The sequence below is a fragment of the Raphanus sativus genome, chromosome 9, assembly GCF_000801105.2.
Source record: "Raphanus sativus cultivar WK10039 chromosome 9, ASM80110v3, whole genome shotgun sequence".
NCBI classification, from domain to species: domain Eukaryota; kingdom Viridiplantae; phylum Streptophyta; class Magnoliopsida; order Brassicales; family Brassicaceae; genus Raphanus; species Raphanus sativus.
The window spans coordinates 29,189,703-29,332,437 of NC_079519.1; the positions used below are offsets into that span (position 1 = coordinate 29,189,703).

The 142,735-nt window shown below is 32.0% G+C and overlaps 17 protein-coding genes, 1 long non-coding RNA gene and 1 pseudogene across 31 annotated transcripts in view; 12 read left to right on the forward strand and 7 right to left on the reverse strand.

The window, feature by feature from the left end:
- The first annotated feature begins 2,623 nt into the window (after positions 1-2,623).
- LOC108827827 (lysine-specific demethylase JMJ29) lies at positions 2,624-12,590 on the forward strand. 9 transcript variants are annotated; one of them, XR_008938250.1, is made up of 14 exons: positions 2,624-2,776; positions 2,965-3,882; positions 3,981-4,096; positions 4,185-4,284; positions 4,383-4,515; positions 4,594-4,657; positions 4,759-5,458; positions 5,550-5,879; positions 5,954-6,271; positions 6,351-6,423; positions 6,489-6,574; positions 6,689-6,808; positions 10,727-10,824; positions 10,951-11,421. XR_008938250.1 is itself a non-coding variant. In XM_018601323.2 (13 exons), the coding sequence occupies exons 2-13, from the start codon at positions 2,971-2,973 to the stop codon at positions 12,397-12,399; spliced, it is 3,048 nt and encodes a 1,015-aa protein (XP_018456825.1). In that variant the 5' UTR covers positions 2,624-2,776; positions 2,965-2,970; the 3' UTR covers positions 12,400-12,590. The 9 variants fall into 9 exon arrangements, 8 of the variants coding, with proteins under 8 accessions (XP_018456825.1, XP_056849367.1, XP_056849366.1 ...); XM_018601323.2 differs by lacking the exons at positions 10,727-10,824; positions 10,951-11,421 and adding an exon at positions 12,304-12,590; XM_056993387.1 differs by having other exon boundaries at positions 10,727-11,421.
- Positions 12,591-28,260: 15,670 nt separating this feature from the next.
- On the forward strand, positions 28,261-30,931 carry LOC108823653 (WRKY transcription factor 6). Its single transcript, XM_018596908.2, has 6 exons — positions 28,261-28,766; positions 28,879-28,980; positions 29,088-29,246; positions 29,327-29,653; positions 29,761-29,874; positions 30,199-30,931. The coding sequence occupies exons 1-6, from the start codon at positions 28,395-28,397 to the stop codon at positions 30,775-30,777; spliced, it is 1,653 nt and encodes a 550-aa protein (XP_018452410.1). The 5' UTR covers positions 28,261-28,394; the 3' UTR covers positions 30,778-30,931.
- An 8,793-nt stretch (positions 30,932-39,724) lies between these two features.
- LOC108826087 (S-type anion channel SLAH1-like) lies at positions 39,725-41,190 on the forward strand. The gene is made up of 2 exons (XM_018599461.2): positions 39,725-40,626; positions 40,706-41,190. Exons 1-2 carry the CDS (start codon positions 39,766-39,768, stop codon positions 40,988-40,990), a joined length of 1,146 nt encoding a protein of 381 aa, XP_018454963.1. The 5' UTR covers positions 39,725-39,765; the 3' UTR covers positions 40,991-41,190.
- A 5,549-nt stretch (positions 41,191-46,739) lies between these two features.
- Positions 46,740-50,515, forward strand: LOC108826108 (S-type anion channel SLAH4). Its single transcript, XM_018599486.2, has 3 exons — positions 46,740-47,030; positions 48,951-49,826; positions 50,059-50,515. Exons 2-3 carry the CDS (start codon positions 48,990-48,992, stop codon positions 50,326-50,328), a joined length of 1,107 nt encoding a protein of 368 aa, XP_018454988.1. The 5' UTR covers positions 46,740-47,030; positions 48,951-48,989; the 3' UTR covers positions 50,329-50,515.
- A 522-nt stretch (positions 50,516-51,037) lies between these two features.
- Positions 51,038-53,424, forward strand: LOC108823990 (pentatricopeptide repeat-containing protein At1g62260, mitochondrial). The gene has a single exon (XM_018597312.2). The coding sequence runs from the start codon at positions 51,139-51,141 to the stop codon at positions 53,041-53,043; it is 1,905 nt and encodes a 634-aa protein (XP_018452814.1). The 5' UTR covers positions 51,038-51,138; the 3' UTR covers positions 53,044-53,424.
- A 193-nt stretch (positions 53,425-53,617) lies between these two features.
- LOC108823992 (UPF0540 protein At1g62060-like) lies at positions 53,618-54,447 on the forward strand. The gene has a single exon (XM_018597313.2). It carries the CDS (start codon positions 53,854-53,856, stop codon positions 54,286-54,288), a length of 435 nt encoding a protein of 144 aa, XP_018452815.1. The 5' UTR covers positions 53,618-53,853; the 3' UTR covers positions 54,289-54,447.
- Positions 54,448-62,121: 7,674 nt separating this feature from the next.
- LOC130500203 (uncharacterized) lies at positions 62,122-65,161 on the forward strand. The gene is made up of 6 exons (XM_056994960.1): positions 62,122-62,841; positions 62,991-63,332; positions 63,483-63,677; positions 63,767-63,873; positions 64,036-64,767; positions 64,975-65,161. Exons 1-6 carry the CDS (start codon positions 62,122-62,124, stop codon positions 65,159-65,161), a joined length of 2,283 nt encoding a protein of 760 aa, XP_056850940.1.
- Positions 65,162-67,428: 2,267 nt separating this feature from the next.
- LOC108825206 (uncharacterized) lies at positions 67,429-68,117 on the forward strand (annotated as a pseudogene).
- Positions 68,118-71,292: 3,175 nt separating this feature from the next.
- LOC130499441 (putative F-box protein At3g19560) lies at positions 71,293-72,582 on the forward strand. Its single transcript, XM_056993517.1, has one exon. It carries the CDS (start codon positions 71,354-71,356, stop codon positions 72,413-72,415), a length of 1,062 nt encoding a protein of 353 aa, XP_056849497.1. The 5' UTR covers positions 71,293-71,353; the 3' UTR covers positions 72,416-72,582.
- A 1,807-nt stretch (positions 72,583-74,389) lies between these two features.
- LOC108823511 (transcription termination factor MTERF2, chloroplastic-like) lies at positions 74,390-76,156 on the reverse strand. The gene has a single exon (XM_018596735.2). The coding sequence runs from the start codon at positions 76,022-76,024 to the stop codon at positions 74,714-74,716; it is 1,311 nt and encodes a 436-aa protein (XP_018452237.1). The 5' UTR covers positions 76,025-76,156; the 3' UTR covers positions 74,390-74,713.
- Positions 76,157-76,339: 183 nt separating this feature from the next.
- Positions 76,340-78,228, reverse strand: LOC108823513 (uncharacterized). The gene has a single exon (XM_018596737.2). The coding sequence runs from the start codon at positions 78,080-78,082 to the stop codon at positions 76,820-76,822; it is 1,263 nt and encodes a 420-aa protein (XP_018452239.1). The 5' UTR covers positions 78,083-78,228; the 3' UTR covers positions 76,340-76,819.
- Positions 78,229-79,216: 988 nt separating this feature from the next.
- On the reverse strand, positions 79,217-81,140 carry LOC108823512 (transcription termination factor MTERF4, chloroplastic-like). Its single transcript, XM_018596736.2, has 2 exons — positions 79,743-81,140; positions 79,217-79,635 (listed from the first exon to the last, which is right to left on the reverse strand). The coding sequence occupies exons 1-2, from the start codon at positions 80,995-80,997 to the stop codon at positions 79,586-79,588; spliced, it is 1,305 nt and encodes a 434-aa protein (XP_018452238.1). The 5' UTR covers positions 80,998-81,140; the 3' UTR covers positions 79,217-79,585.
- Positions 81,141-85,244: 4,104 nt separating this feature from the next.
- On the reverse strand, positions 85,245-89,120 carry LOC108823554 (uncharacterized). Of its 4 annotated transcripts, none has more exons than XM_018596788.2 (2): positions 85,885-87,357; positions 85,245-85,476 (listed from the first exon to the last, which is right to left on the reverse strand). In XM_018596788.2, exons 1-2 carry the CDS (start codon positions 87,069-87,071, stop codon positions 85,473-85,475), a joined length of 1,191 nt encoding a protein of 396 aa, XP_018452290.1. In that variant the 5' UTR covers positions 87,072-87,357; the 3' UTR covers positions 85,245-85,472. The 4 variants fall into 4 exon arrangements, with proteins under 4 accessions (XP_018452290.1, XP_056849496.1, XP_018452289.1 ...); XM_056993516.1 differs by lacking the exon at positions 85,245-85,476 and adding an exon at positions 88,070-89,120 and having other exon boundaries at positions 85,666-86,204; XM_018596787.2 differs by lacking the exon at positions 85,245-85,476 and adding an exon at positions 85,666-85,721.
- A 7,329-nt stretch (positions 89,121-96,449) lies between these two features.
- Positions 96,450-97,878, reverse strand: LOC108826190 (uncharacterized). The gene is made up of 4 exons (XR_001945380.2): positions 97,519-97,878; positions 97,284-97,440; positions 97,079-97,191; positions 96,450-96,731 (listed from the first exon to the last, which is right to left on the reverse strand). It is a non-coding gene; the product is annotated as an uncharacterized LOC108826190 (long non-coding RNA).
- A 1,117-nt stretch (positions 97,879-98,995) lies between these two features.
- Positions 98,996-99,891, reverse strand: LOC108825860 (protein S40-6). The gene has a single exon (XM_018599215.2). The coding sequence runs from the start codon at positions 99,767-99,769 to the stop codon at positions 99,164-99,166; it is 606 nt and encodes a 201-aa protein (XP_018454717.1). The 5' UTR covers positions 99,770-99,891; the 3' UTR covers positions 98,996-99,163.
- A 6,700-nt stretch (positions 99,892-106,591) lies between these two features.
- LOC108823289 (uncharacterized GPI-anchored protein At1g61900) lies at positions 106,592-109,336 on the forward strand. The gene is made up of 7 exons (XM_018596462.2): positions 106,592-106,926; positions 107,278-107,979; positions 108,046-108,291; positions 108,413-108,424; positions 108,530-108,673; positions 108,772-108,816; positions 108,985-109,336. The coding sequence occupies exons 1-7, from the start codon at positions 106,857-106,859 to the stop codon at positions 109,056-109,058; spliced, it is 1,293 nt and encodes a 430-aa protein (XP_018451964.1). The 5' UTR covers positions 106,592-106,856; the 3' UTR covers positions 109,059-109,336.
- Positions 109,337-132,387: 23,051 nt separating this feature from the next.
- Positions 132,388-135,458, forward strand: LOC108828340 (protein DETOXIFICATION 37). Its single transcript, XM_018601995.2, has 7 exons — positions 132,388-132,820; positions 133,114-133,745; positions 134,300-134,356; positions 134,481-134,719; positions 134,827-134,945; positions 135,049-135,135; positions 135,244-135,458. The coding sequence occupies exons 1-7, from the start codon at positions 132,515-132,517 to the stop codon at positions 135,307-135,309; spliced, it is 1,506 nt and encodes a 501-aa protein (XP_018457497.1). The 5' UTR covers positions 132,388-132,514; the 3' UTR covers positions 135,310-135,458.
- A 2,334-nt stretch (positions 135,459-137,792) lies between these two features.
- On the forward strand, positions 137,793-139,530 carry LOC108826881 (flavone 3'-O-methyltransferase 1). 2 transcript variants are annotated; one of them, XM_056993995.1, is made up of 2 exons: positions 137,793-138,986; positions 139,199-139,530. In XM_056993995.1, the coding sequence occupies exons 1-2, from the start codon at positions 138,702-138,704 to the stop codon at positions 139,274-139,276; spliced, it is 363 nt and encodes a 120-aa protein (XP_056849975.1). In that variant the 5' UTR covers positions 137,793-138,701; the 3' UTR covers positions 139,277-139,530. The 2 variants fall into 2 exon arrangements, with proteins under 2 accessions (XP_056849975.1, XP_018455727.1); XM_018600225.2 differs by having other exon boundaries at positions 137,804-138,986; positions 139,187-139,530.
- A 475-nt stretch (positions 139,531-140,005) lies between these two features.
- Positions 140,006-142,735, reverse strand: part of LOC108827873 (phospholipase A I) — a 6,414-nt gene continuing 3,684 nt past the window's right edge. The window contains exons 12-18 of one of the 2 annotated variants that reach the window (XM_018601376.2): positions 142,518-142,654; positions 142,181-142,319; positions 141,845-142,051; positions 141,288-141,759; positions 140,971-141,187; positions 140,786-140,875; positions 140,006-140,637 (exon numbers count right to left, since the gene is read on the reverse strand). In XM_018601376.2, coding sequence (XP_018456878.1) covers positions 140,158-140,637; positions 140,786-140,875; positions 140,971-141,187; positions 141,288-141,759; positions 141,845-142,051; positions 142,181-142,319; positions 142,518-142,654 — 1,742 coding nt within the window. In that variant the 3' untranslated portion in view covers positions 140,006-140,157. Of the gene's footprint in view, positions 140,638-140,785; positions 140,876-140,970; positions 141,188-141,287; positions 141,763-141,844; positions 142,052-142,180; positions 142,320-142,517; positions 142,655-142,735 lie in introns of both variants that reach the window. The other variant, XM_018601375.2, reaches the window with a different exon arrangement.

Sequence of the window (142,735 nt, forward strand, 5' to 3'; positions counted from 1 at the left end):
TATACCAAAATAAATGTCATTTCCCATAAAATAAAAAAAATATCAATAAAAATAAAAGTCATATACCAAAGTTTTATAATCATATTTTCCAGTCCCTAAAAATGACATGTATCATTTATGAATCGTAAAGAAATTAAATATTATAAAAATATGAATCGTATATATATATAGTCAAAACCCTATCAATTTTGACTATATATAAGACTATCTTATTAATTTCGTATAGGATTATAATTGTAGATTTCAAGATAATTATAGAAAGTATTATACACATATGACAAAAATTAAGGAAGTTCACATTAAAAATGGTTATATCTTTACATTTAATCAGAAAGAATTGTATAAATTTTCAAATTTAATATCTGTCACTATTTATGATAATTTTATAATCAAAAGTATTGTTGCAAAATTTAAGGAATATCAAGCAAATTAATATGGAATTTTTTTGAATAGATTTTACAATTTTTCAAGATTGCTCATAATTTTTTATATACAACACTTATTTTACAATATAGAACAGTTTGTATTGTTTTCAGTTCCAAAATAAATGCCATGTATCCCATAAAATACAAAAATATTATTCAAAATAAATGTCACCTACTAAAATTTTATAAAAGAACATAATTATAAACTTTTATATTTTCTAGTCCCTAAAAATATCATGTATCATTTATGATTCGTAAAGAAATTTAATATTTCCAGGGTTGAGAAATGAAATATTTATCAAAGTTGTTGGAGTATTTTAAATAACTAATATTTAGGTGGTGCTACAAAAATCAAATCGCCCTAAGAATGGTAAATATAAACTAATCAAATTAATCATTTTTCCTTGACACACATTATAGAACGATGTGGAATCATTCAAAATATATGTTTCCTTATATACACATGTAATTACCGAGACATATGTAATTATAAAATCAAACAACTTAAATTATGAATTGATTGCCAATTTTAAATATTTGTCCAATCAGATTAGGAAAACTTTCTTTATATAATTTTGTGCCGATAAAAACTCAATGATTTATCAATAACTACATGTCATTAAAAATACTAAAGGATGATTTGCAAAAATCAATCAATTTGCCATTATAAAATTCATCCTTCAATTACGATATAAATTAAATTCTATAATGGCTAAATATTGATATAGTTATTTTCACAAAATATATATTGACTTACGTCAGTATGGCGTTTATTAAAAACTAAATAGATCTTTGCATTTGTAGATCAAACATGCAGAATCTTCATACTTTGTGTGATTATTATTACGGAATCATATATGAAAATTCAATAGAGAGTAATAATAATAACGGTGATGTCCATTGAAGAAATCTATATACAACACGAAACATATAGATTGTACTAACTGAGGTTCATATTATGTACGTCTATATATGCAACTCTCCGGTAATATATGCTCGATACCTATTTTTTATGATGTACTATAAAAACAATAATATAGATATGTGATTAAGTCAAATGATCAATGTTGCCTTTATGGATATTCTATTTATAGATTTTCGAAACAGTCACACAATTAATATGAACACAATTAATACGAACATAATTAATACGACATTCTCTATAATTAATAGTAAAGACACAATGATATATATAGATGCATAAAATGAATGACATAATATATGTTTTAGGCAATGGCATTACATGTAATAAATCTAGGCAAGAGAGGGTTTTTGAAAAAAGGTTGTGAGGTGGATTGTGGTGATGACAAGTAAGTAATGGCAAATTTGTTAATCACACATGATTTAAAGGTTTATTTATAAATGGTCTTCTCAAATAATAAGAAGGGGATAGTATAAACCATTCATGAGTGTGTACTTTATTAAGAAAAAAATGAGTTAAGATGATTCTAAAATACGGCATAGGCCTAATACGGCACTTGAATTGCTCACAGAGTCACAGTTATTATTCTTGTCGTATGAATGTGGTGGAAACTCATACATTAGAATCTCTATAAATTAATACTCTATAAATTAATAATCTCTATAAATTAATAAATTTTATCAGTTCCAATTTGAGCCGGTGTAAAATATGACATAAATCGATAAAATAATAAGATAATAATATTTTTAAAACTTCCATGTAAATATATAGTCCCATTAAAGTCGTAAATTAATAATTTATCTATATATATTTTTATATAAGTATAAACTAAACATTATATTGTTGGTTTTATATTCACAATGAAAATATCTCTATTTTTTTCTTAACATTTTAATATATTTAATAATATTTAGTAAAATTATATCGAAAATCACATAACAATTATATGAAACATGAAAATATACACTATAAATATAATAAAAAAAATGAAAGTCAAAATTTTCAAATGTAAATAATGTTATATACGGTAAAATAAAATATTTTTTTGTTTTATAAATAAAATATTTTATAAATAGAATAAAAAACTTAAAAAAAGAAACTTTGGTAAATTAATATCTCTATAAATTAATAAAATTTTAAAATCCCAACATTATTAATTTATAGAGGTTGTACGGACTCATAGACATAATAGTAGATGAAACGACGAAACGGTGGGCTAATCACCTGCCACGCGTCCAATTAATAGCGTGCGCTCTACGGTCAAATCCTGTGGGCTCAAAGTGTGATTTTAACGGTGAGATCACGAACCTTGGCTCTTCCCCTCTCTTTTTCTTCTTTTATAATCAGCTAAGTAGCGAGCGAACTCGAGAATCGTTAGCTGCGTGCGTGCTAGGGTTTAGATATAGAATCATCGTCGCTTCGAATCCAAGTTAGTCTCTCTCTATCCTCTTCCCCCGATTTCACTTTTCTTCTTGCAACAATCAATTGGTTTTCGATTTTGAGTCGAGAGAGATCTCTTCGCGATCGGATTCACTTGTGATTTGCTCAGCGATCTGATTGTTTTGTCTAATTGCGATTTTGTGGGGTTAAGCTTACATATTTTTCATAAGTCTGCAGCTTAACATGGAGTCCGATGGAGCTGATTTCAAGGAGGCTTATAGCCTGATGGAGAGTTCTCTGTTTTCCTTTCAATGTATTTGGTCTACGAAGAAGAAGAGAAGTTCGAAATCAGTTAAGTCCAAAGAGTTTAGCAGTGGTAGTAGTAGTAGTAGTAGTAGTAGGGAAGAGGGAGGCATGAGGTCGCGTCCTGTGATATTCAGAGTCTACAGTAGGAAAAGGAAGCGGCTTTCACCTGCAGCATCTCATGAGAAACTGCAGCAACACTCTGTGGATGATGATGATGATGGTATTGTATTAGGTGATTGGATTAGACAAATGAGGAGGATCAGAGTGCAAAGTGAGGAAGATAAGCGCAAAGAATCTGAGATGAAGACTGTGTCTGTAATGAAAGTGGAACCTTTAGGAGATCGTGGTTGCACAATGTTACCTAGTTGGGGTTCTGTTGGATTCACTAGTAAAAGGAAGAAGAGACGCAAAGTAGAATTTGAAGTTAAATCTGAGATGAAGCCAATGTCTGTTATGGAAGTGGAACCTTCTGAAGATCAAGATTGCGGGATCTTAGCTAGTAGAAGGAAAGAGAGACGCCAAGTAGAACTTGAGGTTAAATCTGAGGTGAAGTCAATGTCTGTTATGGAAGTGGAACCTTCTGAAGATCAAGATTGCGGATTGTTAGCTAGTAGAAGGAAAGACAGACGGCAAGTAGAACTTGAAGAAGATGTGGCTTGGGAAGAAGAACTTCATATGATCTCTAAGATCAAGACGACAAATCGAAGAAGAAGAAGAGGTTCCCACAGTCCAGAACATGTCACACGTGCTAGTGGTTCACGCTCACGTTCACCAGCTTCGGAGGTATCGGATTCCCTTGTGAAAAATGGGTGTTCTGATGACTGCGCAAGCATCAAAATTACTTCAAAAGTAACGTGTCTTTACAGAAGCTAATCTTGTGGTATATGTGTTCCTTGCGGCTAAAATGGATATGCTGTACTTTTCCAAATAATGTTTTGCATTTGCAGGATTCTAAGGAATGCAACGCCATTTGCCATCAGTGCTTGAAAGGGGAAAGGATAACACTTGTCATTTGCAGTGAATGTGAAGAGACAATGTATTGTCTTCAGTGCATAAGGAAATGGTTAGTTTGTGTCTTAACTTTAGTCTATTTCTCTGTCTTGTAATAAAATACATTTTCATATCCTTACTTTATTTGTCGTCTAATGCAGGTATCCGCATCTATCCGAGGATGAGGTCGTTGATAAATGTCCTTTCTGCCGCAAAAACTGTAATTGCAACAGATGCCTGCATTTGAATGGTTTAATCAAGGTATGAGATTATATATTTCTAGACTCCATCCGCAGAGAAGTCGTTTATAGGACACGATGTTTTTTTGTTAACTGGTATCTCTGCTCTTGAATTGACAGACAACGAAGAGGGAACTCGCGAATTCTGAAATACGCCATCATCTCCAATACTTGATTGCTTTGATGCTTCCGTTTCTGAATAAGTTATCCGAGTCCCAGAATCAAGAGATTGAAATTGAGGCGAAGGCTCGAGGTTCGAATCTTACTGTACCAAGACATGGCTTCTGTTGCCATATGCGTTTTTCTGCTAACTTATGACTTGTTTCTGCAGGATTACAGCCTTTTGAAGTTGACGTAACTAGCGCTGTGAGCTACTGTGATGAACGTGTATACTGGTAAAGCACACTTATGTTATCTATCTAATAGAGAGAGTTGGGATATTTTTTTAGTTCAACTTAATTCTAGAGGATCTTTGCTGAAATCATTTGTGTTGCAGTGATCACTGTGCAACTTCAATTGTTGACTTGCACCGGAGCTGCCCAAAGTGCTCTTTCGAGCTTTGTTTGAACTGTTGTCAAGAGATTCGCGAAGGTTCTATTTCCCAACGCCCTGAAATGAAGCCGCAGTATGTTAATAAAGGATACAAGTACATGCATGGTTTAGAGATGGAACCGAGCTCCTCTTCTGTTTATGAGGAGGATGAAGAAGCTAACACATCCGCAAAGTGGAATGCTGGTTCCGATGGGAGCATCACTTGTGCACCAAAAGAGCTAGGTGGTTGCGGTGAATGTATGTTGGAGCTTACGCGAATCCTACCACAGAACCGGATCTCAGACCTGGAACAAAAGGCAGAGGCTTTCTTGGCATCATACGATAACAGCCCTCGAGTGTCGAATTGTAAGTGTTCTGCCTTGGAGACAGATATGACAAGGAAAGCAGCTTCCAGGAGTGGATCAAGCGACAACTACTTGTTCTGCCCACGATCTCTTGATATTTTAAAGGAAGAAGAGCTTCTACATTTTCAAGAACATTGGACAAAAGGTGAACCGGTAATCATTAGGAACGCTCTTGATAACACACATGGTTTAAGCTGGGAACCGATGGTTATGTGGAGGGCGTTATGCGAAAACTTGGACTCAACAGCAAGTTCTAAGATGTCTGAAGTGAAAGCTATTGATTGTTTAGCTAACTGTGAGGTATAATATTTCATTCCGTATTATATAATACTTTACATACTGTAACCATTGATAGGTTCTAATCTCCTTTTTATTATCTATTAAAAATCAGGTGGAGATCAATACTCGTCACTTCTTTGAAGGTTATAGCAAAGGAAGAACATATGAAAACTTCTGGCCTGAGATGTTAAAGCTAAAGGACTGGCCTCCTTCTGATAAGTTTGAAGATCTTTTACCTCGTCACTGTGACGAGTTCATATCCGCATTACCTTTCCAAGAATATAGCGATCCAAGAACCGGTATCCTCAACATTGCAGCAAAGCTTCCTGAAGGACTTATCAAACCAGATTTGGGTCCAAAAACGTACATTGCCTACGGGATTCCAGATGAGCTTGGTAGAGGCGACTCCGTGACTAAGCTTCACTGCGATATGTCAGACGCGGTAAAGCTTTCATTTGTTTGTTTGTACACTTTTGGTCTTGTTTCAGTGGCCAAACACTCACTACTTTTTTATAGGTGAATATTCTGACGCATACAACTGAAGTGACATTAAGTCAAGAACAGATATCTGCAGTCAAAGACCTGAAGCAGAAGCACAAAGAACAGAACAAGCTAGAGGAACAGGGCAGTGGAGACAATGGCATTGCCTGCGGCCATGAGGAAGAAAGATTGAACATGCCAGAGATTCTGAGCTATGAAAAAGAGCAGAATCATGGCCAAACAGGAAGTGCTCTTTGGGACATTTTTAGGAGAGAAGATGTTCCGAAGTTAGAAGAGTATCTAAGAAAGCATTGCAAAGAATTTAGACACACTTTTTGTTGTCCGGTTACAAAGGTAAACAACACCCACCTACAACAAAACAAGTTAACCTCTCAGATGCACTGATTAATTTTTGGACATATTCTTCTTTCAGGTTTATCACCCTATACATGACCAGTCATGCTTTTTAACAGTCGAGCATAAAAGAAAACTCAAGGCGGAGTTCGGTATGTAAATTGCTATCTTTCTGGTCTCTGTGTTGACAAACTAACTGTTTTATCTGAAACTGTAGGGATCGAACCATGGACATTTTTGCAAAAGCTAGGAGAAGCTGTGTTTATTCCCGCGGGTTGCCCTCATCAAGTCCGGAATCTAAAGGTAAACACATATGTTTTCTGTTCCTCCACTTTGATTTTGTACCCTCACCCAATTTGCTTTGTAGCTGAGAATCTAATAAGAAAATTTGTTTTTGTGATCTGTATGTTCTGACAGTCGTGCACCAAAGTTGCTGTTGACTTTGTGTCACCGGAGAACATCCACGAGTGTCTACGTCTTACCGAAGAGTTTCGTCAACTTCCCAAGAACCACAAGGCCAGAGAGGACAAACTTGAGGTAAGTCTTTTATCTCTTTACCATTCTTTTTCTTGTTTTTGTGAGCTTATTATTGCATATTTTTAGTCTAATATCTGGGTCAAGTTAAGGAAGGATGAGCATTTGAACCAAACCAATTTACTTGAAACAAAACATTATTTTAGAATAGACCCAAAATCAATTTGAACTGTAATCTAAAAAAAATGACCAAATTTTTATTTTCAAAATAAATAAATAAATTTGTATTTGAACTAGACTTTTTAAAACAGTATTTGATATATACTTTTAATGTTGTTTAGAAAGTTTCTGATCATATTTTTTTTTTGTACAAAATCCCCCTAAAACTGAACCGAGATGGAACCAGTAAAATTTTCATCCAAATATTTGTTTTAACTACTAGGCTAATACTTTTTCCAAACAGAACAAAAAAAAACAACCTCAAAATAAAATGTTCGTCCTACTAGCATTAAGGGTAACTGATATATAATGTTGGTTATTGAAAATATAGAATAAAAGAACCTTATTTAGGCTTTGTTTGATTGTATTTATGTTTATTTGCGTCTATGTTTTCCACTAACAACTTAAGTATATTTATTTTGTAAAATGCAAATGATTTTGATTGTTTATACAAATTATGTTTATTATGTTTATGGTTAAAGACTATGTTTTCTTTGAAAATATTGTTTTGAAGTTTTTTTGTCCAAAAAGGGGGGGAAGCAGTGAGGCCTTGCCCGAAAATATAGCTGTTAATTGGGTTGTCCGTGTCCATTTGTCTATGTCGATATGTCGAGATGGACATTTCTTGTTTGTGGACAAATAAGGATCATGCCTCAGGACAAAGGATTAACTTTGAGAAATCAGCAATCACTTTCGGAAAAAAGGTGCCTCCTGAAAATATGGAAAATTTAAAGAATATTCTAAGTATCACCAATGAAGACGGCAATGGAAAATACTTAGGTATCCCAGAGCACTTTCACGGTTCCAAGATCCAGGCCTTCGCCTATGTACAAGACAATGTACATAAAAAGGTTAACGGATGGACAGCAAAATATCTGTCCAGAGCCGGCAAAGAAGTTATGATAAAATCTGTGTCATCAGCAATTCCGACATATCCAATGTCGTGTTATCTCCTACCTAAAGGATTATGTAAGAAGATATCTAGTGCAAACTCTAATTTTTGGTGGGGTTCTGGTCCAAACTCAAAAGGTATGCACTGGATAGCATGGGACAAAATCTGTCTTCCTAAAAAGGAAGGCGGGATTGGGTTTCGGTCACCCGAGGAATTTAATATAGCTTTACTAGCTAAACAACTTTGGCGACTTGAACAAAACCCAAACTCCCTACTTACACGTGTCCTTAAAGGAAGATATTTTCAAAATTCGCATCCGTTCAAAGCACCAAAAGAGGACACTACGAGTGGAGTAGGATGGATCCTACAACTACAAGATGGATCAATAGACCTACTTGGGCTCCAAGGCTGTCACAAGTAACTCTCGCCTTTACATACCGAACTTAAAAGTTTGATATGGGCCTTGAAATGTTTGTCTCGCCATCATCGGTACTGCAACTATTTTGTTACCGACTCTCAGGAGTTGGTCAAAATGATCGACACACCTGAAGATTGGCCAGCCTTCGCAGCTGAACTCAACGAGTTTAAAACTCTATAGACGTCCTACCAAGACGGGCAACTAGTCTACAAAGAAAAATTCAGTAACATCCAAGCCGACTTCCTGGCAAGACAAGCTCGAACAAGGAAGCGTGTTTTCTCTTATGTTAACACAGGGGTGCCACATTGGATTGATATTCGCAACTCGGCTTTCGCTGATTCGTACTAGGATTTATCTTAGTATCTTATCGTGTAAAGAAAAAAAAAGGATCATGTCCATTAGAGACTAAATATATTAAGGAATCATACCCATTTACGACCATGTTTATGTGGGGTTTTCCACGGGGGTCCATTAAAGACCATATAAGAAAAGACTAGAATTATTAAGAAATTTGTGGGAAATTTGTCTTGGCTGGGAAAGTCGTTTTAGTGAAAAAAACAAGATCCAATGCTTTGGTTAGAAAACTCTGTCTTATGGTTTTGTTTTGCGAGAAAATTTGTTTATACATGGTTTTGGCCAAAAAATTATTGCAGAAAACAATTTTATAATTTTGGTAAGAAAACTTAATTTGCGGTTTTGATGGAAAAACTTAATTGAGTGAGAATACTTTATTTGTCGAAAAACTCATTTTTGATTTTTGTGTGGAAAAAATCATTTTGGTGAGAAAACTAGATTATGTGGTTTGTTAGAAAACTTATTTTGTGGGTGCAAGAAAATAAGATTTTGAGGGAAAATTTGTTTATACGATATTGGTGGGAAATTTGGTTGTGGCTTTTGCCAAAACTCATTTGGTGGGAGTACTTTTTGGCGGGATTACTTGATTTTGCGATTTTATTGAGAGCACATGAATTAATGTTTTTTGCAAGATTTGTTTTACTGTTTTGGAGGATTGCAAGTTTAACGAAAAAAATTTGATTTTCCGATTTTGGTAGAACAATTTGATTTGTTTCCGTGGAAAAAATTGATTTTACGTGTTTGGAGGGTAATTTAATTTTTGTAGCTCTTATTTTCTAAATTTGATTCAAGTCCAAACCCTATTTGTTTTAGATTATTGGACGAATCATGTCTGCATAGTTCAAACCCACTAACGTTCATGATTTCTATGGTCTAATTGGTCTAGTGGTTCTTGTCCAATTATAGCTTGTGGTCTAAATTGGTGTGACCAGATTAGGCCAATTTATATTTGGACACAGATGGTCGTATTGTCATCCCGCCCATTTTGCAGTATCACCCACAATATAGCTCCCGTGGGGTTTACTGCTTTATGGCTTTACAAAATCACTAGGACATGAGTTTTGGTTGTATCTAGACTTAGGTTCAAGACCTTTGTCAAGAAGTATTCAATCTGGATAAATTTGGCCAATTTACCTGAGTCCAAGCAAATTTTACTTTTTAGTATACAAAACACCCTTAATTTTGTCTTGACAAAAACGAGAATGGCTCAAATTTGGTTGCAAGTAGACTTTGTCTACCAACAAGATATATGGACTCTAATTGCAGAGATCACTTATCTGATTACTTATCTGAGTTATCTCCCTTCCCTTGTATCCCCATGAGATGGAGTTTTAGCGAAGCTGGTCCTAGCTCAAGCCAGCTTTGCACCTGTGTGGTCTGATCGTTCAGCCGATCTTTCTAAGAGATCAGGTGCAGGTGAGGCGGTAGGTCTTAGGAAAAGCAGGAACAGCATGAGGAGTTAACAACTGCACGTGCTGCAACTTGGGGGTCACTAGGCAGCTCTTTCATTACATGGCTCACCAACTTCATCTTTTGTGGGAACCATATGTCCAACCCGGCATAGAAAAACAAGTAGATAGTGGCTAATCCAAGATCGTATTTTTCTCTACAAAGATAATATACATTCTCAATGGCTAGGCGCGCCATTATCTTTCACTTTGAAGCCTTCAAAGTTTCCTTTATAGGTGCCTCTATCTTTATGGGAAATCCGCTGACCACGAAGAGAAAAAAGTTGGTTACTTCTTCTCATACTAAGAGTAAGAGAGCTAACGAGGCATAAAGGCAAAGGATATGGAAGTGATCTAGCACGACTAGAGGGTACAAAATTTCTAATTTTTGGGCGCCATTTTCTTTCTGAATGAGTGTGATCGATAGTTGCTGTGGGTGTTTTTCACAGCTTCATTTATTTCTGAAGCACCAAAATCAGAGCAATCAAGCTTTAATTTATTTTTTAAAACCATAGTTCTTGAAATAACCTACAGCTGTATAAGTGTTCTTCAGAGCTAAATATCCAAAAAAAAAATTAGTGCTTTCCATAAAATTCTACAGCAATAAAATTTAAAGTACAACAAAAAGTTTACAGATTTTTTTTCTACAGTAATAAGTTTGAAACTACAGTCATTACCAATCGGACATCGGACCCGTAGTTTTTGATCGCTTCATCAGTGGACATCATCTTACATGCAATTAAATAAGGTTCCCAATGCATCCTTTAAATTACTAGCTCTTGGTTTAGTGCTTATTCCTAAATCGCTGCATCCTTGAGATGGTATGCTCTTTGATTCTGTTTGATCTGAGGGATCAAACTTGGGTTCTAAATAGCGCTAGGTGTACCAAGGCATGATGCACTGAGCTAGCCTTGTGGAACTAGTCTTTGCCTAAGAGGACTAAGGCGATTTCCTCTGTGCCATAGCGACAAAAATCAATGCCTTTTAGGCCAATGAATGGAGCATTTCATTCAAAAAATGAATGGAGCATTATAGTTGGTGGTTGTCGGTACCTGCAGCCAAGCGGATCTGATTTCTTATCTCTTTCTCAGGAAGTTATAAATCGACTAAAACAATGTCTTATGATGGAAGAGCCTTCAAGTTCATTACTAGTGATCATCTTCCATGCGTGAAAAGAAAAGTTTGCTAACATTTTCTATATGTTTGCCTGTAGAACACGTCTTTATATGTACTAGTGTTTTGAGTGGTTCTTATAGTCTAATTTAACTTTTTATGATAAAAATATAGCTTTTGATATGATTACCCCCATTATATTTGGGCAAGTGATCATAGATCTTTGATGATAGTTGATATCCTGAATTCAAGTACATGTTTTCACAACAATGTGGTTACAATTGGTGGAGGATTGTCAGAAATACACAAGTATCTGCAAATGCATTGGTTTCTAATTGTTGTGACCGCGTCATATGAATTGCTTAATAATGTTTGAAATTGTGACCATTTGTATCTGGAAATTTATCAAACCTTGAAAACACATGTTTTTCCTTCTTTATGAATACGCGCCACCAACCTCGCGTGATTTGAGACCTTACTAACATAATCAATAGATACACCAAAAATTTTCTATCAATTGAATCCTAAAGACAAAGAGAAATCTTTTCCTGTCGGGTTGTTCGTAGCCTAGTGGCTGCTGAGTTCTGCCTTTGGGCCTTGACGTCGGGGATCTGACCCCTACTTACCTCAGTTTGAGGATTAAAAAATTCAAAAGTGACCAGTTGACCAAAAAAAAAAAAAAGAAATCTTTTCCTATATCGAAAAGGTGCTCACCCCTATCGTCTTGCGCACAAAAGTGCTTGCATTTTGGATTTGATTCCGCCTTGCCATCAGGCGATTGTACTTTTGGCTACGTGCGTCTGATACAAAGTCAATAGATCGTGATGAATACAAAATAAGATTTCTGGTTATACAAATGTGCTTATAAACATGTCGCACCAAAAATCATTCAATCTAAATTCTAAAGCTACTAACAAGAAAATGACAAGTGTTACTACTGATGAAAATAGTAACAATATGCTCTTATCAACTTTTTGAAATTAAAATATTAGAGTATTTACGTAGGGTAATATTCTGAATACTTCTTAGTTAGTACATATATAGAATGATGATATTTATTCATTCCATTCTTTGATACATATTCATTTAGTTTTTTTTTTAATTTGTGTAACAGATTAAAAAGATGGTGATCTATGCGATCGAGCAAACTCTCAGAGAATTTGAGCTGTTATCGGTAGAGGCCAAGCAAAACCAATGCGCCAATAGTTGAAGACTGCTTTTTGGAAAGTGCGGTCTGACCAAATATACTTAGCTATTTAAGCTACTTTATTGTGCTTTACCAGTGTAGGGAGGCACTCGGATTCTGTATACTCATTAGCAGAAAAAGATGTAAGCAAGATAAACAAAACAACATTGTTAGTTTGTCATCTTATATATATAATTAGAGTTCTTTTATCCCTTCTTGGAGTGTCCACCTAAAAACTATTAAAAAAAAACACTTCCACTTAAGTTTACTAAAATATATTGAAAGCCAATTTCAAAAAAAAAAATTACTAAGAATAATCATTTATACATCAATATGTACAATATATAAAAATTCTCTATGATAACACTAAAAAGTTTTTATCGTAAATGTAGCACAAAAAAAAACAAAATATTTCATTAAAAAGATAAATATTTATATTTTGAGGGTTAACTAGTCTTAGCATAGAATTTAAATTTGAGGAATATGGCTTAGGATTTAAAAAATAATAATTTTAAAGTTTTGTATTTTAAAAATAATTTCAATAAGAAGATTTCAGATTCTAAAAAATATTCAGAAATTTTTAAATTAGAAAACATATTATTCAACAATAATATATTTATATATATATTTAATAATTATTTATATTATTTTTGGACGACGGGTAAAAATTCTTTTCTTTTGGTCATTTTCCTTCTTATGTAATTTTTTGGTGAAAAAGATCTGTTTTATTAATCTTAGAGAATCGCCTTATAATATAGATGATTACAACGAACAAATGTGATATATATGATGAAAATAAAGTAAAATCCTATTATAAAACTTTTTTAAAAAAGAAAATAATACAAAATATACTGTAATTTTTATAGTTCTCTAATAGTATTAAACACAATAACAGAAAATAATTTATTTGTAGTAATAATATTTTAATTTATCTTAATAACAGAAAATGATTTATTTGTAATAAAAATATTTTAGTTTATCTTTTTGAACTTCCTTAACACTTTTTTTTAATAAATCATATTGATTTGATCGGTCCCGATTAGTGATAGAAAGTGGAATAGTCCAAAAGCGTATCACATTATCTGATTCGAATTTGAAATACCTTTCAACCAATACCAAGAAATGGACTTATGATCCACCGTGTAAATCATTTGGACCGAAACACAAACCAGACTGATCAAATAACAATATTTTAGTTCTAAAAAATAATCAAACTTAAGACTGATATGGGTATTCACCAAACCCAAAAAAATTCCACTAGGCTACCACTTCTTAACACATTCTCTCACTCGATTTATTCTAACGAACTATCTTATGTAGGATATGAAAACCTGTATGATATTTTGTTCATACCCCTCTTCCAACTCTCCTAACACTCACTTTCACCGATTCATTCTAACCAACTATTTTCTGTAATTTGTGATTTTGTGAGAGGGAGAATTGGACTTTGTCGAAGAGAAAGGACTTACGGATTAAAGTTTTGAGTTTCCCCAATTCAAAACGACATCAATTAATGATTCAAACGACATATTTTTGTCCATAGATTGACACATGTTATGTATGCTACATGGAAACTGACCCACCCACATTTAATATTTGACTTATTAGGATATAATCTTGCACTTACGATTTGTTTGGATACTAGATGACACGTTGAAATTGTATGACTCGAAATAGGCCATTTCTCAATCCATATATGGTCACATTAGAAACTATTAAGCTATCCTGAATAAAGTATTAAGACAAAAACGAATTATAAATATGCATACATTTATAGTATTTAACTAAAGAAAAGAACATACATATATAGTATGAACATGGTAATATTAATATGCATTGCCCCTCCTTTTGACAGCATAATAGATATTACGATAATGAAAAAGGTGTAGCTTAAAGTATCGTCTTTATTGACTCTTATCATTAGACAAAAGAGTAGATTCCGATGGAGTTGTAATGGTTCATGCATACTTGGACTATTGTGAGAAATGTTTCTCTAAAAGCACATGCTAATTAATTTACTTACCAAATTTATTTTCTGGTCTTGCTGTGTTTGGTGAGATTTAGAATAAAGTTACAAAAAACGATAAACAGAAAAAAGTTATGAGCGTTTTCTTTAGAACAATAAGTTATGAGAGTTATGTTTGAATAATAATTATTTGCCTTTTTCACAGAGAGAGAGAGAGAGAGAGAAAAAATGTATTATATTATTGAAAAAATTAACTATCTAACATTTCCTTATAAATTTATCGATCAAGAGTAATCATGTACAATAATATCATGAGTAGCATAATATGCATTGGCACATTTTATTTTTAGATAGATTTTTCTAACTACAAATAAAGTCTACAAACTTGTCGTCTGTATTCGACCAAGTTGTCTTAATATTCTCGTCTATTTTTCTTAGTATGAGAAGATATATCCATGAAAGAAAAGAGAGAGAAAAGTTCGACAAAAAAAGAGAGCTTCTATTCTTTCAAAATGAAGACACGAATTTTCCGCCATTTTCATAAATGGGGGTCACAAGAGAGTCGTAAATGGCAGGACAAATCCCTTTACATGCACTTTTGTTGCTCTAAAAATTAATATTATTTTTATCTCTTTTCTTTTTATTATTTATATATAATCGTTTTAAAGATGGCAGACATAATACGGTACCAATGATTCTTTTCGTCAAACCAACCAATGCTTTTTCTATCCTTGATGTTTTTTTGTAACTGATATCCTTGGTGTTTTGAAGGCAATTAAATTGAACCAATTTGATTATGACTTTCGAGAAGCTAGTAAATGATTATAAATAATGCAGAGTTCTTGTTTGAACAAAAATAAAATTAAAATAATATATCGATTTCATTATTATTTTTTAAATAAAAAAGATTGAACCTGGATCTATTAAAAACACAGACCTAACCCCAGGTGGAGGTATAGCCCACGGATAGATCATCTCCTGGATATTCAAATGAACCGAAAGCAATAACTTATATTCGTGTGGCCGGTGAAGTTTAAATCTGAATTCGCTGTATTGGATTTTTAATTCCCTCAAGTGCCATTAGACCACCGCCACCTGTTTCGATTTAATTATTCTTCTTAAGTTCTTTTTCCAAAACTTTCTTAAATGGAATATTAATAAAAGAGAGATTTATATAATTCGGGGTAAGAATTATTTACATCTATAAAAATCAACTGGCAACTGATGTCTGGTAATATTTATACTCGGTTGTATATTATTAACTAATGGATCATTATAAGCTTTTATATGTTTATTATAGAAGATTTATGTATCGAAACGTAATCGTCAGGTGAATGTTTTTTTTGAAGAACAAAAAAAAGCGTAATTGATTGGTCAGTTTGTAATTATAACCAATCAAGAACAAAACAGGTCATTATAACCAATCAAGAACAAAACAGGTATTTTAAATATCCACTTTGTAATTCCAAATAATTCAAAGAAGAGTTTTAGACAACAAACTCATTTGTTAGAGTTCTCTTCATTATGGAAGTCTACTAATATAAACTGATTCAGATTGAAATGAAAGTAAACAAATATTAAAGTACGATCTAATATATCTCACTCATTTCATTCATTTCACTCCGCTAATTCAATATCCACCATTCCAATATAGTAACAGCATGAATATAGTTGAAACTGAGGCAATCCTTCTCGAGTTTAATCCAATTTAGAAGTTTTTTCGGAGATCAAATACTTTAAAAGTTTCAGTTAAGATTGGACCATTTATCTTTTATGTGGTGTCAAATTTATGCATAACGAGTATTCTTGACCTAAACGAACACACATCTCATTCAGTTTCAATCACACAAGGTGTAAAGTCAGTCAAAATTTATATTGATGAGAAGGTGTTATCACTATATATGTAACCTTCTTCTTCCGTCGTTGATTTTTTGTCCTCATTGCCCCCTACAAGTCGTATATATAGACCTGTTTTGGACTTATCCACTCTTCCCAAAAGCGATGTAAAGCACCAATAAGAAGCGTAATTGATTGGTCAGTTTGTTAAATCCTTATTGTCACCCAAAAAAATAATGTGTTCTAACCTTCCGGGAAAATAAAATGATAGTATAAAGTTTTTTTTTTTGTTTTGGTCAAAGATAGTATAAAGTTTAAATTCATTTTAGAGTAGATAACTAGGATAACATCAATAAAACAGGAAAATAGCATTTTGGATGTTTTTTGCTTTTTCATTACTTAAAACTTCGAAAAGAAAACGTGACCCAAAGCACAAGGTTTCTTATTTTCTTCTGCTCTTCTTCTCTTGTTGACCTTATTACTAAACCAGCAACCAGTGCATAAACTTGTTCATACACGAAACAGTGTTCTAAGAGATGTTGGTTTCTAGTTGGAAGGAAAATCGAGTTATCGATAAATTGAAAATAAAAAAATAAAGAATTGGTAAATAGAGATCCATATAATTTCATAATAATCGGCTGATTATTTATTAGATTAACATATTTTGATGAAAAATTCACCTAACAATTTTAAACAAACTAGTAAGTTAACATCTAGAGTCTAGCAAGTAGTAGACTAAACTAGATGACTATATTTTGTAGGTCAATAAACCTATGATCAAATTTTATAATATATAAACTGTTGTTTGTTAAAAGTTTTACATCTGAATAACCCTTATGTATTATTTGAAAAGCATTACAACATTTTTAGTTATAGTGCATATCATCATTAATTCTTTTAAGAATCGTTAGAGAATTAAGTTAGTCCATCAAACATATATTATACTTCTCATTAAATTAATCATAAAATTAATTATAATTATACAAATTTTTTTATATTAATAAAATCTATGGAATTACCTGATTTGGTAAAAATATATATATGACAATTAATGGTTTGAATAATATAGATTTGATAATAAATTTCTGTATTTTTATTTTTATTTTTTATTTTATATTATTAAAATATACAATTACATTAACCATACAATAAAAATTTATAGTTTTCTATATATGTTATATTTTATTTTATTTTTAAAATGATATAGTTTACTAAAACTGTTAAAAATCACACATTAAACATTTGTGATCAATGATTTAAAATTTTTGATTTAATAAAATACAAATAATAGGAAATCTCATTTAATATATATTCAAATTTAAAATATATGTATCTATTTAATATCATTTTTATTAAATTATATACCATATAAAAAGATAAAAATAGTTTAAATTTCAAAATTTTAGTAAACAAGTATTGATAAATTAATATTTTAATTTCAAACATTCATTGATTTTTAAAAAATGTTTTTTTAAATCATTACAACTATTCAAAGTCTCACATTTGAAAATTTTGTTATCGTTAATTTATTTTTGATAAGAAAATATAAATGATCATAAAACCATATGAATATAAAGCCTCATTTAATAGATATACATATTAAATTTACTATATATTTTTGTTAATATCATTTATATTTAATTATATACCATATAAAATATATAAAATGATTGTAAATAAATAATATTAACTGTTTAATTTTTTTGTGTCTTTGCCAATTTATTTAAATATATAATAGTTTAAATTTATACTTATTGTTTTATTATTTTCAAGATATGGAAAAGAATACAAAATAAGTAGTAGTGCATAAAAATAATTTGGGTCGCCTCTCTTAACCTAGTGTACTTAATAGAAAAGGAACAGTTTTAAGTTTTCAATCTACTACATAAGATCATAAATCTTTATTTTTTAGTAAAAAACTTTTACATATTATCATTCTTTTTTGATTATTATATTCTATCCTTATATTCTTTTGACATGAAATTTATATTATTTTATCCTTATTTAATGATAAGTATACTATTTTAGGAGATTTGAAATATTTTTAACAACTTTTTCATATTTTACTTTCACTTGTAAGAAATCAAAATTTGATATATATCATAATCTATACAATCATACATTTAACAGTTAACCTTAAAACTGTAATGTTATATCATTATATTCAAATAAACATATTATATATAGCTTATCAATGAATTTAGACCCATGTAATTGGATATATTATGATCTTAAATTGATATTTATTTTGGAAAGAAAAAGCTAATTGTGAATGGATTATAATTCATATATCTTACATAATTAAAGAGAATATGAAATAATTTTGAGAAACTCGGAATTCCTATTACAGTATGAATCTTAACAATTGTTCTTTTTAAAATATTAACAACTATTGACAATACTTATTCAAAACGAACTAAAACTGCATCACCAATGTGGATAACCAGATTACTGCCTACATCAAATCTAGGTTACTGCCTACATCAAATCTGTGGTCGGATTCATGTATAGACCTCTTGTATATTCTCTTCTACACATTTATAATTCAAATAATACAGTGCTAAAGTGTTGAAATTAACACACACACATATATATATATATATGTGTGTGATATAGGGCTGTGGAAAATATCGTAAATTTTGATTTGATTCGTTATCTGTTTTGATTCGGATAAAAATATAGATATTTGTAACTCTGCGGAGTAAATCAAATACTAATATACAATATTCGTAAGAAACGAAATAAATTACAAATACTAATATTTTTAATAATGGATATCCGATCCTATGTGTTATATGCATATATATACATATATACAAATATTTAATGAATTATATATAATTTATATAAATTTTATATTTTATATAAATTTATATTTTTTTACTAAATTTATTAAACTATTTTAATAATTTTTAAAATAAGATAAATTTTAAGTATTGTAATAAAATATTATCATTTTATATCATTTTGGAATTCTCAATTTCTTTTCTAATTTTTATTTTATTTTTACTAGTCGAATCAGATATTCGGTTAGAAATTTGTTTTAAAAAATCAAATATCCAAATATCAAATATTTAGATAGCTACAGATAGAATTGGATGGGATAATTGATTATTTCAGTGAAATCCGTTGAATCATAAATACCTTCCCAAAATTCAGATATCAGTGTCAATGCCGACGTGTGAAAGGCATCGATAGTAAAGATAAAATTCTGATTTTTTTGTTTTGAACAACAGATAAAATTCTGGGAAATTTAGAAATAAGGAACAAAACAACTACAACCTTGTACCCTTAGAATTAAAACCAAAATTATTGTCCCTATAGAATAAACAATAATACAAATCCTTTTTTGCCCTTTCTATTAATTTCTAAATACAAGTATTAAAAGTTAATATAATTTATTCATATTGTTTTTACTTTTATTATCTAAAAAGTTAAAAAAGAAGAAGAAAAAACATTAGAACACGTAGTCGACTCCGACTCTTCTTTCTCTCCAACGAAGAGGCGATTAGGTTTCTCCATCACCACCTTCTTTTGCGGCCGTCTTAGTTCAACAGAGACCTTGAACTCATCGTCACATCTCTTTTTCATCCTCCTTATTTCTTCTATTCTCTCTAAACATCAGCGACTAGAATAACTTTGTAATCTCCGCCGGCTACAATTGGAGTTGTTCAAAGCTCGGGAGCAGTTCTTATCATCTTGGTTCCCAAGATCGTAGAGGTTAGGATTTCGAAATCCCCTCTGTGTTTTTTTTTGTTGATCTTAATTTGCTTATTTGCATATACTAGGGATAGATTGAAGTTGGTCAACGACAGACGAAGCTTTCCTCCCTGATTAAGAACAAGTGGTACTCTATTTTCATCTCGGTTTCCTCCTTCTCCAAGAAACTGTGAAACTTTCTATTCGTGCTCTGCTTGAGGTTAGTTTGTTCCTTTGTTCTCTATAACTAAACCAAGTAGGTTTCTTTTGAGATGTTTATGGGTGCTCTGTTACCAAGTAATTTCTTATGATCATATGTATCAGATTCTTACGTACCTAAGTGTGTGGATTTTGTAATTAATATGCGTCACCTAGAAAGTTGGCTTTAGTTAAAGGCAAAACTAACAAAAAAGACTTTACTAACTGAGTTAGAAAATAATGTTTAATGAACCTATTTTGCAGACACAAGTAGTGACTTTTTTTAAAAAAAAACTGATGAGGTTTGCAAATTTACAGGTAGTGGAGAGTGGGGGAAAGAACATTGAGGTTGGTCTGATGACATGGGAGGAAGGTACTCTGAGGCAGCAAGAAGAAGCTGAAATCGATGCTATTATGGCTGAGATTGAAGCAGAGAAGGCTGCTGCAGAAGCAGCCAAGAAAGGCCTTTCAAAGGAAACCTTAACACGAGCCAGATCTTACAACAACGGTCTCAGTTTTCAAGTTGTAACTTTTGGTTCAAATTATGTTATTTGTTTTGTTGGATCATTAGCTTGTGTTGACATTCTTGCTTTAAATCTTAATGGACAATTGCAAAGTAACATGTTACTTATGTGTCAAACCACTATAAGCTTGTGTTGTGACATTATTGTTTTAAATCTCTTATTTAGCATTGAATCTCTTTTTAGGTTTCATACACAATAACAAACAAAGGCATACATGATGTGAATTTAAATGGTCTTATTTGACTCTCATATTAAGGTTATTTTAGGAAATTTTTTTTTTAATAAAAATGTAGAAGGGGAGAATCGAACACTTCACACCTGGGTATTTATAACTACTACATAAACCACTGCACTACTTGAAACTATTGAGATTAGTGGCTGATTACAAACTTAAATAAAATAGGGCCGTAAATTTACATATATCAAAATCGTTGTTGGCAAGAAAAACTAAAATTTAGGGAACAAAATTTTTTTAAAAAGGAAATAAATAAGATTTAATAGATTTAGATAATATATTTTGACAGTTATTTCCTAGATTTTCGGATTCTGTTACAAATCCGGTAGAACGAACTTACTACAACCCGTAGAATATGGATGACATGGTAGAAAGAGTATACAGAGAACATAGACAAACGAGAGATAGGAAGAAAGTATATTCTTCAGAGGAAGACATAAGAACATTTATTAGGACTTACTATCTACGAATTTCGCAAAAAGTAGTATATAATGTAGATTACGTATTCTACGTTTGTAGACTCAACTGTTTTTGGTGTAGTTAGCAGTCTACTATGGGTAGATCGTTGTGGAGTCAGTAGAACGCATATTCTGAAACACCGTAGATGGTAGATCTGATATAATAACAACTTTACTCCATTTTTCAAATTGTTATTCCAAATATGTTTTTATAAAACTAATATTTTTCATAAATACACATAATTGAGTACTTCATCTTTCATATTTTTAATAATTATTTTGTGTTGTAAATTATTTTATATGAATTTTTAAACCCTTAAAGGGTAGTGAAAGTCCAAAAGTGGAAAAAATTGAAATCATTCTAAGGGGACAAAGTACTACTTGTTTTGTTCTCTTTTCCCAAATTTCCCTAAAATTCTTCTAAACTCAAAACTATTGTCCAGAAGACCCAAAACAAAACTATTGTCCACAAGATTTCTACGTCATGCTAACTCGGCCACGTGGGATAGTATCATATTGGTCAACTCATATCTCAGACAGCTCTGCAGATTTTCCTCTTCTTTTCAATAATCTTTTTTTATAAAGAAAATTCAGTGGGGCCACTTTTGACATCTTACACGGTTTCTTGGCTCCTTCCTCCGTCTTAAATGTTAATTTTTTTGACTAAGTAAAATGTTAAATTAATAAAATACTTGATCTTACAAATTAGAGTTTTTTTTCCAAATCCGGACGCAATAACTAATAAAGAAATTTGTGATGTTATAATCTATGTAGAAAAAAATTAGAGTTTTTTTTTCTCTTTTATAAATGGAGATAATTCGTAAGTATATTTTACATAGGAAAAACAAAATGAAATATAAACAGTGTATATCTCTCATGAACCAGATATACAAATACAAGGAGTTGGGTAAAAAAACATTCAACTTTTCATTTTAATTCTTTTTTATCTTTTTCTTTTTCTAAATCTCTGATCTATGATTTGGGTGGAAACCAACTCCTTGTATTTGTATATCTGGTTCATGAGAGATATACACTGTTTCTTATCTCATCTTGCATATTAGGTTAAGGTACAAGTTTATTGCAATCTCTATCTCTTTGTATCATTCTTTGATCATCGTAAAAAAATCTAAATTGATCATTAATACCTACATGTATATATAAGCATACATGTAATTGTTTTACATGTATCTATATATCCTTTTGTATATATGATATATATCTTGATGCTTGAAAGATATAAATCTATTGTTTGGTTGTTAAAAGATGTTTTAGGATTGTATGTGATGATTTTATTGATTGGGGTTATGGCATGTGTGGGTAATGTATATGAGTTAGAGAAAGGTTTAAAACTTATGTGTGTTAGTGCAAAGTGGTGGAAGTACGTACTTCTCAGGCGTGGGCCGCGTGGCCTCAATTTTTGACAGAATCATGTGGAGATCGTGTGAGAAGTCATTGATTCATAGCAGAACAAACATGCTGTGTGTATGTATGTGAAGTTTAAAATATAGTTTTGTAATACTTTTGGATTTGATTCTTAAAAATAAGATTTACATTGACCTTTTTAAGCGTCTCATATGGGTGATAAACAATGTAAATACATGCCATCTCGGTTAAACAAGAAGGGAGCAACCAGGCTTCGTAGCCTGGTGGTAATGGAACCTCAGCTGAGGTGCCCGCCACCCAGCTTCGAAACCCGGCCACAGCGATTTAACATCCTTACTGCTGGGGCGCTGGACCCTTTCGGGGGATATTTGGGAAAGTGGCTGCCCAGACACCAGAGATACCAAAAAAAAAAAAAAACAAGAAGGGAGCGTGAAAATCTTAGAATCTTCGAAAGTCTATTTTCTAGGAGTTAATATTAACAAACAAAAGATTAGCTCTGGTGATTTCACTTCTTTGGAGGAGCTATTAAAGAAGTTAGTTCAATTTTCTCTGAGTTTAGTTATGCCTAACATGTATATGTGTTAAAAAGTTATATCTAACGCTTTCATGTTGTTATATTGTGTTAACAAACAAAACGATAAACCAAGAATCATTATCTAAAACCGTTTTGTGTTTTATGTTTCAATAACCTAATTTAGGGAAAATACTGTTTTAATAAATGTAATCAGATGAGAAATAACTATTGGTTTCTTATTAAGATGCATATAGGAGTGGGCAAAATATCTGTAAAATTTGATTCGATCCGTTATTCATTTCGATTCGATCCAAAAAATTTAGATATCCATAACTTTACGAGTCGAAGAAGATACTAAATTTCAATATCTTTCAAATAAAAATCAAATCACAAATACTCATTAAAAAGAAACGGAGTAATGTACATATGCATAAATATGTATATTATATCTCTATATAGTTTTAGTTATTTTATCCATTAAATTAACTATTTGGTTATTAAATTTTTAAATGTATGTAGCTTTTAAATAATTTATAATGAAATATAAACTTTTTTCTTTTTCTTTAATATTTTTTCAAAAAAATATTTTTTTTTATTATTTTCACCGGATCGATGGATCAAATCGGATATCCGGTAAATAAACTGATTTTTTCGGATATCCGTAACACCAAATATCCAAAAATTATGAATCGAATCGAAAAATCGATCATTCGTACCCGACGGATCGAATCATGGATATCCTTAAAATTCCGGATATCTGTTCCGTGTCTACACCCAAATGCATATTAGTTTCTAAAATGTTTAGAAAAAATATATATAAAAGCATCGTGAATATAAACAAAAAAAAAGAAAAATAGTTTTGCTTAAATATGAGAATAGTACACTAATAATGACAATATAGTTGCCCTTTATTAGAGGTCATATTACCACGAGAGACGGAGAAAAGTGCCAAAAAGATCAGAAGAAAATAAAGATGATTTTATACATCTTATATATTAAAACAGAAGTCACAACCTTGATTCATGTGTGATTTTTTAAATTTTGGACTATCTCCTAGATAGTTACTTTAATCAAATTTTATTTTGGCATAATAATATTATAACAATAATTATAACTGCATTTTAGTATTTTTTCCCTAAACAACTAATTAAAAATATTGTTAATGAAATCTTCCTGATTTCTTTCCTAAGTATATTCTTCATTTTAATTTTAACGTGAAATATTTAAATTTGGTGATTTACCTGTAACTGAAACATAACCATGAATTTTTTATTTGTAATTAAAAAGGAGCAATATAAAACGTATCTTTTTGTCTAAAGTTCAGAAGCACTATAATATACATTATTCATATAGCTTTTTAGATCATATGATACAACAAACTATAAGATAATAAATATAGATTAAATAAAGAGCAAAGATGCAGTAACATGTACACGTAAATAATCTATGTTACTTTTATACTTTTTATACCATGATGTATAGTTTACAATGCTCTTATATTCTGAACATTCAATACGGGTGATATATATATATATATATTTAACAACATCTTCTGCTATACTTATACTTCTATACATTAAAACGTTATGATTTCTTCCATGTATGATCTTTTAATTTTGACTATTTAAAAACTTTTATTAAATTTTACATTTTATTATAATATTTTCATATCTCATATTTTCAGAAAACACATATATATATAAAATAAAATTCTAACAAAATTTTGTAAAAATCTTTTCAGAATCATTTTAAAATTTACTTCCAAAAAGTATTTAATTTAAATTTTAAATATAATAAACTATAATTATAGATTAATATTTAATTTAGTTTTTATTTATAAACCAAAATTTAAAGTTGTATAAATACTTTTAACTATATTTTAGTGATAATTAAAATTTAAATGATTAAGTTTCAAAAATACATTTTACAAAGATTTTAAAAAGGTTTTCTTAGCAAAATCCATTTTTATTTCCAATAAAAAAAATACTTTATCCAACTTAGTGCATTTTAAGACATTTCTAAAATAAGACATTTCTGTAAAATTATTTTGAAGTAAAATATTACTATAGTTTATTTAAAAATAATATTTTTTGTTGTTTTTAAAGTATCTCAAAAATACTTTCTCTATTATGTAGGTCCAATATAATTTAAATTCCATATAAGTTTCAAATTTAGAAAAAAATATAATAATTTTCAAAAAAAAATTGTTACAAAAGTAAAAGATTTATAGTATTTATATAAGCCACATAAACATAGGTATTATTAAAATAAATACACTAAATTACATTAAGTTATTGATAAATTTTTTTATATAAATAAAAAATAATATATAAAAAAATAAACCCGCACGGTTGTGCGGGTCAAGATCTAGTCTTTGATTTAAAAATAAAATGATTAGATTGAGAATAAAAAGGCATACAAGTCAAAGCTAATGACTCGGTCGTTCCGGTACACAGTCAACATGTAAACCAAAAATTCCAGATCTACGTCTCTTTTGTCAATACGTGGGTGCCCCTTAAAGGCTCTTGTTTTAGTTCAAATTATAATCAAGATCTCTCTGTCTTTCTTCGTGTGTGGACTCAAATTTAATTTAAATTTTATTACCTTCTCAAACTATAAATTAAAATGTCATGTCAGATATGGTGACACGTTTGTTCACCATCTGTTACTTTAGTGATTTTAGATCTTTCAAGGATACATTTATTATATTTGTTTTATGCCTTGATTGGTTGGTCACTTATGTTGTAATAATCTGATTATTTTAATAATATATTTCTCTCATTTCAGTTTAATCGTCATTGTAGAGTTTCGTTTTAAAATAAATGCTATTTTATAATTTCAATATAAAATGTATTACTTTTATATATTGTTCAGTTTTTTTTATTTATTAAAATATAGTTAAATACATATGTAATAACGTTTTATCTAAAATATGCAAAATTAAAATATTTTTTAATTTACGTGCAAAAATTTAAAACAGCAATAAAATAAAATGAATGAAATAAGAATTATCAGTAAAAACATCATGGAAGCAAAACGATAAAGCCTAAAACAACAACATATCGATGGTAATTATAACCATGCTGCCAATATTTCTAAAGGTGTTATGTCTTTTTATCAAATAAGTAACTACAAATGAACATATAACTAAAATAATTTCTTGTACATTACATAAATTATATAATTTTTTGTTTAAATTTAAATGTAATTATATAGTTACATAAATTATATTATTTAACTACAATATATAAATGTATTTATATATAAATAGCTGAGTACATATATTATTTGCTAGTATTGGATAAACAATTTCTTGAATATTTAGTAGTTAGGATTTTCAAACATTAAATTTAAATTTGTGTATGAAGAATTAGATATCTATGTCGGTTGACCACACAAATGATAAATTTGAGTTTAGTACATTTCAAATTTAGAATTCTTAGCACTTTTTCAAGTCTACTGTATTGCTCGATTGTGGTTGTCATCGGATTTTAGAAACCTATTATTTCATATTTTGTTATAGAAGAATTCTTTAATAGTTTTCAACATACAGACTTTTTTCAAATCACATGTGGTAACCATGATTAACAAAAATAAGTCGGTGTTAAGCAAAAAGCATAACAATTTGACTTTAGAGAACCGAGTTCTAAATCTAAAAACAAGAAATTAAGGACGTACTTGTATAACATATTATAGAAAAAAACATACTATAGAAAATTCGTCAAAATGAAATATATTAATATGTGTTTCTTCTATATAAGTAATTAAGTATAACATGGATGGGACCCAGCCGCACACGGAAGTAAGACCTACGTACCGGCACACCCGGTCTCCAGTCAGATCACAACAAGCCGGGCCGTCAAAGTCGTTGACTAACCTCTCTCTTTTTTTCAAATCTCTTTTTCTGATTTTATCGTCCAGTTTTCTTATATTTTGTGAATAATAAAAATTAATAAATGGGAAAAGAAAAGAGATAATCACATGGAACGCGCCGTAGTAAACGGGACGGTGGATCAAACTTTTCGTCCTTTTACTTTCTTGATCAAAGGAACTAGTCAATGTACTTTCTTGATTGATTAAAATATGAAGACCATTGTGCCACGCCGCCACATAACCATTTTCTCGTGATTTTGACATTACAAATAAATTTGATTATATCGGGTCATACCACTCAACCTGGATATTATATATGGCGCATAAAAATTTGGATCTGAATTAGTTTTGAAGTCATTTTTTGTTGTTTAATTTTAGGTATCTTAGGGAGAGACTCAAATTAATTTTCAAAAAAGTGATACGATCTACGGATGAACTCTCATTTTAGATATTCAAATGAGCTATAAAACAGATTCATATTTGCTTGGCAACAAAATGAAGTATAGTGAGATACCTTTAATCTCAAACTAATCTTTAAAATGGTGGTGCAACCTATGAATAAATTTTCACTCTAAGTATTCAAATGGACCATAAAATTGGCTGATATATGTAGTCACAAAGTGAAGTGTAGTGGACTAATCCAGATTATTTAGCAAGCCAAATTCGCCTAACACTAGACCACAACTTTATGATTTTTTTTTTGAATAATTCCAAACAACCATAATATATTTTAAAGATCAGAGAAATACAAATGAAAAATATACAAAAATATTAATACAATCCATATAATTTTTTCTTTCAAATGTGTATTTTAAATATATATAGTTAGAAATTCATAAACTACATTTTAAAACAGTTAGGCTTATAAGATCGTCTAGATCTGTCTATAGGTGACTCGCAAATAGACACTGCCTAAAAACGACCTAGACCATATTTTAAAATACTGATTTTCAGAAGAATATTTTTTTTAATTGAATGTCCATGGAAATAAAACGCGGTTAGAATCCGGGTGATTCTTGGGTCAGGTCAGGACACAGCATGACGCAGGGTCTGACGTAAATCTTTCATTTTTCTGAAAGTCTCTGGACAATAAAATCAAAGTTTAATTAATTTACAATTTAAAAAAAAATGTGACGAAAGAAGAAGAAAGAGCCGGTCCACGTCCCAAACCCTTTTTATAGGAGGGTCTAATGTTCTGGCAGAAGACTTCACAATTTCTTCATCTCTCTCTCTAAACCAAACCAAACAAAAAAAATCTTTCATCTTTGTCTCTCTCTCTATCTTTAACCATATTTCTCCTTTGGTTCATCTCGTGATCTTCTTTCTTTTATTTATGGACAGAGGTTGGTCTGGTCTCACTCTTGATTCATCTTCTCTTGATCTCATAAACCCTAACCGTTTCAAGAATAATAACCACCGCCGCTTCTTGAATCCATTGACGATGTCTAGAATGGGCGACGAGGATGACCAAAAAACGAAGTTGTCCACCGACGGTAGTGAATTCAGGTTTCCCGTGAGTCTCTCCGGTAATCGTGATCGTGAAGATGATGATTCTTCTAATGGACTCGCCGGAGAAAACGACCGTGAAGTTCCCGGAGAAGTGGATTTCTTCTCCGACAATAAGTCTAGGGTTTGTCGGGACGACGTTGACGACGCTGGATTACGGGTTAAGAAGGAGGAACAAGATGATCGAACTGATGTAAATGTAAGTTCGAAATTTTCGATAACTCGTATAAAAGAAAAATGAATTTAATATTTATTTATTGTTTTTGTGAAATATTCACTAATTATGGTTTTGTGAATTTATTTTTGAATAGACCGGTTTGAACCTTCGAACAACTGTTAATGCCCGGAGCGATCAATCAGTGATCAACAATGGAGAATCGTCCGAAATGGAAGATAAGCGTGCAAATAATGAGGTAACTTTTCTAAATTTTTTCTGCGTTAATTAATACTGTATTATTTGCTTTATAGACGAAAGGGAACCGGTTTAATTTGTTATGTAATATTTTTATGTCAATCCTAGTTGGTCAAGTTACAAGATGAGCTGAAGAAAATGACTATGGAGAATCAAAAGCTAAGAGAATTGCTTACACAAGTGAGCAACAATTACACTTCACTTCATATGCATCTTGTTTCACTTATGCAACAACAGCAGCAGCAACAACAACAACAACATAATAAGGTAATTAAATAATTGATTGATTAACCACAAGTGAATGGGATTTACCCTAAGTTAATATTGACGAACCTATATGATTTTAGGCAATAGAGGCTGCTGGAAAGCATGAGGAGACGATAGTACCAAGGCAGTTTATTGATCTAGGCCCTTCGGGAACAGCAGGTGAGGCCGAGGATTTGTCAAATTCTTCGTCGGAAGATAGGACTCGTTCGGCAGGATATTCTGCGGCCGAGAGGCGTAACAACGAGGTTAGGGATGGAAAGAGACTTGGGCGTGAAGAAAGTCCTGAAACCGAGTCTAACAAAGTTCAGAAAGTGAATAACAGTAGCCCACCGAGGTTTGATCAATCCACAGAAGCTACGATGAGGAAAGCCCGCGTCTCGGTTCGGGCTCGATCGGAAGCTACCATGGTAATAATTTAGACAATGCTTAAGACGGTAAATTTAATTGACTGACGTCACAAAATGAAACATATGCTATAGAGATTAATTAAGTTTGTAATTTTTTTTTTTTATAGATAAGCGATGGATGTCAATGGAGAAAGTACGGCCAAAAGATGGCAAAAGGCAATCCATGTCCGCGGGCTTATTACCGTTGTACCATGGCCACGGGTTGTCCCGTTCGCAAACAAGTACGTATATTGGCTCATCCAAGTTTTGTTTTTAACAATTGAAATTGCATATATAAAGCATAAAACTAGGTAAGAATACGATAATGAATATGTTTTGGAGGTAACGTAATGTAACTTAATAGGTCGTATTGCAGTTTATGTGTTATATAAGTTCATTCCGGTATTGTGCACATGTGTGAATTAGAGAAAGAACATAAAAACCGAGTCAGTTTTAGAATCTTGTACAAGATTTGACTCTCAGACTAAATATTCATGAGTTCTTAATTAAAATAGAGATTTTGAGTGATTGGCTAAAAAGTTTGCTCCGTAATTATAAATTTATAGGTCCAACGTTGTGCGGAGGACAGATCAATTCTAATAACGACCTACGAGGGAAACCACAACCATCCATTGCCCCCAGCTGCAGTGGCGATGGCTTCCACAACCATGGCCGCGGCTAACATGTTGCTATCCGGGTCAATGTCTAGTCACGACGGGATGATGAACCCTACCAATTTACTAGCCAGGGCCGTTCTTCCTTGCTCCACAAGCATGGCTACAATCTCAGCCTCTGCCCCGTTCCCTACAGTCACATTAGACCTCACTCACGCACCTCCTCCGCTTCCTAATGGTTCATCCCCTTCCACAGCCGCTGCTACCAACAACTCACTGATGCTGCGGCCGCAACAACAAATGACAAATTTACCACAGGTAATAGGCCAGGCACTGTATAACCAGTCCAAATTCTCGGGCCTGCAGTTTTCTAGTGGCTCTCCTTCAGCAGCACAGTCGCACACGGTGGCTGATACAATATCAGCACTAACTGCTGATCCGAATTTTACGGCAGCTCTTGCTTCCGTTATTTCTTCTATGATCAATGGGTCGAACCACCATGACGGCGAAGGAAACAACAAAAATCAATAGAAACATATATATACTACATACAAATTTTTTTTTATATATTTTCAATTTTTTTCAACTGGGTTATAAGAAACAGTGAGTTTATTTCATTGATTCACATTTGTTATGTTTCGCACAAGACTTGTAAATATACAACATGTTTTAGTTTTGAATAATATCAGCTATTTATTTTAAATTATATTAAAATATTAGTTACGTAACTTAATTAGCATAGCCTTTAATAATGATATTTCTTTTTGTGTGTATATTATACATGAAATGTGGGCGCCGAATACAGAAACCTAATAGTTTGGCTGTACCTTCAATAGATAATGAGATAGCGTCAACAAAGTGTACTACATTATGGCACTTATTGAACATTTAATAGGATCTGTATTATGCATACTGTATATAACAACTGCAAAGGTCAATAAATGCCACCATAACAGTTTGACACGTACGTAATTGCTGTCTAATGAAGTCACCTATAAAGCTGTAAGCTTGATATAAACAAGGAGAAACAACTTCCAAGAAACTACGAGTTTAATTGTTTGATCAATACTATGAAAATCAATAAGTCGAGATAGGTGAGCAGACAATTAGGCATATAAAGAAAATTTCAGATTAATCAATTTCTTCATTTATATGAACAAGATAGATACTAAAGGAGTGATTTTTTTTATAATTTACGAAAATGGAAAAAAATCTTTTAGATCATCTTCACTCAATTTCTATATTTTATTTTGTTTAAACTAGAGGAAGCCTGAAAATAGAAAAAGAAACATCTTCATTGTAATCTTATAAACTAAATATTTTAAATTTTATTTTTTTTGTATATTTAGAAAATAATGTTTTCCGTTTTAGAGAAATTCATTGAAAATTTTCTTCTTCTTTTTGAGAAAATTTTCTTTTTTTTTTGATGAAAAATATAAAGGACTGTAGATGTTCTACAATTGTTTAGAAAGAACAGAAACAAACGTAATTTTTTTTGTTTTTTTTTTTCCAACTAAGATTTTATTATGGGCTTAAAAGTTCAGAAACGAGTAAACACCAACAAAACACAAACAAAAAAGCCCAAAACACAGGACAGCTAAAGGAGACAAACAATGGGCCGAAATCCAGTCTTCAAACCCACGCGGCGCTCCAAACCACGCGTCAAAGAACACGCATGGACGCCCACGTGTTGAAACCACAACATCGACAAGACACGCGTCGCACTTCCATCGAGTCGCGATCCACCGACCGAGGCCGACGTCGGAGAAAACGAAACAAACTGCTGCTTCACCGGATCTCTCCGAAACCAGAACCACCGCGTCGAACAACATCGATACCGGAGCTCAAACTAGGCGGAATTCGTCATCGGGACAGTCCCGAGATCGCCTCCCGAGCCTCCAGATCCATCTTCTTCTCCTCTAGGCTTCCTTCCTCGGAGAGCTTCACCGAGACTAAACGGGATCTCATCCCGAAGCGAAGCCACCCGAAACACCAAATCCCTAATCGGACTCTCCGATTAGCCAAACAAAAGAACCGTCGGCGAGAACAAAACCACCGCACGGCACCAGAACCTTAAGCCGACCGTTTACCCCTTCGAGTAGGTACAACGCCGGAGACAGAGCCGACCGACCACCGAAGAAATGATGCGCCGCCGGAAGCTGGTTATAACTCCCAAAAAAACTAGACAAGAAAAGAAAAAAAACAGTAGAGGCGGACAGGCCGGACCGGCGGTGGCTGTGGAAGCCCACCCCGCCGGCCGGAAGCTTTAAATTCGTCGGTTGTTTTTAGAGAGAAGGCGGAGCCAAAAAATCTATTTTCTTTGTTTATTTAATCAGTTAAATCTGCAGGATTATAATTTATAAAAAAATAAAGAATAATATCTCAAGCTTTGGGAAGAAGCGATTAGCAGAAGTACGTTTTTTACCTTCAGTGCAACTCCAGTTTGACGTGGGGTCATGATTTACCAATGAGTATTTATTATGTTTAATTTAAATTGCACTAAAAACTATACAATTGTTTTGTCTATTTTCTGATCCGAGATGCCTCTCCTGCTCTAAAATACTCCTACTGTCTTTCACACATGACATTTGTTGGAAGTCTCGTATAGAATCTTGCATTTTTTTCGAAAAAAGAAAAAAATAACTAAAAACAATCCATTTTTTCGAAAAAGTTCAAAAGAACTCTAGTTCGAAGCAAACTTGACCTGATTTAGTTGGATTGGCTTCCGAAACTAATTTGGCTTTCAATTGTATACTCCTTTTTTGAAGTGACGTTTTGAAGTATTTTACACATAAGTTAATAAATCATATGAATTTATAAGAAAATTTTGATTCTTAAAAAAAATCATTTATTTTCTAAATAAAAGTAACTTACCAATAATATCACACCAAAATTACGATTAATAGAAACGTGGAATATACTGATCAACAATTTTTTTCTGCATTAAAGATGTAAAATAATTTTCTAAATTTATTATGTTGACTAGACTTATTAATTAGGAAAAACAGAAGTCATGAAAACGATAAGAGGTATTACAGTTAGCTTCAAAAAAATGTGCGTGAAACTGTGTGTGAAATTATGATGGAAGTATGTATAGTCAATATATAAATGAAATAAAGGAAATGCAAAGTCATGGGTGATAAAAGAAGGTGAGGGATTGGGACCCCGTGATCTATAAAGCCGCCCTTTATGCTATTGCCATATTTTTTTAAGTTACAAAATATCTCATAAGGTTTGCGTGAGGTCGAGAAGTCTCTCTTCTCTACGACTTCTGTAAAGTGTAAATGGAGTCGTTAAGACACATGTTTGCATGTAGTCATACTCTTTCTAATCAATTCTTCTTAGAACTGTTGTAATGGAGGGCATCTAATTGGTATACAATATGGTTTGGTAAAACAATTAGATATTTTTGATCAAAAGAAAAGAAAAAGGATATATGACAGTATATGATATATCATTAGCCACTAGCAGCCGTTTTTACCACATAAGCATAGTCGAGTGGTACATCGAGTTTAGAAAAGTGATAAGCATCTATCGAATTCAAATTTACCCGCTATGTGACATAGTGATATAGATATCTAATTTTTATTGTTGACAATTATGTCTGTCTGGCATCAGTAGATAAGCTTCCAAAAAACTAGTCGGTTAGATCTCAAATTGTTTGATACTCCCAAATTATCAAAAGGAAAAAAAACTAGCAGCCGTTTTATACAAATATTCTCATTTCGAATTCAATGTAAGTATTAAGTATTTCGAATTCAATGTAAGTAGGCCCATTTTTTTTACTCTGCCCTTCCGGCTTGTTAATCTTTTCGGGCCTTTGGACTCTGTGTATGTTCAGGTGGGCTTGTCCTTCTTGGACTTGCCTTTGTATAATAAATTTTTCAAAACGGCAAAAAAAAAGTATTAAGACATGAAATTTAAAATTTCAACTATATGAAATCGATCTACGCCACGGTTGACTAGATCCAAAAATTTGGATGTTTGGAAGGAACCAGTGTTCAAAAAAGTGCTCGGCGCTGAGCAGACGATGATCTAACGCCTAGAATGATTAAGCAAACGCTTAGATTATTAGTTAAACGGTTTATGCATTTATAAATTATAACAATATATTATATATATGTAATGTTTATACTAAATAATAGCAAAAATTATTATTTATATATGATAAAAAATATTTTCATAAGAATATATATTATAATATATTAATATTATAATTTATGAATAATAAATTATATATTATTTATTATTACAATATTGTAATTATCTAGACGATTTAAAAATAATATATACGATCTTGTAACGCCTAGTGCACGGTCCACCAATAACAACAAGCCAGACCTGGTTATTAGTAACTTTCATTAATAACTTGATTTTTTTAGATAATATTATTTTTCTTGCATAGGAGAAATAAATTTAATAAGTGGTATACTATATGCATTTGTTCTACCGCTTGAGTGGGTTCCGTCAATCCTTTGAATTGTGGCTAGGAAAGTATATTATTGACTTACATGACTTTGTTGTATAAATTTTCGGGATAAATGATTGGACCATGCAAATTAGAAATACTTTTTTTTCAAATGAACAAATTTAAACTTGAAAAAATCTCTTTTTGATTTTGAAGAATGAGGGGCAAAGAGATTGATCGAAAAAGATCTCTTGTTACATTTAGCGATTTCAGATATCTCGATATCAACGATGACTTATTATTTCGATGAATCTTTTTTCGGATAGAAGAAAATTATGTAAAGTTACTCAAAATTTCACTTATCAAATTTCTTTCTTTCTTTCTTTTTTTTTTTTTTTTTTTGCTAAATTATCAAATTTCTTTGTGGAAGACACCATTTTTTCTGAAAAATTTGCCATGATATATCTAATTCTTACATAATATCATGAAAGATAGATACAAATTTTTGACTGCTAAATGAGATGATCTATTTGTTCATTAGCAACCAACTTATGATATCTGCGAATTCCCACTCTTCAGTTTCGCAAAATCCAACGCACGAACCGTCGAACCCTACAGTTATTTCTCAAATTCTTGGGCCGAGAATTCAGGAAGTAAGGTCCACCAAGTATTACTTTACAAATATGTTTTCTGACGATGTTTAGATCAACAGTTACGAATTAAAAAAAAAGCATAGATTAATCGCGAAACATTTGAGTGCAACAAAGAAAGTTGATGGGCCAACCGTAAGCAAGAATCACCACACGGTCTTATAGCATTTCAGTTCTTGAAATTTACAAACCTTTTTCTTTCCGCTACACTGTGATTTCCATGATATAAATCTCTGTTCGGAAAATCACCAGACGTGTTAGTATACTCAGGTTAGATCTAGAGTTGTGTAAACGGAGATTAATCGGGATTTAGTCAAAGATTAGTTTTATGTATTTTCATCACTACATACATAACATAACTTATAATTAACCATAGTCTAGTAGTTCAGGAACAATCGTATCGTGGTGGACCGGTGGTCTACTCCGTGGTGGACGGTGATCTACTCCACCAGACTCATGTTGGTTTAGGCCAAGGATCGACTCTTTTCTAGTGCAAAATTATGAATTCCACATGTAATTATACGGATATGGATCTATTGTTTACAGTCCATTAAAATATTTGGGAGATAGATCAATTCGTGGGATGCACCTCCTATCCAAAAGTTAGATATGTATCTCTAATAAATTCATGTTTAATTTTTTAATGGTTCAGAAACTTAGTAAACTTTAACGGGTCATAGGTTTTAATGAATGTAAAACTACCAAAATAATGATTGATAGAAAAATAAATGATTAATATATAAAATTATTATATGATATATAATTTATTTATAAATAAATAAATTATATAATATATTTTGACATTTTATTTTTTTAATTACTAAAAATAATATATTATAGTTATATATAATAAATTTTATTTTAATTTGAAATGTTTTTATTTTTTAATTTAAAAAATAAAAAATAAACTATTTGTGAATTTTAGTTTTCAAAATATATTTTATTTGAATAAGTATAGTTTTGATATTATTAACTAAAGTAAATTAGTTATACAAGATTATTTTAAAATTTGATATATTTTAAATTGAATGCTCTATTAAAAGGTAAATATGAAAGACTTAAGCAAAACAAAATTAAAAATTAATTTCTTTTTTTTGTGCAACATTTATTTCTAACTTCTAAATACTACTCTAAATGTTTTAATAATATAATTTGATTGAATAATAAAGAGCTTTATACTGTTGTTACCAATATTCTACCAATTAAATCCTAAAAGTGTTATTTTTAGTATGGGGATTGACTTGGCGGTGGAAAAGAAAATTATAAAATCATCTAATTAACTCCCTCTATATTATTATCAACAGAAATTGGTGGGATTGTCCCTAAACCGAGCCATAATTGACGATTTACCCTCAGTTTTCAAGATTCAAAAATCGGACCATTTTACCCTTATATCATTTTTTTCTCTCTTCTCTTCTCTATCTTCTAATCTTTTTATCTCTCACACATATCATATTTGTGCTTTCATTTTTCACCATAAATCTCTATTTTTACTCTGATTCTTTTGCCCATATTGCTAATGTTATTATCTCATACTAAAATTCTATTATTTCCAATTTCATATCTTGAAATATACATTCTTTTATTTAGATTTTATGTAAGTTAGCAGCTATTTCATTATTTACCCGTTATTATTATATTTTAATGAATTTGTAACAGATACATAGAATGTTAGCTGTTACAAATAAGTTTACGGCTTTTTGATAGATAATTGATTAACGGTTAATATATGTATTTTTATGATACTAGCATTGTTAACATGCTAACCTGTTTGTTAGCGATTTGTTTTAACACGTTAATAAATAGACGTAACCCGATAACAAAATTTATAGCATGTTAAAATTTTGTTAATTTACTAACAATTTTTATATCATGTTAAAAATATGTTAACTCGCTAACAAATTTTGTATAACGAAGTAAGTGTATTTTTGTCCATTCAAGTCACAAAAATCATCATGTTTTGCCTTTATGTCACATCATGGGCATTTCTTTAATTTGGACCTCCGTTGGGGGTATATCACACATTCACTCTATTATCAATTATTTTTTTGTTTGAGTTCAAATTATAATTATTTAATTTTTCAAAGCTATTTATATTCTATAGTTTTGTGTTTAAATAGATCATTAATGATGATTATTTAATGATGTTTTATGCTAATTGGTATGTGAAAAGTCTAAAACATCTATTTAACTTTTAAAATAAGATTAAATTTAACTATCTAGTACACATCTATATATGATACAAATTTTCACAACATTTCAACTTGACTGCGACAGAGTATTATACTTCTAGTCTCATACAAATTTATGATAACCTATAATTCTTATTTCTTACTAAGGACTGAAACCTTAATTCTTGATCACTAAACCTAGATGTGTTTCCACATAAAATAATGCATTGCCATAAACATGTAATGTTGGAAGCTTCGGGGAGTGTTCTTATGCAAATGACGTATTTCTAACTAAGTGTCATCAATCTAATGACCTCTTCTTTTATAGCTTGATATGATTCGATATTAATCCGAATAATTGAATCAAAGCCAGTAATTCCAATCAAAGCATCGAATCTAATGACCTCTTCTTTTATTTATTCCAAATTTTTTTATGAAATCTTTTATTTTTTATTTTATTTTTGATCAAAATGATTTTTTTTATAAAACGCAAAGTTTCAATGGTTAAGATTTCTAAAATTTCCTATTTATGTTATTTTCCTAGAAGAAATTTTGCAGTTATTCAAAAATCTCTCGACCATTGATTCATTGCGATTATCAACAGTTACTTGTGTGAGAGACAGCATATGTGCTTCATGACTCATTTATCAAATTATCTCCCACCATTTATCTCTTACTATTGTAAATCACCGATATATAAAAATATTTATCTATTTACTTTGTGAAGTATGGTGTACTAAGCCTGAAACAACTAATATAAGTGTCTACACAAGCCCCACACCTCAATGTCCTAATGAGTTGAAGACAAAAAAAAACATAAAGCATCTAATATAATCGATCGAGCTTAGACTTTTAGATTTCAACTTTCCAAAACCGATTAATTACAATTTCTTTGAATTTAAATGAAGTTCCCAAGTCCAGCTAAAAACTCTGCATATATAGCACATTTATAACCCTGTTAAAATCCTGTACTCAGAAATATGAAGTGAAGAACTCACATTCTAGTTTCAAAAAAAAGAACTCACATTCTTGATAGCATAGATATTTATATACAATACTATTGGTTGATTTGAATAAAGCGAAGCTTTTTCTTTAACGCTTGATAAAGCGAAAGCTAAGACGCACTTTTATATAAAATATAAAATAGTGATAGTTGATTTAAAAAAAAATTATTTAAAGAAGTTACCACTTTTTATGACCGGTTTTCCGTACAAGCGTATTTTAAACTATTATAATTTTTGCTTCGTACATCAAATTTTATTTTAAATGGCTGGAGGTGGGGCTAGGCGACGAAGTGCTGGAAAACACTCCAAGCCCAGGCGAGCGCTTAGGGTCGCCTTTGGTACCGAAGGCGTAACATAAAGTTAGCCGTCTTTGTTGATCCTAAACCATGTTAGCACTTTTTGTAATTATAAAACCATGGAAAGGCAAAAGTGAAGATAAGGCAATATATGCAAAGTGTTTTAAGACTTGTAATTAATTTTAGTAGGTTATTATTAGGTATGAGGCTTTGCTGAGCTAGCACTTTGTGAAACGGCCTAACCTCATTTATGCTAGACGATGGATGCGCAGCCTGACCTCCCTTTAGCCTAGGTTTAGTCTGTGCTTTTTAACACATGCTGACTCACAAAATATGTGTCACACACATGACTCACAAAATATGTGTGACTTGCAAATAGTATGTTTTCTTGTAGTGATTCCTCCCTTTAGCATTTGGCTCTTGACCTTGATCAATAGGTGACTGCATCTGGCTATGTATACTAGAACTCAAAAGCCTATCATCTTTTACAACAATATAGTTGTTTATCTGCATTTCAATAGATCTTATACAAAGTTAGATCGGATTTTTAGAATTAGTGGGTCGCTGGCATCAGTCCCTCTTTACAGCTAGTGGTAACATCCTGTGATAAGAAAACCTAATAATCCTGTTCAATTATAATGGTACTAGTTAGGTAAAGCAGCAAAAAATATATAAGATTAATCTGTAAATGTAATACAACTGGAATGGATTTATATATTCATGAAGCTTAAACAAGAAATGTTGGGAAGTACTATAGAACTTACTGGACTTATCAAAAGTTACTATAAAAGTTGCTATCCTTATGAGAATCCATTATCTAATAAGTAAACATCATTGTCAAACACTAACTAAGTCCCCCTTAATCACGTGTGCTTACGTACTAATTAATCTCCATTAGCTTCTCTGCCTATATAATATGAACTCCATCCTAAGGTTAGAACAACACCAATCCAAAACAAGCAATTACCTCTGTTCCATCTATACACCGAGATGGAAAGCTTGGTGATTGCTACGCAAGAAGTTCATATCGATATTGATAACTCGATATCGAGCAGTAAAGAGAGAAACACTGACCTCGTTCATGCCAAACCCATTGTTCTGATGTCTATTTTGAGTGGTCTCCATGCGGGCTATTTCAGAATAAGCCTATCTCTCTGCAGCCAAGCTCTGCTGTGGAAGATAATGATTGCACCTGATTCAATGAGCATGTCCCATTTGCATAGCAATCTCCCGTCTATTGCATTCCATCTCCTGTGGTACCTAGCACTTGCAACACAAGTGTTACTCTGTCTTTTGTATGCGTTGAAGTGTTTTTTCTTCTTTGACATGGTGAAAAAAGAGTTCTCGGATTATATTGGAGTGAACTATCTTTACGCTCCATCCATCTCATGGCTTGTCTTGCTTCAGTCAGCTCCGATGATGGAACCACGAAGCATTTTGTATCAGACATTATTCTCGGTGTTTGCTCTTCCGGTCTTGACCCTCGACACAAAGCTTTATGGCCAGTGGTTCACCACAGAGAAAAGGTTTTTGTCCATGATGGCAAACCCGGCGAGCCAAGTATCAGTAATAGCAAACCTAGTGGCTTCAAGGGGAGCAGCAGAGATGGGTTGGAGAGAGTGTGCTATATACTTGTTCTCGCTAGGGATGGTTCACTATGTGGTTATCTTTGTCACACTTTATCAACGCCTACCAGGTGGAAGCAACTTCCCGACCAAGCTGAGGCCAGTTTTCTTCTTGTTCTTTGCTGCACCAGCCATGGGAAGTCTAGCTTGGAACTCTATTTCAGGAACCTTTGATCCTCTAGCAAAGATGTTGTTCTTTCTTTCACTCTTCATCTTCATGTCTCTGGTAAGTTTACAACATACCAAGAAACAAACGTGACATCGTATGACAAGACATTTAACCTTTATTTATTAAACATTTTCAGGTCTGTAGGCCAAATCTTTTCAAGAAGTCAATGAAAAGATTCAATGTCGCATGGTGGGCTTACTCGTTTCCAATCACCTTTCTTGCTTTAAACTCAGTTCAGTATGCACAGGAGGTGAAAGAACAGGTCGCTGCTGGATTGATGCTTATCTTCTCATCTATCTCGGTTTTGATTTTCCTCGGTTTGATGATACTGACAGCAGCAAACAGCAATCGACTACTCAGACGTGATCATATTCTCGGTTCTGTTACTAGTCCAAAAGTCAAGTCAAGCCAAAGAAACTAGTCTTCTTAAGATTTTCCACTTGCAAAACCCAAGTGCTTTTTTTTTTTTTGGTAAACATGTTGGCATTATATTACCAAACCCAAGTGGTTGTTTCTTCATAGCTTCCATGTTCTTCTTTATGTGTAATCTTTCAATGTAATGATGCAACCACTATGGTTTTAACCAGAGCCGGCTTAGTAGGAATAAATTGTGCGACAGTCCTCAGGAGAACCCGACCCCATATATATATACACATATATAGATTAATAATGGTTCATATTGTATTACATGTATTTGACCAAAAAAATTTTTTATTACATGTATGATTTTTGTTTAATCAGCATGGTGATGATTGTTTTACTAGTTTTTGGATTTTAGTTTCTAGTTTCTGGCTTTTAGTTTTTGGTTTTTAAATCTTAGTTTTTAGATTTTGATTTTTAATTTTGCAGTAGATTTTAGTTTTTTGAAAAACATGATTGGTTGTTTTAGATTTTGGTTCTAGCTTTTGGTTTTCCCATTAAAGTTAATAAAATAAGAATATTAATAAATATTTATTTTAAAATAATAAAAAATACAGTCATCAAAACACGTCTAATATTTTTTTTAAAAAAATATCTTTTATACATTATAAATACGAACAAAACTATTGTAATTCCTACATAGATAGATAAATCTGATAATAAGTATATTTATGCCATAAATATATGTTAAAATAAAAAAATAATAATTCTTTGAGTAGACATAATTTTTTATGTGAGTATATTTTGCGAAATTGAAAACCACAAAAACTTAGATTTTGGTTTTTCTTTAGAAAATACAGTTATTTGAAAAAACTAGTTTTTCTAGATTTTGGGCAATCATTTTTTTCAAAATCTTGATTGGCAACAAAAATGGTTTTTCAAAAGCAAAAACCTGAAACTATTTCAAAAACTGAAAACAATCAGGCTCTAAATAAGTTTATGCTAAGAAACAATTTAGTAAAAAAATGTAAATCAATATAAATATCAAAAGGTAAACTTGCTGTCCACATTCCATGAAGGTTTTAAACCAGTCATTAAGACAAAAAAGTTCTATTTTCTAAACCCAAAACACACTTTTAATTGCAACATCGAAACCTTTATAGTATGCAAAGTGTAAACAACATGCGAATCAACAAATATACCCATAAGATTCGATTTAAGGAGATGCTTTGTCTCGTCACCAAACCGTCATCGTACTGTACATCAATCTGTGACAACCTGTTGTGGACTCTAGACTGGCTCGCAACGACTCCAACCTTTCTTCTCCCCAACTTTTTTTTAAACTTACATATATAGATATAAATATCAAATTTGTAAATTCTTAGGATCTAGAGCTCTGACACAACAAACACACTCAACTTTCACTCTCTATCAAACACTAAAGAAAAAGCATAAGCAAGATGCACATGAGATTTACGAGTTCAGGCCCTCATAATGAGTAACAACCCTACGTTTCGGTGTTGAATGAATCACACAACATTTTTTTTTGAAAAAATGTTAAATTAATTCAAACAAAAAAATTGTTTTACACTTTGTGTTACATTGGAATAGAATATTTTTAAGAACAGAGAAGAGCTTCAAGAGACTATCTCGTTGCAAACCATTGAGTTAAACCTCCCATGTGCACGTGGGCGCGAATAGAAGACAGCCTGTTACGAACGTTCTTTTCCACCATCTGGAGCAGCTGACTCGGCGACAGTGGGCTTTCTCCATGCTTGTGCTGGTTACGTTCCCTCCATACAGCATACATAGTTGCTTGGAACACATTCTCACTATGTAAAGCTCTGTTTTGTCTCTGTTTTGAGCGAGCAACAGCTGTATAATCTGATCCCACTGGTTTGTGTAGCGCGAAGCCAGCAGTTTCTGGGTTAAACCTTTCCAAACCTCCACTGGAAATTTACAGACAAAGAAAAGATGATCTCTTGACTCAGTCGAGTCATTGCAAAACACACAAGAGCTGGGGTGTTGAGTGTTCCATTGCTTGATTCAATCACCTGTTGCAAGTCTGTCAAGGATTGCAAACCAAGTCATAAATGAATATTTTGGTGTATTGTAAGCAAACCAGATCCCAGGGCTCCAATTCACTTTTGGTCGTGACACTCGTGTCAGTTTCCATGTTTCCTTGAAGCTGAAAACATATTTATATTTGTCCCCTCGTCTCCACAGTTTAATATCTTCCCGATCCACCAGTCCTTTCTCTTTCAAACACAGAATGTGATCCTCGATCTTATTAAAAATGTCTACCCGTGTCGCCTGCGTTGCTGCGTTTTTATAACTGTATCAACTGTTGCATCCAGCCGAATACCCATATCAATACAGCCTCCCCTGCCTGTCAAATCAATCAGTCTTCCCGCTGGGGTCCAGACATCAAACCAGAAAGAAGTTGTTTCTCCGTTTTGGATCTCTGTTTAAAAAAAAATCCTTCGCGATATCCCTGTATTTTAGAAGTTTCTTCCATATCCATTAACCCAAAGTGGAGCTCTCATTGACTGTCCATATAGAACCTTCTTTTATTATGTATCGGTTAACCCATTGCGCCCATAGGGACGACGGGGATGATGTTAGCCTCCTGAAGAGTTTCAAGCTAGCCACCTTGTTTGCTTCAGCGATAGATTTTAATCCCAAACCACCCTCTTCACACAACACTTCACTATCTCTTTCTCGTTTACAATAGATGAAAAAATCTGAAAATCCCTCTCTTGCTCACCTAGAACAATTTAGCTCACAAGACAGAGGGGATTAAACCACATATGCTCTATATATATCATAGAGTCTATTACACATACTAAGTCAATATTCCATAACCGTAAACCATGTGCTAACCATCTTGCTGAACCGGACTAACCATCCTCTTCAATCTTGACAGCTCAATGACATAATCCCTCACGGTTTAAGCTAACCAGAATTGATTCTCATCATCAAAGCAATACAAAATCCAACCTTGATGACATCAATCTGACTTAGCTCTTTAGTATGGCAAACATATGCACTCCCAAAACCCCAAGGCTTCACCTTAGTGATCTGCTACTCCGAGAGAGCTTAACGCTTTCTCAAACTTCACAACTGGAAGAACCTTTGTCAACATAACAGTAGGGTTCATCAGCGTAGCAATCTTAAGCACCTTCACATTACCTTGTGTTATGTTATCTCTGATAAAATGCAGCTTCCGGCTAATGTGTTTCGTTCTCTCATGATGAATATTGTTGCGGGGTAGACAGAGAGCACTCTGTGAAACACACCACACGCTGATACTTTTTTTTAACCGAACTCCTTAATCAAACCTTAAAGCCAGATACCTTCTTTCACTACCTCAACCAAAGCCATATATTCAGGTTCAGTTGTAGATAGAGCAACGACGTCCTGCAACCCTGATCTCCAGCATACAGCACTTCCTCCTGCTGTGAACACATATCCAGAAATTGATTGTCTCCTATCCAAATCCGATGTGAAGTCTGAATCACAGTAACCATCAACTTTGAAATCTTCCTTCTTCCTGAACACAAGCTTTACATTTTGAATTCCTTTCAAGTATCTCAAAACCCATTTCATTGTAGACCAGTGACTAGAGCTTGGATTACTCATGAATCGACTTATTAGACCTACTGCATAAGCCAAGTCACACCTTGTTCCTATCATTGCGTACATGATACTTCCAATGGCATAGGCGTACGAAATATCATCTCCTACTGGTTCTTGTCCATCATTATCTTTGATCGAATACAACTTGAACTGAGCTCTAATAGGAATAGTCACCGACTTTGCTTCATCCATGTTGAAGACTTGGAGAATCTTCTTGACATATCCCGACTGAGACAATGTTAGTACCCCACCTTCACGATCTCTTTGTATGTCCATACCCAGAATTCTACTTGCATGACCTAGATCTTTCATTTCAAACCTGTTTGCCAACATCTTCTTTACTCGCTTGGTCTCTTCCAAGTATTTTGAAGCCAACAACATATCGTCAACATACAAGAGCAGATAAACCTTACCTATGTTTTTCTCTGCTTGATGTACACACAATGATCAAATTTAATTTTCTGGAAACCTTATAGAAGATACTGGTTTCTTTTAAAATCAAAATAGAAATGAAAAGTATAACCAAAATTTTCCAATGAAATTTGTTATATTTATATTTCATATTCAACTTAGATGGATGCATATACTCAGATTTTTTTTCTATGAGCAGTGTTCTAAATAAGTTTCCATTTAGGCAATCGACCGTCATGATTTTATGATACACTGTTTAATCAAATTTAACTAATACAAGAACATAATAGTGTCTATGTAAACAATATGTAGTCTACGCAAATATCTAAACGGATTTTAAGAATTAATATTTTAAAGTTAATAATATAAGTATAGTTACATATTTTATAAAAGTAATTATTTATTTTATGTATTTAAATATACTAATTTGATTTATTTGCAAAATAAGTTTACATTTATATGTTTATTTATCATTATTTTTAACACTTATTTATATTTTATAATCTGAAACTATTTATATTTATGCATATTTTCTGTTTCAGGATTATATATATATATTTTTATTTATACATAAAATTTATTATTTATGTAAATGTAAAAAAATATTATTTATGTAAATGTAAATATCGTCTATGTTTAGACGTGGATTCTATCCAATATAATATTACGTTGAGTAGGGAAATTGCAATTATTTTTTAAAATAATTGGTTTTATAAAAATAATTGGTTTTATAGTTTACTGTTATTTTCCTTCTATCAACTTTGCACGTGGTACGGTCTTTATTATGATGTAAGTGACCGTGGAGTTGGCACTTTGGCAGTCTTGGCTTGGCGGCTGCGTGCACTAAATATGTGTTTATGTGACGAGAAAAAACGAGTTATGCTGAAAATAGCATGTTATATGTTATATATAAAAAAGTAATAATAGATTATGTTTAAAAACATATCATGAATTTAGGGAACCCCCTTACTGACTATCCCCTTTGTACATGTATATATTGATTGCAATGCATCTTAAATAAAAATATTTTAAAATAAGAAAAATATTCAAGTTATGTATAATGCAAGTTGTAGCCAGTTACTGACAATTGTATATTTTATTAATAGCATTGAAAATCAATTATGAACTTTCAACTTGGCAAGACTAAACGACAACCGCTTAAGTTGAATCAAAATGAAAGTAAAATATCAAGTGGGATTTGGTCTTTTGCTAACCTTCCAGAAGTTGAAATTTATTATTTTTTCTTTAAACTTCGTGCGATTTTTTCTTTGGGATGGATGAAGTTCCCCAACGAAGAGATGTACGTAGGAACTTCTTCACTTCCCCTACGTTGCTCACATTCAAAAGAAAAAAAAACAGACTTAAACCGTCATGGACTTCTAAGAATTCTACCAGAATAAGGAGGTTACCTATGGTATACCGTATAATACATCTAAAATTAAATAAAAGATACTAAGAACTATTTAAATTGAATATTAAATATTTCAACCATAAGAAAAAATAATAATAATGATTTGACATGTCAACCAGTTAGATCGTGCAATTTTTTCTATGTCATTGTCGTTTTCCGTCGGATTTTCAGATTTATGCGGTTTAAAAAGAAAGTCACAGGACCAGTTGGTTTACCGATCTGACAATATTTTATGATTACAGCCTCACTCGTACTCTCTCTTTGAACTTTTTATAAAATTTATAGGAGTGTAAGATATTTCAACAACAACAATAATAAATTAATAATTATTGGTTTCGTAAGATAATCAAAAAGGGGTTTAGGATGCACGTCAATTACATGTGACAAAAAAAGGATGCACGTCAATTCTTTATATCAGGAATCTTCACGTAAGGCAAACTTAATATCGTTTTTGAAAAGAACAAAAGTCAACGTGAGATACACTCACGCGAGTCGCGACCACCCAAGATCAGAAAACAATCCGTTCAACAGAAGGAATTTCGGCGACGTCAATCCATGATCTACTATCGGAGACAAGATATTTATAGCGCTGCACAATCATAAATCATTCGTTTCAACGTCTTGCTGCAAAAGTATACAGGTATAATCAAACTTTATTAAGATTTAGTTTGGTCGAGTTTTCATTAATTTTGCGAACCAATATTATAAACAGTTGTAGATCTCTAAATTTCAATAGAAATTAAAAAAAAACGAAGAGCATCTCCAACAATACTTAATTTTACTCCCTCGGTTCTACAAAAGTATTATTTTGATACTTTTTCTTCTTATACTTTAAAAATAATTAATATTTTTAATATAGTTTACTTACATACTTAAACTTAATTGTGTACTAAATTGGTTATTACTGAAAGTGAGATATACACCACAATAGCTTATAAATTAGTTTTCATAGTTTCTTGTTTAAACATTTTTGTCAAAGATTTGAGATGTTTTAAATAGTCCATATTCTTAGGATTCCTAATGTACGTGATATTCTCTAGCCAAGGAGATTACAGCACGATGCGTTTGTGTTTTACCATGTAAATCAAACATAATTAAATTTATCATCCACCAAAACTTTTTTATTTTTTTTTTTGCTAAAAGATTAACATTCATAAATCACGGCACGCCATCCACCAAAACTTACTTTAATGAAATGGGTAGTTGATAAAAAATATATTTACTTAAAAACTACTGCTGGAAAACTCAACTAATTAACAAACCTGCAATAATAGTGCGAAGACCGTTTTCCAGCGGTTCTGTATGTTGAGAGAACACATACAAAATGAAAAATAAGTTCTTCAATAACACTCTCTCCTTTTTAAAATAGACAATGTTTTGAAGAGTTTTTAATGTTTTAAAGTAGATGATATTTTGATATTTTATATTAATTTTAGTGTAAACTAATGATGTTTAGTATTTATTTTTAAGGGTTGGTTAAATTAATTTTAATTTATATCTTTTGTGTTACTTTTTAGGAAAGAGTGTATATCTTAATGCGTATACATTTAAAACATAAACTAATTTGAAACAATAGAGAATACATTATTTTGAGGTAAAATTTAAGTTTGTAAACATTTATGCATGAAATTTAAAGAAATTTAGAGAAGGAAAATAGAAATTTAAAGAAATGCTATTTACAGACTTATTTTGATGTTGAATTTTTTTTTACAAAGTTGTATTGTATATCTAAAAAGATTAAATATTTGTGCTTAATACTGCAACAAAATTATTAGTGATTTCAAACTCACAATTATCAGTTCATATAAACTATTAAAAAAATTATTAAAAATTAAATTTATTTATATAATAACAGCTTAGTTATAATAAAATTACCATTGGGTGAAAATGAAATTTAAAAAAACGAAAGCATGGTTAAAGTTTAGTAATGAATACTGATAATAAAGTATATTTGAAATGTTTTTTTTTTTGAAATATGAAAGAAACAACTGGAACAAAATTAACTGTTTTGGAAAGGAAGTATGAATGTAAGCACTGGAGAAACACTTAACACAAAAAACATTATTTTCCTTTTACCGACTTCTATTGATAAGAAAATGTTTGAGCTTCTATCATACCCTTTCATTAGAATTTAAAATACACTTAAAAGTTTATCTCTACCAATAATAACAGGATTTATTATATAAACCCAAATGATTTTTTTTGTGAAACAAAAATAAAGTACAACAATCATTCATATACAGAATATTAATTTATAGAGTTTAGATTGTACATATGTAGTATCATATATATCAAAGGCTTATTTACTTAATGTTCTTTTTTTAAATGTTTAATTGGAATAACTTTATATGTATTGAAGATATTGAAGCTGAGCAAAAGTAACTAAAAGCTGCTATTCTTATGAGATTTAATTACTATTTTGAACTATGATTTTTGTCCAACCTAGGATGCTCAGACATGCTTCATAATTGAAAAAACAAGCACTATTCCAACGAAGTCGCCATTGGCTTTAATTTTTTCTGCCTAATGCCTCTTTATGAAACTTTTTTTCTAAGGATAGGCGACAACATCAAAGAAGCTATCAAATCAATATACTGAGATGGAAAGCTTGGTAGTTCCTTGTCAAGAAATTCAAATCAAAATTGATTACCCGATATCCAGAAAGAAAAGGAAATATACTAACCTCGCTGATGCCGAGCCCATTGTCCTGATGTCTGTTTTAAGTAGTCTCCACGCTGGATATTTCAGAATAAGCCTTTCTCTTTGTAGCCAAGCTTTATTGTGGAAGACAATGGTACATTTGCATAGTGATCTCCCGTCTATGCCGTCTTATCTCCTGTGGTATTTAGCACTTGCAACACAAGTATCACTTTGTTTTCTGTATGCTTTCAAGTGTATTTTCTTCTTTGACTTGGTGAAGGAGGAGTTCTCACATTACATTGGAGTGAACTATCTTTATGCTCCTTCCATTTCATGCCTTCTCTTGCTTCAATCAGCTCCTCTGTTGGAGCCACACAGCGTTTTGTACCAGACATTATTTTGGCTGTTTACTGCTCCGATCTTGACCCTGGACACAAAGCTTTATGGCCAATGGTTCACAACAGAAAAAAGGTTTTTGTCGATAATGGCAAACCCGGCAAGCCAAGTTTCAGTGATAGCAAACCTAGTGGCTGCAAGAGGAGCAGCAGAGATGGGCTGGAGAGAGTGTGCTCTATGCTTGTTCTCGCTCGGGATGGTTCACTATTTAGTTATCTTTGTCACACTTTATCAACGCTTACCAGGCGGAAACAACTTCCCAACCACTCTGAGGCCAGTTTTCTTCTTGTTCTTTGCTGCACCAGCCACCGGAAGTCTAGCTTGGAACTATATTTCTGGAACCTTTGATACAGTAGCAAAGATGTTATTCTTCTTGTCGCTCTTCATCTTTGTATCCCTGGTAAGTTTACGCAAGGCGGGTCGTGTACTTCTAAGGCTAAAGACAATAGTAAGGATTTTAATAAAAAAAATTAAACAAGTTTATGAACCTATGTTTATGTAAAATATATCTTAAAATTTGGGAATTGTTATATAATGTTTTTCTTACCTATGCCAAGAACCGGTTCTGAGGTTGCGATATGCTAAGAAACAGAAACCATATAACTGGACAATTACCTTTGTTTTTGTTTCAGGTATGTAGGCCAACTCTTTTGAAGAAGTCGATAAAAAGATTCAATGTTGCATGGTGGGCTTACTCGTTCCCAATCACCTTTCTTGCGTTAGACTCGGTTCAGTATGCTCAAGAGGTGAAAGACCACGTGGCTTCGGCATTGATGTTTATTTTCTGCTCCATATCAGTGTTGATATTCCTCGGTGTAATGTTACTGACAGCAGCAAACGGAAAAAGACTGCTCAGACGTGATCCTGTCCTCTGGTCTGCTACTGCTCCAAACGACAGATAAAAAAACCGTAGTGGGTTAAACCACATGTGCGATATAAATAATATCTAGCTGATTAAGAATTGTATAAAACGTTTTTTATAGGTTATTGTGATTAAGTTTTTTTTTTTTGAAACCTGGTTATTGTGATTAAGTTGTTCGATGGGTTCATGTTTTGATAAACATCAGTTCTAATTTATTGTTTTGATTTCTTCGAGTATGAATACTGTGACAATATTTTTTCCACTAGTTTCGTTTAGAGAGAATGGTATTTCTAATTTTGTATAAACAGATTTGATTAAAACATTCATTCAAAAATAAAAGAAAATATTTCTGATAATGTAAATGCCTGTCTGATAATTTAAGTGTTCGTGTATTGTGAAAACAGATTTACTCAATACTACATCCGAAATTAAGATTTTTTAAATTTTATTTTTGTTCCACAAAAATAATTTTTCTATATATTTAAGGTATTTTGTATATTTTGAGAAATATTAATTGTAAATATTTAAATTGATAAAATTTTATTGGTATATAGTTATTGGAAAATGTATAGGAAAATAAATAGTAAATTAAATTGTAAACATTTATTATATTTTTAATAAACATGAAAATTATAGAAAATCTTATTGTCAGGAAGTTAGTATAATTTTACCTTCATTTAAAAAACATTTTGCTATCTATAATTCAAAACCGTAACTAATACCCAGTGACCAGTGTCAAACAGTAAACCGGGTGTAAACATAGTAAACCGAAGAATGTTCATTACATCATCTTCACCCGACTCAACGTTGCAGAGCCTTTTGAGTTACATCATCTTCGCCGTCGACGACGATGAGCCGATCACGCGGTATCTTATCGATTCTCAGGAAGGTCCATAGGCCATCGTCTCTTAAACGTCTATGTACAAACTCTTTCACCTCCTCGTCTTCGTCAAGCTTAGGACTCCGAGCCACGAACAAGGAGCTAAACCAGATGATAAGATCGGGCTACATCACCGAAGCCAGAAAGATATTCGAGAACCTGGAGACGAGGAACACGGTGACGTGGAACACGATGATAAGCGGGTACGCGAAACGGAGGGAAATGACCCACGCGCGGAAGCTGTTCGACGAAATGCCCGAGAGAGACGTGGTGACGTGGAACGCGATGATAAGCGGTTACGTTTCTTGCGGGTTTCTTGAGGAAGCGAGGAAGCTGTTCGACGAAATGCTTAAAAGAGATTCCTTTACTTGGAACACGATGATAAGCGGTTACGCTAAGAGTGGAAAGATTGGTGAAGCTTTGGTGTTGTTCGAGAGGATGCCTGTGAGAAACGCTGTTTCTTGGAGCGCTATGATCACTGGGTTTTGCCATAGCGGTGAGACGAGTCGTGGGGTTGAGTTGTTTCTGAGGATGCCTGAGAAGGATTCTGCTTGTTTGTGCGCGCTTGTGTCTGGTTTGATTAAGAACGAGAGGATGGAGGAAGCTGCAAGGGTTTTGACTCGGTACGGTGGTGTAGAGTCCGGGAAGGAGGATTTGGTGTTTGCTTACAACACTTTGGTTGTTGGGTATGGACAGAGAGGGCAAGTGGAAGCAGCTCGGGGTGTGTTTGATCAGATTCCTGATATGTTTAGGAACTTCGTGTCGTGGAACTCGATGATCAAAGCGTATTTGAAAGCGGGTGATGTGGTCTCCGCGCGGCTGCTGTTTGATCAGATGAGGGAGAGAGATACGATTTCTTGGAACACGATGATCGATGGGTATGTGCACGTGTTTAAGATGGATGAGGCTTTGTGTCTGTTCTCGGAGATGCCGAACAGAGATACGCATTCTTGGAACATGATGGTCGCTGGTTTCGCTAGCGTTGGCGATGTGGAGCTAGCTCGTGATTACTTTGAGAGAATGCCTGAGAAAAACATAGTCTCGTGGAACTCGATAATAGCAGCTTACGAGAAGAGCAAGGACTATAGAGAAGCTGTTGATGTGTTTATCCGGATGAACATTGAAGGAGAGAAGCCTGACCCTCATACTCTGACATCTCTCCTCAGTGTATCTACAGGGCTTGTGAATCTGCGGTTAGGAATGCAGATGCACCAAATAGTCCTCAAGAGTGTGATCCCTGACGTGCCAGTTTACAATACTCTCATCACTATGTATTCTAGATGCGGAGATATAACGGATTCGAGGAGGATCTTTGATGAAATGAGAGTTAAAAGAGAAGTGATCACATGGAATGCGATGATAGGAGGGTATGCTTTTCATGGTAATGCGTCAGAGGCTTTGAATCTGTTCTGGTCAATGAAAAGAAACGGGATACATCCTTCTCATATAACATTCGTCTCGGTTCTAAACGCTTGTGCTCACGCGGGGCTCGTTGATGAGGCGAGAGCACAGTTTACGTCCATGGTGAGTGAGTACAAGATCCAGCCGCAGATGGAACATTATTCTTCGCTGGTCGATGTAATTAGTAGACAAGGGCAGTTTGGGGAGGCCATGGATGTGATAAAGAGTATGCCTTTTGAGCCGGACAAGACGGTTTGGGGTGCAGTGTTGGATGCTTGTAGGATTTATAACAATGTCGGGCTTGCACATGCTGCAGCTGAAGCAATGTCGAGACTTGAACCAGAGAGCTCGACACCTTATGTACTGTTGTATAACATGTATGCTGACATGGGACTATGGGACGAAGCTTCTCAAGTGAGGATGAAGATGGAGAGTAAAAGAATTAAGAAGGAAAGAGCAGCAAGTTGGGTTTGACTCTTCAGTATAAAAGAACAAAAACATGTAAATGACTTTGTGGTGAAGGTGAAACAAATCATGGAGACTGGTTTCAGTGTTTCAATGTTATTGGAGCTGGAAGAAGAGGCCTATGGAGAATTAAACCAGAAAACAGGTCCCTTAGAGAAGCATAAAACTCCTTCTCTACACCCAGAGAACAGGGGACGAAGTGTATGATTATCAAGAATTAAGAAACCGTATCAAATTCTCTATCTTTGTAGGTACTCATAGGTTCCCAAACGGCGTTGTTGAGGCTGTGGAAGAGTCACCTTCTGAATGACCCATGATTCTTGTTCGTTTTTTTTTGGCAGCCATTCAAATTATTCGTGCCTTCTTACATAATCTATATAGTTTCTGCTTCATCCCATCCTCCAAACTGTTTGCCGGTCTAAAGAGTAAGCCTCTTTTTTTGTGTTCTCATACATATTCTGTGATCCCAATTTTAGCTAATCTTCAATTCATTTGAGTTACTTGTAGAGATCTCTAAATACAAAAGTCAAAAGTACAATAGAGATGAAGTTGCGGTTAGAGTTCGAACATGTAAGCTGACTTTGAGAGTCGCATAAATTACAGGTGTTTGACATCTTGGTATATAAGACTTAGATAAGGGTTAAAATATTAACTGATGCATTAAAGAATGTATTTATCTTGTAAGATATGCAAACTTTAATTTCTTGAAAACTACATGCATGTGTGTATATAAAGCAGCTCAACTGTGTACACAGCTCCTCACAAAACAAAGAAAAAGAAAAACCAATATTAATTAATTAGAAAAAGAGAGAATCAGAGATGAATGTCATGAAGTTTGTTGTCCTTTTGATCTTTGTTGGAGTTGTGTGTGCCAATGTTGGCGCAAGGCAGCTCCAGGAAATGTTCAAAGAGACAAAGTTGGGCATCTCTATTCCCAAAACTGTCACTACCAACGGCATTGGAGCTGAGCTTGGCCTCGTTTATGTTACAACTAGTGCCACCAATTCAGAAAATTCAAATGCTGGTGCTGCTGCAGGTGCCGGTGGTCCCAGCGCAAGTGGATCTGGAACTGTCTATAAAAGTACTTATGGAACTGTCAATGCAGAAGGGCCCAACGCAAGAGCTAATTCTTACAGTTACGTTTCCGGTAGCACCGGCGCTGGTGCTGCAGCAGGTCCCAATGGTGCTGGGAGCAATGGATACGCTGCTGGAGTTGCATACAGCAATGCTGATGGCAGCACTAGCGACCCTTGACGGATTGATGATCATGCTGAAGTCTCTCCGTATATTTAAAAAAAATACTCTGCAAACCCAACACAATCTCTTTTGTATTCATAAATAAAACTAGAGATTGTCACCTTTATTAATTATGATACTATGTACATGCTCTCTAAGTGTACTATTTTTTTTTTTGCAAACATTTTCTCTCTAAATGTACTATCTATTGTATATGACATAAATACAGTAACTACGACCTTTTAGTCTCCGCGAATTGACAGCAAAAATGATATCAGGTCTAGTGATTGTGAGGTAAGTAAACATCCAAATAATTTTCTAAGGTATTTGATAATGATTAAGTACTTTACTATTGAAATAGCCAGCTAATTCTCCTTTTACTTGAACCGAGAAAGAGACCAAATTGATGCACTTCTCTATCCATGTAATAAAATTTAACAGGGAACCCCGAAGCCTTTAAAATTCCCAGCAGGAGAAGTCATTGCAGTGTGTCAAAAGCTTTGGAGATATCAATCTTCAGAGCATCGCGGTGAGACAGAATTCTTATGATAGTTCTTAACCAATTCTGATGTTAGGAGGACAGTCTTCATCAACAATCTGTCCTTCACAAAAGCTGATTGACTCGGAGAAATAATTTCGGTGGAACTTTCTTTAGCCTATTTGTCAGCAGTTTTGAGATAACCTTTAGATAGTTATATACAGTTTTTATATTCATATAGTAAGAATTATTATATTTTTCCATTAAGTTTATAACCATACAAATAGCAGTATATTGTTTATTTTTCAAAATAATATTTATCTCTAGTTTGTCTTTTTTTGTTTCAACATTTTATTGCTATTTAATTTATAAAATCTATCTTATTACAACATAAACATTGTATGGGAATTAGCCTTTAATTGACATATGATTTAATTTATAAAATCTATCTTATTACAACATAAACATATATAAACCAAAATTTAATATAATTTAATTAGTTTTATGAACTAATTTAATATAATTTAATTAGTTCAATGATTTCACCATTGAACTTTATATTTTAGATTTATATTAAAATAAATCATAACGAGTTTAATTAATTAGTTCATAAAACTAATTAAATTATATTAAATTTTGGTTTATATATATATATATATATTATGTGATAAAATCTTAATTTTTTTTTTGTTTTTACTAGTTTATAAATAAGTAGATATGTTGGTAAAATATTAAAATAATTAGAAATTAATACTATATCAATTTTTAATTAGTTTAAAAGGGAAATTAAATTTAAGTATATATTGTATATATTAAATAAGTGTAGTCTTGCAATTTCTTGTAGATTACAGGAAATCCAGATTTCAAGTCCTGGAGAAAGCGATTTATTAATGCAGACCACGAAAGAAAGATGTACAAGAGTCTTCAACATGGTGCAAGTAAATCTGGTTAAAAGTGGATCTTCATAAGACGGCTCAGATAATGCAGTTAGGCGTAGATCTCATAAGGCATGTAGTATTATCGGTTGTCGAATCGTCTATGTAATATTTCTCATAGTTTTAATGTCATAATAAATTAGCGATAGAAAAATAAGTATAGTCTAATCATTAAAACGAATAATTACTTTATATCATGAAAACTTATAGAACAGAATAAAAGTTTACAAAAATAATATATATATAATATTAGTTACTATAAATAAAAATAAGAAAATATATATATATTATTATCTACACTAAAAATTTAAAATATCTCAAATTTAATTTTCACTTCATAAATACATTTTAAAGTTTTCCACAAATAAAAACATAAATAAACATAAAGTGAAGATAAATTACGTCTTTAGAGTGAGTTAAAATTTAGTAAACAAAACATATAACAAACATAAAACTGTAAACACATTTTTAATTGTTATCCATATCCCAAGATATCTGATTGTAGGATTTACACATTCAACATTAAGTTGGAATATCTATATATATAAAAGAGAGTTGAATCTCTCCTGCTGACACATCAGCGTCCACGTCATAAATTAGAAGTCTCATGAGTTGACACATCAGATACGCACCGTATCACTTAAACTTTGTTCTCTCGAAATGGGCTTCGCAGTGGGCTTCGTCCAGCGCAAATAAAATGCTTTTCGGCACTAGGCCCATCGACACTGTTCTACGGAATCCCTAAACAGATGTTTTCCTTCGTGTTCTTCGTCTGTTTTCATTTGGCGCTGAGACTTTCTAGATTATGTAACGGTGTTTGTGGTTTAATCTTAAATCGTCTTTATTCTCCATCCCACTACGAATCAACCTATTGCGCTCTTCGTCTGCTAGATCCTTATATATATAAACCTTCGATGCGCCGTTTCCGGCAAAATCTATAATCTTCCGGAGATCGCGATCTCTTCATCTCTCTGAAAAAGGCAGCGTCTTGTGGGGTTAGCAAGCTATTCGTCGGCGAGCAGGTGAGGCCAGCGACCATTGGCATTACCCGGAGCAACCACAACTTCAAGCTTTCTGACTATACAATGTCCATACGCTTATGGGTATTCTCAAACCTTGGATATATTATCAAATATATAAGATACTCCAATTTTTCTTTTTCTTTTCCAGCTTTAAAATACTCCAAATTTTGTGAGGCTCATAATCCGTTCGTGGAATATAATTTTTTGTTTTATAGTTATAGTTTAACTTGCAAATGTATGATTATAAATACAAACAAAAGTAATTTAAAAATATATATTATATTTTAACTATGTTTTTGCAAATGAAATTTCTATAAGTTCTATATGTATTAATGCTTTTAAAAATATTAATAAACTTTAATATAAATATAAATCACTGTTATAGAATAACTTACAAAATCCAATCAAATGACATAGAAGATTAATCTTATTTCTTCTAAGAATAGGAATAGATGAAGTAGAATAAAAAAACTTATATGATGTATAAATCTTTATAATTACACATTGTGAATGATATAGATGATATAAAAGGGAAAAACATTGACAATACAAGTTAGATCAAATATAAATAAACAAAAAAACATATTTGGATATTCTCATTTCTAAAATAAAACTATACTGTATAGGAAAATTGGTCAATTGTAATAAAATTATGTTTTCATCAAACTAAAAACCCACAACAAAAAATATAAATAATAATTATAATAGTATGGTCTCACAACATATACATCAAATAAAAATTAGAACACATCACATTAAAATAAGTATATATTAAATGTTAAACAAAATAAAAATAGACATTTTAAACTAAATATTTATAGTATACATATATAGATATAATTATGTTTAAATATTTTAAAAATATATAACTGGTCCGGATCCGGATATACATGCCTAAAATTTCAGTATCCAGATCTTAATGTTTTTAATTTGTATATTAGCCGTTGAAATTATTTTATAGTTCATATCCCGCCCGTAGGGCGGGCCGACCCTAGTATGTATATATTAAATAACTGAAAAACTAATTAATGAATAGGAGAAATTTTGAAAATGTTAATTTCTTCCATTTAGAAGATATTATAAAGAGAAAAATAATATCAACTAGAAACCAAAAAAAAATGAATGTGTAAATCCGACAATCAGAAGTAAATTCATCAGGAATTAATTCTCTTAGATATGCATAATAATTCCAATTGCAGTAAGAAACAAATTTCAAGTAACTGAAACAGAATCTCAGGTTGAGATTTTGTATTAACATCAGCCCTTTTTTAATCAAAACAATGTTTAATTGAATTTTCAAAAAAAAAACAATTCTATTAAAACACAACCTGATCTATTGATAAATGTATGGTCTAGTTATGTATTTTATTTATTTAAGAGACTATTATATTAATTCTATTAATATTAAATATAAATATGATTACAAAAAATCTAAATATAAAATTTAATTTTCAGAAAACTCTTAAACAAAATATATTAAAACCTCTTATTAATCATTTAAGAAAAGTATTATATAAAAACACTAATATCACTAAAACATAAATATAAAAATCAAATTTCTAAAAAGAATATAAGACAAAAAAAATATACATGTCTTTTAAGGGCATGTCAGAATCTGTTGTATCTTTAAAATTTGAGTGACATCGTTGTGACAGTATTATGATAACTACTAGATCATATGTTAAGAAAATAATTACTAACTGTACCAATAATACACCACCATATGATCACACATCTGAAAAAAATAATGTATTAAAAAACATAAACTATATGAATCATGACAATATCCATGAATTATTATGTTATGTTTATAATATTATCAATATAATTTCGATAGCTATGGAAGTGCTTACTTCTAATTCGACAATTTTTTTATGTTGGTTAAAAAATTTCAACATATTTTAATATGTTATCCAATGTTCTTTGATGTATAACTTTGCATTTTGAATAATTGATCAATGTGAGTTAAAATTTAGTAAACAACATATGTTTTTTGATGTTCAGTGATACCAAATTTCAAATCTGATATATTTTATGATATTTAAATTATACTTACGGTGTTAATAACTTAGCACATATTATTTTATGGATGTTGTCATGGTATTTAAATAATTTATGTAGTTTTTAATACATTAATTTGTCTAAATGTATGATCATGTGGTGGTGTACCGTTCGTGTAGCTAACAAGAATTTTCGTATAAAAACTGAAACTAAGTCATATAATCATCTATATATTATGCTAATCGAGTTATATAATACAGTTATTTGGTTCTAAACTATAATTAGGTAAATGATGTTGGTGAAAATAGTAAATTTATTTGTGTGGCTTGACTAAGTTTTCATACTTTTTGCCAGAGTGCTATTTTATTAAATAATATGACATCAGTTGTTAAGAAATAACTTATTAGGGCATGATTGGTTTTCATTTTATTATTCTAAACATATCTGCGACGGGTAACTGTTATTAATATTTTTAAAATATTATAAATCGTTTCTAATCATTCTAAACTTTTAATATTTAAATGTTAGTTTGCGGCTATAAACAGTTGTAGGAGGGTAATTGTTTTTAAATACTATATAAATATAAAAATATTCAATTTAAATTTTAAATTTTAGTGATAAAAATACTAAAATTATATATATTATATTTTTATTTTATATTATAAAATTTTCAAAAAGAAATATATTCTATAATTTTTAAAAAAATTAATAGTATAGTTTTAATACTTTATAATTATATGAAATTTTAGAAAAATATTATTTGATTGATGCTTTTGGTAGTTAACTAGTCATAAGTATTCCATAAACGCATAAATTTCAAGCAGATGTATAAATCATATAAATCTCTTAATAAATCTTAAAACCGTAATTAATCACATCCATAAATGTCGGTAACCACAACCACAACCGTTGCAGTTACACTAATCAGACCTAAATATATTTGTCGTATTTTCAAGTAAAAAAGAAACATGATATGGACAAAATAACGTAGCATTTTTTAAAACTGGCATAAACAGAAAAAATTATCATGAAAGATATACATGTAAAATAGCATGTTGTCAAAACTCTTGTGTAATTTAAATGATATCTTAAAGGATATGATCATATGAATATAATCTAAAGATTATCATTTTAGACTATTTAATTAATTAAAACAATAATAAATATTATTTTCTTAACTGAAGAGGTTTTCTATAAAAAATCCTCTAATAATTAAAATTTGTAGTTGGATATCTGCAAAAAGTATCTCAAAATAATAGTAAAGGTAATAAGTGGATATGCCATATATTCTATTATATAATAAATTGAAAATAATAAATATTATTTACTTACCTAAAGAGGTTTTCTATAAAGAAAATCCTCTTACAATTATAATTTTTAGTTGGGTATTTGCAAAAGAAATATCAAAATAAATAGTAAAGTTAAAAAGTGGAAATATCATATATTTGATTATATAATAAATTGGAAATATAATATATAAAACTGAATTTAACTTTCTTCAGAATTATATATATGATAGGAACAGAGAAGGGTTGTGAGTGCTACTCAGCTTGGGGAAAAACGAAGGACCAAACAAAACAAAACAAAAATAAGAACAAGAACAAGAACAAGAAGATGGTTTCATTTGGCAAATTTTTATTCCTTATGCTTTTATGCCTTAATCTTCTTATGTCCCCAAGTAAGCCAAAAATCATTTAATATTTTATCTTAATAAGTTTTATTATAGTATAATTTCATATATTATACTTTTACCTTGTTTCAAGATATTTGGGATATATATTGTACGGTATAACAGGATATACAGATCTACATGTTAACCGTAGTAACACGTAATCCTAATAAATAGATAGAATGTTTTTATTGACAAAAAAAAAATTGATGCATAATTATACTATATAAATAGATAGATAAAAGGTTGTGCCCATTCTTCCACACATAATCATACAATTGACTTTGTATGATATCCTTTTCAAAGGAGATTTTTATTTAATTTTCATGTAAATTTTTCAAATTATATTTGATAATAAGCTGAATAAAAGAGTTGAACTGGATATTTTGTTTAATTTCATTAAGTATTAATTGAGTTTACTAAAAATAGCAGTAGATTGGTAATTTTTATGATATCCATTCTAATTTCTTTCATTCGGTAATACAAATATGATCATAAATTTTCAATAGATCTTCGCTCGAAAAATATTTATTTTAAGATATTACTGAATTATATATAGAGAATTTTCTCACAGTAGTATGCATAGCAATTAATGAAATGGTTTGTAATACGGATCCTCATAAAATAATAAATAAAACAAAACATAATGTAAGAATGATTATGTTTTAAAAGTTAATAATATATTTTAAAAATATTTCAAATCTAGAAATGAATTTATATTTATCTTAAATTTCAAAATATAATGGCTTCATCAACCAAAATATTTTTTTTGTTACCAAATATTTTTTTGCTATGCTGTGATACTCCTTATTCTCTTAACCCAAGCATGTAAGATAAGAAAATGGTATATACCGTTCTGTTTAATATAATATTATGTCTCCATTTAAACGTTTAGTTATACTTGAACACATTATACTTTGTTTGTTAAAGACAGTCATAATTCACTGATCATTAAAATAAAAATTCAGAACCTGCGGAAGCAAAGATTGGTATAGAAACAATAGGTCTTTGCTCCAAGATTCCCAACTGCAGTCAGAAATGTAAGGAATTAAAAAAAACTACTCTGGGTGGAATATGTTATAGGAGATCTCCGAGGGACACCGAAGAAACATGTGGTTGCTTTATAATAATCTCGAACATCGCTTCTTAAAGATATTGATAGTGATGTAATAAAAGGCAACGAGTATCAAAATATTTTAAATAAAAGTGACAAAATTTTATTATATGATGCAAATGATTATCCGAAACTTTTTTCTTTTTGTTAAAAGCAATGTCTTAAAAACCGGACCGGATACCGACTCGGCGTACTCACTGATTCACTGATCGGACCGGTTCAACCGGGTTTTTATTTATTATATATATATATATATATATATATATATATATATATATATATATATATATATATATCGTCTAGTGACTAATATCTAAAACACTATTACAAAATAAAAAAAATTATAACTGAATCTTGATATATAATGAACTAAATGAAAACATGAAAATTTAAAAATTAAAAAAAAATAAAAAAATTGTTGTATAATAATAAATGATATCGTCTTCATTACCTTATAAAACAAAGAAGATATGAAAAATAGTAGACAAAAGAAAACGAAAATATATTAATGTTGTTATGTCAAATCTTGTGGTTAAATAGAATCATTGAAAATATGGTTGGACAATGAGGAACTAAGACAAGTTATTTTGGAGGGATGGAAATCACCTGATCTTTTTCTCAATGCTTCTATAATGGAACATATTTTCAGTTGTAGGAAAGCATTGAGCGAGTGGAGGAGACAAAATAATATAAACTCTGCAAAATTGGTGGAAGAGCTTAAAGAAAAAGTAGAGGGTCTATATGCAGATGATAATGCCACAACTGAGGAAATTGCAGCGGTTTTGAAAGAGCTTTCTGATGCTCTTAAGGCAGAAGAAATGTTCTGGAAACAAAAGAGTCGCGTATTTTGGCTAAGGGAAGGAGATCGCAATACGGAATTTTTCCATGCCTTAACGAAACAAAGGAGAGCAAGGAACAAGATCACTCAGCTACTGGATGAAAATGGAAATATTGTGAAAGATGAAGAAGGATTAGTAGCCATTGCTACTAGCTATTTTAGACAAATCTTTGAGTCTTCTAATCCACAGGATATTGAAGAAGCTCTATCTGAAGTTCCTACGACAATAACGGAGCCAATGAACGAAAGTCTTACAGCACCGGTAACGGAGTGGGAGATTAAATTAGCACTCTTTGCTATGCATCCAGAAAAAGCTCCGGGACCAGATGGGATGACTGCGCTGTTTTACCAGAAGTTCTGGGATATAGTAAAGGATGATTTAACTCTTATGGTTAATAAATTCCTTACTGAAGGGATAATGCCAGATGGGCTGAATGAGACTAATATTTGTCTAATCCCAAAGACAACAAAACCTAATGTGATGGCTCAGTTTCGGCCTATTAGTTTGTGTAATGTAAGTTACAAGATTATCTCTAAGGTCCTATGCCAGAGACTTAAAAAAGTATTGCCAGGATTAATATCGGAAACCCAGTCAGCCTTTGTTGCTGGAAGACAGATATCTGACAATATTATGATTGCTCAAGAGATGTTTCATGCTCTCAGGACCAAGCCAAGTGGGCGCAACAAAAAATGGCTATTAAAACAGATATGAGCACAGCCTATGATAGGATGGAATTGTCATTTATTGAAGCTGTGATGAGAAAGATGGGTTTCTCAGAAACATGGATCACATGGATAATGAGATGTATTACGTCGGTACAATACAAAGTCCTCATGAATGGACAACCAAGAGGAAATATTATCCCAGGAAGGGGCCTGTTCCAAGGGGATCCTTTATCTCCTTTCATTTTTATTCTATGCACGGAAGCGCTCGTTAGCCTTCTTAATCATGCAGAGAACCAGGGAAAGATAACGGGGATGCGCGTTACCCGCGCGTGTCCATCGGTATCTCATCTATTATTTGCTGATGATAGCCTTTTCTTTTGTAAGGCGGAGCCCCGTGAATGTGAAGAAGTAATGAAAGTGATCAGGATCTATGGTAATGCATCAGGACAATGTATTAACTTTGATAAATCCTCCTTACTCTTTGGTAAGAGGATTAACGCAACCACAAGGCAAGAGATCAAAGATGTACTTGGAATACAAAATGATGGAGGGATGGGGACTTACTTGGGTATCCCAGAAGATATTAGTGGTTCAAAATGCAAGCTCTTTGCTTTCCTAAAAGACAAATTAATGCATAGAGTGACTGGCTGGACAGGTCGTTGGCTCTCGAAAGGTGGGAAGGAGGTATTGATTAAGTCCATTTTGCTAGCTCTTCCGACGTATGTTATGTCTACTTTCCTGCTCTCATTGGAGATATGTGAAAACCTTGCCAGTGCTATTGCTCAATTCTGGTGGTGCTCAAATCCCCCAAAAAGAGGAATACACTGGTCGAAATGGGAGAAAGTTTGCCTACCGAGAGAAGAAGGAGGGATTGGATTTCGTATGATCCATGAGTTCAACTTGGCATTATTAGCAAACAATTATGGAGGCTAGCACAAAATCAGGATTCGCTGGTCGCCCGGGTCTTAAGAGGAAGATATTACAGACTAAGCTCGCCTTTGTGAGTAAATTCTGTAAACAGTCCTTCTTATGTGTGGACTAGTATTTCCGCTGCGAGGGAGCTTTTGTTGTTGGGAATAAGGCAGAAAATACATTCTGGTTATGAGGTGAAGGTGTGGGAGGATCCCTGGATTCCAATAACTCCTGCTAGGCCGGCTAAACCTATAGCGCCAGTTATGCATCCAAATATGAGGGTGAGTGATCTTATTAATCAGGAGTTGAAGGAATGGGATGTTGATCTACTGGAACAATATGTCAGCCCTGCTGACATACCCCTTATAAGGAGTTTGGCCATAAGCACAACTCATAGGCCTGACACGTTTTGCTGGAGTTTCACAAGAAATGGACAATATACAGTCAAGTCGGGATATTGGGTTGCTCAAAATCTTCTAAAGGATGCAGACGAAAAACAAGTGTTAGAGCCAAGTATTACAAAGCTTCAAGCCTTTGCTTGGAAGATAAAGGCGCCGAAGAAAATTTGTCATCTTATATGGAAATTGTTAACTGGTCAAGTGGCAGTAACGAGAAATCTAGTAAGACGAAATATGAGATGTGATAATTACTGTCCAAGATGTGGTGAGCCAGAGGAATCAGTAACACATGCTATTTTCGAATGCCCACCTGCTCTACAAGTTTGGCTACACTCATCAACTCCAACGAGTCCTGCTGTTTTTCCAGCACCAAGTATATACACGAGTATGAACTACCTCTTCTGGGAAAAGAACGGTATACTTGAACCAGATCAAGACAGGGATCCTTATCCCTGGCTGATTTGGTAATCTGGAAGGCTCGAAATGATAAACTCTTTAGGGGCATAGACAGAGATCCTCTGGAACTAGTTCGATATGCTGAGAGTGAGTGTCAAGCTTGGTTTAATGCCAATGAAACGATACCACCAATGGTACAGGAGAGTAATGTAGAGGAACCTCAAGTCATAAGCTTGAGGAATATTTGTTTGCTGGATGGATCATGGACATCTCAGGCTCAATTTATTGGGTGTGGATGGGTCTGGTTGGACAGCGGGGGAGTCACGCAACTCATGGGATCACAGAACTTCCCCAGAAGAGAATCAGCTCTGCACTCAGAAGTGGAAGCATTGCGATGGGCGATGGAGAATATGCTTCAACATTCAACTTGCCAGAACTTTGGAACAGACTGTAAAGATTTGATTGCTATGATCAAGGAACCTCATGCTTGGCCAAGTTTTGCTACGGAACTAGAGAGGATAGAGACACTGCTCATATGCTTTCCAGACTTCAAGATTTCGTATATTCCTAGAGCGCGTAATCAGATTTCAGATTTTTTAGCTAAGACAGCTAGATCTTTCCATAGAAAGTTACATTTTATTGGTTGTTCTATTCCGGTCTGGTTACCCAGACCACCTCAAGCTTGAGTAATAGAATAGCCGTTTGCCGTTAAAAAAAAAAATAGAATCATTGAATCACAATACTTAGTTTTTCTTACAATTATGTAGTTCCAAATTTTGTGATAATGGAAATTCACACGAGGAAAATGATGTACAAGAGACAAAATAAAATATTTGGGTTCTTTTAAAAAAAAATATTAACAAACGACAACTATTAGGTATTATTATTAATATCAAAGATTATAAAACTCCAATTAAAATATACCAAAACCGGGTTTTAACGTTGACCCGGTTCACCGGTTTCGCCGGTTTTAAACCGAGTTTTCCGGTTTCTATTCAATCCGAGTTTTGAACCGAACCGAACTCGGTTTACTTAGCGAGTCACGGTTGAATCGGTTTGACCGGCCGGTCCGATCCGATTTTCAAAATCTTGGTTAAAAGTATAGCAACAGTGCGGGATTAGAGCATGTGCTCGCGGTGCTTATGCACTAAATCCTTTATTTTGTTTGACAATTTTGTATAAGAAATTAAGGCCCTGATTTTATAAATAATAGATAGTTAAAGTCCTAATTTTTAGTATACAATAACATTAGTGCTAACGAACAACAATATTGAATAAATACCAGTATATTTTTTGTAGTTTCTTTTTTACAAAATAGAGCTATGTAGGATTACCAAAACAAATTGGAGTTACGTAGGAAAACATTATTTTATAAATAACTTATTCTTTAAGGAATAAAAAAAAACTCTAAAAGAATACCATGTTCATTTTGTTGGTCACCAGCATTTAAGTCTCGATTAGTACATATGATGAAAAATAGTAGGAAGTATATATTTTCATTAAGATTTTTAATAACGTTATTGGTAAAGCAATATCAATATATAATTTTAAAAATTATCATAAAAGTTAATATATAATATATTTATTTTGAAATAATATATATTAATAACATATTTATTAGAGAAAAAAATAAATTAGCATCAGACCAAGTTTTTGTCACAAAAATAGCATCAGAAGGAAGAAAATGACCAAAAGAAAATTTATTGAAGAGTAAATATGCATTTATAACCCTTGAGTTAATTAATCTAAGACTTAGAGTTTAGAGTTAAGGGGTGAAGTTTTAGAAATGTGCTCAAATTTTTAAAAATAAAAAATAAATATTAAAAATTTTAAAATAAAAAGTGCTATTTTGGTCATTTTATCCTATTTATTATTAAAAATAATGAATCTTATTTAATTATATAAATAAAACTAAATTGTAAATTTGAAATATTTTTATTTGAAAAAGTAAATGTAAAATTTATTCAAAAATAAAATTTTACTTTTGAATATAAAAATAACTTCTGATATTATTAAATAAAATAAATTAATTATATAATTTATTTATAAATTATCATTATTTATTATTGTTAAAACAGTAAATGATTCATATATAATATTATCACAAAAATTAATATATCACATGTAATTTATTTATTTATAAAGAATATAGATATTTTTATTTTATAATATATAATGTATATTATGTTAATGAATGATATGTATAATTATATAAATTATATATTATATTTTTATGTGTAAAATATTATTCTTTTAAGAAGTTAAAATATTTAATATCAACTTTTATTTTTAAAAATATAATTTTTTTGATAATAAACACATTTTTATATATTATTAAATAAAAAGGGTAATTATATATAATTATTTTTAAATTTTTATATATTATAACTGCAAATGTTATATCAAAATTTTCATATGAGAACATTATGCAAATAGCATTTAGAGAGCATTAGCATGTTGTAAATGCTTTTGTGATAAATATTGATTTGATAATAACAGGCATAATATTTATGTTTATGTTTTGCCTATCAAACCCTTAGAGATTGGGACAACATATATTGCTAAACCATTTTATTAATCAACAGTATGAGTTTAGATTTGCCTCTCTGACCTGCCAGTTGAACCAATAATAAACAAAACTCTGTCGTTTTAAGCACACTCTGAAACCTCATGTTCTGCTCCATTGCTTGCAACACCTGAGTAGTAGTTCCGTAGGAAGTCGAACAGTTATGTATACTCTGAGTCTCCATGGAAGAAGGTTGGTCGAGCTACAGAAATGGCGTAACGTGAGAGTTTCAGTGTCCCTTCTTCAAAATGCATCTTTATCTTCTCCTTCAGATGTGAGCCCTCGAAAAGGTCAGAACTTTACTGTCTCTTCTTACCTCGTTGAGTCACTGGGTTTAACTAGGAAACTCGCTGACTCCATCTCAAAGAAGGTCACTTTCGAGGAGAAGTTACTACAGAACAGAGGAGCTTCAACCTCTGAGCTCACTGAGGTTCTTTCCAAAGTCCCCAAGATCTTGAGAATCTAAAAGGACAAAGCTTTAGGAAGATACAACGATTTCGTCAGAGAGATTATCGAAGCAGACAAGAGTTCCAAGTTCGAAAGGTTGCGTCTTTTTTGCCGCAGGGTAGTAAACAGGAGAATAAGATCAGAAACGTTTTGGTTTTGAGAGATCTTGGTGTGCCTCAGAGGCTGTTGTTCCCTCTGCTCATCCCCAGGTCAGCACATGTCTGTGGTAAAGAAAGGTTTGAAGAGTCTCTCAAGAAGGTTCTTGAGATGGGTTTTGATCCCACAACTCCGAAGTTCGTCAAAGCTTTGCATACTATTTATGAACTGAGTGATAAAACGATAGAAGAGAAGGTGAATGTGTACAAAAGGTTAGGGTTTGTAATCTTATCGATTGGTGTCAACTAGTTCTTTTAACTTATTAGTAGCGTTGAAACGTGATGCTTTGGTTGATATATGATAAAGCAGAAGAACATTTTGTAAGACATTGCTTGGTTTATAGAGAATTTCAAGAACACAAGTGGTTTGGAGCTCGGACATGGTTCTAAATGTAGAGTTTGAAATCTTCATGTTTGAATCTTGATCGATTAGATTGGACAGTTTGGTTAATTCTTCATATGTACAGAAGATGGGATCCGTAGGCAAAAAGGGTGTTGAGATGGGCTTTGACTCAACCACCTCAAAGTTTGTGGAAGCTCTACGGCACTACGCATTGTTCAGGGATTGAGTGACAATGACAAGACAATTGAAGAAAAAGTTGAAATTCAATAAACGTTTAGACTAATTCAATGTGGAAAATGTACCAATAAAATTCTATAAATTAATATTTAATAAATTAATAAATTAGTTACATTAGATTTTTTTTTAAAATATAAAATATATGATTTCACTATATCATAAATACAATTATTTTATACAAATTATACATAAACATAAACAAGACATTATAGCCTTACTTTTTCAGAACTATAAAAATTTAACTATTATTTCAGAATATACTGGTGTTATGTGTATAGTAGAATTAAAAATGCATTTACATTTAGAATTATACCCTTAATACACTACTAACATCAAATAATTTAATAAAATGAAAAACTAAATCTATAAAGTTTAATCAATATATCTATACTATTATTTGACAAATAAATTTGCCGATTTTATTAAATAATTTTAGTGATTTAACTGATAATTTATCATTCTTTTGAGAATAATTAAAAATTTATAATGATAATATCACAGTTAAATTTTTATATATTAACTTAAGTAATATTAAATAATTATATATACATCACATAAGATAGAATGAGTCATCTATTTTGTAAGATAGATATTTTAGAAAATCATTCATTGTGATAATTTCTGGAAAAAAAATGGTAAAGAATTCAAAAATATTTATATTATTACTTGCAAAGTGTTTTTTTTGGCTCTCACGTTAAGATTTAGAGCATTTAAAGTCTTTGAAACTATTAATAAATAATTGGATCAAACTTGTTAACATATAATTATCCATAAATTAAAAATAAATTTCATTAATTTTATAATCATTATTATCTAAAAAATTTATATTATGTTATCCCAAATTATTTTACATCATAATATTTTTAAAACAAATATAAATTCATGTATATATTTTGTGTATATATGAATATTTTCAAATTTACTTTACGTAATCAAGATATTTTAAAATAAAAACTTTATCAAATAAAAAAAATTAATCTTTAATTAAATAGAAAATACCTCAAAAGCATGAAAGTAGTTATTATAATGGTTTTTGAATTGTTGATATATCTGTATTCAAATTTTTGTAGAATTATTAAATTCGTAAGTGCGGACAAAACACCTAGTAAAATTGTAAACACGTACATTCTGCTTATCTCTATCTCTATAATATTGTTTGAGAAGTCAGTTTCATATGTGTCGCGCTTACATTGATTTTCACAGTGATTGATTACACGAATACCCTTAATGAATTAATTTTAGTTATACATAATTATCTTTACTAAAAAATTGTTTAGTTTCCTTTTTGTTAATAAAGCTTTAGTTATCTTTATTTATTATAATTTATTTATTTCATAAACCCATATATAATAAAAATGAAATATCTATAAAATATATAGATTTTGTATATACAAAAAACGGATTTATTTTTTCTTACTTTATATTTTCCCTAAAAACACAAATAAAAAGTGAATATTGAATAATTTTCAAAATATATAGGTTTATATATATAATTTACAAAAGAAAATAGTTAAGATAAATTTTAAGAAAACATATTTTATAATAATTATATTTTTGATTAAATGATTTAAAGAAAATTAATTTAAACAACATAAAGTGATCATTTAATATCATTAAGAAAAATTATAAATTAAAATTAAAATTTTACCTAATTTTCATTGATAAAATTATAAAATGTATTCACAATTCTAAAGAAGTGATGATTTACCAATTATTAGGATTTGGTTGTTTTATAAATATTCAGATATGTACATGAATTTTAAAATATTATAAATTATGTTCATGAATGCAACTACAGTGTGTTTCTATCTTTTTAAAAAATAAACTTACCAAATTTTATAATATTTATAAAATATATTTCGAAATATAAAGGATGAACTGAACTAAGGTAAGCTAAAAGTAGTAATCCAATTTTAATCTTATTAAAGTAAAAAAAATAGTTGTTCAATTTGAAATAATAGATGGGAAAACATACCTAACAATAAACACTTGGACTGTCTAAAATGTTATGTTTGAAATAAGATACCTAATTAAGATGAAAACATACATATAAATACAACCTTTTGAATTTATGGATGTAACTACCTTATGAATTCGAAATTAATCAATGAAGTTTTGAAATATTTCTGAATTGGTTTACTTATTCAATTATCAATCTCCTAGCACATTAATTTATTTTATATAATTTTATCCAAAATAACATATATTAAATTTTTAAAATATTAGAAGTATTTATTAATGCAATTCCAGCTTTATATTTCTTTTTCTCAGAAAACATATATAAAATTATAAAAACTTGGATAAATATATTTACAAATCTAATAAAATGAACCAAACTAAATGAAATTAAAATAACAATTTAATTTTAAACTAATGAAAAATTGTTGTTTATTTTGAAACCAAATATGGAGCTCATCAATACCATACATGAATTGATCCAAATTACTGTATATGGAATCACATATCTAATTAAGATGAAAACATAATGATACTTAATATTATTTTCATGATATAAATTAAGATAACTTAAAAGTTATGAACAAATGTATAGATATTTATATTCATATAATGATACTTAATACAATTCCTTTTTTCATCATATATATAAGTTATAAAATTACTTGAAAGTTATAAAAACATATGTAAATGTTTAACAATTATTATGTTTTGATTATTTTATAAGTATTTGTTCCCGTGCATGAGCACGGGAGAATCACCTAGTAAAAAATATAACTGAAAATATATGATTTTTAAAAAAATATCTATAAATAAATTAAATACGCCTACTCAACTTTATTATTTAATATAATTTTTCTGAATATTTTGACGTGAAGAGAAGGCAACCGTGAAAGATAGAAAAACCCTAGTTTCTATTGCAGATATTTGGGACGTTGAAACATAATAAGATGATATCCGATCTTCCCCATGATTTGGAAGAGGAGATACTCTCCAGGGTTCCAATAACATCTCTAAGAGCAGTGAGATCCACTTGCAAACAATGGAACCGTTTATTCAAAGATGGATCACTTCTAAAGAATCATCGTGGCAAGGAGTTCCTAGCTATCAAGAGGAACGGTTCTAAGGTTTGTTTAATGAGTATCAATCTCCAAGGAAACCAACCTATAAAGCGAATAGGTAAAACTAAACTAGAGTATACGTCGTCTAGATTCATTCACTGCAACGGCTTATTGTTATTCACCGACTTTACTAGGTTGGTGGTTTGGAACCCATATTTGGGTCAAACCAGGCGGGTGGAACCAAGAAGGGTTTACTGCAAAAAAGATGCGTATGGTTTCGGATACGACAAGAACAACAACCACAAAATCTTGAGGCTTGTCTATGGTTTGAATTACAATTTTGCAACGCAAGAAATCTATAATTTAAATTCTAACTCGTGGAAAGTTCACCCATCCCCTTCAGCTATAGTGTATCAGTGGTGTACTGGCGTTTCAGTGAAAGGAAGTTCTTACTTTTTGGCCAAGGAAAAAGGAAAAGAGGAAGTAGTAGGTAACGCATTTTTCTTACTCGGTTTCGATTTTACTAGAGAGGCATTTGGACCGCGCCTGGAACTGCCGTATCTACCAGATGGCCGTGAAGAATATCTTAAAGTTCTATCTTCTCTTAGAGAAGAGAAGCTTGTGGTATTGCTGCGGCGGCGCTCCTATACACTTGAGATGGAGATATGGATTACAGATAAGGTTGAGCCCAATGCGGTGTCGTGGAACAAGTTTTTAGCCGTTAATTTTGCAACAGTCACTGGTTTTGAGTATGTGGTTTATCCTTGGAGAGGTTTTTTCGTGGACGAGGAGAAGAAAGTGGTAGTGTTTTCTGAAATGACCGCATATGGACCGCAGAACGAGACCTGGGGCTGCATCATTTGGGAGGATGGATACTTGAAAAATGTGGATCGTGGAGATGATGGCCCATTTGTCTGCTCTTATTATGCTCCAAGCTTGGTGCAAATTTAACCAATCTAGCAAAAAGGAAAAAAAAAAACTAGGCTTATAGATTTAGTCTAAATGTTTTGTTTATCATAATCTCTTTTTTCATTTATTTCTTTTCTGTTTGTTATCTCCTTTGAACAAGAAGACTAGTCATACATTGACATTAGGTGATGACTTTATAATTTTTTCATGAGACCTTATTTTGCATATAGTATTCAAGTGTCATTGTTAACAGATTGAGTGACAAAACAATATAAGCAAAAACCAGTGTCTATAAAATGTTAGGCTTTGCCGTGGAAGATGTATAAGAAATGTTCAATAAGTGTCCAGTCTCTCTTTCATCTCGGAGAGAAAGATATTGAACTCCATTGAAACATTTATAGGACAAGCAATTGGGTCAAACCATGCACTGGATTATCTGAAGAGAAGACTGAGTTTCTGTGAACAGGATGAATTGGCCACTATAAAGGCTGTGATTGAGGTAGTTCTTTAACGGCCACTTGCTGGATACATATCGTTCAAATGACCGTGATAGATGATCATCAAACAACTTTTTTTACCAAGAACGATTTTGTCACTACCTTCACATCTGAATAAGTAAACCATTGGCTCTGCTGTTTTATTTGATGGGTGTAGAGCTGCAAGCAAAGATTTCAAACAGATTCTATGAGCACTAGTAATTTCTTATGGGATTCAATAGATTTCATATTATTTGTTATTATAATTTCCTATGCGGTTTAAAGATAATCACCACAGTTTATGAATTATATGAGGCAGTGACACAATTTTCATAGCTTTTATATCTTCTATGTCCAAATATTTTTTTAGTTTGAATATAATTTTAACAGAACATAAATTTGTCACATGGAATGAGATATTATTGCTTAATCTCGACCTGCATCTTATGCTTTATAGCTAAATATACCAAAACAATGTTTGCTTTACAAGTCGGAAACGAACAAACTTTTAGTTAGTTAAGGGCATCCAAAGATAATCCCAAAATATATAATATATCTTTACAAATTATTAAATCTAAAGATTTCAACCCTGAACAAAAAAGGACAACCTAAACAATATTTTCTAAAACAAAAGAACAACACATCTATTATTAATCTAGTAGTCTCCATTCTCCACATTATCACTCATTTTGCTTAACCAAAATCGTTTTTATCCTCTAAAGAAGACCTCTCAACACATAAGAGGTATGTATCTCTAGCTAGAATGGTTATATTACTTTTCTTTGATTAATTGAAGATTTTTGATTTGATATTTATAAGATGGTTGACCATTTAGTTTGCGGAAAGATATGACAAGTGAAGCACCAAGCTGGGCGGATCAATGGGGAACCGGAGGCATCGGAGAGATGCCGGAGGAAGATAAGACCAAAAGTGCCGGCGGTAAGAAGTCCGGCAAGACCAAAGCCAAGATTGTTGACTTCATAAGTTTCAAGTGGATGAAGAATCTTGTGCATAAGAAGAAGACGACGAAAGACTCTAATTCTTGAAAATGGAAAGAAAGACAACATTTGTTTATTTTATTCTAAAGATATCAATCTATCATTGTATTTGATTGTTTTCATGTCGAGATTCATGTGAGTTATGTATGGTGCTCCCCACGATTGAATGTTTTGTTTGTTTGTTTTGTTTTACAGGACATGGCTCAAATCTTCTTTAAAAATAAAATGTTATATTTTCTCGCCAAAAAAAAAAGAAATAATAATAATAAAATAAAATTTAATATTTTCATTCCAAGTACTGTAGTCTATAGACTGCAATTATAACTATTTTCTACTTTTTCTCACAAATTGTTTTTTTAAAGCCTCATTATGTTTTATTTTCTCACATTTTCTAACAATTTTATATTTGCATAACAAGTAGGCTGCAGCTAAAATCCTTTTTTTTTACCATAAGTAAATGTGAAAAACTAGAGCTACAAAAAGCCAAATTCAAAGCAACATTTACATAGTCAGTCCAAAGCATCATGAAGAACTTCTCCATATTCATAAAGAGGCATAGCATATATAAAAGCACCCAAAGCTAGACAAACCAGACCAAAAGTGTCTTCACCACTTTAACATTTTAAGTCATGTAGAGAAGCCCAGCTTCATCTTTGTTCTCATCTTAGATTGCAGACATCAAATATAAGCTGCCAAAACATCAATAAAAGCATACATCATGTCAAAATTAGAACTGTGTTCCTACCCTCTATTAGATTGCATATAGTCAGGATACATCATCTCACACTGAGATTACAAAAAGATTCACCATGACTCTGTCTAAAACCTAAAAGAAAATAAACGTAGCTCATTGTCCTAGGCCTGCCTTATGCCCTCTGATGAAGATAAGCCATCAACTCAGCCACAAGCTCCTTGTCATCATCATGCTTCCTCACATACCTTCTCAAAAACATCTTATCAGTACATGCCAAGACAGAACACACTGAAGGAAGTTCACTCCCAAGCAATCCTTTGGAGATAAGAGCTTTGATAACGCCACACCTCGGTACCATCCTCTTCTCCATGCTATACGAAAACACCTGAGGGTGAGAAACCACATCATCTAATGACCAATCCATCTCCTCAACTAAAAACTCAGTCTTCTTCCTAACAGTCTCTCCAGAAAACCCAATGCACACAGGATACCTCTTGATCATCATAGCAAACTCACCCCTGCTGAATCCTAGTCCTAGAAACGTCTCGATGGAGTTGGCAATGTTCTCCTCCGAAACGCGTAAGAACTGCGGATTCTTCTTCAACAACGCCACAGCCTCTTCCTCAATCAGACCACATTTCTTCAGCGTCTCAAACGTCTGAGTCACCTTCTTCCCCGAGAACTTGAGAGCGTTAGGCCATTTCTTGAACATATCCCACACATCCTCCACAGAGAAACCTAGCCTTCTATACACATCTACTTTCTCTTCCACCGTTCTCTCGCTAAGCTGGTAAACAACGTGCAGAGCTTGGACGAACTTTGAACTCGTGGGATCAAACCCTTTCTCAACAACCTTCTCGAGTGATTCTCGAAACCTCTCTTTCCCACACACAGGCTGGTAACTGGAGACGAGCAAACGAAACAACAACCTCTGAGGCACACCCAGCTCTCTCAAAGCCGTTACGTTTCTGATCTTGTTCTCGAGATTCCCCTGCGGGAAAGAAGAACGAGACAACAACAACACTCGACAGTTTTCAGGAGCTTGTACAACATCTCTGACGAAGTCATAGTACACACTGAGAGTCTTGTCCCCTCTTTTACCCAAGAGTTTAGGAACCGTGGAGACGATCTCTGTGAACTCGGAGGTGGAAGCTCCTTTCATCGAATGCAAGAACTTGAGCTTGGGAGCGAGAGATGTCTCGGCGTCTAGTGTAAGCAGTTTTGGGTAGTCTGTGATGATGTTTGAGATCTGAGACTCTGTGAATCCGTAGCTTCTGAGAAGAGTCAGAACTGAATCTGGGTTGACTTTCTCCTCGAAGCTGACTTTCTTGGAGATTGATTCCGCGAGTTTTGTGGTGAAACCCAGTGATTCAATGAGGTAAGAGACTGTAAAGTTTGAAACTTTATGAGTTAGAGTTGTAGCAGAGGAGAAGGGTTTGGAGTAAGAAGAGAATGATACGAGCTTCTGTATCAGAGAATACATGATTCTTAAATCTCCAAGACGAGAAGAAGACTCACACTCAACGTTCAGCACCTACTCTCATTTTGCACCATCTTCTTAGTTTTAGGACTTTCACATGATTTTGTCGGAACTCAAACTCGCCAAAAGGTCCCAACTTTGGTCGGATAAGAGAACCAGAAAGAAACGACTTTTAGGGTTTAAATCTTGGCCGGTTAGAGAGACAAAAAAAAACAAAACTATTTCACTGGTTTAAGTGGTTCACTAATCACTATTGGTTCATCATGGTACAATGATCATCAACTAAAGTCACATTTATTTTCTAATCTCTAATACCTCCTCCTGCTCTTTTAAATGACATTAAGGTGTAGCTTAGAAATGAACAATCTAAGTAAGAAACAAAGATTCTACTATTAAACAAGGGAGTCAAAGATTCAGCCTTTTTCTACTCTTTTTTTCACCATCTCTTTATACCCTGCAGTAGATGCATAGAGAAAAAAGAGCTCACTAACTGATGATTGTTAGGCTACAAACACAAAGAGAAGGAACACAGGTTGGATCCGAATCAAATTGAGATTATTACCAAATGGGTTTCAAGACATTCATAAACAGTTAGGCATCAAAAGATTCATCCTGTTTTCACTGGTGTATCTGATCAGTGACTGAAAACACCATCCTCTCATCACATACTTGTCAAAAAAAAAATTTTTTTATATAAAGATGCATTTCCTCTGTTTCCTATAGTCAGCATCAAAAGATCCACAGATGAATCTAAAATCTAACAGAGAAACAAAAAATAACAACCACTAAAGTTGCTCATTAAGTTGAAACACGACCTCTGGTGAAAATACCCATCAACTCAGCCACAAGCTGCTCATCATCATGCTTCATCACATACCTTTCTAAAAAGGTATCATTGGTACAATACAAGACAGAAGGTACTGAAGGGAGTTTACTTCCAAGCAATCCTTTAGTCATGAGAGCTTTGATTACATTACACCTCGGGACAATCCTCTTCTCCATGCTCAGTCCAAGTACCTGAGGGTTTGAAACCAAAGCCTTAAGCGGCCAATCCATCTCCTCCACCAAAAACTCAGTCTTCTTCTTCACCAACTCAGCAGATAATCCAAGGCACTGAGGAAACCGCTTGACAATCAAAACAGACTCATCTCTGCTGAAGCCCAGGGCTATGAATGTCTCAACAGAGTCAGCTATATTCTTCTCCGAGTATCCCAGGAAGATTGGCCACTTCTTGAAGATTGTCCACACCTCCTCCACAGCCAAGCCTAGCCCTCTATAGATTTCAACTCTTCCTTTGATTGTTTTGTCGCTCAAAGCGTAAATCATGCGCAGAGCTTCCACGAACCTAGGGGTTGTAGGATCAAAGCCCATCTCAAGGACCTTCTTGAGTGACTCTTCGAACCTCTCTTTCCCACACACAAGCTGGACATCAGATTTTAGCAATGTGAGAAACAACTTCTGAGGCACGCCCAATTCTCTCAAGACTGATATGTTCCTCATCTTGTTCTCTTGTGGAATACCCCGTGGCAAAGAAGAAGGAGACAACTTGGAACTCTTGTCAGCTTCTATAATATCTTTGACGAAGTCATAGTATACGCTTAAAGCTTTGTCCTTTTTGGAAACCAGGATTTTAGGAACCTTTATGAGAACCTCGGTGAGCTCAGAGGTTGAAGCTCCTCTTGACTTTAAAAACGTAAGCTTGGGAGCAAGGGATCTCTCAGCATCTGCTATAAGCACTTGAGGGTAACCCGTAATGATACTGGAGATCTGAGAATCTGTGAACCCGTGAGTTCTGAAGAGATCCAGAACAGAATCTGGGTTAACCTTGTTGTCCTTAAAATTCACCTTCCTGGAGATGGATTCTGCGAGTTTTGTGGTGAAACCCAGAGACTCAACGAGGTAAGTAGAGCCTGTAAAGTTGGGACCTTTTCGACTCGCAGAAGCACCAGAAGCAGTAGCAGAGGAGAAAGGAGATGCATTTTGCACTGCGAATCTCAAATGACGCCATCTCTGCAACTCAAAGAACCTTCTTCTTCCACGGAGTATCAGAGAAGAAGACATGATGACAAATCGAAGAACCTTCCAGAAACCTAGAAATCTCTACAAACAAGCAGAGAAGCAAAATTTGATGACTGTTCCACTTTCCGAGATTTGCAAAACCAAACATCACAGAAAAGAGATGCCAAAATATGATGGCTTGTTGCTGGAGTTTATTCTCAGACGCTGCTGCTCGAACTCGAACAAACTTACCTAAACCGACCCAAAACCAAATGAAACAAAAATTTAACCGAATTAAAAGAACCAAACTGATTTTAATTGGTTGGTTAGTTTACTGTTGGTTCACTATTTGGGATTTGAATAGTATCAACGGATTGAGTTTAGAACAGACGGATTGGATAGCGCTATGGTTTACGGCAATTTGTATAAGAAAAAGGGAAATGCATATTTCAAAATAAGCGGTTCAAAACATAATTAGCAACACATAATAAATAGTATAACTATGAAATACATGTAACATATTTACATGTTACAAATTAAAAAATATCAGTGATATTAATATAATTTTACTTTCTAAGATATTTTACATATTTGAATTATGAAATTTAATATGGCATCACTAAGATTGAGTTTAAGCATGGGCGTTTGAATCTTTGAGTCGGGTACAAATTGGTTTTTTCCAGATCAAAGTAAGAAACAAATATTCTACTATTAAAACAAGGGAGTCAAAGATTTAGCCTTCTTCTACTTTTTTTTATCATCTCTTTATACCCTGCAGGAGATGCATAGAGAAAGAAGAGCTCACTAACTGATCATTGTTAGGCTACAAACACAAAGAGAATGAACACAGGTAGATCCGAATCAAATTGAGATTATTACCAAATGGGTTTCAAGACATTCATAAACAGTTAGGCATCAAAAGATTCATCATGTTTTCACTGTTGTATCTGATCAGTCATAGCATCTCCAATGTATTATTCCAAATTTTATTCTAAAATGGTGTAACTCCAAGATGGAGTGATGTTTTACTCCAATGTATTACTCCATTTTTTACTACAAAATAGTTAATAATTTTTAATAATATCACATACTTATAAAAGTTTATCAATTAACCTCAACTATTTTATATTTGCAAAAACGCCTTAAATATCATTTATTTAAATTAAACATTTATTATTAAAGGTACAAGAAATCATAAAAATAGAATAAAACATAATATATAAGTTGGTTCAATAATAAGCATTACAATATTTTTTTCACAAATGATCAACTAATGCATTTCGTAATTAAAAAATGAGATTCTTTATCTTTGATATTTTAAATCGAGTAGGAAAATTTTGAAATCAGACATTTTCATCTTTTGCAGTTTCGATCTCTGGAGATTGAGCTTTTCTTGTAACTTCAATTGGTGCATCGAGTTTACGCTCATCCTCAATTATCATGTTATGTGATGTCATGGAGTGGGGTTGGAAAGAATTTTACTCTAAAATGATGTTTGGAGTAGAAAATAGAATAGAGTTCGAGATGCCCTTAGTAAAAACACCATCCTCTCTCATCACATACTTGTCAAATATATATTTTTATATATATATATAAAGATGCACTTCCTCTGTTACCTATTAGTCAGCATCAAAAGATCCACAGATGAATCTAAAATCTAACAGAGAAACAAAAAGTAAACAAAAATAAGCATTAAAAGTTGCTCATTAAGTTGAAACACGACCTCTAGTGAAGATAGTCATCAACTCAGCCACAATCTGCTCATGCTTCATCACATACTTGTTTAAAAAGACCTGATCGGTACATTCTAAAACAGCCCGTATAGAAGGGAGTTGTTCACTTCCAACTCCAAGCAATCCTTTGGAGATTAGAGCTTTGATAACATTACACCTCGGGACAATCCTCTTCTCCATGCTGTATCCAAGTACTGAAGGGTATAAAACCACAGCCTTTAGCGGCCAATCCATCTCCTTGGAAAAAAACTCAGCCTTCTTCTTCACCAGCTCAACAGATAATCCAATGCAAGTAGGAAAGCGCTTGACAATCATCACAAACTCATCTCTGCTGAAGCCTAGCTCTAGAAATGTCTTAACGGAGTCAGCTACATTCTTGTCCGAGTTTGACAGGAAGCTTGGCCACTTCTTGAAGATTGTCCACACCTCCTCCTCAGTAAAGCCTAGCCTTTTGTAGACTTCAACTCTTGCTTTGATTGTTTTGTCCCTGAATGCGTAAACTACACGCAGAGCTTCAACAAACCTAGGGGTGGTGGGATCGAAACCCATGTCAAGGACCTTCTTGAGTGACTCTTCGAACTTGTCTTTCCCGCATACAAGCTGGAAATCAGATGTTAGCAATGAGAACAAAAACTTCTGAGGCATGCCCAAATCTCTCAACACTGATAAGTTCCTCATCTTGTTCTCTTGTGGAATACCCCGTGGCAAAGAAGAAGGAGACAACTTTTCCAACTTGGAACTCTTGTCGGCTTGTACAATATCTTTGACGAAATCATAGTATATGCTCAAAGCTTTGTCCTTTTTGGAAACCAGGATTTTAGGAACATTTGAGAGAACCTCAGTGAGCTCAGAGGTTGAAGCTCCTCTTGACTTTAAAAACTGAAGCTTGGGAGCAAGGGATCTCTCAGCATCTGCTATGAGCACTTGAGGGTAACCCGAGATGATACTGGAGATCTGAGAATCTGTGAATCCATGAGTTCTAAAGAGATTCAGAACAGAATCTGGGTTACCCTTGTCCTCGAAACTAACTTTCTTTGAGATTGATTCAGCGAGTTTTGTGGTGAACCCTAGAGATTTAACGAGGTAAGTAGAGACTGTAAAGTTTTGACCTTTTCGACTCACAGTTGCAGCAGAAGCAGTAGAAGAGGAGAAAGGAGACGCATTTTGCACTGTGAATCTCAAATGACGCCATTTCTGCAACTCAAAGAGCCTTCTTCTTCCACGGAGTATCAGAGAAGAAGACATGATGACTACAAGTCGAAGAACCTTCCAGAAACTTAGAAATCGCCCAGACTTTGGATGATAAAACTCGAAATCTCCAAGATTCTTCCTCTACAGCTTACCTAAAGCCGACCCAAAACCAAATGAATTGAACCAAATCATAATCCTAAAGTAAAACCCGGATTTTTTAAACATGTTTTAAAAAGAATTATCTTTTTTTAAATATAGTTTTTATGATTTATCATATTAATTTATAATTAATTATTTAATATCAAATAGAAATTCTTTTTAATTATATAATAAGTCAAATACCTAAAATCATGGAGATCATGACACATAAACAAATTAATTTCTCAAATCATTTTAATGTATAATAAGAAAAAAATATCTTAAATCATGGAAAACATTATATATAAACAAAACCATTTTTTGATTGATTAGTATTTAATTATAAATTTTTCTAAGTCTTAATCTTTTATAATAGAAATATTATTTTCTAGATAACAATACTATATATATATATATAACTAGGTGTTTTCCTGCACCATGTGCAGTAAAATTGTTTTCAAAATTTAATTTATATTTGAAATAAGGTTTATTAAATATTATAGATTTTATTATTTTTATCGATATTTAAATATGTATTTTATTTATTTAAATATTAAATTAAGATAAAATTATATTTTATTTAAAATATATTGTATAATTATCAAAAATTTATTTTAAAATACAAATTTTATTAATTTTTGATTTTGTTAATTTTTGATTTTATTATTTGCTTACAATATATAATCTTAATTTAATCATATGTAAAACTTTAAGATTAAAAAAATATATTTTTATTCAATGTATATTTAGTAATATATATGTATATCTTTTTCTAAAATATATTCAATCAAATTTTGTAAATGTAAGAGAAAATTTTGTTAAGTGTATAATTATCAAAACATAAAACTAAATAATTTTCAAAAATTTATGGATATTAAAAATAAACTAATAGTATTGGATTAGAAAATTATATTTAAAAACTGTATAATTTTGAAGAATTGTTTTACTAATAATAATTATAAGATATAATTAATTTTGAAAAATCCAAAATAATATTATATTTCTATTTATAACATTATATTATTTATTGCTAAATTAATGATGATCTATGAGTTATTACCATATTTTAAAAATTTACTAAAAATACAAATCAACAATAAATGTAAATGTCTATGTCACTATTTAAAGAAAATTATATATTTTTTTTAAATGCATAGTATTTTGAAGAATTGTTTTTAGTAATAAAAATTATATACTTATAAAAATATAGCTAAATAATATTTCGAAATTTTAATTATTATTATATTTCTATTTAATTTATTATTTATTGTTATATTAATTATGATATATAAATTATTGCCATATTTTAAAAACTTACCTTAAATATAAATCAATATTAAATGTAAATATGTCATAATTATCTTTAAATTATTACCATATTTTTTTTAAATTATCTTAAATATAAATCAACACTAAATATAAATATCCATGTCATAATTTATTTCAAGCCATGTCATCAATGTTGGTGTGCCATGTCATAATTTTTCTTTCAAAATTAATATGGTGATGACACATGTCAAAATCACTTCTCAAATATAGACTAGGAGATTATCTTTTTAAAATATTTTTGTAATAGAAACTATTATTTTCCAGATAACAACAATATATATAAATATAATATAAAAAAAGTTACTAAAAAAATTCTTGAAATTATGGAGAAGTTGACACATAAGCTAAATCACTTCATAAATAATAGTATAGATTTTGTTGTTATCTAAAAATAATATTTTTATTATAAAACATTAAGATGAAAAATTATAATTAAATATTAAGCAATCAAAAATATTTTTATAAAATATTTCTAACATATAAGTACTTTTAAAAGTTTATTACAATAATAAACATATATACTTTGATGAAGTTTTATCATATATATTTGATGTTTGATTTAAACTTTATGTTAAAACATAACTAATTATTTATTATATTAATTTTTGAATTAGTAAAACATAAACTAATAATTATTCATAAGTAGATTATGTCCGTATGTGCGCCAAAACGCCTAGTATTGGTGTAAATAAAACATTGTATGTTCCAATATAATTTATATTTTTTGTAACAATTCAATTTTTATTTATATTTAGTAAAATTATATTTAAAACCATATTTAAATATGGTATTTATCTCATTATCAAATTATATAATAAAACAATATGAAAGTAAAGTTTATAAAGCTAACTGATATATAAATGTGTTTTACAAAAAAAAAAAATGAGAATTCGGTCAAAGAAACCTCAACTTTACATGAATTGCCAAAAGAAACATAAACTTGTGGGTTGACAAAAAAACACAAAACTTTCATTAACTTTAAAATTAATTTACAATTTTTTCGTTGACTTGCCAATTTAGCACGCCGTCAACAAAGATGTCGTTTTACATGATTTGAAAATAAAAACAAGTAAACCCCTAGATTTGAACTCAGGTTGGTTGGGTCAAATAGCTAGGTATTTTACCACTCGGTTAGTGGCAATTTCAATGTAGTTTACTAACACATTTAATTTTATTTGGTACTGATTGAATATAAAAAATTCACTAAAAATAAAGAACTTTTTTATAAAACTATTTTTGAAATTAAAATTAAAATTTTATTTTTTCCTTAAAAAAATCAAAAATCTTCCAAAATTTTCATTTTAAAAAAAAATTCCAATTTTTAAAAAATTCAAAGAAAATGCAAAAAAAACTAAATTTAAAATTATCAGCTAAAAATAAAATCCCACTCATAATGGGTACAATATTTATTTTAAGCATATTAATTTAATTTTAATATGTGGGTATCTTTTTATGTGTGTATAATTAATTTCAATTCTTAGCAACTGTTTTAAAAAAATTTGAAAATTTTGAAGATTTTTATTTTTAAAGAAAAAATAAAAACTTTATTTTTTAGTTTTAATTTCAAATTAGTTTTATAAAAAATTCTTTATTTTTCTTACATTTTGGAATTTTAAAGATCTTTTTAAGTTTTTAGATTTTTTTTTATATTCATTCAGTACCAAATAAAATTAAATATGTTAGTAATTCAATTTAAAGTGTCACTAGCCCAGTGATAAAATGTCTTGCCATTTGTTCCAAACAACCTGAGTTCGAAACCAGGGGTTTACTTGTTTTTTATTTTCAAATCATGTAAAACGACGTCGTTTCATCTCATTTGAAAACGACGTCGTTTCACTTAACGCCAACATTTAACGTTTAATTAACACTGTTTTAACTGTGGATTCACGGTATGTTAATATGTTCAGTCAATCTTAAGTTGCTTAATAAACTAAAAAAGTCAACAAAAATAAAATATTTTTTTGGCCAGATTCGGATACATGTTTTTTTGGCAATTCTGGCAAAGTTCGTGTTTCTTTTTTTGCCGAATTCTCAAAAAAAAATATATATATTTCACAATAGAAAGTTCTAAAAATAAATATTTTAGTCAAAAAAGATCTAAAAATATTTCTTTGTAGATTAGTAAAATTGCATAGCCTCAATTTTATTAATTTATAGTTTTTTTACTGATCCTTGTGGGTTCGTTCGGGTTCGGATAACCGATTTAAATTATCTTTTAAAATTCATTATCTACTTTTAATTTCACAAAATCTATAAATAATATAATATACTACATATAAATTGAATAACATATATCAAAATACCTAAACTTAACATATAAATTGGTTTGATTTGAATATTTGGATAGAAAATCAATAAATATTTTAAGTATTTTGGTGTTGTGAGTATAGTTCAACTATTTAAACATTTATTTTTGACTTTTTCTATATATTTTCAAGTATTTTGAACAACTTAAAAGTGTTATATATATTTGGATATTTTATTACACATTAAATCTAAAGATAATTACTATAATATAGGTATACTAATCTATATCGGATATATTCGGGTGCCCGAATTATTTTGGTTCGGATCGGGTTCGGTTTCGTTTCCTTAAATACCAAAAGTTTGAACATGTTCGGATTTTTACTCAATTTTGATTCGGGTTTGATACTACTTTCTCGGATCGGATTCGGTTTAGTTTTTTAGCTTCGGTTTTTTGCCGAGCCTTAACAGAAAGCTCTAAAATAAATATTTTAGTCAAAAAAAAAGATCTAAAAATATTTCTTTGTATATTAGTAAAATACTAAAATTGCATAGGCTCAATTTTATTAATTTATAGTTTTTTACTGTATACCATTGAAGAGAGGTAAATCTCATGATGTCCACATTGAAACACCATTGAAGAGACTTGTAAGTACATGATGTATATCTAGATAGAGCCCGGAGGTCGAAAAGGATGGGCTCCATAGTTTCCATGAATGATATTGTCCTGCTCTGCTCCTCACACTTCTCTGATCTATTGGTAGTAGGTAAGTAGTACCAAAAGTGTGGGAATGAAAAAGATGATGTCTCCGGTGTATTCAACTGTGGGAAAGAACAAGGAGTCACAGAGTAATTTCACCCGGTTGAGCATGAAAAGGTGCATAAGAAATTATAAATTAGGTTGGGGTTTGTGAAACGACAACTCTGGTCCCACAACTCGAGCACAAGCTGTTTGACTGGAAATGGTAAACACAAATGACACAGTAGATGGCTTTCAAAAACTCTACATTCAAAAAAAAAAACGCATAGATTCCTTTTTATATATAAAGACGCACTTCCTCTGCTACCTATAATCAGCATCAAAAAAAAAATCCACAGATGAATCTAAAATCAACAGAGAAACAAAAAATAACAATCACTAAAGTTGCTCATTTAGTTGAAACATGACCTCTGGTGAAAATACCCATCAACTCAGCCACAAGCTGATCATCATCATACTTCGTCACATACCTTTCTAAAAACGTATCATTGGTACATAGCAAAGCAGATCCAATTGAAGGGAGTTCACTTCCAAGCAATCCTTTGGACATTAGAGCTTTGATTACTTCACACCTCGGGACAATCCTCTTCTCCATGCTAAGTCCAAACACCTGAGGGTAGGAAGCCACAGCCTTCAGTGGCCAATTCATCTCCTTCACAACAAACTCAGTCTTCTTCTTCACCATCTCAACAGATAATCCAATGCACTGAGGAAAGCGCTTGACAATCAAAACAGACTCATCTCTGCTGAAGCCCAGGGCTACGAATGTCTCAACAGAGTCAGCTATATTCTTGTCCGAGTATCCCAGGAAGATTGGCCACTTCTTGAAGATTGTCCACACCTCCTCCACAGTAAAGCCTAGCCTTTTACAGACTTTAACTCTTGCTTTTACTGTTTTGTTGCTCAATCCGTGAAGCATGTGCAGAGCTTCAACAAACCTACGGGTGGTGGGATCAAAACCCATCTCAAGGGCCTTCTTGAGTGACTCTTCGAACTTGTCTTTCCCGCATACAAGCTGGAAATCGGATTTTAGCAATGAGAATAACAATTTCTGAGGCATGCCCAGTTCTCTCAAGACTGATAAGTTCCTCATCTTGTTCTCCTGTTTACTACCCTGTGGCAGCAAAGAAGAAGAAGGAGACAACTTCTTGAACTTGTAACTCTTGTCAGCTTCTACAATATCTTTGACAAATTCATAGTATATACTTAAAGCTTTGTCCTTTTTGGAAACCAGGATTTTAGGAACTTTTGAAAGAACCTCGGTGAGCTCAGAGGTTGAAGCTCCTCTTGACTTTAAAAACTGAAGCTTAGGAGCAAGACATGTCTCAGAATCTGCTATAAGCACGTGCGGGTAACCCGTAATGATACTGGAGATCTGAGAATCTGTGAAGCCATGAGTTCTGAAGAGATCCAGAACAGAATCTGGGTTAACCTTGATGTCCTTAAAATTCACCTTCCTGGAGATGGATTCTGCGAGTTTTGTGGTGAAACCCAGAGACTCAACGAGGTAAGTAGAGACTGTAAAGTTTTGACCTTTTCCACTCACAATTGCAGCAGAGGAGAAAGGAGATGCATTTTGCACTGCGGATCTCGAATGACGCCATTTCTGCAACTCAAAGAACCTTCTTCTTCCATGGACTATTAGAGGAGAAGACATGATGACAAATCGAAGAACCTTCTAGAAACCTAGAAACCTCTACAAAGGAGCAGAGAAGAAAATTTGATGACTTCCGTTCCACTCTCTGAGATTCCTCTTCACTCCGCACAACCAGAGATAACACAGGTTAATTACGTAATGCCCCACCCAAAACCAAATGACTATGAAACCGATCTAAAAGATATCAAACTGAACCGAACCAAACCCAACTAGCATTTATACCACAAATATTCGTTTTTTTTTTTTGCAGGTTCCAGGTAAAAAGTAGAAATAAATAATGTGGTCAGTAGAAGAAAGAATGAGTGGCTATTTTTGTGTGGCCAAGGTGACTGTTTTGTGAAAACCATACGCTTCTGAAACTTTCTTCTGCACCAATACACTTAATCACCCTCAAGAGAAATGCTAACAAATGATTACACACTACATCTTGGTGTATCCAAGTCTCCATAAACTAGCAACAGATCAGGTTCATTTCATATCTGCTATTGCCTTCTAAATAGTTTTAGAAATCTCAGTTCCTCTTAAAAAATAATCATAACCTAAACTCATGTTTACATAATAATCCCATTTCACAAACTCATTTCGTACAAAAACAACAAGCTCTTAAGGTTCTACGACACACGACGACCTCTAAAGAGAGCCATCAGCTCAGCCACAAGCTCCTCATCATCACCATGCTTCCTCACATACCTTCTCAAAAACAACTCATCCGTACACGCCAAAGAAGACCCCACCGGAGGCGGCTCGCCACTCCCAATCAAACCTTTAGACATGAGAGCCTTGATCACATCACACCTCGGGACAAGCCTCTTCTCCATGCTCATCCCAAGCACAGCAGGGTACGAAACCACAGCCTTCAACGGCCACTTCATCTCCTCCACCAGAAACTCCGTCTTCCTCTTCACCATCTCCGCTGAATAGCTAATGCAGTGAGGCAACCTCTTGACGATCACCGCCACCTCGTCTTTACTAAACCCCAGCCCAAGAAACGTCCCAACGCAGTCATGCTCCGAAGCACCGATGCACTGCGGAAACTTCTTGAAGGCAGAGAGGATCTCTTGTTCCACAAGACCACACTTGCCGAACGTCTCGAACGTCTGAGCTATCTTCTTCTCGGAGTTGGTCATAAAAGTAGGCCACCTCTTGAACATCCCCCACACGTCTTCCACGCTCAGCCCTAACTTTTTATACACGCTGACTTTCTCCTCGATCGTCTTCTCGCTCATCTGGTAAAGCATGCGGAGCGCTTGGACGAACTTGGATGTCGCGGGATCGAACCCCAACTCGAGAACCTTCTTGAGAGATTCTTGGAACCTTTCTTTGCCGTTGGCGGTTCCGTTCTCGGAGACGAGGAGAGGGAAGAGGAGGTCCTGAGGCACGCCTAGCTGTCTCAAAGCGAAAACGTTTCTGATCCTGTTGGGACCGTGTGGCGGTGGTAATAACTCGGAGCTGATCTTGTCGGAATGTACGATCTCTCTGACGAAATCGTAGTATCTGCTTAAAGTTTTGTCCTTTTTGATTCTCAGGATCTTGGGGACTTTGGAGAGAATCTCTGTGAGCTCAGAGGTTGAAGCTCCTCTTGATTTTAAGAAGTCGAGCTTGGGAGCTAGGGATCTCTCGGCGTCTAGTGTGAGGAGTCGTGGATAGTTTGTGATGATGCTGGAGATGTGTGAATCTCTGAACTTATATCTTCTGAGAAGACTCAGAACTGATTGAGCATTGGCTCTCTCCTCGAAAGTGACTTTCTTTGAGATTGATTCTGCGAGTTTTGTGGTGAAACCCAGTGATTCGATGAGGTAAGTAGAGACTGTAAAGTTGTGACCTTTTCGAAGGGTCGCAGCACTTGCAGAGGAGAAAGCAGATGAATCTTGAAGAGGGTTCACTGCGAATCGCAAGGTACGACATCTCTGCAGCTCCAGAGACTTTCTTCCGTGGAGAATCAGAGAAAGCATGAGAGAACGAAATGCGATAACCTAAAAAGAGCAGAAGAGAAGGAGAACGAATCGGCTGGCTACGTTTCGAGGAAACCTGCAAAAAACGTTTAATTGGTTCTTGATCCGGTTTATTTTTAGGTATAGATCGGTTTGGAATTGGAACCGGCTGCTACTATCTTTTTATCAAAGAACAAAATTCTCCTCTCTTTTGTTTGACTTTTCTTTTTTCCCTCAACAAAGATTTTAATATTAGAACTGGGCCAAACCCATGACCGAAACCTAACTACAAGAATTCTAAATAAAAAGCCAAAACATATTGGACTACTACAATAACGGCCAAAACCCAAATCCGGAATGATGGCCCAAACGGCCAAACCTTTAGACCGGACAGTTCGCCCTAGGCGTACCGAAAGAAGAAGGGCACTAACACGTGTAATGATCTCTGCAGTCCGCTTGACACGCGTCACCCATCTCAACTTGATCGACCACCCCTCGCGTAGCCACCAGAATATGCCACTGACGCCTTTTTCCGTCAGAGCTTCAAAACTGCAGAGCCTCCGCGTCTCCATAACTGTTCTACGTTGTTCTGTCTTCACGTCGGAAAGTTCACCATCTTAACAAGATTTCCTCCAACTCTGAACCACCGGAAACTCTAAACAGGCTGATCGAGAACCACCGCTATTTCCTCTTCAACTTCATCATCGTCACCGTAGATCTTCAGCTTCAACCAAGATTTCACCCTCGACGATCCACGAACCCATCACTGTTTACACACCACATCTTAAAAACAAAAAGAAGAAATCTAAAGTCGGCGACGCGAGTTGTGGTAGCCTCCACACCCCAGAAACTTGACCGACGCAGGTGAACCTGCAGAAACTTCCATCTCGCAGAGAACAAGAACCGGCGGCGAAAGAGCTGTGTAAACCTCCACCTCCCGGAAAAATAACCCCAACTATGAAAATCCTCGCCGTGCCGTGACTTCCAACAACCGCGTCCTCATTCTACAATCAGAAACCACAACAGATGGCTGTCCAGAGCTTAAAAAAGCGGACACCGGAAGAAACGGAAAGAAGACAAAGAACTGATAATTAAACCTAAAAGACAGAGGACTCCGACGACGGCACAGACACTTACGCACCGACCGTACGCCAGAACCAACTGGATCTACTTTCTCTCTTCTCTCTCTTCTATGGCTTTTGCTCTCTTTTGTTTGACTATGTACCGGTTCATTGTAGCCAAGATAAATTTAATGTAAGCAATAGTGACATTCCCATGGACATCTACCTAAACCGAAAAGTAACCAATCCTAACCATTCTAAAAAAATACAGGATTGGTTTAGTTTCATCGGTTGAAAACATTTGACCAAAACAAACCGAATATATTAGTCACTTATACTTGATATACCCAGGACTTGAGCTGCAGTAAACCATCTCTTCCCTCTTTGGGGTCCTCTTTAACATGTACCTCACCACATTTTTAGCACTCTCTGAGATTGAAGGCCAAAGTTCGAACTTAAAATCAACCTCCCTTCTCAAAAAGCTCCTAAATACTCCCTTATCAATTTCTACATAAGAAAAACAAAATAACTGGATAACTTACTAAACAAAAACAAGTAGTCTGATATAAAAAATTAACTGACCCAAAATGGAGTACCGCAGAGGAATATGTAAAGAATAACTGATTAGTTTTCCTAATTTCTCTGAGAACTTCGTTGCAGTGTTAATTTCTCAGTTCTCAAATTGTAATAATATTTAATAAATGAATATTTTATAAAATGAGATATTTATACCAGATTTTATCATGAGAGCTGGAATCTTTTTACATAGTTTTTCAAGTTTTTGAAAAACTCACTATATTAAAGATTATGACTATAATATATGAGAGGTTTAATTTAACAAACTTCTAATGTGGATGTCTTTGGCTCCTTCAACAAAGTTCACTGAAACGAAAAAAGAAAACAATATTATTACTTATCTTCAAACCATTTTCTTTAAAATCTTATGTGTCTCTCTCAATGACAACCAAATCCGCACAATATAGTGTATTTAACATTAATTTTACAAAATATAAACTAACTAGAACAAATTTCTTTTTCAAAATTATGAAAATAGTTAAAATTCATATAAATTATATTGAAAAATGAATTAGAATGTATTGCATAAGCTTTGTTGAAACTTTAGGTGATAATATATGATTATTGAACACCATTGGCTGTTGTTCAAAAAAAAAAAAAAAGAACACCATTGGCTCGTTTTCAAGATATTATAGCAAATAGTATTTCATATTCTTTAATTCAGAAGTACAGTTTGATATATAATTATATACTCCCTCTGTTTTTAAATAATACATGTTTTGAGATTTTCACACTTTTTAATAAAATATATTAAATTTTATTTATTAGTGCATAGTTTTTTGTTATTTTATATTTCTTATATTTCTAAACCAATAAAATTTTAAGAAATGCAATTAATGTTTTTGAGATTTACAATTATTCATAATTAGTTGACAAAAATTATATTGAAAATATGAAAATACATATTTTTGAAACAAAAAAAAATTCCTAAAACATACATCTTTAAAAAACAGAGGGAGTATGTATTTTCAGAATATCTCTTCCTACAGGAAGCAGACTAAAATCATCCGCAATGGGAAGCTCTTTCCCAATGTTTTCAAAAAAAAAAAATTAATAAAAAACGATAAAATAGAATGTTTAGAACATATTCTCAAATTAGAACATGTTCTCATGTTTTAAGAGCTTATCTCTTCTATTTGTCTTATTTTAATTGGTTTACAAATAAACAAAAAAAATATTATTAATTAAAATAATAATGTTGAGATTGAGATTTTTAGAGAAGAGCTCCTCATTGTTGATGCTCTAAGCAAATAAATAAATAGATGTGCTCTGGTTGTTCAAGCCATTAAAAATTGGAAAGTAAACTTACTAGTAGTTCGAGAATCAAGACCTGTAAAGCATCAACTCAATGAGTTTTGTAAAATTGTATTGATGAGGAATCATATTAAACACTAAAATTTCTGAATAAAACAACCCAAAATAACATTTGTTAACCTATGCTTCTAATGCAAATTAATAGTCGCCAATTCTAATAAACCTAATTGTGATACATTATTTCTGTAAGAATTACCTCTAAAGCACTTTTCCAACTTTCAGAAGTCTCAGAGCACTTTTTCTTCTATTCATTATATGTTGAATAGTAACATGTCGGCTGAACTAAATTTTAGATTTTCATTTATTGAAACTATTGTAAGAAACGGTGATAGAGCTTGGGATAAGCATATTGAAAGATGTAAAGAGACCACAACACATATGAAAACAACTTTCAAAATTCATTTTCAAAGGGACCTTTCTTGAAGAAAGCAAAGGCACAAAGGACCAAAGAGACCCAAATCATTTTTTGACAAATTTGCCTCCAGTATATGCTTTGACGTAACACTCTCCAAACTTATGTCACGCTCTTTGATCACTACTATACCCATTACTCCATCTTTTGCATGTATATACTTTTTTTTTTGTATATACTTTTCTTTTTATGGTAAAATGAGACTAACATTGAGGAATTTAATGTTGAAGTCTATATGTATCTGTCTATGTTGAGATTTGTGAGGGTTTTCCCAAACAAGAATCGAGTTAGGGATCAAGATCAGCCTCTTTTAAAGAGATACATCAAAACGCTACTAATTAAAAATCGTTTGGTCTCTCTCACGCTTATGTGTTGATATACGATAAGTGGTTCATTTCGATTGAGATAATAATGTTTAGTGACGAACTGAGTTTTTATAATGAGTTAGAATAAATTTGAAAAGAATATTATTATGGTATGTGTCTGGTCTCCAACCTGTAAAAATTTCGAATGGATTACTGTTTGAAGAAAGATCATAATCAATTTTTTTTTCTTCTTTTCAAAATCAGTTATAATGATCTTGACACCCGGAACTTATGATAAAAATTTAACGAATCTGCTTTGTAGAAGTGACCGTATGATGTGGTTTGGGGGCATCAACCTACAGTTATACACACTATACAAAGTATGTATAAAGCATAATTATCAACTTTTAACGTACATTGCATATACATGTTGAGTGTAACTCAATAAGTCAAAAGTAATGTTGGGTGTGGGGTGGTGTATGTGTGGGGGGAGTTACAAATATTGGACAAAAAAATGATCCTATTACCTAACAAAAATTCAAGAATCATTTTCTTTATTTTTCAATTGGAATATTTCAATATTTATTTTAATGTAGTGGCTATTGAGTTTATAAGTCATTTTTGGTATAATAGAGATATTTGGAATATTTCCAATATATTGGTTTTCTAGTCCTACTCAAACTTTATATAGTTATTAACACACACATACACACACTTATATATATATACTTCTCGATACAACATTTAAGATTAATTAAAAATTAAGATTAAGGAAAATCTCCTAAACATTATTTTAAAAATGGTTTCAAATTTAATTATGTGTGATCACGATATTCATGTCAACCAGGAAAATGATTTGGTTTAAAAAATATAATATGACATTACCTTATGATATGTAAAGTTTTTTATGAAAATTCATATTTTTCAAGACTTATTGAAATATGATAGTGAATAATAATTCATATATCATCATTAAATAAGTTATAACATAATTGTATTATGTTAAATTTCCTTTATAAAAGTTATATTTTCAAGCTTATTGAAATAAGGTAATGACTAATAAATCATATATCATTAAATTATATATCACATTAATAAATAATTAAAATGATAATATAATTACCAGAAGACATTCAACATCAACTATATAACATATTTTTTATAAATACCTAAACATTTTTTCAGAAGTGAAATTTTCAAATTTAATTATGTATCATCACTATCCTGTGATATGTACAATTTTCTTTATAAATATTCATATAGTTTTGAAAAGGTAAATAGGAATAGAATACAAATAGTCGAATAGCTGTAACGAAAAACTTAAATGAAGTTGGTTGATAGAAGAAATAAGATAAGAAGAAAAGAGTATGTCCATAGATAACATTTTGTTTTGTAACTCTTAATTAGGTAATTTATCAATTATTTAATTTAAATTTAAAAAGCGTGTTGGTATGTCCATAGAGAAGACAGTTTTCTCATGGAGATCTCATGATTCAAGTTTGGAAAATGCATTTTGTAATTTTCACACCTCCTCTTCACACATACATAAAGAAAGCATTTTCCCACCCCTTCCTTCGACCAGGTGTGAAGTGGAGGTACCGAGACTTGTTTTAGGATTATGATGTCTGTGTAATAAACTAGTAAGTCACATTGCATACTTGTTAGTTTTGTAATTAGAATCATGAGTTGAACTAACTACAGCTGACTATATTCCATCTATGTTGCAAATTATGTCATTTGTGACTTGTGAGTAACTAAACTTATCCGCAGTGGTTTGTTAAGCCACTATACCAATGCGTAAGCATATACCGCTAAGGGAGTAATTTAACTTATCCAGAGTGGTTTGTAAAGCCATTATACCAGAGCGTAAGCATATACCGTTAAGGCATATACAAGCCATTGGAAGATGGAAGTCTATATTCCAACTGAGATAATATAGTTGACTATATTACAGCTTCTGTTCTCATAATTATTATAGAATTTCGCTTAATCTACTGTAAAGGGTCTAGTGCAGCGGTCAAAAGTTAATAGGCAATATTCAGTTTTTATTATATTTTTCCATTTTTATTGTTATTTAAAGAATATAAATAACAATAGGCAATATTGTTATTTTTATTGTTTTAAAGAATTAAAGAATATTATTTATGTTTTTCTATAAATTAGACACTAGAATATTTTTGTCCAAAATAATACAAACCAAACAATTATTTTATATATCTAAATTAAATTAAAATAATAAATAAATTATCTAATTACGTGTTACTAACAAAGAAAAAAAAGTAAATCAAAATCTTATCTAGTGTAGTCTTTTCATATTCCTATTTCTTTCTTCTATCAACCCTAAAATTATAGTTGACTAGGGATTGGCCCGCCCTATGGGCGGGTGAGTTTGTATTAAAATTTAAAATTAATTTATATTAAATTATATTTTGATTTTATAAAACATTTGAAAATAACTTTAAATTGAATATAATAAATATAATTAGTTTTCTAATTATATTAGATATATTTATTTTGTTAACATTTGACCTTTGTTTATAATTTTTACGTGTTTGAATTTTTATTTTTATTAACTATATATTTTATGACATTGTACATTTTATTTTCAATATTCATTTCAGTTATATTTTTCAATGAAATTTTGTTCTCATTTTTCGACAAACTTAAGTTTTATTATTTTCATGAGATTATATGTGATTAATATTTTTAAAATTGTGTGTTAAAGTTCTATGTTTGATTGTTGTATGTTTTTTTCTCGTAGAAGCTGCAGCTGTACAAATTAAGAAAAAGTCAGCTTGTGATATTTGTCGAAACGTAAATCAGTAATACATTTCTGAATGCATAACTAACCCTTATTTAGTGTGATTCTTTTCTTGCATTTTTTCTATCCCATCCGCCAAGCTCTAGCCGCTCTTGAATGAACAAATTATACGACTTATGTTAATGTAGTAATGGGATTTTGTGGGTTCGTTTTTAGGAATCTTCGTAGATGATGTAAATGTAATACCTTTCTCAAGACTATTTTTGCCAGTCTAGGTACTAAGTTGAAAGTTTTCACTTGTGAAGTTGGTGAAGCTCTGTACGTCTACGCAGAGTAATGAGAACTTAAAAGGACCAGAGATAAACTTGTGCAGAGGAGAAAGTGTTACAGAGATAATGAAAGGAACATGTTAGTAACAGGTGGTTATTGTAAATGTCATTGAATTTTAGTTTTAAGAGTATCGTGTTAGTGGGGAAGCGTTCTGGAGGATTTAATAAATTTTAGATGCTTAACAAAATCTGGTCCATGGTTTTAGTGTTTTGTAGCTTAGCATATCAGAGTCCACTTCAATTAGCAAATGTGTCTCTATCATATTAACCTTCTAATTATAAGCATGTCACCTGCATTTTACAGACACAGTCATACACATCTCATGTTAAGGAAATGAACATACCATGTCGATGGTTTTGTATACTATAATGTTCTTCGCCTTGAACTTTATTTGATGACACTTTTGACGTGCGCACTGCTGTATTGTATGGGTCTGTATGAGTTAATAACAGCGAAGAGTGACTAATAGGATTTGCGAGAACAACGGAGGTGTGGATGAAAATTATGATAACCTAGAAGTGGATTAAACACGGGAAGTTTAATAACAAAACAAATTGTTATCGATGATAAATTTGGAGAAAAGTTGCACCAGTAATACAAATTTGACCGCTACTGCTATATTTTACCAAAAAACAAAAAGATTTTGAGTTTTGACAGCTATATATGGTATTAAAAAGCAAAAGTCAGAAAGAGGAAAACAAAATTTCATTAATAGTTCAAGCATCGACCACCACATCGAATTTAAAGACAAAAAAAGGAAAACAGAAATTGGGAAGATGCTAAACAGAAATTGAGAAGATGCTAAAGCCAAAAGTTTCATAAGTTCATTTTGCGGTGGTGCAGCTTTCTTCGGTCCATTTTCTTCTGGATCAAGTTGCTGCTTGGTTGATACTGCTGAAACATTGCAATCAACAGCTGATCCTTGTGTCTCGACTCCAGGCAGCTTAGCTTGAGGGACATCTGCACCTCCCTATTTAGACCGTAAAAGATTCAGAGATTAAATATTTGTCAGAGCAGCAGATATAAATTAGGAATGGGCTACTTCTATAACAAAGGATGGCACAGGTGGATGCTCCAGCATAGTAAATATACGGGAAATGGTGAAGGTTTGGTGGTTTGAAGTGAAATTGAAAGCAGTTAGCTTGAGCTGGAATGTGTATGTTGCTATAAACAATCTCAGTAATGAACTGACTTAGGTCCCTATCAACCTTAGCATTGACCCCTACCCCTTGCAACTCCGGAGAGTTCTATATTTAGAAATCATGGTTCTTTAAAACTAGCTAAGGTTAATAGACAGACTTTAATATCAGAGTATACCACAATATACACAGCTTTAGAAGCTTGAATGTTGGTAATTGTAGCCATCTCCTCATCAAAGGCCACTAAGACAGCTGAACCAGTATGTCAACACAGAGAGTTCCACACGGAACCTGTAGATAGTGCATTCAAAACCATTAGCCTTATGGAATATATGGAAAATGGGTTATAATATGATGGAGCACAAAGTTTCAATTTCTCTTACCTCAGCACACCCACATCATCAGTCTTATTAAAAAAAGAGACATGTGAATGAATATATCTTTCGCACCAGTTTCTTTGAACACACGAGGGCAGCCATAACACCAACCTTTATCCGCATGAATTTCGTTCACTTTGGCAGTGAAGAGAAACTCAATAATCTGTGAAACATCACAGAACACATATAGTTAGTTGAGGTATTTACTTGGAGTTTCAATTTATATAGTTGAGACAGTCACCTGAGGATCAACAGTGATCACATATTTTTCACATTCATAGCTTCCCAAAACGGAGATGCGTGAGACAACGATTCGACTGCAAGGCTCAGGCTTCAATTCAGAAAGTGTTGTCTTGGAAGTCGCTATTGTTCTTCAAGGTTCATCTTTATATGTTGAGTGGGAAATGAAGGAATCTGTGAAAATCATGGCACATGAGATGCCTTTTTATAGGTATGAGATTGCAAAGAAGCTGAAGAGGACGGTGTGAGAAGTAGTGGGTTCTAGACTTTACTAAAATTGAATGTGAAGATTAATGGCATGCTCTTAAGTGATTTGCGCCGTTACTCTAATCTTAGCTCTTTCAAGGAAAAATGATATTAGTGTTCTGGAGAAGATGACTGAGAACGAAGGTAGGCTTCTTGAGTCGGGGCCCAATTGTTATGTTTAGAAGAACAATGCTATTTGGGTTATTATCCCACGAAAAATAGTAAGGAGCAGTGTGGACCAGAACTGAATTTATTAAATAAACAATCAATGGGCCCAAATGTTTGATAGACTATAACAGGAGAATCTTAAGTCCGTAAGTGACAGAAACAAAATAGACTATAACAGGAGAATCACAAGTCCGTAAGTGTCAGAAACAAAAGAGAAAAGAGAGGCTGACGTGTCAGCATTTGCCCATCCCTCTTCGATGACGTGGACGCAAGGAGAGGCCATAGAAGTCTACTTTATATATATAGAAGATAGATAGATTAGCATCAACCAAAAATCATTTTTGTAACATCATCATAAGTTTATTCTAAATGATGAAGGGAAATACCATTTACGAACAGAGTGATTTTTATGAAAACACTTTTTCTATTTTATAAAATGTGATTTTCTTTTACTTAGATCAAAAACTTTTAGAACATATAAACAAATTCTGTTTGATATATTAGTAACTAACTATAAAAATTTCAACTCAAAGTTTATCAGCTTTGAAAAGGTAAAAAGGAAATGAATACATATATTATTTAAAAATCTGAATTGAAGTATTTTAAAAAAAATTCCGGAAAAATAATGTTTTTAATTTAAATTTTATAAATATAATTTATTAATTAGAAATATGAGTGTTAACTGAAAATAATATTGTACTAACTAAACATTATATCAATTATTATCTTAAAATTTTTAAAAATACGTATGAAAAAAAAATGAAAGCCAAATTTTATAAGGCCAAAAATAATAAAATTAGATTTTTTGTTGCACGTATAGTTTTATAACTAAGAGCTAGTTAAACTAATTTGTTGTTTATACACTCTATGTGAACCAATCAGTTTCGGATCGGTTCATCCGATCATTTTCAGATAGGTTCGTCCGATCAGTTTCGGATGGGTTCATCCGATCAGTTTCGGAAAGAAAACAGTTATTGCTAAAGAGTGAATTGGCTACAGCACAGTTTTTTCGAATCTGGAATGATTTATGTCTAATACCAAGGGGATGGACTCAGTAAAACTAATTAACATAAGACAAAAAGATTTTTGTATTTTAGGCAACGTCATAAGAGGAACTTCAATTTTTAGGCTCGTAAAGGCAAACAAAAAACTTCCAAATTTACAAAATTACTTGTATACTACCAAAACAGATTTCAACTGAAATCTAGAATATTGATATTTTGTTAAATTTCTTAGCCGTAGAACCCTGTTTGGCTCCAAATTGCATCACGAACACGCCTTAGTTCCCTGCCTTTGAGAGTCCTTCCAACACCCTCCAACAACGACGCCCCACTGCCTCCCATTTTCCTGCTCCGCCGTGCTTGACTCTTAGCAAGGTACTCATGCGGCGGCATCACCCCTGATTCCTCCTCCTCGTCATCATCGTCCAGCTCGTGTGTCGACTCAACCAAGTTGACTCGGTATATCTTACTCCAATCCGGCACGTTAACCGGCGCTGAAGACGCCAAACTCCGCATCATTTTTCCTCCTCCTTCACCTACTCCGCCGTGGATCTGCTGCACGAGCATCGGAGATGACGACGGCGCGTTTGAAGAGCTCTTGAAAGTCAGCGAGAGTCCTCCCACGCGCCCACTTTTTATCGAGCTAGCACGTAAGTTCCACCCGCCGCCGTATGAATCTTCTGTCTCCGTGTTGTGAATGACTGCCGGTGACCAGATGTCTTCCTCGGCGAGTTCTAGTTCGTCGTTGAGGGAAGTTCTCTGACTGTCACCGTAACTGTAGCTTCCAAGGTATCGATCGCTCCGGTTCATCGCCGTCGGATTACGACCTCTTGCCATGCAACTCAGCCGGAGCCTCTAGTGTCTTAATTAACTTTAGTTACTTAGAATAATTATTAAGGAGTTAAATATTAGAGATTTTGATATAAGTTTCAGACTGAGTGCAGTGGGGGAGTATATATAAGTACAAAAGAATGTGACAATAAATAATAAAATTGTGCAATATGGCTTCAATATTTTATATTCCTTGCTAAATGCCCCCTGCAATTTTCGTTTAGCTTCGAACCCAAAGTTTTTCAAATCCACTGGTTAGTCTTTTGTTTTATTTTCTGTAAAACTATATTATCTTGGGTGATCTTATAGCCACATGCAGTAGCCGGTCCTAGGATTTCAAAGGCTTGAAGCCCAAAATGAAAAAGTGGCTGGAAAAAATATTATGATTTGAGGATGAGTCGAACTCTGGTTTGGATGGTCATGGACAGTAGCCTTTTAACCACTACACTAAAGAGAACTTTTGGGACAATGTGGCCGGTTTGTTTGATATTTATTTGAGGCCGGAAGCCATTGCTTCCTATGCTTGTGTCTAGGGCCGGCTCTGTGCAGTAGCATGACTGCATGAGTATATAATATAGAAAGGAAATATTAACATTTTCGTTGATCCTTTTTTTTGTAACACCTTTGTTGATTCTTTTTGTTCTTTATTTTTGATATCACAATTGTATTTCAGATTCATTCCATTACTTCTGCGATTCTTATTTGGTTTTTATAATTTTGTTGGAATGTAATAGTCTTTACTTATTTTGGAAAAAAGACATTCTACTGAAAATGCATGAAACCAATACAAATCTGTGACTTTTTAGGTGATACACTTTACAAATTTAAGATAGAATCAAACGATTTTTAGTTTACATTTTAACTGTAGGTTTTGAGAAATTAAGCTAAACCTAGAAAGAATGATAGAAAAGCCAACATAGATTAGTGTACTACGAAATCCAGCAGTTTTGTTTTTACTATACTAAAGGGTTCATTCCAACTACATAATGGTTTCTACTAGGATATTTATAGCATTAAGATCAACTACAATAATTAATAGAATGATGATAATTAGCATAAAATTAGTTTTACAATAATTTATAATATAAGAAATTGCGTGGGAAGAATAATGTGTTTAATAAATGTCTTTTTTCTTCCATTATATGTCCTTAATATTCGGTCATCTTATGAAAAGGAATTTTAATTTTTTTTTTTTTGATAAAAAAGGAATTTTAATTTCCACCATCTGTTTTGTATTTTGGTCAAATCTAAAAAGAATCTATGTGAAATCGACTTTGATATGAAGGTGGAGGACCTTTCAGAACACAATAGAAACTGAAGGTTTCAATAATTTATTGCCTAATTATGTGGATATTATAAAGATCCAGTCGTCTGACTCATAAACCCTACATTACTCTTAACACGTAAGATGAATTTGCTGTAAGAAATCAAGGTAAGTCACGTAACGCGCTCTTCAACGGCGCGTGTTATCAGGTGGAACTTTCGAGAAGACAATAAATGTAGCAACTTGCCACACTTTTGGTTAAAAGAAACTTCGATTAGGATTAAGTGATCAACAAGTAACTTTTTTTTCTATGTTTCTGATCTAAATAAATAAATTAAATTCTGTTAAATGGATCCGAATGGGTGACTGTCTGATAGTCTTATCAATAAATATTAGCATAAGAAGTTTATATTGTAATTATCTAATAAAATTAAATTCTAGCTAGCTCTGGATTTTAATTTTGCGCAAAACACGATTATATGTATTTATCAAAATAATTAGGTTAATGTTCACTCAGATGAGCTCTTTTAAAATAGTTTTCTTAGTTTTGAAATATTAACTCTATAATTTATTTTTATGTTCATTATATTTGTTGTGATATTCTTCTTTAGGAGGTTGTACTAAATTTAAATATTTTTCTTAAATAATGGAAGTAGCTTAATAAACAAAGGCTCCCATAAACAAAAGCAAGAGTCCACTTGTAATATTTTGAGACGTAATTTAGGGTCCCGCAGTGGTCATCTTGAACGGCTGAGAGTGAACGACAGAGTATCAGTTCAGACAGGTTTAGTAAAGAGCAGTTACAACTTGCAACGTACAAACTTAAACAATTTTTACAACGATTTTGTTTATTATCTTTAGTAATAAATATGTTGAATAAACAAGTGCATTCTCATTATCCTATATATTATGTTACTATGATGAAGTATATTCCAAATAGTTCGATGGAAATTTACTGCAAAGGGAAAGAAAAAGGCATTCCACGTTATTGTTTTCAGCTTAAACAAACAACTGAAAAATCATATATCTAATGGGAACGTATGAAGCATAGAAACCAAAGTGAATATAATTTTCTAGGACCTTATAATTAATAATTTTCTTATATAGTTTACTATTTGTTATATTTAATAAGTTTCTGATTTTTATTGTGATTTTAGTGTCAGTATACTTGTCTTTTTGTGAGATGAAACGGTCAGTGTGTTGTTATCATCAATGTCCCACTATAATACGCCCCACTACCTCAAGGGAAATTATAGCATTATTGTATATTTTTCATTCTCACAATTCTGGTTGAATGAAATTGCAAATACAAATATTTTATTTTGAAATAATTTGCTTTGTAAAGATATTTTAATTGTTTTGAACAAAGATATGCGTGTAAGTGCAAATGACCCCTTACTATTAAATATTCACTGTTCAGTGCTGCTTTTTTGTTTCTAATCGTACCAAAAGTTGAATTGATCATATGTTCATGCGAAAATTTACAGAAATCAATACATTTTTTTAGTCAAAGAAATCCATACATAATTATAACTCCACATCTTGGATTATTTTATTTTGAGTTGACACTCATCTCACACTTATATAAGATTACTAGATTTATTTTTAAATATAAGATAAAATTTAATATTTATTATATTTTTAAAAAAACTTGGAAACTCCTAACAACCATTTATCAAATAAAGCTCATTAATCTCAGCGTTAATACATTTTTATTGGAAACTACTTTTTCTTTTTGCAGATCACCCGGATCCTTTATTAACATACAGCGTTTGCTTGTATAGATAATCAAATAAAGCTCATTAATCCCACCAGTTTAGTACAGTGGAAGAATCCTTCCTTTAATTTTCATTGATTAAGCTTGTACAAGCCTGTTGCTACCTATTCACTACGCGAGTCTAGTGGCAGATCTAGAATTTACTTTTATCCGGAACAAAATTTTAATACCAATGTATAATTTGAAATATTAATATCATCAGGAATATTACAAAAAATTGCATATAGTTACATGGAATTTTCAAATCTCATAGGAGACAACTGCCCCACCCAAAATGGGCAAAGCTCCGCAACTGCGCGCGCGAGTCAGTAAAAAAAATAGTTGTAGTAGACTCGTAGTTAGACAATTCTTTTATTTTTGAACCTCTTTTCCAGAATTTGTGTTTAGCTGGTGATAGTGGAGTAATGTTTGATCTATTATCTATCATCTACACATATGTATATAATTATTAGATAAGAGACTAGGGTTTAAATATTGTTAAGACGTTCGACTATGTATGACATGACATTAAAAATAACATTCAGAATAGTCTGACAAGATTATAAGGAAATGTAAAAAGAAAAATGATTTTCCATATGCAAAGCCGTAAGGCCGCCCAAGATTGGATCTGAAGATTCCATCGATCATTATTACCAACCATAAAACAAACAAACAAACTTTGTGATTACATGATAAATAATTTTCTAATAAAGAGTAATCCACTAAATTAATTAATAAAAAACATTTTTGAAAATAAAAGCAGAAGCCATCCAACAAAGTTGGAACCCACATGACATGAGACTGATCGGTATTCTCAACAATTTGATTCCTCCGTATCATATTGGCCACATTTCAAGTGAGATTAATAACGTTTAAACCTGGCATGAGAGTTTTAGACTAACGATCCTTCAAATACACAAGCCATGGTATTATGAAAAATTGTTTAGATATTATAGTTGGAGAAGTCGACTCTCTGACAGAAAAGTAATAAGTTTATGTTTGATTTGTGCGAGTTAGCTCATGGTTGAGAGCAATAGTTTTTTTTATGACTGTGGAGAATCCTAAACAGTAAATCCAGATTAATTTTCACAAAGCTTTCCATCTGGATACGCATGGTTATAGGTAGGAAGGTGGTCATGGCGACTCGAACCCAGGACGGACATTCCATTACCACTAGACCAAGAGCTCTTGGTTATGAGAGCAATAGTTTGTGTTTGATTAAATTCATGTTTCTGGTACACAATAAGCAAATCGCTTTTCTACTCAAAAGTAAAAGAGACAAATGACTAAACCCAAATCCAACTAAAGTTAAATCTAACCGAATACGAAAATAAAAACTGAACAAACTAATTAACGTACAAACTTACTCAACTTTTAGAAAACTCTTTCACAAAATCTAGTTTTTGTTTATTTTTGGAAATTTTCTAAATATTTGTATATTTTAGAAGTAATTTTTTTATTAGTATAGTTTTGAATAATTAAATTGCTAAGTTACACGAATAGGTTACTTTCTAAACAGCCTTTTTCTCTTAAATGATAGTTTAGAATGATGAATCAATCTTTTTTTTTAGTTTTTATGCAAGATATCCCAACCAGATCTTGAAGTTTTTTTAAAAAAATATTTTTTTTAAAAAAGTAGTACATAAAAGTATAAAATAATTCATATATTAAATTTTTATATACCGATATTAAGAATTCATTGTAAAAGTTATTATGTTCGAACAGTCCATGAGATAGGAAGGTAAAAAAGGTATGGCTGTTAAAATTGAAAGTTATTAAACCAGAGAAAGGATGACAAGATCTTAGCTCACGCACAACCATACATGTCTATGTAGCCTGAAAAAGAATCAGAATCTCAACTGCCATTATAAAATCCAGTCATTCTAAAAGACAAATATGAAATAGTACAATGAATTATTTATTTTCCTTGGAATATTGATACAATATTACTATTATTATTATTATTACTATTATTATTATTATATGTTTCTTTTCGGAAAATTTATATATTAAACTCCAACCATTAGCATTAGAAGACAAGACCAAGAGAATATCGAATATATTTGCATGCTTCAAATTGATTTAGGGCGCCCATTGTTTTGCAGTCACAAAATGCTGTGCATACAGATTCTCCTAACAAAAGATGAAATGAAAAGGTTACCCTAACCAAATTTAGATAAATAGAAATCATTTCACACATTAAAAATAGAAAAAAGCATGAAAGTCTCTTATTTGGAAATTTTCACTATTTCTTAAGATATTTATTTAACATTTGTTAAAATTTTATTGGTTAGTCTTATTTTAATATTAAAATTAGTTTGAGAAATTTAATGGATTTGGTAGCAATGTTATGCCGATGTTCTTTTTTTTGTGACTGAAAAAAAATGAAATAAAACAACAAAAACCATGGTCAAAGATTAAAGACCTCTTAACTAACGGTGGATGGGCGCAAGACGAGTAGTTGTTTGCTTTTATGTATATTTGATATTTGCTTTGACTTGAACGAGTAATAAATTTTGAACTTGTACTTCACTTGTTGGAAACGAGTACTTGTTATTTCGAGTATTTATCCGAAAATATATTACTTGCAAGTCATTTGCCTTGTTCGATTATTTATTATTTACAAGAACTTATGAATTATTTGGATATATTTTCAAGTTTCTAAGAATTACTTGATACATAATATTCTATCAGAGAAAGTTAAAAAAAAAATTGTTTTGTTTATTCGACTTGACAAAAATACGAGAGTTGTTTCAAATAAAATATTTACATCTAATATAAAAAGAAAAAGGAACAAAATACATATATTTCTATAAGAAAGTACTATTTATTTCTTACAACAAAAATATATCTGTTTAGGGTTTTGGTTTTTATGATTTAGTTATCATTTTTCAGTCGTAAAACAAGTAACGAATATATTAAGATGAGTCGTTAATTTTTTGTGATACTTGTTACTTGTATTGTACTTGCAAGTAACAAAATTCAATGACTTGATATACCAAAACCCACCATTACCTATTTAGGAGAGCAAGTTTGATGCCATAATTGATAGAGTTCTTGAAAGACATTAGAAGTTTACAGTGGATTTCAATGGAAATATTGATTCTGTCTTCAACAATCTAAACACAAGGATACTTGACTTGACAATTACAAGTACTTGAAAAAAACGAGGCGACTACTCAATCAATCAACAAGTATAATGCAAGTAACTAGTATTTGTAGTGCCCAATCCTTTATTATTTATAATAAAACTCTTCTTATGGGCCATATGAGCCCATTAAACGTCCATCATTACGTTCTAGATCGTGCAGGCCCATTTTACCATCAAGCCTCACTCTAATCTCCGGAAGCAGCAAGCACGGCTCCGATCACGTGCCCGGACCCTACGCCTTAAGCACAGTCACGTGTCATTAGTGTTCCATTTCTTCAGCAGCACGACGAAACTCTCCGAAAGTGAAACGAAATCAATAAATAAAATATATGGCCTAAGATATCAAACTATAGTTTACCGATTGTTATTAAATGCGTTCTCTAACAGAGATCAGTCTGTACCGGTTTTAACCAACAGGTAAAATAATTTACTCTCAACGGTTCCGCCTTGTTTATTTAATTTCTCAGTACGAATGACATTTACTCGAGTAGTAGTAGACTAGGAGTACGGTTAATGACCAAATCCGGTTAATCAATTCCCAACACGGTTAACATTTCGGTTTGATTCCGGTTATGTAAAAAAAAAAATTAGATTTAGATTTATATAGAGAGAGAGAGAGAAAGAGGTGGGGGAACTTTAATGGAGGGAGTAATAAATGCTCTCAAGGGCTCCCCTTTTCTCTTATTACAACAACAGTCTGTGTTCATTGCGTTGTGGGGTCTCTCTCTGTTTTCTGTGAAGACGAAGACAGCTGTTTCTGAGTTTTACTTCTTCTTCTTTATTCGTCTCTATCTTCTTCTTCTTCTTCTCTACCAAGATTTTATCTTCAGAAACTACTTTCTCTCTTCAGACAGTAGTAGTGTTGAAGAAAAGACAGAGCTTCGAAAGAAACCAAAGAGCAGTCCACAATCTCTCTGTCTCTATGACGAGAAGGGCGGAGTTCAAGCTAGGTTTCTTCGTGGTTCTTCAATTCATGTCTCTGCTATCTCTTTGTGAGTTTTGTGATTCTCTTCTTGAATTAGGGTTTATAGTTATCACTTATCAGTTTCCTTAATTGATTTGGTAATTTTTTTTTTTTAAATAGAAAGTTGGATTCTTTTGGCTTGATTTAGAACAATCTACTTGTTTATTGTGATGGGTCATCGTAAATTTACACTCTTTCTCTAGAAAATTATGCGAATTTTCTGGTTACTTAGATTAGGGTTTATAGATGCTGTAGCTCTTCAACACTGTTTGGTCCAGTTTACAAATTATGTTTCTTTATTTATTATTTTTTTTCTTTTTTTTTTTGCAATACAAGATTGTATAACAGTGTGATTTGATTGATATGGTTTGGTATATAGGTTCATCTGAGGAGTGGTTACCTGAGATATCACCAGATACTTCTCCACAACCATTCCTTCCCTTCATTGCACCTTCTCCTATGGTTCCTTACATCAACACCACCATCCCCAAACTCTCAGGCCTTTGCTCGCTTAATTTCACTGCTTCCGAGGGTTTGATTCAGACGACATCACACAACTGCTGGACCGTCTTCGCTCCACTGTTAGCCAACGTCATGTGCTGTCCTCAGCTAGACGCTACTCTCACCATCATCCTCGGCAAAGCTAGCGAAGAGACCGGTCTCCTTGCACTAAACAGAACTCAGTCTAAGCACTGTCTCTCGGATTTAGAGCAGATCTTGGTGGGCAGAGGCGGTTCCGGCGAGCTCGGGAGGATATGTTCGCTTCGCTCGTCGAATCTCACCGCTTCTTCCTGCCCTGTGATCGACGTGGATGAGTTCGAAAGCGCGGTGGATACGTCTAAGCTTCTTTTGGCTTGCGAGAGAGTTGATCCTGTCAAGGAGTGTTGCGAGCAGGCTTGCCAAAACGCCATACTCGACGCAGCTACGAATATTACTGTGAAAGCATCTGAGCCTTTGATGGATAACTCGGATAGGATCAGTGATTGCAAGAACGTAGTTCACCGTTGGCTCGCTACTAAACTGAACCCTTCTCAGGCTAAGGCAACTCTCAGAGGTTTAGCAAACTGTAAAATCAATAGAGGTAAAAACCAAATCAGGGTTTTAACATTTTAACCTTCGGTGTGTTAACATTTTTACATTTTTTCAGTTTGTCCTCTTGTGTTTCCGCACATGAGACACATCAGTGGTAACTGCAGCAACGAGTTGAGTAACCAAACGAGTTGCTGCCGGGCAATGGAGAGCTACGTGTCTCATCTGCAGAAGCAATCGCTTATAACTAACTTGCAAGCCTTGGATTGCGCAACCTCTCTTGGGACAAAGCTTCAGAAGCTAAACATCACTAAGAATGTCTTCACTGCTTGTCATATAAGTCTCAAAGACTTCTCCCTTCAAGGTTTTGTACATTTTCTTCTTCCAACTTTTAATTTTTTTCTTTCTATGTGAATCTTTAAACCCGTTTTTTGTTTATTCTTTCTGTTGCTTGATAATGGCATTGTGGATTGGATTCAAAACAGTTGGTAACCAAGGTGTGTGAATTAAACTTTTTCATTTATATTCATCATGTCAGGAACCTGAAAACCATTCTCTTATTAACTCTTTGTTCTTTGTTTTTTTTTTTTTGGTTTAAAAAGAATCTGGTTGTCTATTACCAAGCTTACCATCCGATGCTATATTCGATCAAGACACTGGAATAAGCTTCACTTGTGATCTCAATGACAACATTCCAGCCCCATGGCCTTCTTCTTCTCAATCCTCAGCCTCTACCTGTAAAAAACGTGAGTTGTTTTTATCTTATTATTTAGCTTCTTGATTTTAGGCATTTTCGTGTCTTTTGTGCTTTAACTTTTATTGGTTTGTTTACTTTCTTTTGCAGCTGTTAGAATCCCTGCTCTTCCTGCTGCAGCCTCCTCCCAACCCAGTAAGTTTTTACTGTCACTCACACCAAAAACTCGCTTACGAGTAGAGGATTATCATATACTTACGTATTGTCAACGGAATGTCAAACGGGGACTTTAATATGCTTAAAAATAAAAACTTTATTAGTCAAATCTGAAATGTGTTTTAATTTTCTTTTTTGATCTCTCAGGTCTGTACAATGAGGAAGTGAAACGTTTGGTGGTCTTTGTATTGTCTATGGTTCTTGTGATGCTTCTGTCATGACACCAGAACTAAACCGGATCCACGCTTATCTCTTACCGGTTTACTAGTCAATAGCTTTGTTTCTTTGATCAAACCGGTACAGTCAGCTGCCGGAAGTAGTATGTTGACATGACCGGTTCAAGTGCTTGAATTGTTTGAGGTATAAGTTTCGGAAAGTCTTTTTCTTTATTGAATTTCATGATTCTTGGAAACCTTTTCTAATGTAAAGAAAAAGGTCTTGTAGGGTTTAATTTCTGTAAGCTTCTATATATATATATATAATATGTTTATTTTCTCTACTCTGTAATTTTTATTTATTTAGACATTTTGATTTCAGAAATTAAAAGTTCTACTTGATTAATTTGTATGAAAAATTTATTCTCTTAGAAACTTCATTTCATATCGACCCGATTTTAGTTGGTAAAGTTAACAAATTGTCAAAATCACGCATGCATATAAGCTTTGGGATGGTGGAAAGAAGTGATGGCTCTACGAAGTTTGATCAGATTTTGCTTATTTCACCTCCCATGTGATGTTTAAATTCATGCTATTTCGCATGTGATGATAGTTGGACCACCTTTTGTGACAATTTTTCTTTTTTGATGATACTCTTTTATACATAACCCAATAAACTCATTTTTGCTAGCATTACCAAGAATTAATGGTCAATTCCAGTTTCTGTTTTAGATTGAAATTGAAGAAATAAAAAAATTTGACGAAATTTATTTTAAAGTCTTGAAAATTACATATTTTTGACATAATTCATCCAATCCAAGACAAACTAACTGAGTTAGAAATATATTTGTATAAATATGTAGCAAAAAAAGAAATTACACTTATTATTTCTATAACATCTGGTCAATGGTCTGACCGACTGATAATTTCAATGAGAACATGCGTAAGAATATCCAACTAGCACGGGCGTATATTCTTATAAAATATGTTGTTTTTTATGTCAATAATAGAATTGAGAAAAAGTCAGAATCTTAAAAATCGAACCGAGCCCGATCCAAAAAGAAGCATCAAACCCGAACCGAAATCGATTAAATTTTAAAATTTTGGTATTTAGAAAACTGAAACCAAATCCATCGAACCAAAGTATTTCGGATATCGAAATGTATTAGAAATAGATTTATATACTTATATATATTATTTTTTGTAGAATTAATGTATATAAAAATATTCCGAATATATAAAGTACTTTTAAGTTGGTTTAAATAATTGAAAATATATATAAATAGTCAAATGTAAATATCTAAAATAGTCAAAGTATATTTAAAACACCAAAAATAATTAAAATAATTATTGATTCTCTATCCACATATTTAAATCAAACCAATTTATATGTTAACTTCAGGTATTTTGATATATGTTATTCTAAATTTATATGTAATATATTATTTTTGTTTATATATTTTGAGAAATCTAGAGTAAATAATGAATTTTAAAAATAATTTAAATGGATTATCCATACCCGAACAAACCCGCAAATATCTAAATCGAATCCGAACCAAAATTTAGAAATATTCGAATGTGACTGAATTCTTTGACTCCAGATATCCGAAATCGAAATAGACCCAAATCGAACCCAAATGGGTACCTGAACACTGACCCCTAATTCAAAATCTATTTTTTCTTTAAAAACACAACAAATATATAATTAATAGTATTTTACTATCATATAAACAATTACATATATTATATTTTTAAAATTTAATGTGAAATATAAAAATTATAATTTAAGTAGGTATATGAAATTTGACTTTGAATTGTATTTTTCTTATATATGTTAGAACATTTTTGTTATGAATTCTATGTTCAAATTTATATTAGACGTAATGCGAGCGGCTAATAGGAAATATTTTTTACAGTTTTTATTTAATATACAAAATATATACATTTGTTTAAGTGATTTTCTTATTTTCAGTACATATAATTGTATAGTAAGTGTTTAATTAAAGAGACAAAGAAACAGTAATGTTGTGTTAGTATATGGTCTCTCGTATTAACTCCATGTGTTCAAACCACTAAAGGTTGGAATATTATGATTTTTTTTGTCAGCTTAATAGTTAGATTTATGTGGAGTCAATCACGCAAAAAAATCTAGATTGTAGGAATATAGCTGAAAATATTCTTTTTTTTGTTAACAACTGAGAGATATGGAAATATAAATTAGATATGGAAGTATTCCGCAACTGGTTTGTTAAGTAGATTTCGTTAACTATTTTACGTATGTATCTAGATTTATTGTTTCAAACTCAAGTACATATTAAAATGGTGGTATAATGAAACCGGTTTAATAATCATACACAGTAGAAAAAAAAACCAAAATTATTTTCTCGTAATTCTGGTTTAAAAAAACCATACACTGTCTGCTAATTCTTGAAATATTCTGAAAACAAAAGCAATTAAACTGTGTATTAAACAGAAGCAATTAAACTGTGTATAAACATCTTTTGAACTCTGAAAACTATATTCAAAACAGGATTAATATTCAGTATTAGATGCGTTAAATCTTGAATTTAGGGGATTTTGTTATGGAGTTTTTGATCAAGCAATATTTTTGTTGATGTACTTTGATGGTCATTGAGATCTCTCTGTTACATCGTACATATTATTTTCTTCTCTTTCACTCGGGTGTTATTAAATGGATTGTTTTATATAAAACTTGGGGGTTGGAGAGCCAGAGCTTAATGGTTGAGAAGGTTAATAAGAATATTTTGTTCTTTAATTTATAATCTAGAAAGGAGTAAATAAACTTTTTGTCCTTCAAAGATAAAGCACTTATGTTCTTTGGGTAAAGGTAGAGAAGAAATTAGAAAAAAAAAGCGTTGGAAGATGCCATTATATTTTGTGGTCTGTTTCCAAATATATAAAAGTGTTAGAATTGGTTAAGGAAAGAGGTGAAAAGTGGTTAATAGCTTAAATGAATTTGGTTTTGGTAATGGTAAATAACGGTTTATTCCAGTGGCATTCTCTTGTAATTATTGAGGAAAATTTAGGGTGAAAATTTATATGTACTTCAGTTTTAATAGTATAGATATAGATACTAATATACTACTATTGTATATTGTTATTAGGATTATAAGTAATTACCAAAATGTCTCAACTCTTTCCAAGTTCTATAGACGATCATTTAATTTCCAAATCTCTTGCACAAATACATATCTGTGTTCGTTGGATCTTTGTATGGCTAAAGCATATGTTGGTGGAACATAAGTCGGATGAATGTCGGATAATACCAATCTCTTTGATTTTTAACAATGTGAACTGGAATTGTGTTTGAAGAAATTGAAACTATACGAATCACGTTAATGGGAACATTTTTTGTTAATGGCAACACTATTGGAACCATTATTGGCTCTATTAGGAGGATTTAGTATGTGAATTGCAATGGGAAAGCTTATTTATTTAGAAAACATGTCATTTTCTGTTTCGTTTTGGGTCCTAAAATCTCAGCCTGTTGCGGATCTAGAATCAATACAATTAAAACAGCAGTCTTTTTTGGACATTCCCTTAATCTTTAAAAATATTTACAAGAGTGCCACTAACATTTAATTTTAATTAAAAATTATGGAAATTAATTATAACAACCTAACAACTAACTGAATAAAAATAGAAAAATTATGGAACCTAACTTATTTACTATCGAAAATTTACTGTAAGCAAAACATATGAAATTCAACATTTTGTAATATGTTAAATTTTGTGTTTAATGTCCACCTCACAATACATTATGTTAAATGTTCTCAATATGTAAACCTAATTACATGAATAATTGAAAACATATTTTAATGAGTATAATAATATTTCTATAATTATAGACTTATTTGATATAATACTTACAAAACATTTAAAATAAATTTAATTTATTATTATGTTCTTAGTAATAATATTTTCCAAATCAAAAAAAAAAATCAACACCAAATTAATATTTATAAATATCTGAAGAGTTCCTATATATTGGGGACAGAAAAAAACTAAAATAAAATCAGAGCTAAATTAGAAACCAAATTCCAAATATTTAAAATACAGTTTATATACTTTAAATATTAATTATACTTAATTTTAAAATATTCAAATATTTTAAAACTACTACCTATAAACCAAACTACCAAAAATGGATTACCCTACTATTTTTATCCATAATATTTAAAATTATTTTAATTTTATGCTAGAATAGAATCACCTGAATATTTTTTTATCCAAAATATTTATATTTATCTGAATTATCTGTTATCTTATCCAAAAATCGAAAGTATCATTTTAACGGGTTTCTAACATTGTTATCTGAACCAAACTGAAAATCAAATCCAAATTCATTATATTTCTTGAACCGAAAAATGAAAACCATATTTTTATGTTTTGCTAATATTAGATATATAAATATTGTATCAAAAAGATTTTACTAATTTATCACATAACTGAAAAATAATATATCCACTTTTTATGTTTAGAATTTTTTATGGACAATATAATTGGTAAATCTAAAATCTTGCCCAAGTACAAATTTCAGGTAACAAAAAAAGTTTAGCTTATTTAATAACATAAAACGGTTGTGTGAGACATCGTAAAATTAAAATTGGTCATACTACAACGCACTATAACATTTATGTTTCGTTTCTTATTCTATACAATCAAATTATATGACTTATTTACAGTTTATAGAAATAATCAACAATTTATATACCTACATTTTTATATAATCAAGTAACAAAAAACATATTCGTGTAATTGAACTTGATCACGTGACAATTTATATAATCAAAATAAAAGATATACCGATCTATTTGTAGAAAAAACAACGAAAACAATTATCCGCGCTTTTTAAGCGCATATCAAAAATCTAGTTTATTTTAAAATACATTGTCCACAAAGTGTCAATGTGGGACTTTAATATATTTAAAAATAAAAACTTTATTAGTCAAATCTGAAATGTGTTTTAATTTTCTTTTTGGTCTCTCAGGTCTGTACAATGAGGAAAGTGAAACGTTTGGTGGTCTTTGGATTGTCTATGGTTCTTGTGATGCTTCTGTCATGACACCAGAACTAAACCGGATCCACGCTTATCTCTTACCGGTTTACTAGTCAATAGCTTTGTTTCTTTGATCAAACCGGTACAGTCAGCTGCCGGAAGTAGTATGTTGACATGACCGGTTCAAGTGCTTGAGTTTTTGAGGTACAAGTTTGGGAAAGTCTTTTTCTTTATTGAAATTCATGATTCTTGGAAACCTTTTTAATGTAAAGAAAAAGGTCTTGTAGGGTTTTAATTTCTGTAAGCTTCTATATATATAATATTTTATTTTCTCTACTCTGTAATTTTTATTTATTTAGACATTTTGATTTCAGAAATTAAAAGTTCTACTTGATTAATTTGTATGAAAAATTTATTAGAAACTTCATTTCATATCGACCCGATTCTAGTTGGTAAAGTTAACAAATTGTCAAAATCATGCATAAATATAAGCTTTGGGATGGTGGAAAGAAGTGGCTCTATGAAGTTTGATCAGATTTTGCTTGTTACACCTCCAATGTGATGTTTAAATTCATGCTATTTCGCATGATAGTTGGACCTTTTGTGACAATGTTTCCTTTTTGATGATACTCTTTTATATATAACCCAATAAACTCATTTTTGCTGGCATTACCAAGAATTAATGGTCAATTCCAGTTTCTGTTTTAGATTGAAATTGAAGAATTTAAACTTTTTGACAACCATATACTTTGGTTGGAAATTTGTTTTAAAGTCTTGAAAATTACATACTTTTAACATAATCCATTCAATCCAAGACGAACTAACCGAGTTACGAATAAAAATATATTTGTATTAAATATGTAGCAAAAAAAGTTTACACTTATTATTTCTATAACATACTTTTGACATAATCCATTCAATGGTCTGACCGACTGATAATTTCAATGTTCAGCGTAAGAATATGCAATACTAGTATACTACTATTGTATATTGTTAGATTAGGATTATTACCAAAATGTCTTAACTCTTTCCAAGTTTTATAGACGATCAAGTAAAATCCAAATCTCTTGCACAAATACATATCGGTGCTCGTTGGACCTTTGTATCGCTAAAGCCTATGTTGGTGGAACATAAGTCGGAGCATATGTTGGTGGGACATAAGTCAGATGAATGTCCGATGATACCAATATCTTTGAATTTTTTAACAATGTGAACTGGAATTGAAACTCTACGAATCACCTTACTGGGAACATTTTTTTGTTAATGGCAACATTATTGGAACCATTATTGGCTCTATCAGGAGGTTATACTATGTGAATTGCAATGGGAAAGCTTATTTATTTAGAAAACATGTCATTTTCTGTTTCGTTTTGGGTCCTAAAATCTCAGCCTGAACTTAATGGGCTTGACGAAAATACAATGTGTTGCATGACAAAATAACATGTTTCCAATTTGTTGATGTGATTTTCTAGAACAACACAATGTGACCAAAACTTTATCAAAAAATTAACTATGTGCAGGGCTCGTGTAGCCCCGAGTTCAGTCTGTTGTCCCCTTATTTTAAAAAATATAAATATTCATTTTAAAAAAAAACACATGTATTTTTATATTAAATATAAGAAAAAAGATCCAAAAAAAAATTTTGTATGAATTTTATTTTATTTTATCACAGTTTTATTTTTAAAAAATACTTGTGATATTTTGAAAAAAAAACAACTATCTATCAGATTTTATAAAGAAAATATTAATTTGGAAATCAAAAAGTTTTTTTAAAGAAAAATATTAATTTAGAAATTAAAAAAAAATTGCCTTGAGACCCATGACATTTATTGAACCGGTCCTGAGGATGTGATATCTCAATGGGTAGCCTATCTTAATATATCATGTGATACAAAAATGTACCATGCAAGTTGGACTAAAACGCCCATTCTCTGCACCAACTTGCACAAGACTGTTATCACCTCACCTCTTCATTTATGATCTTCCACTTCAAGAGTGGGATTCAGTTTGGCGTTGATGTCGAACCTTTGTCATAATGTGCAGTGCCCGTCCTGAATAATTTTACACTAGAAGCAATTTAAAAAAACAAGGCCTCATAATATGTAAAGCCAGAATATTTTTTATGTCATAATCATTGGCAAGTAATCGAATCCAGTACACTTAGAGATGTCAAAATGAGATAACTTGCTCAACTCAACTCAATTCATAGTGAGTTTGAGTCTTTTCGGGTATTTCTTGAAGTATCTCAGGTCGGCTATTTTATTATATGAATTTCAATATGTAAAGTGGAACTCAAATCATTTAGATCATGCATTTATTATATGAGTTTCTTCTATGGTGTTTACATGCATTTCAAGCTAACGAGGCTAGACCAACCATGATGAGCATCTTTGTTCGTCCAGAAATGACAATTACTGTCCCATCCAGCGTGTACTCTAGAAACCGGAAGTCTCGGCTCTACTTTATCCACCAAGGAATATTAACAGAAGGTCACAACTCCTCTATTAATCCAAGTTTTTCCAGCGATCCAAGCATTTTCAGAGACAATTTTCAGTTGTTTTCAAAACCCATTGATCAGGTTCTTTAATGTCAATTTCTACTTTAGCGTGTTTCTTCGAATGTAGGCTCTAGAATTACAAGTGAAGTTTCTATATGGATCTCTTCTATATTTGTTATGTTTTAGTTGTTTTCACTTTTTAATCTATCGTCAAATTTCTCCCTAGTTGTATTCACCGCTCATTGAACCTTTAATTTTAATATAACCAGTTGTTCAAAGAAAGCTTATCCAACTTTTTTCTTAGTTCATTTATAATAGATATATATAGACCCAGCCAAACCCACGAAATTCTCAAATTTTCAATCTTACTTAACTCCAAGACGATATATGTATGTATATGATTTAGAACAACCTAGCCTACTACTAAATATAGCAACCTACAATGTTATGATTATCTATTGTAAGAGATATGCATGGTAGATATCCATACAGAAAACAGTTCATCTGTATCGTGTCAATCTGTCAGAATTTATAACGCAGTCTAATTAAAAGAATGATTTAAATCTGATTAGATCAATAATTGAACTATGCTTAATCATTATTTTAGCTGTACTCATTTCCGCAATATCCTCTTCTCTATGAGATCGCGATTCACTTGGGAATGAGTGAGACAAAGTTTTGATCTGACTCTAGGAAAGTGGAGACTAACTTAAGTGTTAATCTTATCTTACATCTTGTATTTACACTTAAAACAAATGAACATAACTAACTACCTAGACGATAATAGCCGTAAGGAATATCAAATGCTTCCGCCCTTCGATTAAAAGAATCAAATGCTGCCATGTTTTTGGTTTATACGACATTGGTTTCTGCTACAACGTGACATGTTCAGTATTTAATTATGCATTGGATGTTCAGTAGGAGTATTAAGGGGGTCGAGTATTAAATAGTTTCCAACTCAAGAATTGAATCCGGTTTGAGTTGCGAAAATAAATCTAGATATTTTTATGTAAATTGCAGAGTCTGGATGCATAAGATATAAATAATATTCCTTGGTTTGAGATATTATATATTTGAAATACATTAAGTTAACATATGTTTAAGGTTTAGTGATTGTTATTTAGGATTTAGTATTTAGGGAGAAATAGAGTTTATGAGCTTTATTAAAATTACATTTATAAATTATGTAGGAGAGTTAATTTGTCTTTTCATTATAAACTTAAAATATTTATGAAAATATTATCATTTAAAGGTAAGTTTTGAAAATAGTATCAAGTTTAAGGTAAAATTAGTATCATTCCTTCCGTTTTTAATAGATGACATTTTAGAAAAATGTTTTAAATTACATTATGTTTCCATTTTTCAATTTAAAAGATTTTAGTTACTATATTATATGAATCTTTATATTTGTTGTTTTTTCCTATTGGTTGAATTGTGATTAATTGGAAATAAATGATATTTTTTGTTTGTAAAATGTACAAAATTAAATATCTTCTTAATCTATATGTGCAAACCCAAAAAGTCAAAGTAATAAAAACGGAGAGATTAATAAAACTTAAAAATGTAAATAGGTTAAGGGTTTCAATAATATTTTAACGTTTGCTTAAAACTTAAAAGCCTTCATTCTATATGATTTATTGTAGATCTAGTTCTTTGAAATTGGCATTCGACATTCTAATACTCTCTGTTTCTAATAAAATTTACATTTTATATGCTTCACAGATATTAAATGATTAATACTCATTAAATCAAATCAAACTTAAAGATGTCAATACTCTCATTATTCAATACAAATCAAACTTTACAAACATTTTGATAGATTAACATTTTAATAGCGAATCAAACTTGAAAGGTTTGAGTTGTCTTCCAAAGGGAAAATAATAGTTTATGTCCCTAAATTAAATGATGAAGGTGTGTATGATTTTGTATCAGAAAGTCAATGATATATTGCATACACATACTATGCTATAACTACTTGTCGTTGACAAAAAAAAATACACGGTTAGTTAAAAGGTTGGAATTTCATGAGACAGAGACTACATTTGTTCACAGCTTCGGCAATAATCTGGGGCTGAAAATTATTACTTTAGAATATGATGTAGATGGTTACTTTTAATATTTTTGACATATGGAATATAATTTCAATATTTAATACTTAAGCTAAATTTTCGAGAATAAATGTAAACACTGGATAATTCCTTTAAAGCAGAAATAATTAGAATGGTTATTTTTTTAAGAGAACAATTCAAATATTACACATGTTAACGATAATTTTCTGCCATACATAATCATTAAATTACACTGTATTTTTATGTTCACATTTGGCTGAAATAGACGCAATTAATCGTTGTTGAGTTTGTTACTTGTAGTTTGACGTCTATGTGAGACAAACCGCGTTTGCGGCTAGGTTGACCATGGATCTTTCTCTGTACATGTGTTGATTTGATGCACGAGTTTAGCGTGCTTGCTGTCCCACGTGATACTCTTACTACGAGTCATCTTCTTTACAATTATTCTAAGCAACGCTAAAAGTTCTGTTGCCAATTATTTTTTCTTTTTCATCAATGCAACTCTAAAAGTGTCTCCCTTATTTTTGTTTGTGTGGATAATATCAATTACTCAGTGCCAAAAAAAAAAAGAGGATAATATCAATTACTTTATTTTATAGAAATTGCACTCTAACCACAAAATAACCCCAAATTTGTTAAGTAATCAAAACTAGAGCTTGGCATTTTATCTTTTAAATTTGATTTGAAATTCAGGATATTCGTAATTCTTATATAAAAATCAAATATTAAAAGTCAATATCCGTTAATAAAAAACACAATTACAAATACCAAAAATTTCATAGTCGGATTCGATCTACTCTAACTTTTATACAATAGATGTATATTTATAATTAAATATAGAAATTTAAATGTATAATTTATATAATTATTAATTTAAAATATAATTTATTAATTTTATTTATAAAATTAATTTTAGAAGTATTAAATTAAAATCAATATAAAATATTTATAAAGACTATAATTCTTCTATAATTTGTCATTTATAAATATGTAATTATTTCACTAATATTTATTTTTACTTTATATATGAAAATATGTATTTTGAAAACAAATTTGTATGATTTTTTCTGAATTTATTTGTATTGAACAAAATGAATGAGATATATGTAAATATCTGTAAATATTTGCAAATATTTTTAAATTTTTCGAATATCCGTATTTTTGATATAAAAAAAAAACTAAATATTCACAAAATACAAAACAAATCTCAAATATTAGAAATTATTCTAGTATTCGATCCGTGTCCACCCTTAACCAAAACTCATTTCTCTTCCCATCTTCTTTACCCTCTCTCTAGAAATCTATTTTTTGTTATTTCACCAATTCACCATTTCTTTTATGCTTGAAATAATATTTTTTCTGAAACTTGTAATATATCGATTATATATCTTTTGTGTAATATATCATTATGAATAATCTCTCTTTTTATCTACTTATATATACATATGTATTTAGGAATGATCCAATAAGAGATTATCTGAATCAATAATAATTGTGACTCTTAATTTAAAAACTCAAAACTTTAAATAAATTATATTAAATAAATTCTATTAAGTTTGATGACTCTGAAAATTATAGAATACAATTTGATGATAGAAAAATATAAAAGAGGGAATTATATTTTTACCAAAATCGTGATATCACTTTTCAAATTGACCTTTGAAAGATGTTCATTTTCATAAATATCTTAAATTTATGATAAGAAAACTAAGCTAGTCTTTTTAAATCCTTTATAAACCCTTAATAATCATTTATAAAAATTATAAACTCAACTTCATCGCTGAAATACTAAACTCTAAACAATAATTACTAAATCTTAAATTCAAATGTTAAAATAATTTTGATAAATGTGTTTCTTGGAAAATGATTGTCAATTTCTAGTATTTCAAATACTTTCTTAATATAAAAATCATGATTTTAAATTATTGTTTAACATGTTCGTCATATGAGTCATATATATTATATTAAATGCCATTGACAATATTGATTCTTTATTAAGTAAAAATTAACTAATATAGATGGAAAAATTTGTTATCGGTTTAAGGCTTAAATAATAAACCAGTTAATTAGTGAGGATCATATAAATACTAAAATCTTATTTTTAGATATGTTGTTATTTTAAAATAAATACTAAGATTATTAACTAACTAAATATAAGTTAAGTCGACTAAATTACTGAAAAATCTATAAACATTTTTGTTAAAAAGTTTACATAATAAACACTTTTCATTATTTAAAAATAATAACCAGTTTTCTACAGTCTTACTAGTAACATGTTAAATAACGAGATATACCTAGTATTTTTTCGACTATGATTTTGGTTTTAATCTACATTTAAAATAACCACTTTTCTACAGTCTTACTAGTAACATGTTAAATAACGAGATATACCTAGTATTTTTTCGACTATGATTTTGGTTTTAATCTACATTTAACAACAGACAATTCTACATACATTATGAAGATTTATGATTGGCTGCATTATCCGAACTGTCTTATGAGATTATGCATATCTTTTGTAAATATTTTTTTTACTAATTTGTATAGTTACATATTCTCTAAGGCTTGAAATTCATATTTCCTAATGTAAATACATCGATGAACTCTTAGTCAAACTACTAGATCAAAAAGATTTTCACCAGCCTATTCCACTATCTACAAAAAAAACAATTCATAGTTTAATTTATGAAAAGAGAGATGAAAATAATATACTATTACTTATTTACTGAATATTACTCTTTCCGACTTAAATCAAATGCTCCTTTTTGATGAATAAGTGAGCGTATGAAGTATACTTTAAAGAATGTGTTAGCAGCAACTCAAACTTCCATTCATTTACTTTGCGGGATGTCACGGCCCACATTCTAGTCGAGCAAGAAATCAGTCTGTAGTCCGTGACAGTGAGCTGCACAACACATAGCTGGAAGTCATACAGTACTCATATTACATGTTTAATCTAAGGGTGCGTACAAACCCAGTACATGGTAATTTTTTGTATATATTATACTGGATTTGATTTGTCTTACCAATAAAATTTTGGATTTGAATTTGGTTTATTAATAATGAATATTTATAATTTCAAGTATTTGATAAAATATTAGCAGATTTGCAAGTTATTTATCTTCGTTTATTATTTGTTACTTATAAGTCACTTGATAATTATCGTAAGATATTTCATAATTATTAGAATCAAAACTAAATAATATTAATATTTATAATAAAATATCTTTCTATTTATCTGGTGTTTTGGTTAAATTGAAAAAAAATTATTCTATATATAACTCTTATATGCTTATAAAAATATATAATCTATGATTTATTTACTTATGGAATAAGTATATAAATGAGTTATTAACAAAAATGAATAAAAAAATAATATCAAATAATTATTTTTACTTTTTATTGTGTACTTATAAATAATTTAAATAGATTATTTTATACTTGACTAAGTTACACTAAATGCATGATTTTACGGGTCAAATATCGATCAAGTATCTAGTACATAACATATAACAAGTAACATAATCATCTGGTAGTCCACTCTTTTTTCCGAAGAGTAGTTATGCCTTTTCTGCCGGTGGAGAGAACGAACAACAACCTATTGTAAAGTAAAATTATAAAAAATAAATGTTATGTTATAAATTTAATGTAGAATTTTATATTAATATATCTCTTTTGTTTCTAATTAAAATTTTAAAATCAATTGATGCTATAGAATTTTAATAGCTAAATAAATAAATAAACTGAATATGAACTATTTAATTTGTTAATATTTTAACAAAAAGAAAAATATTTTGTTAATATGCAAGAAAATAAATAAATGATATCTAATTTGACAGGGAAGGAGTATATCGTTATAAAGTTTTAAATTATTAAGCCAGCCGTTTTACCAATAAAAAATTATGAATGAAAGCAAATTTCTCGATTGGATTCGTATTTTTTTCTTGTTTTTAGTAATCACAACATTACGACGTGATTTAGAAAAAAAGGAAACACATGGATAATTATATTTCCGAACATAAGATTCGAGGTAATCACTAATCGGTATTCAGATACTTCCTCCATTTTATATCAAGTGTCGTTGTAGAAAAATTTTTTCGTTGCAAAATAAATATTGTTTTAGAATTTTAATACAAAATTTATTAACTATATTCTCTTATTTATCTTATTATTGGTTGAAATAAGAGTATTTATATGAATAATGATATTTTTGTATTGAAAATATATAAAATTAAATGAGTTTTGAATTCGTGTGCAGAAGTCTAAAGCGGAGTTTAATACAAACAGAGAGATCGATATTATTTGAACATAATACACAATATATTTATTAGTCGAAACTAGTTAGTTAGGTTGGACATAGGGATCGATATTATCGATCAAAGAGTTAGGCACCACCTCACTAGCTATGTTCAATTCATACTTTAGACGTGTCATGAACATCCACCATACAATTACTTTTGTACTTTGTCATTTAATTTATGTGATGAAAAATTCGTAAACCTTTTTGCATGGCATTCATAATACGTCAACAGTCAACACTATATCGAAATGGGCACGCGCCCAGGTACGCCATGCAATTAAATGATCAGATATCTAATGTAATTAAGACACGTCTCTCTTTTTTTATGCAAAAAGACACACGTCTCTTTGTAACCATTGTTTTTCGTCACTGGTTAATACACTAAATTCTAGCTTACCAAATAGTCGTCATCGTCCCTTTTTCTAGCATTTTCCTGAAACATACCAAAAAGTGTAAAGTAACAAAATATTTTTGCAACTTTTTTTTCCATCTAAAGAGATTTTATTAAAGCCTAGAAAGGCCCAAACATATTACAAATCCAAACATAAAAAACACAAATCCGAAACTACTATGCCCGTAAGGCTCAAACCGCACCAAAAAATTAGGCCCACAAAGCAACCCAAACCGATGTGTTGCGAATCCACGCGTCTAGGTCTTCTCCAGCCGCACACGTGTAAGAAAGCACCGCCCCACAGGAGCACGTGTCACGAGCGCAACTGCACGGCCGACCACACGACGGAGCAATGCTGGGAACTCAATCGATCTCTCGTTTCGTCGGAACAATCCGAATCCAATAGCCTGAGACTTGTCCTCCGGAAAACGCCGGAGACAGAAACTTCACCCTTCATCTTCGCCTGGACTCTTTGACCGGAAAGCGTCGTCGGAGCCTATTCCGAGATCTCTTCCAGAGCCAGCGAAGTCGTCTTCTTCTACCCCATCGCTTTCTTCACCAGAGAATACTCTCGATCCTCCTGAAGCAAAGCCGTACACACCACCAAGTTGCAGTAGAAAACCGGAATCCAACCAAAGCCGCCGTCAACACCATAAAGACTGCGCGACGCAGAAATAGAGAGCCGACCATTCACCATCATCGGAAAGGTGCAACGCCGGAAACTTAGCCGACCGTCCACCATGCAATAGATGCGACGCCGGAAACTGTAAGAAGAAAAGGCCGGCGATGAAAGAACTGACGACACCTCCTCATCATGTAGCCTAAGAAAACGAGAGCAAAAAGGACCCAAGAATCCCTTCCCCTCTAAAAGCCGCAAACTTAACAAAGAAACAAAAATTAAAAAGAGCCGGACCGAAGGTGACAGTGGCCAACCCGCCGGCCGAAAGCAAAGAGCCACGGTGAAGTTTTAGTGAGAGGTCTAGTTGGTAGTTATTTTCTGTACAACGAATGATAAATATTTTTTGCAACTTATCATCTGTGGTGGCTGATATAAATTAATATTCTATTTAAGAAATAAACCATATTCAATATATTTGTAACTGCATGTCCCGTACGAATATAATAGTAAAGGTAGGTTTTAGAGTCTCTTATGTATTATCCTAAAATCATTATGGATACTATATACAACTAGGGATGGAAAAGAAACAAATTGAACCTAGTCAAACTGAACCAATTGAATCAAAAACCAATCCAAATTCAATCAAAATCTTTAAAAAATTTCTAAACCACCAACCAAATCAAAATCGATTCAAACGAACCAAACTGAAAAAACAATTTCTTTTAGTTAATATTTAAATTAAACATACTAATAATATACAGAATACTACAATCCTAAAAAAAGTCACTAAACCCACATATTTTTCATTTTTATTCAATGGCATATATTTTTCTAACCAAATAAATAATCTAAAGATTTGACTAAAAAAGAAAATTCTTGAATTTTTATATGTAAATAGAGGCTGCCTAAAACCAAAACTAAGTGTCATTAAAAACAAAAGTTCTCCGTAGTGTCTCTTTTCTTTGGTGTCTTATGCATAATTTTCTATTTCCACTAGTTAATATTAGTATGATTGTATTTTTAAAAATTGTGGTTTTTGTTTTAGATTTGTATTGAATTTAGTTCACATAATTTTTTTTATCATCATCAGTTTGATGATTTCGTGAACATACGTTTATGTTTTAAAACAATTTTTAAAAAACTAAACTAAGGAAACCGATTAAAACGAACCGAAACACAAATATAAACCGAAATACAAACCAGATCTGAACCGAAACCGATCTAAACCAAATTAAATGTAGGCTCTAACTGGTGACCATTAAATTAGGAATAAGAATGAGTAGAAAATGAATGAATAGGAATAAAATCAATGGAATTAAAAGGAATATTTATTACTTTTGTTCCATATCAATTTTGATAAGGAATACTTTTGTTCTATGGTTCTTTAAAATTTAAGGAATGACAAGGAATCAGACGGAACAAAAATTCGTTATAAATGGTGTAATTTTTAAAGAATGAGTGGGAATAGATCATTCCCCTTGGTTCCATATGTCACCAGTTAGAGCCATAGTTTACTTTGGTTGAAAAAAATTAGAACTAAATTATTTAAACTCAACCGAATTTAAACCGAACCGAGAAAATAACAGAAGTCTCCATTCTGCATATATATCCCAATTATTATTTTTAGTGGTATACCCATATCCAATAACAGCCTTGGATTTTAGTCAATATTTATTCTGTTGCCTAGTGGTGAATCAATATTTAATATCTATCATAGATCGAAGCAACTCTTAAATAACAAGATTAGACCTCAAGTATCTCTCGAGTATCTCGTAGTCATATTCGAATCTTTCTATTCGGGATCTTGTCTGCATGTACTTTAGTATATACAACTACTATTATCAAAGAGTAATCCAAGTGAAATACTGAAACGTAAGCAAAATTTTGATATCGTTTCTAAAGCTAGCATCATTTAATGTGTTCCTACGAAGTTGCAAAAGAGAAAAGAAATATACAAATTTATACTAATAAATTAATTATAAGGAAAACAAACTAATTGTTTCGAAGCATTGCTTTCTTTTTTGCCTGCCAATAAATATAGTTATGTCTGAAGTGAAACCAAATAGAAGTTATTGCTAAGGTCCGTTGCAGTTGAATGTTCTATATAAACAGTCACTGGTGTCGTGTCTTGTTTAATGTTTACTACATAAAATAAAACTAGATCTTGACCCGTGCGACCGCACGGGTATTAATTTTCAGTTTTAGTTTTTATTTATTTATACTAAATAGTATATTTATAATATTTGATCATTTTATAATGACTAAGCTAGGGATAAGTATTTGGGTATCCACTCGAATTCAGTTAAAATTTATTCGGATTTGAGATTTTCGAGTTTAAAGATTCTAACTCTATTCGGGTATTTACAAAACTTTGGTTCCGGTTTGATTTAGATCTTTGCGGGTTTGATAACCCGTTTAAATTATTTTTAAATTTTCAAAATTTATATATCTTTAATATCCTTCAATCTAAAAAATATAACATGTATTTTTGAGTAATGTAAGCTAAAGTACCTAAATTAAAAATTAAAATAAATTTAACTTGAATATTTGGATGAAGAATAAATATATATATATATATATATATATATATATATATTTTAAGTATTTTTGGTGTTTTGATTATTGTTTATCTACTTTAGATGTTTACTTTTGACTATTTTTTATATTTCAAATCAACTTAAAATAGCCTATATCTTGGATATTAACTCGAAAAATAGCTAACATATTGAAGTATATAAATATGATTTAAATACATTCGAATATCCGAAACATTTCGTTCAGATAAGGTTTAGTTATGGTTCTTTAGATACCAAAATGGTAAATCCGTTTGGATATTATCTAGTTTCGGTTTAAATTTGGTAATAATTTTTTCGTTCAGATTTGTTCAATGAAGAGTTGATATTATAATTTCCATGAATTGTTTGTCCAATAAAAATGTATTTTTTTGAATTTGATATTGATTTAATTGAGAAGCTAATGAAGTGTAATTAATTCAATTTAATTTTAGAAAACACATTAATGTAAGTGGAAAAGACAAAACATTAAAATAGAAAATATTATTTAATTGTGTACTTAATTTAATTTTAATTTTGGAAAATACATTAATTAAAGTGGAAAAAAACAGCATTAAAGTAGGAAATATTATTTAGTGTCAGTGGCATAGAAGTGTAAATAACACTGAAAACTAAGGGACATTCTATATGTGTACTTCTCTTTTAATAATATAGATGTGTGTAGGAATTATCTTCTGAATAACTTTAGTTAGGTATTTAAAGAAGAAAAATACCAGATCAAATTAAATTTCAAAAAGAAATATTCATATGTTATTGAGGTAGGTTAGTTGGGTTAAGCGTAAGCGTTAGATGCTATTGCTCTCTTGGTTTGAAACTCCAGGCCATTGGAGAGACTAGAGTCCATTGCCCAAACTCCTCTTAATTAACAAAAAAATGTCATTGTGTTCCATTGGAGAGACTAGAGTCCATCGCCTAAACTCCTCTTAATGTGTATTTACGAGCGATGCTGCTGGACGGTTGCTTTTGCTTACTTTATAAACACACTAGTGGAGTGCTCAGTAGTATATTGTCGCGTTGTCATCACCGCTCTGATTTGATCAACGTCTTAGAAGTCCTCAAATACATGCATATTCCGTCCATGTTTTTTTTTTGCCATCTTAATTTTATTAAAGGTCACTGTCCAAAAGGACAAAATCCAAATAAGAAATACAAACCTAGAATCCATAACGTTAAGATCTTAAGCCCACAAACGAGCCCAAGAGAAGAACCGAAAACTCTAATACACGCGTTATTGAAACAACCACGTTATCACCGCCGAAAAAACCGAAGTCAGAACAGAATGCCATCTCACCGGACTACTCCAGGAACATGCATCTTCAATGCATCCCACCTTATCACCACCGCTTCTTCCTACATAAAGCATCAATCAAGCACCGTCGAAATCTCATCGGGATAATAAGCCACTACACACAAGTCCCCTTTCAGTATGTCGGAGATCATACTCCAAAACAGATCGAGATCTCATCCGACCATCAAAAACACCAAACTACGAAATAAATTTTGGAAACTACACACATACGACTTCACCGCCTGAACCACACAAAAGCCAAATACACCTTAAGAAATAAGGTCATAATTGAAACCTAAAACTGACTATCTTCATCACAGAAGAGGATGACGACGCTAGAAACTAAGCCGAACGACTGTCAAAGGATGAGCACGTCACCGGAATTAGAACCGGTTAGAGAACATCAGAATTGGTAAAAAATCAGAACAGAGCAACATCGGACACACAAGATCCGACCGACGTTGCAGCTAAAGAAATCCGCCGACGTCAGTCAGATTACTCAATCGTACGGTAGAGTTCTAAGAGAGAAAGTAGAATGTTTAGATAGAGAAAAGACGTGCATATTCCCGTCCATATTTTAAAAAATTGTTTCAAAAATACATTTTTTTTTAGTTTTCAATGCATTATTTAATTTAAATTGTAAACTTTAAAAGTCAACGATATTGTGTTTATTAGATTTTTTGTTGATTAAAATTGTGGAAATAATCAATCAAAAAATAATATGTTAACAATCAAAGTTAAGTATATTTATTAATGTGTGAAAATTATAAAACTTATATTATTTGGAAACAATGCGGTTTTGTTGGGAAACCAAGGATAAGAGCAATCAAGAGGCCGAGTTATATGTCATTTTCTTATCTGCTCCCCCGCCCATAAATACATGATTAGAAATTGTCTTAAGAGGGTATGCGTTTTTTATCTGTTAAATTTGATTGGATTTGTTATTTGCCTCGATCCAATTTGAAAAATTCGGATATCTGTATGTTTTGAAACAAATCAAATACTAAAAATCAATATCTTTTTTTAAAACAGAGTAAACCACAAATACTAAAAAAATAGAGACGGATATCTGATCCGCTTCGAATTTATACAAGTAGATGTATATCTATGATTAAATATAAAGTTTTAAATGTATAATATTATATAATTATTATTTAGCATATAATTTATTAAATTTTATTTTGAAAGTTATTTATAAAAATATCAGATTAAAAAAATTATATAAATACAAATTTTCTAAAAATATTTGTTTTATAAAAAATCTTACTAATTTAAAACATTTATAAAAAATATAGTTTCATTAATTTTTTATTTTGTTGTGTAAAAAGATATTTCTAAAAAAAATTGGTTTTACTTTTTTTTTTAAATTTACTTGTATTGAAAAAAATGATGAAATATCCATAAATATCCGTGAATATTCACAAATATCAAAAATAAATTTAGAATATCCAAAAACCGGATATCCATATTTTTGCAAAGTACAAAGCACGAAGCATTGAAAATACTACCATATTTAATTCGGAAAATTAGATATCCGTGAAGTACGAAGTAAATCACAACTACTGAAAATATACTACTATATATTCTATATGTGCCCATGCGTAGTAATTGAACTGCTGATTAAATCTATCATTCAAAGTTCGAAATCATAATTCTTGTTTGAACCCATACGATTGTTCTTGAAGCATGGGTGGCCTGGTGTGGAAGGCTGATAATCTGAAATCTCAAAGATACTTCATGTCTCGAGTTTGGCATGGGTTTTTTTGGTCAACAAAACTTTTGTAGCTGCTTATTTTCTAATAATGTAGTAAAAATTTAATACATATGAGAAGCACACTAAGGGCCGGACTGCTATAACCCCAGGAGTTGCGAGAATTTACAGATGTAGATAGTTGTGGCTTTAAACGTTTTTTAGAGAATGGTAGCAGCAAAACCAGTTTAGTTATTATTGCCTTCACGAGACTCTTATGATTGGTTAGAAATTAGTGCTTTCACGAGATTCTTATGATTGATTAACTATCAAATGCAACAGTTATTAAATAATAAATTAAAAATATTTACAATTTATGTAATTATAAAAGTATTAAAAATCATAATATTATATTAAATATAAAATTATATTTATAAAATCATACTAATTTTTTAAAATTATAGAAAATATTTTTGTTTTAAAGTTTTATAATATAAATTAAAATATATATATATATATATATTTTACAAATTTTATTATTTCAATTTAATTTTTTTACTGAATAATTTTATTTTTATTTTTATTTTTTATTTTAAAGAAAAAAAAATATTTTTCCGCAACCGTAAACGCTAACTGAAACCAACTTTTGATTTTAAAAGGTTCGGAACGCCTTAAAACAATTTTTCGCATTTTCTGTGATTGCTTGAAAAAATTAAACAATCGGTATCAACCACAAAAAGCTGTATTTACGAATGGTAGTAACAAAACCAGTTTCAAGAGCATAAACAACCAGCCAACTCATGTCACAGTGAAGATGAAGAAGCACAAGTAATCACACCAAAGAAAAACTAATTCCCTGTAACAAAACAATTTTTTTTTTTTGCCAAAACAATTCCACCCAGTTGAGGGAGACATAAATCTCGGTATAGTAGTAATCATGATAAAAAAAATGTCTAGACACAACCAAGACCAGCGAAATATACGGAAAACTTGATAGCTAACAATGTAGTGCCATTGTAACCAACAGAGGTTCGGAGACCCATCGACTTATGATTTTAATAATCTAAACAACCATGATATACCAACAACCTGAGAGGCTTGAAAAAGATGAATTAAGTAATTTGATTCGAATCTGATAATAGTAGAAGAATCCAATAAATCCCAAAACTGATTCTGCATAGGAGCTAGATACATTTTTTTTTCTAGATACAAAATTCTGCATAGGAGAGCTAGATACATTTTTTTTTCTAGATACAAAATTCTGCATAGGAGAGCTAGATACATTTTTTTTCCACATACAAAATTTGGCATGAGTTCTCTACCATGATAATTAAACCAGTAAAGTGAAGAGGATTGAGCATCCATCGGATTAGTCCTAAATCACTAATGTATATAAACAAGACAAAATTCTGTAAGAACATCTAAGCTGTCTTAGTCATACAATTTCTCTCAAAACGACAAGGTATCATTTAAATATGGAAATATATAGTCTTATTCGATCTAACATAGCCAGAATTTTCCAAAGAACTGGTTTTATATTGGACTGGTTGTTAAATCAAGTAAAACTAGTTATTATATGAAGTTATTAGGATTCAGAACTATTGGGATTTTTACGAAGGAATCTACAATTAAACATCCCATCAAGTGATGATAATGACAAAGTCTACACTCTATAGTACCTTAACACGCAGAAAATATTGGTCACAACTTGTAACCGATGTTGTAATAATGTTTCAGTGTCATGTAGATTTTACACGCATAAATACTACTAAATACTGATTGCGATTTGCAATAAAGTTTCGTTAACTTAAATGGAAAAAGGTACATAAGGAAAGCCTACAAGCCACAGTGATGCTTAAAAGTTAAAACAAAACCTTCTATAATTCTGACAAAGCTAAATCTTATATGTTATGGTGCAGAACATTGTACATTTCTATATATTTTCTGTGAAATATAGATCTCTATAAATTATAAATGTAGATTTGGTTCAATGAATCTATAATATAGTTTCTTTATTTTAGAAGAAAATATATATGAATGTTAATTTTTGTTTCTATTTCTAGATATGAAAATAACATATCTCTATATTTTTCCCTATAAATAGATGAACTCTATTATAAAGGTATACATTAGAACAAATCTACTTCGATAATAAATATTCTCTATTTAAAAAAAAATATCTAGAGATGAAAATATAAGTAAATTAGAAATGGTCTAAACATTATAATATTACGAGATTCAGCTTATAATATCTTAATAATCTAAAAGTTATTTCTTATATTTTACAAAGATCTTATATAGTAAAAGTTTACACTAAAGTTTTATAAAAACAGTTTAATTTCATAAATAATTTAGAAAATCATAAAAAATATTGTTTACTTTTTTTACATTGTTGCTAATATAATTGATTGAATTTAGTAAGCTTTTCAGCCATAGTTGTTGTCTTAACTAAAATAACAAATTACGTGTATCTGATGACATTATTCTCATTAAAAAACAACACCCAAATAGGTTTCCAAACCTTTGTTTTTTTTTGAACTAAAGGTTTCCAAACCTTTTGTTGGTATTAATTTTTAAATGATCAAGTATTTCAATATGTAAATATTAGTTATTTTTACTAACTTTTAGTTAGTTTATAAAATTATTTTTTTTCGATCAAAGTTTATAAAATTATATAATTTGAGATTTTGTAGAAATAGTATGCATAAAAGTTGAAATGATGCATAAGCATTTTGTAGAATCGTTTTTCAATTAATATTTAAAAGATGTGTGATTTTAGGCCTCGTTGGATACAATGCAAAACAGCCTTTCCCCGTTTCTTTGTTTCCAGTTTTGATTTATTTATACTATACCAAAACAAAAGGGATCACACAGTCAAATGAAAGTAAAATATTATTGTTCCCGTCAGCATACACGGCAAAACTCTCATTATATAAGGCCTACCGAAGTTGCAGAGAGACACATACACACACAAAAAAAAAAGAGAGAGAGAGAGAGAGAAATACTACCATCCTTCCCAGATTTCGATTTATTATTTTCTCGAAAAATCCGCAAAAAGAAAATAAATAAGAAAAAATGAATTCAGAATCGTTAGAAAATCTCCACCGTCCACTGATTGAATCATCTAAATCGTTCATCGATTACCGGCTCGAGACTGTCTTAACCGACCGAGAACTGCCGTACTTCCGCCGGATCTACCTGGCCATGATGATAGAGATGAAGTTCCTCTTCCACCTCGCCGCTCCCGCGATCTTCGTCTACGTCATCAACAACGGAATGTCCATCCTCACTCGTATCTTCGCTGGCCACGTAGGCAGCTCCCAACTCGCCGCCGCTTCACTAGGAAACAGTGGTTTCAACATGTTCACCTATGGACTTCTGGTAATAACAACGATCTATTGCAGTTTGCAACTTTAAACTGAATTTAAACCGGTTTCTAAACCGATCTACTGCAACTTAAACTGAATCTAACCGGTTTCTCAACCGATCTATTGAATCTAACCGGTTTCTCAACCGATCTATCTATTGCAGCTTAAACTGAATCTAAACCGGTTCTATTGAAACTTAAACTAAATCTAAACCGGTTCTATTGCAACTTAAACTGAATCAAAACCGGTTCTATTGCAACTTAATCTGAACCTAACCGGTTTTGTTGATTTTTCCGGTTTATGTAGCTTGGTATGGGAAGTGCTGTGGAGACGTTATGTGGACAAGCGCACGGAGCTCATCGCTACGACATGCTCGGCGTCTACCTCCAGAGATCAACGGTGGTTCTCATCATCACCTGTCTCCCCATGTCCCTCCTCTTCTTCTTCTCCGAGCCTCTCCTCACCGCACTCGGCGAGCCGGAGCAAGTCGCGTCGATGGCCTCCGTCTTCGTCTACGGCATGATCCCTGTGATCTTCGCCTACGCGGTCAACTTCCCGATCCAGAAGTTCCTCCAGGCGCAGAGCATCGTCACGCCGAGCGCTTACATCTCCGCCGCAACACTGGTCATCCACCTCGTCCTCTCGTGGATCGCTGTCTACCGACTAGGGTACGGTCTCTTGGCCTTGTCTTTGATCCACAGCTTGTCGTGGTGGATCATAGTCGCGGCTCAGATTGTGTACATCAAGATGAGCCCGAGATGTCGCCGGACTTGGGAAGGTTTTAGCTGGAAAGCTTTTGAAGGTCTTTGGAGCTTTTTCCGGTTATCGGCGGCGTCCGCCGTCATGCTCTGCCTCGAGTCGTGGTATTCGCAGATTCTTGTTTTACTCGCCGGACTTCTCAAGAACCCTGAGCTTGCTTTGGATTCTTTAGCTATATGGTAACTATCAAAACTCTATTTTATTTAATTGAATATCTACGTAATTAGCAGAAAATTTTACTAATATTTTTTTTCATAAACTTTATAAATTAAATATACACTACTTAGCAATGAATTTGAACATGGGATTAAGTATAGACAAAAGTAATTATTGCGAAAAGTGTGTATTAAAACAATTATTCTTTTTTTGTCAACAAAAAATAATTATTTCTAAGTTCAGAAATCATCAATGAATGTGTCAAGATAGTTAATTAATCGCCTTAAAGTGAGACAGATGTGTATGTAACAATTAAAATATTGTTAATGCTTTATATGATTTCATTTTCTATTAGTCGTCGAAAAAGACAACACGGCTCCTCGTCGTCACGTCATTTTCTTAGTCAGTATAGAGGCCCAGAGAAAGCTAAAAGCTCTGTCTTCATTTTTGTCGTTTTCTTTAGAGTTTTAAACTGCGTGTCGTTTCCAATGAGTAAAACGGCATGTACTTATGTGCCTGCTTAATCCATATTATCAATTTACTCATCAAATTTCTTTGTTTTTTCTTTCGTTTGCAGCATGTCAATTTCTGCAATCTCGTTCATGGTCTCCGTTGGATTCAACGCAGCAGCCAGGTTGGTAACAAATAGTTTATTTTCTTTGATAGATCTTATTCCTTTTTTTTGAACAAATATTAATAAATCTTATTCTTTGTTACTAATAATAGTTTTTTTTTGTTGGTTTTCGAACTATTAATAGTGTGAGAGTAAGCAATGAGTTAGGAGCTGGAAACCCAAGAGCGGCTGCGTTTTCAACGTTTGTAACAACAGGAGTATCATTATTGCTAGCGATTTTTGAAGCCGTTGTGGTCATGTCATGGCGAAATGTCATCAGCTATGCGTTTACTGATAGTCCTGCGGTGGCTGAGGCGGTTTCGGATTTATCTCCCTTTTTAGCCATCACTATTGTCCTCAATGGAGTTCAGCCTGTTTTGTCAGGTAAAAGGACACCCAAAATTAAATCTAATCAACTCTAGTTGTTTAATACTTTTAATTATAAGTTAGTTCAAGATTTTAAACCAAGTTTTGTTGATACAAACTTTTAGGTGTGGCTGTTGGGTGTGGATGGCAAGCATTTGTGGCGTACGTTAACATTGGTTGTTACTACGTTGTGGGAATTCCGATTGGGTTCGTACTTGGTTTCACCTATGATATGGGAGCAAAGGTAAATATACTAAATCTTATTTAATTTTGTTTACGTAAATGAACCTATTAAATAATGACAAATACAAATAACTAAATGTGTTTGTAATCATTGATTGGTACAGGGAATATGGACAGGGATGATTGGTGGCACATTAATGCAAACCATAATCTTAGTTATTGTTACCTTTAGAACTGATTGGGATAAAGAGGTAAATAAAAAAATATTTTATATGCTTTATGTGAAAAGTGTTAGGCATAGATTTTGGTATTCTTTAAGATAGATATGGTACTTAAAAGTTTTTTTATAAATCATTTAGGTGGAGAAAGCTTCAAGCCGATTGGACCAATGGGAAGAGAGCCGGGAGCCGCTTCTGAAGCAATAAAAAATGGAATACCAACAATTCTTTTTTGGGAGAGAATCACATGAAAGATGCCAATTTAATTGATAAAAACACATATTTTTCAGTCGAAAAATGTATGTTGCTTTGTTGATTGATGACTCGGAAATTTATTTATTTATTCCTGGAAAAGAGGGGGAAAGAAAGAAAAATGTAATGAGTATTTTAGTGTGAGAGTGAATATATGTATTTTTATTAAAGAGAGTGAGTTTTTTCACCAAATTATGTTAGTTTTGTTATTTTATAATTACTTAAAAAATGGGGATCCTTTTGTTGCATTGCACACAGCTAATTTTCGGTTTGATTAAAGGTGTGATTGTACAGCTTAAAATGGTGAAAAACTGAAATGGGAAGAAAAAGCTCAGTTGATTTTTTTGTCAACAAGTTCAGTTGTTTAAAGTGGAAGGAAGGAAAATTACTTATTTTTTGTTAAAAAAGGAAATTACTTACTTTTTAATTTCATTGATAGTATTTTTTACTTAATTGTGGATCTATTAAAATAAAATAAAAATGGAATATCTATACTATTAAAGCAAAATACTTAATCGGTATTTGCCTTTAGTTTTTGAAGTTAATTACAATGGTATGTCATTGCTATATTTATGCCTAACAATATTAATGTCACTATTTTTAATTTAAATTAATCAAAAGAATATTCCAAAAAAATATTTTTGGAAACTATTTTGCATCCCTATTAATATTGCCTAACAAATATTGAGTCATTAATGCAACATAATTTTCATAATCATGTATCCCTTTATGATTCTTATTAACTTTTCATTTTGTGTATTAAAATGTTTTACCAAAATATTTCATAACTATATATATTGTAGAAAAATATTTTATGTTTTGTTTAAAATTTTAATAATACACATCGAAAATATTTGTTTAATCGTGAATTATGTATCCTAAATATTTGCGCCACTCTACTTTCTATAATCAATTCTTAACAAATTGTACAAATCTGTTTTTGAGAATCTATATTATTAAAACATAGATAAAATTTAAACTAATTTTATTTATATATATTGTATTATGGATTATATACATTTCAATAACTGGTATCGTTATTTAGTGAAATAAATAAAATTATATTTTATTTTATACCAATATATTAAATTAAATTGGATTTCATATTGGTCACTGATTGGTTCAATCAGTTATTTTGGGGTTTAAGGGGTTTTTTGCCTATTTTATCTGGTAACTCCTAAAATTCAAACATTATTACATGTCAGATCACTGGATTTAGCGGTTCGACCACTGGTCCGGATCAGATATAAAACTGCTATTTAAATGGCAAAATATTTTAAATAGAAAAATTTATTTCAAATTAGCAAAAGATGTGAATATTGTTAATGAGATTTTTATCAAAAATATCTCGTGTTTTCAAAACGCGGGTCAAAATCTAGTTTTACGTTAAAAGTTACGTCCAGTCATGTACAATGTACTAGTATGTTATTATTAAGAGGCTGAATCAATTGAAAATGGTCCAACCTTTCCTGACAAAAGAAATGAAATGGTCCAGTCAATAATTAACTAAATTTATGAATACAACCATTATCATCACAATGATTCATGTGCTTTGGTTTTCAATTGTTTCTAGTGTAGTCATTGTATTGAGCAATAATAATACTCTTCTACCAACCAACCATTTTTTTGTGATTGGTTGTCTAATTTGGAAAATAAAGTTTATTAACAAGTAACCGAAAAGACAAGATCTAGAAGTAACTATTAGACACATAGTTGTCCCGCATCGGATATTGAAAGGGATCTTAAGCAATATATAAGATAGATGAGCCATTCCACTTATCACCAATTGGTTTTAAGTGTGAAGCCCATCTAGCTTAACATGGTATCAGAGCCCGATCCATGCAGTCCAACCCGATCTACATCGATCTGGTCCAAAGTTGGTCCATCGATCTTTGTCCGAGCATTCCGAGATTGACGCTCAGAGAACCATCATCTCGAGGGGGCATATTAGACACATAATTGTCCTACATCGGATATTGAAAGGGATCTTAAACAATATATAAGATAGATGAGCCACTCCACTTATCACCAACTGGTTTTAAATGTGAAGCGCATCTAGCTTAATACTAACAAATAAACGATCAGTTTCAAGAACGATGAGATGTTTCATGTATAATAACGAAGCAGTTAGAAACGCTAATCATGAAGAAGGTCACTCGCTAGAAACCGTTGAAACCAGCTCCGCGCAGTATATCTCGCATACCTGATCATGTATTATATGTTGACACTGATGTTATTATTGCTTAGATTTTTAACGATGCTAATAGTGGTTTAGAAAGAAATTAGAGTTTGCTTGTAAACATTACAAACTGTTGTTACAATATGAATCCAGATCAGAAAGTTGCGTGCTGGATTCACATCGGTTTCGGTTCTATATATAGGATCTTTACTTTTTCACTTTTATTTCATAGTGAACTCATCTCAACCGTCCGTAGTGTTTACTTGTGAAGAACCTTAAATGGCGGCTGAGATTATTTTAAAATACACTTCTCACAAAACCCTAACGTCTTCATCTCCATTTTGCTATGCTTTAACTTATGTGTCATCAAGAATCGTCCCAACGATCTCAAAATGGAGCGTCTCACTGCTCATGCTATTGTTCACTATGCTCATGCCAAGATGCTCCACCATTCTTTACGTATGTTTAGTGAGATCGAGAAGTTGGAGATCCCTCGTACGGTAAAGTCATTGAACGCTCTTCTCTTCGCTTGCTTGGTAGCTAAGGATTACAATAAAACGAAACGAGTTTGCATAGAGACCAGTGAACCTTCTTTCTAAACATGAGGTCGAAAGCCCAAGAAGAAAGAATAGAGGGAAGCGTTTAATTACGTTCGCTATATGCATTGCGTGAAAGAAAAATAAGGAAGCTTTTATTGCACGCATCTAATTTCAGTGTGTAAATCAATTTGATTACTAGGAGACAGGACCAACTGAAAGAAAGTGGTCCAATCAATAATTAACTAAACTTAATGAATCCAGCGATCATCACAATGAGTCACATGTGCTCTTGGTTTTCAGTTGTTTCTAGTGTAGTCTTTTTTTTGTTCAAATTTCTAGTGTAGTCATCGTACTGAACAATAATGATAATCTTTTTTACTAACCACCCATTAAACTCCACAACATGACTATTTAGTGATTGGTTGTCTCATTTGAAAAAAATATGTATCTAAACAAGAACCCATGAATAAATAAACCTTATCTTTCACACCTCAGTTCACACCCATATAACACAAGCCTTAAAGATGCAGAAAATAAGTTTTAATAGGAAATAAATACAAATGGACTCAACTGCGGAGACAAAGATAAATTAGGTGCAAATCACCGACGAAGAAACTAGCCTCTTTGCCATGCAGCTAGCCAGCTCCTCCGTTCTTCCGATGGCTTTACAATCAGCTTTAGAGCTCGACCTTCTCGAGATCATGGCCAAGAACGCCTTTCAGATGTCAACAGTTGAGATCGCTGCCCATCTTCCGACCACAAACCCGGAAGCACCTGTCATGCTCGACCGTATCCTGAGGCTTCTGTCCGCTTACTCTATCCTAACCTGCTCCGTCCGCAAGCTTCCCGGAGGCAACTGCGTCGATTGCTCCTTTTTCTCTCATGAACCAAGACAAAGTCTTCACGGAAAGCTGGTATATTTTTGATACTATCCCACATTTTTTAAATAAGGATTGGTTGCTCATCTTAAAATTAACCGGAGTGTTAATATAACTAAAAAAGGGTTTCGTATGAGTTGTGCTTTCAATTATTAGTCAGAATTCACAATAAACCATCTTAGAATGATACCATTTAAATAATGTCATTTATAAGCTATGCTGATGAGTGATGACAGGTGCATTCATAGGTCAAGGTGAGAGAGCCAGAACCAGAAATGTGGAGTTGTGGGACGAAGTTGAAGCAAGATTATTGTCTCAATAAATGAAATATATATAATTGTCTTTGACCATTCAGGTGAAGATCGTTACGTTGCAGCAATCATATAAGCTTAGATACTCTGTTTTAGCTTTGTCGTAATGGTCAACACTCAAACCGTATATGCCATAAGTGTTTCTGTCTATTTATGTTTATACTATATATATAGTATGCTGACCATATGAATAAAAGAAGTGTATTCTTACATGCTTACCACAATGTATGTTGGTGACAATCGCACATCTATTTGTGAGTTGAGTAACGTAGGAGGTGTGGTGCTGAGCTAACAAATGAATGGCACAAATACAGAAGGAATAAAGCCTCTGTCTGATGCAGCAGGTTTGCAGTAGAGAGACTAACAAGGGAAAGATTAGATATAAATAGAGTTCTTCTTCTTGACTGGTTCTTTTCTTTATGCTTTGTATGTTATTGTTTGTAGACGTCGTCATTGGATCAGTCAATTTGCCATGAGAAGGTGACTGATCAGAATTTACAAAGCGATCTTGTATTCATTGTTCTATCTTGTAACTACAGTAGTGTGCTGAGTGATCAATAAGAATTCATAGAGTTCTGGATATCAAGACTCTATCAGTCATGTGATCTCTTCTTTTAATCTTCTTTTGTAGTGTATTCATAATTCATCCCAAGCAAAAAAATATAATACAATTCCATCAATTAATCAAATTTATACAAAAGATGAGCGAGACGTCAAGGCATAAAGAGTTTTCCTCTACCAAAATTTGTAAAAAAAATATCTTTATTTCTCAGATTTATAAGCAATGAACTTGCTGTTATATGCAGAAACGAACAAATTATTGTATATTTTAGTTTTCTTCTACCTCCGGTCAAAAAAGGTATAAATATTAATAAAAAAGAAGATTGTTGTCTCCTCTATACATTGGGAAGATGACAAGTGTACCTGAGCTTTCGATGAGAGGCAAGAGCTTTCTGAAGAGCAACATCGACACTTGAGTTCTCTCTGAACAACATATCATATAACTGGCAAACAAACTCAGACACTTGCTCTTCTTCGTCTTCCCAAAGACCAGAGCACTTATTGTCGTCTCTGTTCATCTTCTCATGGTCACTATCTTCCCAGTCACTTGTCGCTGTCGGGGTCGGTGGTTCCGTCTGTTCCCTATCCGCTTCCTCTTCTTCCTCGTCTTCTTCTTCACCAATCTCAAACTTACCGTTGTCTCCAATGTCGTATTCAAATGGGGAACCTTGAGATGTGATTAGAGGCGTCTCTTGCGGTTCGGTTGAAGGACCAATCACAGCTTTGGCACCAGAGTCTAAGAAGGCTTTAACTACAGCTTGTGTTGGTCCAAATGTTCCTGAGTAGAGTATTATCCTGTCTCTCCATGCTCCTACCTGTTTCAGAGATTAGGCCTAAAAGCATAAGCGTATTATCAAATCTTTTCTTTCAAGCTAGCTGATGACATCAACAGAGAAATCAACAGGAAAGTAGGAAGACAGTTTTTTTTTTGTTGTTGTTGTACAAAGGTCAGAGTGTCATTACCATCCAGCGAATGTCATCAGGGGTTAGGTGTGTCGAAGGGACAGTTCTGCGGAACATAAATGCTGCAATTTCTTGATCATCTTCCATCACCTTTAAATGATATATTAACAAGTCACATCACACACAAAAATAACTGCATACTTTTAACATCACAAAGAAGTTGGAAATGAGAGTATATTCTTTACTTGGGTTTGGCGTCCGATATAACGGTGGATGATATTCCCAACCTGGAAGCATTTCTTGCTACGCACCAGATCCGAGATTGAGCAGATGTTGGAAAGAACTGATGCAGCCTTTCGGCGATTGCTTTGCATGACTGATAATATACTGTATTTGACGCTCTGGAGAAACTTATCAGCTAGATCTCCAGGTTCAGCAACCACAAATACATCATTTTGCCAACTAGATGAAGCCAGCAAGCAAATGTATCTATCAACTCTAATCATCATTTTAGACCTGAGGGAGGGTTATGTGGTGAAAATTGAAAAGTTTTGAATGTTACCTTAGGATCGAACCATTAGAATCATTCTGAAGGGCGAGATGTATGATCCCAACTTGCGGCAAGTTCTGTAGCTTTTCATGCATTTGTCGTAATGGAAGATAGAGTTGTCTTTTTGGTGGAGGAGATGACGGAGGAGACATAACCATCTTTCCAACATTACCACCGTCCAAGCTAAGTGGTGGAACCATGTCAATCCTGTTAAACTTTTGTGGGCCATGATCAGGAGTAAAAAGAAGGGGGCTCGTAGGCAAGCTTCCGCTTATTAGAGGAGAGTTAAATGGTGTTGGGAAAGCAGTTCCTGGAGATGGTTTCGGGCCTCCAGGTGTAGCATGTAGTGAAGATAACTTTATTCCATTACTCGAACAAAATGACTCAAGTGCACGAGCGTGATGCTTAACTCTCCCTGAGTCAGGACTATGCTGAGCCTCCACAAGCAAAACATTGCGTCTCCATCCTAGAGAAGGACTGCTCTCTACTGTCAAAAGAATGTTAAAGTCACTAAGCTAACAATTTGAGAAGGTTTTTATCAAGCGCATATAATTTGGAAATATATATACCTCTTCTGTTTGGTTGCTTTCCATTCATAAACCGAGGTCTCAAATTCTCACACCACTTCTCATCGTTTAGGAAGGGGAGTGTTAATCTCTCGCAGACGTTTTTAAGTACTTGGGAATTGCTTTGTATGTATTCATCAATTGCAGCTTCCAATTTTAGCCAAATCGCTGGATCAGTCTCATCCAACTCCATTCCACAGCGATCATCAACTGCGTAGATTAATAAATGTACATGCTTAACTAGATTCAAAACAGTTCCACATGAATTAGAAATTTAAGACGTCCTAGGTGTTCAAGAGGATAGAGTATCCATGCATGTTGTAAAGTGCTGCGTATTACCTGGGTTGAACCGAAAATATTGAATCTCTGGCAACATGGGGAGCAATGTGCTTAGAGCTTCTTCAACACGTTCCACTGAGCATGCACTCTCAATAAGTACTTGTCCGGTATCTAAATAACGCCATCCACCTTTCCGTACCTACAAGAGAGTTGGAAAAACATTGACAGATAATTACTTAACATTATAAAGACGGTCAGCTTTTACTCGCCCTATATATTTCAGTGGGGTTTATCATATAGACAAAGACTTTTAGCAATTTGACCCTTTGAAATTGTCATTGGCAGCCACAAAATCAATCGGCTGAATTTCACAAGTAGGAGTAAAAACGCGACTTACCCTTGTTGGTACAGAGCCAGAGCCAATCGAAACCAAGCAGTCAATTTTTGTGTCAGGCCATAGAAGTTGTGCTTCTCTAATGGCAAAGATCGTAGGATTGTTTGCCACTATTGCACCATCTTGCCAGCGGTATGAATCTTAAGCGATTTGAAAAGCGAACGGAGATTATACAAATTAATTAGCGTAAAAGGTTACATAAAGTCTCTAAGGATAAAACC

What these genes read in the sequence shown, in the direction of transcription:
- LOC108826087 (XM_018599461.2), top strand. Translation starts at nt 39,766, where the DNA reads ATGGAAAGCTTGGTGATTGCTACGCAAGAAGTTCATATCGATATTGAT. An exon ending in TCTTCATCTTCATGTCTCTG is followed by an intron (nt 40,627 to 40,705) that starts GTAAGTTTACAA and finishes AAACATTTTCAG; the next exon opens with GTCTGTAGGCCAAATCTTTT.
- LOC108823992 (XM_018597313.2), top strand. Translation starts at nt 53,854, where the DNA reads ATGAATGTCATGAAGTTTGTTGTCCTTTTGATCTTTGTTGGAGTTGTG.
- LOC130499441 (XM_056993517.1), top strand. Translation starts at nt 71,354, where the DNA reads ATGATATCCGATCTTCCCCATGATTTGGAAGAGGAGATACTCTCCAGG.
- LOC108823990 (XM_018597312.2), top strand. Translation starts at nt 51,139, where the DNA reads ATGAGCCGATCACGCGGTATCTTATCGATTCTCAGGAAGGTCCATAGG.
- LOC108823511 (XM_018596735.2), bottom strand. Translation starts at nt 76,024, where the DNA reads ATGTATTCTCTGATACAGAAGCTCGTATCATTCTCTTCTTACTCCAAA.
- LOC108823653 (XM_018596908.2), top strand. Translation starts at nt 28,395, where the DNA reads ATGGACAGAGGTTGGTCTGGTCTCACTCTTGATTCATCTTCTCTTGAT. An exon ending in ATGATCGAACTGATGTAAAT is followed by an intron (nt 28,767 to 28,878) that starts GTAAGTTCGAAA and finishes ATTTTTGAATAG; the next exon opens with ACCGGTTTGAACCTTCGAAC. An exon ending in CTCGATCGGAAGCTACCATG is followed by an intron (nt 29,654 to 29,760) that starts GTAATAATTTAG and finishes TTTTTTTTATAG; the next exon opens with ATAAGCGATGGATGTCAATG.
- LOC108823512 (XM_018596736.2), bottom strand. Translation starts at nt 80,997, where the DNA reads ATGTCTTCTTCTCTGATACTCCGTGGAAGAAGAAGGCTCTTTGAGTTG. An exon ending in GATGACTATCTTCACTAGAG is followed by an intron (nt 79,636 to 79,742) that starts GTCGTGTTTCAA and finishes GCTGACTAATAG; the next exon opens with GTAACAGAGGAAGTGCATCT.
- LOC108827827 (XM_056993383.1), top strand. Translation starts at nt 2,971, where the DNA reads ATGGAGTCCGATGGAGCTGATTTCAAGGAGGCTTATAGCCTGATGGAG. An exon ending in CTTCAGTGCATAAGGAAATG is followed by an intron (nt 4,097 to 4,184) that starts GTTAGTTTGTGT and finishes CGTCTAATGCAG; the next exon opens with GTATCCGCATCTATCCGAGG. An exon ending in TTTGTTGTCCGGTTACAAAG is followed by an intron (nt 6,272 to 6,350) that starts GTAAACAACACC and finishes TTCTTCTTTCAG; the next exon opens with GTTTATCACCCTATACATGA.
- LOC108828340 (XM_018601995.2), top strand. Translation starts at nt 132,515, where the DNA reads ATGAATTCAGAATCGTTAGAAAATCTCCACCGTCCACTGATTGAATCA. An exon ending in TGTTCACCTATGGACTTCTG is followed by an intron (nt 132,821 to 133,113) that starts GTAATAACAACG and finishes CGGTTTATGTAG; the next exon opens with CTTGGTATGGGAAGTGCTGT. An exon ending in GAACTGATTGGGATAAAGAG is followed by an intron (nt 135,136 to 135,243) that starts GTAAATAAAAAA and finishes TAAATCATTTAG; the next exon opens with GTGGAGAAAGCTTCAAGCCG.
- LOC130500203 (XM_056994960.1), top strand. Translation starts at nt 62,122, where the DNA reads ATGGAACATATTTTCAGTTGTAGGAAAGCATTGAGCGAGTGGAGGAGA. An exon ending in TCTCGAAAGGTGGGAAGGAG is followed by an intron (nt 63,678 to 63,766) that starts GTATTGATTAAG and finishes AAACCTTGCCAG; the next exon opens with TGCTATTGCTCAATTCTGGT. An exon ending in AGAAGGAGGGATTGGATTTC is followed by an intron (nt 63,874 to 64,035) that starts GTATGATCCATG and finishes TGTGTGGACTAG; the next exon opens with TATTTCCGCTGCGAGGGAGC.
- LOC108823289 (XM_018596462.2), top strand. Translation starts at nt 106,857, where the DNA reads ATGACGAGAAGGGCGGAGTTCAAGCTAGGTTTCTTCGTGGTTCTTCAA. An exon ending in CATGTCTCTGCTATCTCTTT is followed by an intron (nt 106,927 to 107,277) that starts GTGAGTTTTGTG and finishes TTTGGTATATAG; the next exon opens with GTTCATCTGAGGAGTGGTTA. An exon ending in AAACTGTAAAATCAATAGAG is followed by an intron (nt 107,980 to 108,045) that starts GTAAAAACCAAA and finishes ACATTTTTTCAG; the next exon opens with TTTGTCCTCTTGTGTTTCCG.
- LOC108823554 (XM_056993516.1), bottom strand. Translation starts at nt 89,023, where the DNA reads ATGCTTTCTCTGATTCTCCACGGAAGAAAGTCTCTGGAGCTGCAGAGA. An exon ending in GTGCTTCGGAGCATGACTGC is followed by an intron (nt 86,205 to 88,069) that starts GTTGGGACGTTT and finishes TACTCGGACAAG; the next exon opens with AATATAGCTGACTCTGTTGA.
- LOC108825860 (XM_018599215.2), bottom strand. Translation starts at nt 99,769, where the DNA reads ATGGCAAGAGGTCGTAATCCGACGGCGATGAACCGGAGCGATCGATAC.
- LOC108823513 (XM_018596737.2), bottom strand. Translation starts at nt 78,082, where the DNA reads ATGTCTTCTTCTCTGATACTCCGTGGAAGAAGAAGGTTCTTTGAGTTG.
- LOC108826108 (XM_018599486.2), top strand. Translation starts at nt 48,990, where the DNA reads ATGGAAAGCTTGGTAGTTCCTTGTCAAGAAATTCAAATCAAAATTGAT. An exon ending in TCTTCATCTTTGTATCCCTG is followed by an intron (nt 49,827 to 50,058) that starts GTAAGTTTACGC and finishes TTTTTGTTTCAG; the next exon opens with GTATGTAGGCCAACTCTTTT.
- LOC108826881 (XM_056993995.1), top strand. Translation starts at nt 138,702, where the DNA reads ATGCAGCTAGCCAGCTCCTCCGTTCTTCCGATGGCTTTACAATCAGCT. An exon ending in AAAGTCTTCACGGAAAGCTG is followed by an intron (nt 138,987 to 139,198) that starts GTATATTTTTGA and finishes GTGCATTCATAG; the next exon opens with GTCAAGGTGAGAGAGCCAGA.